The sequence below is a fragment of the Carassius auratus genome, chromosome 20 (assembly GCF_003368295.1).
Source record: "Carassius auratus strain Wakin chromosome 20, ASM336829v1, whole genome shotgun sequence".
In the NCBI taxonomy this organism is placed as follows: domain Eukaryota; kingdom Metazoa; phylum Chordata; class Actinopteri; order Cypriniformes; family Cyprinidae; genus Carassius; species Carassius auratus.
In genome coordinates, this window is record NC_039262.1 from 7,302,964 (window position 1) to 7,412,176 (window position 109,213).

The 109,213-nt window shown below is 36.0% G+C and overlaps 8 protein-coding genes across 9 annotated transcripts; 4 read left to right on the forward strand and 4 right to left on the reverse strand.

The window, feature by feature from the left end:
- Positions 1-2,719: 2,719 nt before the first annotated feature.
- Positions 2,720-7,005, forward strand: atf3 (activating transcription factor 3). Its single transcript, XM_026290747.1, has 4 exons — positions 2,720-2,855; positions 4,268-4,518; positions 4,751-4,858; positions 4,981-7,005. The coding sequence occupies exons 2-4, from the start codon at positions 4,276-4,278 to the stop codon at positions 5,236-5,238; spliced, it is 609 nt and encodes a 202-aa protein (XP_026146532.1). The 5' UTR covers positions 2,720-2,855; positions 4,268-4,275; the 3' UTR covers positions 5,239-7,005.
- A 4,833-nt stretch (positions 7,006-11,838) lies between these two features.
- Positions 11,839-13,361, reverse strand: batf3 (basic leucine zipper transcription factor, ATF-like 3). The gene is made up of 3 exons (XM_026290750.1): positions 13,116-13,361; positions 12,746-12,850; positions 11,839-12,552 (listed from the first exon to the last, which is right to left on the reverse strand). The coding sequence occupies exons 1-3, from the start codon at positions 13,188-13,190 to the stop codon at positions 12,367-12,369; spliced, it is 366 nt and encodes a 121-aa protein (XP_026146535.1). The 5' UTR covers positions 13,191-13,361; the 3' UTR covers positions 11,839-12,366.
- A 2,061-nt stretch (positions 13,362-15,422) lies between these two features.
- On the reverse strand, positions 15,423-18,712 carry nsl1 (NSL1 component of MIS12 kinetochore complex). The gene is made up of 6 exons (XM_026290749.1): positions 18,530-18,712; positions 18,274-18,352; positions 18,058-18,185; positions 16,216-16,270; positions 16,053-16,120; positions 15,423-15,876 (listed from the first exon to the last, which is right to left on the reverse strand). Exons 1-6 carry the CDS (start codon positions 18,695-18,697, stop codon positions 15,643-15,645), a joined length of 732 nt encoding a protein of 243 aa, XP_026146534.1. The 5' UTR covers positions 18,698-18,712; the 3' UTR covers positions 15,423-15,642.
- Positions 18,713-18,781: 69 nt separating this feature from the next.
- On the forward strand, positions 18,782-21,982 carry LOC113120735 (putative deoxyribonuclease tatdn3). Its single transcript, XM_026290748.1, has 10 exons — positions 18,782-19,000; positions 19,428-19,460; positions 19,546-19,619; positions 19,786-19,867; positions 19,961-20,023; positions 20,601-20,710; positions 20,898-20,953; positions 21,038-21,150; positions 21,418-21,498; positions 21,598-21,982. The coding sequence occupies exons 1-10, from the start codon at positions 18,860-18,862 to the stop codon at positions 21,760-21,762; spliced, it is 918 nt and encodes a 305-aa protein (XP_026146533.1). The 5' UTR covers positions 18,782-18,859; the 3' UTR covers positions 21,763-21,982.
- Positions 21,983-22,011: 29 nt separating this feature from the next.
- On the reverse strand, positions 22,012-22,580 carry LOC113120739 (spermatogenesis-associated protein 45-like). The gene is made up of 2 exons (XM_026290751.1): positions 22,212-22,580; positions 22,012-22,121 (listed from the first exon to the last, which is right to left on the reverse strand). Exons 1-2 carry the CDS (start codon positions 22,447-22,449, stop codon positions 22,072-22,074), a joined length of 288 nt encoding a protein of 95 aa, XP_026146536.1. The 5' UTR covers positions 22,450-22,580; the 3' UTR covers positions 22,012-22,071.
- A 1,745-nt stretch (positions 22,581-24,325) lies between these two features.
- Positions 24,326-33,911, forward strand: flvcr1 (FLVCR choline and heme transporter 1). Its single transcript, XM_026290753.1, has 10 exons — positions 24,326-25,267; positions 26,061-26,205; positions 26,912-27,052; positions 27,499-27,566; positions 29,890-29,993; positions 30,434-30,544; positions 31,719-31,824; positions 32,068-32,179; positions 32,265-32,329; positions 32,711-33,911. Exons 1-10 carry the CDS (start codon positions 24,608-24,610, stop codon positions 32,771-32,773), a joined length of 1,575 nt encoding a protein of 524 aa, XP_026146538.1. The 5' UTR covers positions 24,326-24,607; the 3' UTR covers positions 32,774-33,911.
- Positions 33,912-37,024: 3,113 nt separating this feature from the next.
- On the forward strand, positions 37,025-64,191 carry vash2 (vasohibin 2). The gene is made up of 7 exons (XM_026290754.1): positions 37,025-37,769; positions 45,921-46,009; positions 46,633-46,689; positions 46,965-47,039; positions 51,714-52,095; positions 54,738-54,862; positions 61,506-64,191. Exons 1-7 carry the CDS (start codon positions 37,455-37,457, stop codon positions 61,573-61,575), a joined length of 1,113 nt encoding a protein of 370 aa, XP_026146539.1. The 5' UTR covers positions 37,025-37,454; the 3' UTR covers positions 61,576-64,191.
- A 3,121-nt stretch (positions 64,192-67,312) lies between these two features.
- Positions 67,313-73,459, reverse strand: angel2 (angel homolog 2 (Drosophila)). Of its 2 annotated transcripts, none has more exons than XM_026290756.1 (9): positions 73,311-73,459; positions 71,755-72,239; positions 71,429-71,658; positions 71,229-71,298; positions 70,256-70,677; positions 70,069-70,177; positions 68,824-68,863; positions 68,394-68,563; positions 67,313-67,892 (listed from the first exon to the last, which is right to left on the reverse strand). In XM_026290756.1, the coding sequence occupies exons 2-9, from the start codon at positions 72,230-72,232 to the stop codon at positions 67,729-67,731; spliced, it is 1,683 nt and encodes a 560-aa protein (XP_026146541.1). In that variant the 5' UTR covers positions 72,233-72,239; positions 73,311-73,459; the 3' UTR covers positions 67,313-67,728. The 2 variants fall into 2 exon arrangements, with proteins under 2 accessions (XP_026146541.1, XP_026146540.1); XM_026290755.1 differs by lacking the exon at positions 73,311-73,459 and adding an exon at positions 72,712-72,901.
- Positions 73,460-109,213: the final 35,754 nt, after the last annotated feature.

Genomic DNA, 109,213 nt, shown 5'->3' on the forward strand with positions numbered 1-109,213 from the left:
CTTAAATTAAAATATTTAATAAGATATTATTTCTCTTAATTTGTAGACATATATGAATGTGTTTAATTGCGTTGGACCACTTAAAATCAAACCAAGCTATACATCTGCCAACAAAAAATATATACGAGACCATTTCAAGAAACCAACTTCCCTTTTGAAGTCATTTTTATGACTTTTAACCAAGTAGTATCAAGTTGATATAAAATGTTTGAAGTCCGTGCCCGTCAAGTTCACACAGCTGTCCAGCAGAATAAGCACATGTGTACAGTAATTCATCACATTAACTATGGACATTTTTCCCTAACGCTTGACAACCAGAAATAATATTACATATGTCTGATCCTATACAATGATAAAAAAAAAAAACTGTAATACAGAATCATACAACCGTGAATCAAAAAATTCACATACAGAGACGCAGAGACTGTTTCACAATTTTATAACCTACCAAACTACTTTTCATAAAAAAAATAAAACAACAACAAATTTGTTGATATAAAAATGGTTTTACTTAGTTTAAAAGTCTTTTTGAGGCCAGACTGCAACCTCATTTTTTTTTTATTCATATCTTTTATCAGCAGATATCAAATCAGGAAAAGGCAACAAATTCACTTATCATTTTTTAAATGTATCTCTTTGAGTTTTAGGAAAAACTAAACAAAGAAAAATAAACCAAAAAGGGCAAAATCAGAAACCACATGAAATGCGATATATTATGAATATATATATTATAAAATAAAAAAATAAACATGTAATTCTCTCATATAAAAACTTATATATCGATGGATGTCAAAAGTAAATTCACTTTAAACTAGTTCATATTCAAGCCTTTGCTATGAGTCAAATGGAACTTATTCAAAACTCAGATTCATTAAGCCCGACGGCCATCATTTCTATTGGGAAAAATAAATATTGCCATGTTTAGTTTGTGTGTCATGTTTAGACATGGCTCCTTAGTTACACTATTATGTGTACAAGCATAATTGCTTGTAATAAGGGAGTGTTTTAGTAGTGATTGCACCAGGACTGGTAAAGAGAGATCATTGGAAATTTCCAGAACACAGAGGTAAGAGCTTGTACCGGGGTGTGTAATGACCCAACTGGAGGAAGAGAGCAGTGCTTCACATCCAGTAGAGGAATGCAGACACTGCCGACTGCCCACTCCCTGAAATCACTTCAAATCATCCCACTGAACATCATCCACCACAAATCAAAGTAAATACGAACTCTAACATTTGCTTCATCACCTTTTTCTTTATCTGATTATTCAGTAGATTTCTATGGCAAATTATTTGTTGATTATATGTGTGTATTTGTTTAGGCTACGTTGTTTGGATCAAATGTCTCCACAAGGATAGTAAAACCTTTAAATTTTTCAACATTGTGGTTCCCACGTGGGGAAAAAATAGTAAATGATATAACTGAAAGTGTAACAATGCAAACAGGTTTTCTGTAAGGGGTAGGTTTAGGGTTAGGGGATATTGTTGGCACAGTATAAAAGTAATATAAGTCTATGGAAAGTCCCCACAATTCAGAGAAACAAACATGAGTGAGTGTGTGTGTGTGTCTTCTTTATTTTTTTTTGGTAATTTATTTTAATATTACAAAGATAAAAAAAATAAAAAAATAAAAAATCCTGCCTGTCCTAAAACAACTCCATCTGTTTTAACAATGGAAATTAAATGCAACATTAATGGAAAAACACTACTAAAAAAACAACTACTCATATTCACCAGATTAACACTAATTTGACCCCACAGATAAACCAGGATATCAGAAAAGTTTTAAAATAGTCTAATACAAGTTATAATAGATTAAAGTCTAAACTTGCATGCGGCAATTAAATGTACAACCTTAAATAATATATTTTTGAACACACAAAAAACTAACTAAAACAACTAACACAAACTAAAATTGCAAATATGCGCTCTTAAAATCAAAGTGGTGCCAAAGTTACACTGATATATTTCAATCTTTGAATTTAATTACTGACAAAGAAAATCAAATCAACCTCTGAAAACTCAAGTGTAAATCATAGATTACTGGACATTAACGGGACGTTAATTAATGGTGAGAACATTGGATGTGCAAAACCAAATGATCCCACTCTAAAAAACACTGGTTTAAATACAACTCAGCGCTGTATTTGTATAAATGTACTATGTATAAATGTTTAACCCAACTTTCTGGGTTTTTAACCCAACCATTGGGTCAAAACAACCCAATAGCTGGGTTTGTCCATATTTTACCCAAAGCTGGGTTGTATTTAACCCAGCATTCATGGACTTTAATAGTCTAAATAGACTAAATAAAAGACAGCATCACACTGACCTTGGGATCATCTCTCCATCTTCATACAATTCTCCTTTAAAGACAAAATATGAGTGTGTTTAACAGAGTGAGAGTCATTTTCTGTTCAAATTCTGACCAACTAGACGGTCTGTCTCTCCTCTCCCATGTATTTTTTTCCCCTCACAACTATTTAGTACGTTACACTAGAGCATACCAGAGATCCCATGTCATTACACGGGTATGTCTTTATTTGCTTATTAGGTTAACATGTCAGCTACGACTTCGATTCCTCCACAGTTCGGGGAGGGCGGGGTTCTGAGCTTGCCCAGTTATGGTGCGCACAGAGGGTTGCCTGATTGCATCATCGCAAAGACAGCGTTCTAAATACTATAAATAGGGTGACGTCACTCGCCCCGCCCCTCCGTAGTAGCTAGTTCACGTCCTTCAGCCATATAAAGGGGTGATGCAACGAGCCGGCGACAACTGTAACTTTACCAGCTGAGCGCGAGAACACTCCAGTCAGAGGAGAGCATCACAACACGCGTTTATTCAGTCAAAACAAGGTGAGTGACAACATTGTTTCGCTTGTTATTTATGGGGTTCTAGAACACACTGGAAAATGTCTACGCTATGTTATATTCAATAAACACAACCAGTGACTGATTTCGATACAGCAGTTGTGTTTTTGGGTCAAGCGATTGTACTTATTTAAGCTGATTTAATCTTTTATGCTGTTTATATTCATATAGTTTTTTTTAAATTATTATTATTTATTTAATTTAATTGTTCTCTCTTCATAGTCCAAGTCCTCTAGTTACAAAATGTGCGGAACTGGGTTGCTGTAATGTATGTTGAAATATCTGGATAACTGATCATTTTATGTGGTTCTTTTGGCGAATCGTTAGAGCCGACTGTAAAAAAATATTTACGACAAATACAGTTTACTTTAACTACTCACAAAGAGATTTAATGGTAACCAGATTAGAGTTTAATAAACACTTGAAGATGATGGTTTTACCGGATTATACTGATACCTACAGTTCATACAAGCAGAACGTAGGCTATATTTTAACAAATAATTCGAGTAGTTGAATTTAATCGCATAATATTTAAATTAATGAATAAAACATTTGTCTGATATATATTCTATATAAGATAAGTTTTATGTAACTTCAATGCATATGCTATATATATATATATATATATATATATATATATATATATATATATATATATATATATATATATTAGACAGACAGACAGACAAATGTTCCCAGAACCTAAAGAATACCTTAAAATAATATATTGTGATGATGACATTATGTAATAGCACAGTGTACATGTCATTACATTGTATTATTTGAATATATTAACGTATTTAAAATATTAAAATCTGAAATGTAAAATCATTGTAAAATGTAGGCATGTGGTAAAATGTAAGGCTAGATGACTACATTTTAAGCTCATGACAAAGTAACTTTCTAGCAACTGTTTACAAACAAGAACCACATAAAGATGGTTTTATATACATAAAACACCATAAAGGTGACAATACACCATAATGATTTAATTTACTAAACTAAATTAGATTTGGAAATACTTCTTACTCACTAAATCATAAGAGGATTTATTATATTATTAATATAATAAAATATAAACATTTTGGCAGTATATTTATTGCCTTATTAAATATATTTTCTCCATAAATTGTGAATACAAATCTAAATTGTTTTTAATAAATCCTAAACATATGCATATATCTAATACAATTATGTACATTCATACTTTTTATTTCTGATATACTTATTTACATGTTTTTTTTTTTCAGATTTAAAACAGTTTTTCACTGTAGCATTTTTTAATTTTTATTACATGACTTACTAGATTGAAGAGTTCGTAATTGACTGCAGAAAGTTTACTATGATCCAATTTCCGTATTAAGACCATGATTAAACTCTTGCTTCAAATGTTTTAGATTTCGTAATGATGCTTCAGCATCCTGGTTTGGGTTCCTTGGAGATCAGTGCATCTGCTTTGGTACCCTGCCTCTCCCCGCCCGGCTCACTCACGCTGGACGACTTCACCAACTTCACTCCATTAGTGAAAGAGGAGCTGCGCTACGCCATCCAGAACAAACGCCTGTCCAACGGCATGAGCACCCTGACCACTGACCGAGCGTGTATGAACACTGAACGTCCCACTGAACTACCTGTGATGAAGCGGGAGGTGAGAACCACTCATTTACAGTTAGAACATTGAATCAAATGTGATTTCTTGTATTTCACATTCGTTATATTGAGTAACACGCATGCAGAAAAGCCATGCTTGCACAAGTCACTTGTTCATCCACTTGTGGACCCAATTCAGAATCATTAGGCGGTTTCTGCTTTCATGAAATCAATATTTATTACGCAATGTAGGTATATCTGAACATATCTGATAAATATTTTCATTTCAGGTCATTCCAGAGGAGAGTGAAAGGAGAAAAAGAAGAAGGGAAAGAAACAAAATTGCAGCAGCAAAATGCCGAAACAAGAAAAAAGAGAAAACAGACAATTTACAAAAGGTAGTTATATTTATTATATTATATACATTTAATAATAAAAATAATAAATGCAGTTTATTATATTCTTTTACATTTTATTTTTATTTAAATTATTTATTTATATTAACTATTTAAATCCTCAGGAGTCCGAGAAGTTGGAGTCCATCAATGCCGAGTTGAAAGCCCAGATTGAGGAGCTGAAGAACCAAAAGCAGCAGCTAGTTTACATGCTCAACCTGCATAGGCCCACCTGTATCGTCCGAGCTCAGAACGGCCAGACCCCTGAAGACGAGAGGAAGCTCTTCATCCAGCAAATCAAAGAGACCACCCTGCAAGGTCTGAATCTTACCACAAGTGGACCAACGCACACCTCAATACCAACTAGCTGTGGGCATCTCTAAATCACAAACTGTACAGGCAAGAAGCTAATGGCTCGGCAATCCTGGCTAAGGAACGCTGGAAGGTTCACCCATGTCATGAAGGACTAAAGACGGGTGCCTGCCATGATGCCAGTCAAGGTCGGTCTGATGTACACTGAAAGAGACTGTTAAAAGCACTAAAGTGTTGAAGGACGTTTGATGCGTTCTTCTCTTATTTAAATGTGTTCGGAATTGTATGTATGTTTAACATGATATGCTTTTTGTATGCACCAAAGCCCGATGTCATGTTGATGCTAGAACAACATGATTTCATTTATTTATCATCTTGTTGGTTAAATGAAGCCCTGGCGGTGTGTTTGACAGCAAGTACTATTCTAGTGAGAGGAAACAAATGTAGTAATCTGCGTGTATCTTTTTCACTTACCGACAAGACATACAGGGTGATGAAGTCGTTTAGTTACATATTTATCTCTGGCCTCTGCCTTGTTAAGTGTCCACATAACATGCCACATGAAGTATTTCAAGCTGCTACTTATCTCTCAGGACATGGTCTATATATATATTACAGGAAACTCACATTAAATAAACAGATAAAATAACAGGGAAGTCGACCACAGTGGACTTTGAGACGACGAGGTGTCCCGCACGTTTCTTACAAGGAAGTACTTCTCTTCTTCACCGAAAGCCTGTCTGCTATCACCTCAACCCTATGACTATGTTGTTGTTACAATGCTGTGATCAGGAAGGTCTGTGTTTGCCAGCCTACCGTAAAAAAAAAGAACAAAAACGTTTTTTTTGTGCTACTAGCAAGGACATACTTATTTTTTTGATGTTACGTTTTTCATATACTCTAGCTGTGTGTTGTAATTGTCTAGATACACAAACCTATACAGTCCCAGCTCACAAGAAATGTTCTCAGAACTTTGGCTAATGTTCTGGAAATGTTAAGCATGAATTTCCAGTTATGTTAATAGAATGGAGATGTATTTGATGTTCACATCATCTTGTAATGTCTTTTTTTTTTCTAAAACGTTTTAGTTGTACTTTTTTAGTAATGTTCCAGTAATGTTTGCAAATGTTTAAATAGAGCATGATTTGCCTTAATGTTTTCTCTAACATTTGCATATCTGTTTTTAGTTTATTCAGAAATAACGTAGAGAATTTTAGCCAGATGTTCTTAGAACCTATTTTTGTTGGCTGGGCCTGTCCTAAAGAAAAAAAGAATGAAGTAAAGAATATTAATTATCTGACTATGTCTCAGATCATGTGTCAAGCAGTTTTAGTGTCACACCATGCTGTTGTTGTTAGTGAAGAAACATACCACAAGACATCTGATCAGGCCCTGTGACTGCATTTCTTAATATTACAGAAAGTAATAAATACAATAAGTATAAAAATCACTCATTTCTGCTAAACCGAGGAAAACCCCTAATCTTTTCACATACTTCTTCCTTATGTTTTTGAGCTTAGTTTAATGTTCTGTCATGTAATGAAAAGTTAAGTGATGCAGGCGTCAGGTAGCTTTTTTTTGTGTGTTTGTTCAAACAGGCATGCCACAAAATGTGGTACTATTGACATTAAATGTGTACTGAAAATGAAGCTATGCTTTCTATTTGTGGTTAAACCAGAATTCATCAGTCACTTCATTGGTGTCCATGTCAAAGTGTTCAGGTGCAATTGCTACCAAAAGTCATGATCGAGAAAATAATTTATATGACATATGTATGGCTTAATTTTGACTGTCTGTTTGTTTTTGATACTTTATTATTAAAAAGCTATACCACTTTCAATTGAGTCATTCAGTTTTATTCTAGTCAGATGTGATTAAATACAACCGAATCAAGCTGATTACCTCAGATGAGGCAACACCAAAACACTGTTACTCTTTAAGGTGTACATGACGTGCTCAAAAACCAGCACCTTTTATGGTTGTGCTGAGAAATTTGCGGTAGGGCAAGTCTGCACATGTATAACCTGAGAGACGTGCTGATTGTAACCCTGAGGTTGATCGAGTTCCTGCTGCCAGAGAGCAATGATTCAGCATTTTCTGCTGATTTGAATGATTATTTTGAAGATGGTGGATTTAATACATGGGAACGTGTTATTATTATGTTTTGGAACTGATTAAATGTGGGAATTGCATCAGAAGATAATAATCTTAAAAGCCTCTTGAAATTCCTCCGAAAGAACAAAGCTGCTGAAGAACTCTTGGCAGTGACGATACCTGAGTTTTGGTAACTCCCTTTTGGGGGAAAAAAAATATTGGGAAATATTTAGAATTCTGAATAATTGCAACCAAACTCATTGGGTTGCTCTTTAAAACTATTTCTAAAAGTAAGAACTAAAAGTACCATTTTAACAATTATGAGAACTTTGAGAGGAAATAATTTAACATGGCTGCTTTTAGTTGTGATAAAAAAAAAAATAAATTAAAAAAAAATACACAAATAGATGTGCCATCATCCCTTGGTACTCCTCCCTTTCTATGAATCATAATACATTTGGCAATTTTATTTGCCATATTCTCCAGTTTAGTTTGAACTTGAGTCATTTGTTTGCACACATCCTTTAAAGTAAAAAAACAAAAACATATTTATGGGGCAATCAAATCCAAGTTGCTGCTCATTGCTTCATCGCTGCTGATGTGGACTGATGTCAGACATGTGATAATAAACTCTCAGAAATGACTTTTCGGATAAACTTCCACCTCTTTTCTGAAAACTTATAGAGCCCATAAACATGAAACACTGTATTATCATCACCGGGGAACTAAGCACTCTTTGTTCACATTTGTTTTCCACTGCAATGAATCACTATTTCCAATCAAAACTATCCAATCAGATACAGATTACACCTTGAAACGATGTGATTAGCATACAGGATACATAATATGGGACTTATATACATATATTTAAAATAATATAAAATTATAAATGTATAAAATAAGCTTTTATTAAATCTAATCTTAAATATGGATTTAAAAAATACCCAGATTCCTAACATCTTGACCTGACTTTCACCATAACACAAGTGCACTTTGCCCTGCCTGAATATGAGCCAACATAGTCACAGCCCTTGGCAATAAATGCAATCAGTGGAAACTTCACACTCTGATGCAAGCATTAAAAGTGTTGAAATGGAATCTACAGATGTCAAATAGGGTGTTGTAATGCTATTTGAAACATCTATGTCATAACCTTTAAATATTATTATAATGATTTTAAAGTTTTGATATAATGCATTCCTAACCGACAAGATCATTGGAATGCCTTACTCATTAAGGAAAAAAAATTATGATGACATATATGCCTATGGAACTTGATTGGCAGGTGTTCATTTAGCCATTATAATACACTATTAGGGGTTAATTAAAATGACAAAAAACACATAAGCATGGGATTTTAAAAAAAATCCACAAATCTATGAAATACATATGATACATATTCCATTAGTTTTGGGAGTGAAAAAATGTTGTACTTTGCAAAGTTTGCTGCTGTTGTGGTGTACATTTACATTGTTTCTAGATTATTGTGTAGAGTGATTAGATGCATTTTAAATAAGTCAGGTGAAATCACTATCATACTAATTAGATTGTAAGAGACTGATTTCTATAAAAGGAGGGAAGAACACTTCAAATCATTGTGTTCTTGTTAGCAATGGTTACCTCCAAAGAAACATGTGCAGCCATTATCTCTTTGCATCAAAATGACCTCAAAATGCAAGGAAATTGATAAAAAAAATATTGCACCTGAAAGAACCATTTACTGAATCATCAAGAACTTCAAGGAGAGAGGTTTCGACTGCAGTGAAGAAGTGTTCAGGATGTCCCAGAGTGTCCAGGAAGCGGCAGGACTGTCTACTCCTATGGAATCATGTCACCAGCAGTGCAGAGCTTGCTCGGGAACAGCAACAGGTCAGTGTGAGAGCATCTGCATGCACAGTGAGGCCAAGACTTTCGGACAATGGCTTGGTGTCAAGAATGGCAGCAAAGGTGCCACTTCTCTCAAAGAAAAACCCAAAGGACAGACTGAAATTCTGCAGGAAAAACTGGTATAAAGTTATTTTCTCTGAAGCTCCCTTCCGACTGGAAAATTGATTGTTTGGAGAAGAATAGGTGAACGCTACCATGAGTCCTGTGTTATGCCAACAGTGAAGCATCCTGAGACCATCCATGTGTGGCGCTGCTTTCCAACCAAAGGACTGCTCTAAAACACTGCCATGAATTAAGAATGGTACCAAATTTTCCTATACAAGAGCGACTTCTTCAAACGATCCATGAGCAAGTAACTCTGCGGATCTCAATCCCATAGAGAACCTGTTGTCAGTCCTCGAAAGGTGAATGGAGAAACCAAAGCCCACAAATTGTGATTCAACTCCAAGAACTAATAAGGCAAGAATGGTTCGCCATCAGTCAGGATTTGGCCCAGAAGCTAATATCCAGCATGCCAGAGCGAACTGCAGAGGTTATGAAGAACAAGGATCAACACTGTAAATATTGACTCATTATTTTTTTTGCCAGTAAGGGTCTTTAAAATGTATTATATGCTTATTGTTGCTTTCAGTATACCATAGAAACATGTGGAAAAAATAATTTACATATACTGAAGCAGCAAACTTTGCAAAACAATTTGTCACTGCCAAAACTGTACAATGGAAATTTATTTTTTATTTTATTTTTTGCTTTGGGGGAGCTCAAGGAAGTGTAGGTTGAATGGGAACTTCAAGGTCAACATTCTTCTTTAAAGTTCCTGTAAGATTTCCAAGAGTTTTGATATGCGAGGGCAACCACCTACAGTCTACCAGGAACTTACAGATCAGGAAGGAAAAGTTACCATAACAGTTCTTTTTTTATTTTATTTTTTCTGTTAAAGACACACCCCTAATTTCCCAGTTCACAATGCGCATTTGCATGCTGCTCTATTCAGATTTCAAAAGATGCACTTTAAAGGCAATGCTAAACAGTTTATGATAATCTTCTACTTCCTTTTATTTTCTTGTGTGACAAGAAGAGATATTTACAGCTATGATACAACCTGGGCTTTTAGAAGAAATATCGATGATATTGGTCATATACAAACCGATGGCTTTCATGAAGTCTACATTAGCCTACAGATAATTAAAACGACATTTATTTTAACTATAGGCTAATTATTATTTAAAGCAGCTATGTCTGTTTTCAGTAGATGTACATATTAAACATATAATCTATTTATTATAAAATATATAGGTCTAACTGTAAATATCTAAATATAAAGATTATATCATTTTAATTTAATGCAAGCTGATTTGTAATGTATCCGCTAGAGGGCATACCAATCAAAGAATTGTGGGCCACAAACCAGAAGACATCATAGGCTCTATGTATCTTGCTCAAAAAAACAAAAAAAAAAACATTTGTAGAGGTTGTATTGGTTATGATGGGAATTGTGTTGGTTGTATTAGAAACAGTAATGGACCCTGTGGGTTTCTACTGGTAATTGGACACCTTCTATTATCACCTTCTATTAAATCCTAACAGAACATGTCCTGAAACGCACTACAGAAAACCATTTTTAATAGTTAAAAGTTGATGTTTTGTAATGTTTGTAATGGTATTTGTAGTGGAAACCATTTGAATTTCTGTGATGGTTTCTATTGTTTTGATATTGTTTTTGGCAGAGTAAACACACAGAAAGCCAGAATGCTTAAGACAGCTTATCCATTATCCACATATTATTATTATTACAGTTATAAAAATAAATACGCTGAGTTGCAGGACATGCACTGGACTCTAATTTCCGCTTGTCTTGATGCGGCAAATATTTCATTGATGCAAACGTTGCAGATGTTTTGTAATACTTCACCAAATCGCTCCCAAGGAAACAAAAACATATGTAAATTTTGAAGCTGACATAACAGTTGCCAATCATAAATGATTTAATTTGTTAAATACATGTATATGTATGTATGATTATAAAGCACTGGTTCTCAACATTTTGACTGCAAGACATCCTTGCATCCAAGATATGTTTATGTACTTGTGCTACTAATGTAATAAAAAAAAAATCGATTAATACCTCTCTCTCTTGCTCCAAAATCAAAAATTGCATGCTGCATAAATTTAGTGAAAAATACTCTTTCTGAAAAATTGCATTTCTGCTAGAATAAACAATTATAATGAACATACTAAAATGACCTGTTTCATGATCTTTTTTTGTTTTGTTTTTTTGTTACATTCTATAACAGTGCTTTTTCGCTTTAACGTTTTAAAATGAAAGTCAACAGATTCATGTTGAGCTCTAGGACTTTTCAGAAGAGAAGAGAAAACTGGAAGAGAAATGTAGAAGTGTGTACCCTGCACTGGTTAGGAAGGTAAGTCCACAGAGGTTTAAGGAAGTGATACATTCAAAAAAAAAAAAATCGGACCACCATCTTACCGCAACCACCCCCAGATATGGTTTCAACTCAAATGAGAAAAAAACTACACATCCGGGTCCTTTTTCTGATTTGGTGACCTCATTTTAATAGAAATTGTATGACCACTTCAATTCGAGTAATTACAGTCTGCATCTGCATCACAGAGTGAACACAAAGACTGATTTTTAAAAAATAATTGTTTATTTTTTTAATACTTACAATACACTCCAACAGCAAACATGATCAAGCCAGACATAAAAGTAACACTAACATTTCAATTAAGCTGCTATGGTTAATAATATTATGCAGACATAAACCTGCTGTCACAGTTTTGAAACTAACCTCTGGTATTTTGGTCAGATTTTGGCTCTCATAAAGCAGAAGTCCATTGTCGCATGTCGTTCATTCACAGCCAACTAACTGTGGTGTAACAGATGGTTTTGTTAGTGGTTATTGACTCTATCAAAGTAAATAGTGGACGTATTCACGTGAGGCTTGACCCTGGGAAAACAAACATATGACTACAAAGATCCTGTATTCTGAACATAACAATGCAATTTCAAGCATGAATTAATAATTTACTTGTATGTTGACAGAAAATACTGCATACTGAACACAAAAGTTAATACTTCAGAATTAAAAAAAAATAATTGGATGCTGCTAGTATGAATAAATACCTTCCATGATTACAAGCATACTTAATTTATCCTTAAATTTAAATTTGGACATCATGAGCATCAAATGTAAGCGACTCTATCTAGACATAAACTCAGGTGACACTGTGCCTGCGGACCTTGATGTTGAGGTCATACCACAGTTCAAGACAGGGCACAAAGGCTCATGGGCTTTGAGGGCATCTGTCAAGCGTTGCTGTTCCTCTAACAAAAGCTGGACTTCTTTCCTCAGCAGGCTGTTCTCCTGTTCCAGACATTCATATGCCTGGTTACAGAACATTTCAGGACATTAAAAAAACCACATCAGTCTTATGCATCAATGAGTATTTTCCAATGTCTGCCTAAAATTGCCATCATGTCTGCATGGGGCAATAATCATTCTACCTGCAAATTTACTAAAAAGTACAAATGCTGAAATCAATTTTATTTTATATTCTATATAATGTGCAGCTTCGGACCTCATGCAACTCATCAGCTCTCTGAGTTTGTCTTTTACGGCTCCTCTGTGCAGCAACTCGGTTCTTTTCTCTTCTTTTCAACCTTTTGTCTTCATCATCAGAGCTCTGAATCACAATCATACATGTATGTTATGGTTATTATGATATGTTGTTTCCTGAACATTAATTTGCAGGATTATATCATTACAACAGAACAAATCACAAAGATTAAACCACAAAATAATTTTGGGTGGCACAAAGCAGAAAGATCTGAATGCATAAGTTATAAAATGCATATTAGAATTTAGGCACATTTATTTAGTAGTTTATGTTATAATCCTATTTTGTAATTATGTCAAGAAAATGAAACAAGAATAAATAAGTAACATACCTCACTCTTTCGAAATAACCGTAAAGCTGGAGCATCACTTCGTGTAAAGTTACTTGTCGCACTGAAAAGTGACATGACAGGTGCAAAAGAGCACGAGCACAATGAAGACTTCCGTTCACGAAATTTGATGCTAAGTTAAGGCGAACTATTATGACGTTTTAATTAGCGCATAGTTAGGGATGTTTAAACTGTCAGTCAACATCCCTCAGTAGCATTTCTTGCAAATGCCTTCGGCGGATGTTCTTTGAAGTCACGTGGTGCTCTCGAAAACTCCAATAACTTCAGGCGGTATGAGTATTTTTGTATTTTTAACGCTTTTCTGTCATTCCTTGAAATTACTCTCTTTTCCATTTTGAAAAGGTGATTTCAGAAGGTTTGTTTATTTATTTATTATGGTTACTTCTTTTTTTTTAATCAGGCAACGAAAGCCCTCGAGTAAAATCAAGTGGGTTAAAATAAAAAGGTGATATGTTCGACAGTTTCAAAATTTGCCAATTTCTAGTCTAGCGCTCAAAGTGACACTATAAAGGTGCTTTTCAATAAATTAGAATGTCGAGGAAAAGTTAATTTCAGTAATTCAACTCAAATTGTGAAACTCATGTATTATATTCATTGCACACAGACTGAAGTAGTTAAAGTCTTTGGTTCTTTTAATGTGGTAATTTTGGCTCACATTTAACAAAAACCTACAAATTCACTATCTCAACACATTAGAATACTTCATAAGATTAATAAAATAAAATTTTAGTGAATTGTTGGCCTTCTGGAAAGTATGTTCATTTACTGTACATGTACTCAATACTTGGTAGGGGCTCTTTTTGTTTTAATTACTGCCTCAATTCAGCGTGGCATGGAGGTGATCAGTTTGTGGCACTGCTGAGGTGGTATGGAAGCCCAGGTTTCTTTGACCGTGGTCTTCAGTTCATCTGTATTTTTTGAACTCTTGTTTCTCATCTTCCTCTTGACAATAGATTCTCTCTGAGGTAAAGGTCTGGTGAGTTTGCTGGCCAATCAAGCACATTAACACCATGGTCATTTAACCAACTTTTGGTGCTTTTGGCAGTTTGGGCAGGTTAATGAAAAATGAAATCAGCATCTTCAAAAAGCTGGTCAGCAGAAGGAAGCCTGAAGAGCTCCAAAATTTCTTGGTAAACAGGTGCAGTGACCTAACCTTTTTGAAGTTTTCAAAAAACACAATGGACCAACACCAGGAGATGTCATTGCACCCCAAATCAACACAGACTGTGCAAATTTAACACTGGACTTCAAGAAAGTTAGGCTATGAGCTTCTCCCCCTTCCTCCAGACTCTAGGACCTTGGTTTCCAAATGAAATAGAAAACTTGGTCTCATCTGAAAAAAGGACTTTGGACCAATGGCAACAGTCCATTTCTTTTTCTCCTTAGCCCAGGTAAAACACCTCTGACGTTCTCTGTGGTACAGGAGTGGCTTAACAAGAGGAATACGACAACTGTAGCCAAATTCCTTGACACAGCTGTGTGTGGTGGCTCTTGATGCCTTGACCCCAGCCTCAGTCCATTCCTTGTGAAGTTCACTAAAATTCTTGAATCAATTTTGCTTGACAATCCTCATAAGGCTGCGGTTATCTCGGTTGGTTGTGCATCTTTTTCTTGCACTTTTTTGTTTGACTCAAATTTCTGTTAACATGCTTGGATACATCACTCTGTGAACAGTCAGCTTATCTGCAAATGAATTTGTGTGACTTACACACCTTGTGAAGGGTGTCAATGATTGTCAGAGATCATTTTGAAGGCTCAGAAACCTTTGCAGGTGTTTTGACTTGATTAGCTGATTGGCATGTCATCATATTCTAATTTGTTGAGATCGTGAATTGGTGGGGTTTTCTTATATGTGAATCAAAATCATCACAATTAAAAGAACCAAAGACTTAAACTACTTTAGTCTGTGTGCTTATAATTTATTTAATACATGAGTTTCACAATTTGAGTTGAATTACTGAAATAAATGAACTTTTCCTCAACATTCGAATTTATTATGATGCACCTATAGTAAGTTTATCAGAAGTAGAATTTAATCCCGATATTCTTTTCCATCAGTTTACTTAACAAATTTTGGCAATTATAAGATATTGGCCTATAGATATTTGTAAATGTTAAGATGAAATTTTTTTATCATTGTTTACTTATGATATAAAAAGGACCCTGTTAGTCCATGTTTAATTGGATCAGTTGTTTAATTAAAATGTGCTCAGTGCCAGTATTTGGAAACCAGTACTGGTAGACCAACAACACCTTGTGGTATGAACCTGGACCACATCAGCACAATAGTTCTCCAAAAAAAGGAATTTATTGTAATGGAAAAAGAAATTGATGTAGCACTTATTTTTCATTTTTAACTATATGCACAAAGTATTTCTTGAATATTTATTTACATGATATGGGTAAAAATCAACATACAAAACATTTATCTAATAACAGGTGTCAATACAATACTCCCAACTGCCCTTCTCTATTACCATACAAAATGATACATACACAGATATACACATTAATTTGCATCAGTCATTTGGATGGTCTTTGGAGCAGGTACATAGTCTGCACTGTATTCTGAATCAGACGCAGCTCTTTTGATGGTGGAGGGAAGCCTGTGGTGAATGTCTGGATAGACGTCTCCTACTGAGCTGCCAAACACTTCACTGTAGATCTCCACCGACTCCGCTGAAGGCTGCATGTCAAGTACTTGACGCAAGCCCTCGGCTGCCTGCTTCAGACTTTTCAGAGACTGAACAGAATGATGGAAAATGGAGCATGTTTAGAAATATAAATCCTTTTTTGACTATGGTAATGATACTTTTATCTCACTGGTATACTTAAAATTATAAGACACTAAAATGGACAAGCATGTAGTACCATGCATTCAAGAGGCACTGTATAAAAGTAATTAAACTTGATTTATACCTTCATAACTGTACTGGCTTGTTTCAACATTGCAGGTGCAGCAGCTGACACATTTCTGATGGCAGTGTCTGTAAAAAAATGTTTAAGTGCCAGTAACAAACACTGCATAAAGCACAGTTTTACAAATTATGTACTTTTGCAAAGAAAAGAAAGGCGCACACACCTTGAGCTGGGTCTGGTTTTAGGTCTTGTGGCTTCACTGTCTGTTCATACAAACCCTAAAATAATGGATAAACAGTAAAAAGCATATAAGCTACATTCACGCAACAACATTTAGGTCTTCAAAAAAACTGAGCTGTACTCTGAAAAAAAAAAACAGTGTACTTTTTATTCCAGCAAACACAATAGTGTTTTATTATGACACCTAGTGGCCAGAGATTGAACACCTAAAATTTGTAAGTCTTAAAAGAATAATGACATCATATATTGTGACATCTGGTGGCCAGGAGTAGAACATGTAAAACTTTAAAATAACTGATTTACAGGGTATTGGTTCCTTGTCTCGGTGCTCTTTGAGTGCAAGGGATGGTTCAACTTGTTAAATAATAATAGTCCACGGCACTTGAATCTTATTCAAAAAGTTTTAAAAAGCCTTTATTTCATCATGGCTATAAGTTTTAAAAACAGGTGACAAGCGCACACCTATGTGTTATGGCTATTTTGCCTTCGTCAGAGTGTCATAATTAATTTACTCTGTCTGATAGGTGTTCCCAAAGATAATTTGTTTCATACAGGTGCATCTCAAACTACAATTTCTTACTTCATAAGAAAAAGAATAAAACTTTTTAGTGAATTGTTGGCCTTCTGTAAAGTATGTTCAATTACTGTACATGTACTCAATACTTGGTAGGGGCTTCAATTCAGCGTGGCATGGAGGTGATCAGTTTGTGGCACTGCTGAGGTGGTATGGAAGCCCAGGTTTCTTTGACAGTGGCCTTCAGCACATCTGCATTTTCTGGTCTTTTGTTTCTCATTTTCCTCTTGACAACAGCCTATAGATTATCTATGTGGTTCAGGTCTGGTGAGTTTGCTGGCCAGTCAAGCACATCAACATCATGGTCATTTAACCAACTTTTGGTGCTTTTGGCATTGTGGGCAGGTGCCAAATCCTGCTGGAAAATGAAATCAGCATCTTCAAAAAGCTGGTCAGCAGAAGGAAGCATAAAGTGCTCCAAAATTTATTGGTAAACGGGTGCAGTGACCTTGGTTTTCAAAAAACACAATGGACCAACACCAGCGGATGACATTGCACCCCAAATCCTCACAGACTGTGGAAACTTAACAAAAAGAAAATTGGGCTATGAGCTTCTCCACCCTTCCTCCAGACTCTAGGACCTTGAATTCCAAATGTAATACAAAACTTTCTCTCATCTGAAAAGAGGACTTTTGACCACTGTGCCTCTGAAGTTGTAGGTGGTTCAGGAGGGGCTTAACAAGAGGAATACGACAACTGTTGCCAAATTCCTTGACACCTTCTCTATGCCTTGACCCCAGCCTCAGTCCATTCTAATTTGCTGAGATCATGAATTGGTGGGTTTTTGTTTTAAATTAAAAGAACCAAAGGCTTAAACTACTTCAGTCTCTGTGCATTGGATTTATTTAATACACGAGTTTTACAATTTGAGTTGAATTACTGAAATAAATTAACTATTCCACGGCATTCTGATTTATTGAGATGCACCTGCACATAACATACTATAAAGACTAATATATTTTCTAATATCTGAAGTTTGTAATTTTACGGTTTTAATAATTGAATACAAAATTTGTTAGTGATTTATTTATACTGTATGGATGAATGAAAAAAAATATATATATATACATATGTATATATATATATATATATATATATATATATATATATATATATATATATACATATATACACACACATATATATGTATATATATATGTATATGTATATATATATGTATATATATATATGTATATATATATATATATATATATATATATATATATATATATGATGATAAACATGTCTCACCAGAAGTTTCCTTTCTGCTCTTAATGATCGTACAACCTGGTTGCGTATTTGCTTTGGGTAAGAGTTGCGTTTGCAGGCAGTCTCTACTATTTTCTCATCCAGAATGTCATTTATTGTGCTGTCATAGTCTGAACATACAAAGTAATGGTTAATAATGTTATGGCTTGGGTTTGGTTTGCAAGTGTAATGAGTTCTCTAAAACTGACAGTAACTTACCTTCACAATAATCCTCTGACACCTCGTCCCAGGACAAGCCACCAATAACTAGATTTTCTTGCACTGTGAATTCAAAGTTCTAAATTATAAAAAAAAAGACGAATGAAAAATCATCATCGATGTCATAAATAACTCAAATACTTGGTTTCCACAAAAATACCACAAGTTAAACAGATGGCGTTGCCACAGTGAAACCATCGTACACATAATAAACACAAATAATTGAACTGACGTGTTTTTTTTCTACTAGACTTACCACAACCATTTCTTGCAGCAATTTAGCTTTGTCCTCCTCGGAAATGTGGCATTGGCCATCGAGCAACTTTTTAAATAAGTCTTTATACTTTTCAAGCTGTTCACGAACGTGTTTTTTCGACTTGACATTTACTCTAAAATCTGCCCCGCTCTCACGGTCTGCCTCCATGACTGCCGCTTCTTTTTCAAAATAAATCCTGGAAACGGAAGCAGAATGTGTTACAACGAAACAAACCCTATCAGCAACAGCGGAAGAAACGTTCCGATCTCCATCGCGAAGAATCAGAACCATAGACAGTAAAAGAAACGGACAGAAAATGCCGTAGAGATCATGAAAACAAGAGGTTTAATAACACATTTTGTTTACAAATTTAAACAGAAACGTGCTCAAATTATATTTATATACACTAACATCATGGCTAGAGGGTTCATTGACTGTCACTGTCACTTGTCAGCAGATGAGTTTACACAGGTAAGAAATTGCGAAAGCCTTATCTTTAAGCCATAAAAACGATGTCTTTATCATGAGCGGATCCATCACCGTTTTAATGTGTGCTACAGACTTACAGAAAAACCCACCTAAACCAAACTCATCAGCAGGTTTGCTTGTCTCATCTGGTTTAAGTTGTTTTTCAGCAGGTAGTTCAGTGATCTTATTGATTTGCACAGTAAAGTACTTATTATAAATTAGGCCACTTTTTGACCGGATGAAGTTACAGTAATAACAACAAAGATAAATGTTATTATATAATATTAAATGTAAACTTTTGTAAGCTATGTTGTCAGTATCACTGTGTTTATGTAAACTATATACAGACAAAGCGGTAGGTTGTCATACCAAACAGAAATCATTTGCACAGAATCTAGTTTATATATTTAAGTTTTTTTTTTTTTTCTAGGATATAGATGACGTCCTTTTGAGAGCTAAAAGAGTAAGTTTTGTCAATCTTAAGAGACAAATCAATAAAAGCTGACAAACAAGACCAACAATGACTTGTGTAACTAATGTAATTTCAGGCTGGAGTGAAAGCTCTTGTGGCTGTTACAGAAGGAGCCAGTGAGTTTGAGAAAGTTATTCTGCTGTCAAAAACGTAAGCTTTGTATGAGAACATTCTCACTGAGGAGTTTCCTGTGGCTTTTGGAATGACAGTGTTCTAGCTGCACACACACACACACACACACACACACACACATCACGTATGCTTACACAGAAATGGACACATGCAGCTTTACTAATATTTAATGTTTTTGATATAGCTATCCTGGCTTTGTGTTCCCTTGTTTTGGCATTCATCCCCTTCAAGGATCAGGGCAAGACTTGCATAGTGTCAGGATTCAGGTGAATATAACCAAACAAGATATAGAAAGATACCCTGCTTCATATGCTATGTTGTGACCTTTTAGTGCAAAAGTATTAGTTTTGTTTTAACAGGACCTGGAGCCATTCCTTCCTTTGTTCCAGAAGTACAGAGCTGATATTGTTGCAGTCGGTGAGGTAAAATAAGATCATGTCTTTTTCAGACAATTTTTTAACAGACATTGCTCTGCATTTTTTAAATGTATTTAAATAACACTTACCAAACAAAAATAAAACATACAGCTTGTTTTGATTATACGTTTTATATAGAAAGTAGAGGTCAATTTAAGGAATGTGAAATTAATTAAATAAAATGAGAAAAAGAGAAGAAGTCCTTAGCAAACTTACAAGGGGTAATCAATATGATTTAAAATTATTTGATTGTATTTTATTGTAGAACTAGTATCTAAATTAATTAGAATCTTCTAACTCCATATTTTATCAGGTAGAAATTGTAAAGAAAAACTATTTTACAAATCCTTACAAAATTATGGAGCCTTTAAATATTGTTATTTACTAGGTTGAGAACCATTGGTCTAGGGATAATAATAATAAATAAAATGAATAAAAGTATGAAAATCATACAAGACTGGGGAAGCCAGGCCTCAAATTTCTAATGCTGATTTTAAATCTTGAGTCAGTATTGTAGTTCACCTATTTCTTGTTACATAATGTGATGACGCTTGCATTTATTTTATTTTTTTTCTCTTCACAGATTGGTCTTGATTTCACCCCCTGGTTTGCAAGAACTACTCAAGAGCGTGATGAGCAGATAAAAGTCTTTATAAAACAACTTGAAATAGCTAAAGAACTTGATTTGCCAGTGTGAGTAGCAACAGGTCTTTCTATTGGAGAGTAACAGGAAATCATAAGAGCAGCTGAGAAATGGATACATTGTTTGTTACTTTTTACTATTACTTGGTATTGCAGGATATATAGTACATCCTGAACTGACTGTTAGTTTTGTAGTTTCATTAACGCTCATATCTCAGTCCATTCTTTTATCTTAAAGGAATGTACATTCCCGCTCAGCAGCTAAGGTTACCATAGACACGATGAAAGAACTAGGTAAGAGATAACAAATCATTATGTCTCTGTGACCTTTACAAATGCAGCTGAATTTCTTGAGTAATTCTACTTTTATGTCTTTAGGGATTAGACAAGCATTATTGCATAACTTTGCCGGCAAGCCATCAGTTGCTATGGAAGGGGTTCAGGCTGGATTCTGCTTCTCCTTTCCGCCTGCTGTCAGCAAAACTGAGCAGGTTATATAAGGATTTAATTTAATTACCATCATGCTTGTGTGCCATAAAATCATAGATAAGTATGCAATAAAGACTTGAATCATATTTTAAAGAATGACTCAGTTCCACGTCACATGTCATTCACTTCAAATATTAGTACATTTTGTACATATGATTGTTTGTTTGAACCGGAAATTATGTATTATTAAAACCTATATGTAACTTCAGTGACAAACGTTAGGTTTGACATCATTTTACACTATTTTCACTACCATATTTCAAATGCAGAGAGCAAAATTGATCAGACAGATTCCACTGGAACACATTTGCCTTGAGACAGATTCTCCAGCCTTGGGGATTGACAAACATGTAAGTCCTAACCTTTTATTATAATCTGATTTTCTGTATGACTGAGATGTTTTGAAGCTCACTGTCCATGTTTATCTTATTTATTTATTTTTGCCCTAGATTAGAAATGAGCCTGGAAACATAATGATCTGCTGTGAATACATTGCGAAGATTAAGGGAATATCTTCAGACGCAGTTATGGAAGTCACAACACAGAATGCCCTTCGGTTGTTTTCTAAGTTAAAAAGATATAATTATTTTTCTTATATAGTGTCATTTTGTTAATAAAGCACTCACTCAGAGAAAACAAATTGACTTAGATTAATGTCTTGTACTTTGAAGTTTTCTGTAAAAGTATCATGCATGAACCTTTCAGATTGTTTTTGTGAGCTGGGTTAAAACCAATTCTCCCTATCAATACATTTTTCAAATGTTTTTCATTTGTATTCCTTTCAGAAGAAAGTCATACAGGTTTTGACATTAAGGCTGATAAATAACAGTTTGACAATTTTTTTAATAAAAAAATTAGAATTAATCCACTGTTTTATTGACAGATCGTTTCATTACACGTGTATTGCTGTGTGGAGAAAAAAGTTAATCTTCACAGAGGTTGATTGAAGTTCCTAACACTTGATGACTTTTATCTGGAAGCACAAAAAAAGATCGTATTTTACTTCATCATATGTCGAATGTAGCCTTTATTAGTTGGAGGTGAAGTTTCAAGCGCGTCTTACAGCTGTCCTCGAAGTGTCTTCGCTCGGGATGTCTGCTGTTGTCGTCTCTGTCCATCCAGGAGGAGCGCTGCTCGGGGCGCGCGGTCTGCAGCGCGCTGAAGTCACAGCTGTTCTGGAGGTGAGCGCGGAAATGTTTCCTTTGAGGTAAACTCCAGAACCTACTGGTGGTCTCCACGCGACACCACGTCTCCCTCTGCATATTGAACTCGTACAGTTGGTCTTGCTTAGATTTTGACATTGTTATCGATCATATGTAGGGTACTTGTGAAGGCGAATCAACTTGTGGCCATTTCAGTCCTTGATGTTTAAACAGCTGTAACCATGGTAACCAGACATGTAGCCTTCCGGTAATGTGTGTCGCCGCCGGAAGTTGATATATATATATATATTGCAGGGGTGCCAGCACTGTGTAACAAAACCATCCCAAATGCCATATCATAGCCCAAACAAGCCCCTTGGCCCTTCCAAATATCAAATCTCAACACAGGCCACGTCTTCCACACCAGTAGGCTAGCCTGTAGATTAAAATATAACTTAAATAATTTAAAGGCTTTTTTGATGTTAAAAATAGCTTTTTCAGTGGAATGAATTGTATTTTATGGTTCCTAACTAGCAGTATTGTGAAACAACGTTGTCATTCAGTACGTCTTTAAAAACTGCATTGATCATTATGTAGCCTGTCTTGCACTGTCATGTTAGCTTTGAAAGATGTTTGTAAAAGTCTCCCACGTTTCACCAAGTCCAGACTGAAACTAGCCTACACTGATTTCACCTTGACCTTTGTGCTATTTTAATAATATGGAATAAAGATAAATATTTTTTTTCTATTCAATGCCACAAGAACAAGAGGTACTGCTTTGTCGCATAACATTATTAGCGGCAAAAGTGACAAATTTTACAGCGTTTTCAGCACTTATTTTCATGTTGTTATAGAATGTTTATGTAGACCTATCATTTAAAGTTTGTGTATAATTTTTATAAAAGCTAAAAGGTTTGGATTGAACAAAACCCATTTAATCCATCTGGTCACAAAGGTTTTCATTTATAAAGATCTAAAAACCTTACTGACTGATGTTTTAGTTAACTTCCTGCAAATAAGGAAAAAAAATAAAGGGTCTTAATTAAATATGTTTCACATGATTAATATAAACTGTCACATGACCGAATCAGTTTAATTTCTGTTTGCACCTTGAGATGGTGGCTGCATAAAAGCTCCCAAAACGAAAGGTTACTAAAGTATGTTAACAAAGATATGACAAAGATTTCTGGTACTCATTATCTTTAATGTGTCTAGTATTAATATACGAATTCAGATATATTCAGTTTCGTGGAGTGTGGTCATAGAATGAGTAAACCTCTTCATGGTCACAATAGTGACCGGTGGCATAACAGTGAATTTGGGAAATTGCAGTTGTGAGGGAAAATTGCACTAATATTTTGCCATTGCAAAATATTGCATTAAAAGTTCAAATGTTACAAATAAGTTAGAATATTGATGTTGTAATGCTGGTAGCAATAATAGGCAATACATTTTTGATGATAGGCCTATATGTGTCAAAAAAAGAATGTTACAAAAATACAAAGTTGATGGTTATATTGAACAAAGGGGAACTGGAGCGCTGCTGGTATCACTTGTATCCTCTAGTGCTCTTGGAAGGGTGAACTGTTCATGAAAAATAATTTTGAAAAAAATCCAGGTCCACAAACAAACAGAATCCAGCCACAAATATTGTGTTGCAAGTGCCAGACTAGCACACCTGAAATCAATGCAACTATAAGTAGCCTATGGCTTGATTCTGTTTGTTTGTGGACCTGGATTTTTTCCAAATTCTTTTTTTATTGATGGTTATATTTTTGTATTTTATCTCAGTATTCCATCATTGTTGTATAAGTTTTTTTTAAGCATAATAAGTAACCCTAGAATAATATCAAACAATTTAAAATGGCTGGGCTAAGATGAGCGCAAGCGTAAAATGCCATTCAATGCAGCTCGCATTTTTCATGGTCTACTTTATCAGTGTATAACGAAGAAAGGGCTCAGTCGCCTACTTGCCCCGCCCCGTCTGCAGTCTCATTGGTCCTCGCCGAGCATATAAACCCACTTACCGTATTGATCTGATCAGGGTAAGCAAATCCGAGGAGGATGTGTGCATCACGCCATCATCACACGCATGCTGCTGAGGCCGGTGGTAGAGATCGGGAACGTGGCCCCAGTTCTATTAAGTTGTAATTACAGCGTTATTATCAAGTGGAGCATCTGAATACATCACCATTATCTCTTTATCTCATACGCTCACCGCTTCAGGAAGAGATTTAGGCTACACCTTTTTAGTCTAGTCTAGCCTGATATAAACTAGAATCGTTTATGTCTATGTGAAGGGGTTAAATTTGCCGAGATGGTGGCAGGTGAGTTTCTTCAGGAGCAGCATGTTCTGCCCGACAGCACACCTGACGGCAGTGTCACTGAAGGAAATACAGAGGAGGACAGCGGCTACAAGGAGCTTTCCAATGGATCGGTCCATATAACGCTGGATCCGAAGGTGCTGGAACAGGAGCTTCCACCTCCGGACGAAAAAGAGGCGATGTTGCCCGGCGAACAGAATAACGAAGCTCTGGAGACGAGACTCTACTGGAGGCGGTTTGCCGTTCTTGGTGTGTTCAGCCTCTATTCGCTCGTCAACGCTTTTCAGTGGATCCAGTACAGCATCATTACCAACATCTTCATGGACTATTATAATGTATCTAGCATCGCTATTGACTGGCTCTCTGTGGTCTATATGGTCGCGTATGTGCCTTTAATCTTCCCCGCGACGTGGCTCCTGGATAAGAAGGGGCTGAGGATGACGGCATTGTTAGGGGCCGGACTGAATGTCCTGGGCGCGTGGGTAAAGTGTGCCAGCGTGGGGCCAGGCCTGTTCTGGGTCACCATGACCGCTCAGATCATATGCTCTGTGGCTCAGGTGTTCATCCTCGGCCTCCCCTCCAGAATCGCATCGGTTTGGTTCGGCCCGAGAGAAGTTTCCACGGCCTGTGCCACAGCAGTGTTGGGCAACCAGGTGTGACCTTTAAATTATATGCCATTAAAAATTAATTTGGTCATATATTAGTTGGCATTTCACATGTTACGAATGTCACTTGCTTTTGTATTTAAAATTAAGTACAGCTGAAGTCAGGTCAACATTATTAATAATTTCACGTTATGTTGTTAACATTAAGTAGCATTTTCCCTTCTAAAAATAGAATATCATTTCCATATCATAACTTCCACTTAAATAAATGATGGAAAATCCACCTGGATTTAAACTGGACTTCTGCTCTAAAACGCTCTTTTAAGAATTCAACTGGTTCAAGCTGATAGTCAATTTTTATTTCGTCTAATTTTGTTATAAAATTGATAAAGAGAGCGATAAAATAAATCATAAATTTTTATTAGTAAAAATAATTGTATTTTTTAACTATAAGAGACAGACAAGATACTATATATATATATATATATATTATGAGATAGACAAGATAATATTTCATTAATGTTTAACTTTATTAATTTTATTACTTTAGAAGATACAGAAGATAGTTCATCAAAAATACAACGATACACGATAGAACACGATAGGAGATATTTGAAAGAATACTGGTAACAAAGCAGTTTCGGCCCCATTGTTTATTGTATGTTATTATTTTGGCAGGAACTATGGTTACCACTATCTTTTTTTTTTTCAAACAGTACAGAGTAATATGAACACTATAACACTGAAACACTATAACTTAAAGTGTAACCTGAAGTATGAAGTATATGTTTCATATACTAATTTGTTTATTAAACTGTGTGTAATGCATTTCTTTTTTCAGCTTGGTGTAGCCATTGGTTTCCTGCTCCCACCTGTACTGGTTCCCAACACAGCCGACGACAAAGATCTCATGGGCCACAACATCAGCATAATGTTCTATGGAACAGCTGGAGTTTCAACTCTGCTCTTCCTTTTAACAATATTTGGTAAAAACTAGTATCTATAACTTTTTTCCAGCAGTTGAGACAAAGAGCAAAACAGAATGTAAAACAGCATTTTCTCATACAGTCTTTTGCATGCTTTTATGCCATTTGGGAAGTTGTGGCCTAATGGGTGGAGAGTTGGACTCCAAATCAAAAGGTTGTGAGTTCGAGTCTCGGTCAGGCAGGAATTGTGGGTGGGGGGAGTGCATGTACAGTTCTCTCTCCACCTTCAATACCACGACTTAGGTGCCCTTGAGCAAGGCATCGAACCCCCAACTGCTCCCCGGGCACCGCAGCATAAATGGCTGCCCACTGCTCCGGGTGTGTGTTCACAGTGTGTGTGTGTTCACTGCTCTGTGTGTGTGCACTTCGGATGGGTTAAATGCAGACCACAAATTCTGAGTATGAGTCACCATACTTGGCTGAATGTCATGTCACTTTCACTTTCACTTTATAGTTTACAATACACAAGCAAGTTGCAACTGGTTGACTTGGAATCATCTTGCTCACAATCTTTGCATGTTGTGTCATCTGTCATCAGAACATGGAAAAGAGCTGTTTTAGAAACATAGACAAGAGATTTATATGCAAGAGTGATTCAAATTTTAAAGAGAATCAAAACAAATACAAGTACGTTAACCCCTCAGAACAGCTGTAGATGTGTTCAGTAGTTGAAGTTCACGTGTGTCTCTCCCATTCGTCTTCTCAGTCATTAAGGACAGACCTCCACTCCCACCCAGCAAAGCACAAGCTGTTCTCTCCACCGGTCCAGCTGAAGACTATTCTTACAAGAAATCAATCATCAACCTCTTCAAGAACAAGCCCTTCATTCTTCTCCTCATCAGCTATGGTGAGGAAGACAGTTATTTCATGCAATTCTGTCATCCTTTACTCACACTGAACACTTTTATGCATTTAATTATAATAAATAACATTTTTAGATAATTTTATATATGTTTTTATTTTATTTTTGCTTTGGGCAATAATAAATAATTTAAATTTCCTGTGGCGCAAGTGGTTGAGCATTGCATTAGCATCGTAAGGTTGTGGGTTCGATTCCCAGGGAACACGCTAAGTAAAAAATGTTAGCTGAATGCACTGTAAGTCGCTTTGGATAAAAGCGTCTGCTAAATGCATAAATTGATTGATTTATATATTTAAATATTATTTATTAATTATTTAAATTTTAGGGTTTACTATTCCTTTAATCTCATCTTTATATGTTCTCCGTGCTTTTATTCACACAATAATTTTTTTTTTCAACATAATTTATTAAATATTTGATATTGTTTTTAGGCATCATGACCGGATCATTCTACTCTGTATCTACACTTCTCAATCAAATGATAATTACTCATTATCCGGTAAGTGACCTTTGATAAACTCAGCATGAACATGCCACGTGCATGTGTGTAGGAGTCTTTCTGTGTCTGTCTCAGGCGCACTTTTTATAGTGTTTGCCGGGAATGGCCAGCTGGTCACTGTTTTATTGTCCAGGCTCTTACAGTTCATTAGCCGCTTTTCATGCATGCCTGCTACTCATGACAGAGTCCAAATGAAAAGACAAGCACTGTATACATTCCCAAGTTTGATGTGTCCGAATGTTCTGCAGGCTTTCCCACCAGGCTTAAGTTTAGTGAGCGCACACTAGAGCTGAAACAACGAATCGATTTAATCGATTAAAATCGATTATTAAAATAGTTGTCAACTAATTTAGTAATCGATTCGTCGCTAAATAAATTTTATTTGCCATAAGCGGCTCATTTCGTGCATATTTCAAATCTGCAGTGACCAAAGTGTGGCAGTAATGAGCCACCGGAGGTTTTACTCAGCCAGTACAGCAGGTGAAGTAGCGATTAGCCAATAGCTGGCCTCGTTTTATGTCACGTGCTTCCCGAACAGCGTCTCTGCAGCATTCAGCGGGAAGTGGGAGTACTTTACTTTGAGCCTTCAAAATGAAGAGTAACCTGTAAACTCTGCACTACTGAACTGTTTAAGGGGCCGTTCACATATCGTGTCTTTTGCGTGCTCAAGTTCGTTATTTCCTATGTAGGCGCGCAGTATGCACTCTCATAATGGAAGCGACGCGGTCGCGACACGCACGCGGTGCGATGCGCTCGTTTTTCCAGGCGCGTCCACACCGCATCCATTTATCCTTTGCTGAAATTTCCGGGTCTTCATGGAGAGGGCACGTCATGGAGAGAGCACGTCATGGTTGCTTAGCAAAGGCAGACGCCCCAGGGGCGCTTCTGCCCGAGCGCTTTGGAAAGAAGGAGAAAGCGGCGCGACTAGCGTTTTCCACGCGTTTTTAGGTGCGATATGTGAACGGCCCCTAAGAATTTTATTTGTGCAGATTCTCCAGTACAAGGTTGTTTGCAAAAGTTTAGTCGTAAAAGCTGATAACATTGCTTTTTAACAGTAAACATTTAAAGCTTTACAAACATGTTATGTGATCAGTTTGTCGTTTACCAGTTCATAATTCAGGCTTGCAGCCTAATTATGACTGAATGAGAGAGGTAAATGTTTGAGTATATTTAAAATGCACTTCTTTTCTAAGTATTCACTGCCTTTTTTCACACAGCAGGTTTTTTGTGTGTGTCCCAATTTTTTTTTTTTCTGGACAACCTTCTGATGGATTTTACTTTAAATTGTGAGTTCCATTCAGGTTTCATGCCATTGGCACTTTTTTTCGAAGGATTGTTTACAATTTCACAGCATAAGCTATAAAGCTTTTTCCCAGTAAATAATAAAATACAATGCACTGCAATTTTATTCTGTTTTATCCTTATACTTCGTGAAAATATGTTCTCAAAGATTCCTTAAGCTTTGTTTGGGATGTTAAACTACTTTAGGAGCTCTAAGGACTGCCATGGTGAAAACAATATTTGAAATCTCCTTGTGAATTTTGCTAGAGTATGGGTCAGTGTTTTGATTGCAGAAGAGTTCGACAAAGGATTACTAACATAATAAAACAACTCCAGGTATATTTTTGATGAGGATATGACAATGCAAAATGGTTAAAATCTCTTAAAAGTCTATGCTGAATGATAAAGACCCTTTATTAATAATTTACTTGGGGAAAAAATGGAAAAAACTAAAATATAAGTACATAATCCGATTAATCGATTAATCGTAAAAATAATCGACAGATTCATCGATTATCAAAATAATCGTTAGTTGCAGCCCTAGCGCACACCATGTGATATTTCTTACCACACATAACACGTATCCATATCTGCCTGTGAGGTCCATTTGAAAGACGTGTCCCTAACAAAACATTGAAAGTTAGACAAAGTGTTGTAGACCATGCTCAGAAAGAATGCATTCTGCGCTCATTTGCAACAAACCTCTTAAGCTATAAATACCCTTAATTGTAAATAAATGATTGTTAAGTGTTTCTTGACTTAAAAGTGATTTGTTGCAACCAAATACTGGTTAACAAACTGAAGGCCTGTTGAACTTGCTTTTGTGATCTTTTAATCCCCAAATCCTGAGATCAGAGCTTGCTTTAGGACAGTATTACATTTACATTTATTCATTTAGCAGATGCTTTTATCCACGGAGACTTAATATTTGGGGAATTCATCAAGTGATTCATCTTAAAGAGGCATATAGACACATGAAGTGCTCGTAAATTAGAAGCATGATTGAAATGCTAATTTGAACTTTTAAAAACTCTTTCTTTAGGGCGAAGAGCTAAACACAGGGAGAATCGGCTTGACTTTGGTGGTGGCTGGAATGTTTGGCTCCATACTGTGTGGAATCTGGTTGGATCGTACTAAAACCTATAAGTATGTATATCTGGCAAACCGAATATTATTTTCCTCAGATATTTAGATTGTAATTGAATTTAAATGGCTTTAAACTATTTAGCTTTGGAACTCGTATTATTGTCAGATTTTGATTATTAGCAGCTTATATTTTAACCTTATTCTAAAATTTCTCTTTTTAAGATGTGGTCCCACATTGGTAAAATATTGCGGACAATCAAAGTTTTTTATTGTATGAGGCACAGTTCACACACAAGTCACTTTCAAACTAACCAGCTTTCCTTTGGTCAATTATTTTGGGAAATTTGTGTGACCAACTATAACTTATTGAAAGAACAATGATAAATGTGACCCACACATATACTCATTTTTAATAGGATTAACCCTCCTCACTTAATTTTCTGCATTTACTGTTTATTTCAGATCTGAGAAAAGCATTCATTTTTCCTCTCGTCCTTTAGATTGACTACATTGATCGTCTACATCCTGTCCTTCATTGGAATGGTGGTGTTCACATTCACGCTGAGCTTGGGAAATTTGCTTGTTATCTTTTTTACTGCTGGTGTTCTAGGGTAAGCCTGCTACTAGAGTTCAACTCGTGTAGCTGTTACTATCATTTCTGAAATGAGTATCTTGATTCATACGTGCAGACAGGTCAATGTTCCTTTGTTCTCTTACCACACACAGTTTGAATATACATTCTCTTTTATGTACGTATATATTTATATATTTGTTTGTATTTTATATAATCATACTATATTATCATATATCATTAACATATTATGTTATATATTATACTTTTATATTACATACACAAATGTATGTTCTATATATTCAGTAACATTTATAAAATATTTATTTGAAACTTTTATATCAAAAACATTTATAATGTCACAAAAGCTATATTTCAGATATATTTAAAACAATCTATTTCAAATAAACCATTTTTTTAAAATATATTTATTGATCTAAAGCAAATTTTTGTGAACAACCCAGTGGCACACTTGTGTGTGTACAAACCATAGACTGTATAAAAACATGGATGTAGTGTCCCTGACGTGACATCATCCTTAGACTCCTGAAGTGTGTTTTTGAAGCCTAAAGCGTGCAGAGCGAGCCGTCGCCATCTTGGCAGTGCGTCACCGCGCGACTCTCCAGGACAATCAAAAATGGGCAAAAAGGGGGGAGCTATTTGCTGAAGCCACACCCACTTAGCACGACGGCAGTGCCAGCAACGGCAATCCACCTGTCACTCAAGTGGCCACGCCCTTAATTATGCAGAACTTCAAGTCTTAATATAATTTAAATGGATAAGTTATTAAAAAAATTCACCCCCTTCACAGTTGTCATGAAGAGCAAAATTTGCTATTTACACCAAAATAATTTTTTGCATCAGGCTGTAAACATGTTTCTTTCTGATGTAAAGTTGGGCATTTTAACATGGGGAGTCTATGGGACTGACTTCCTTTTGCAGCCGGCCTAAAGTGTCCTGTCGATGAATTGAAGTTTTAGTCACTTCCCTATTGGCCTCACGAGAGAGAGCGGGAGGTTGGCGCTCGGTAAAAACAGCAGAAGTGATCACTGATCAGGTTTTGCTTCCTCGTTGTGCGATTCACCCAAACATGTTTGTGCATGCCATACTTTAACTTCTCACATTCAAATAGTTTTCCCTCCCATTCAAATAATTTTCACTGCCAGGTACAGGTAGGTGTATTTGACTCATGTTACTACTGTTCTTTTCTAAAGGTTTTTTATGACTGGTTACCTTCCCATTGGCTTTGAATTTGGCGTCGAAATCACATACCCTGAGTCGGAGGGCACATCATCTGGTCTTCTAAATGCATTTGCACAGGTATTGACTGACTGACTGGTTTCATTTTTGCAATAAGCTTTCAGTTATTTCCATACACCATGGTAACACCTTTCAATTTTTTTAACAGCCTGGTAAGGTGCACACCCACATTAAATATTGATATACTTACTGTAGTTTTTCAGCCTATCCTCTTATATGTTGAAGAACAGGTTTAGAGCCTTCTCGAATAAGTCATTGTTACTTACATATTTTTGCCTCATACTCTACTGTCTTTAATTTTAGGTGTTCGGCATCATTTTTACTCTCATCCAAGGGCAGCTTACCACAGACTATGGCCCACTCAGCGGAAACATTTTCTTGTGTGCTTGGATCCTCCTCGGCATTGTTCTAACAGGTTCATTTTCCTCATCACAGGCTTTTTCTCATCAATCAGTAGTGTTACTGAAGAGCACTGAGAAACTTCTGTGTTGTTTTTACAGCTCTGATTAAATCAGACCTCAAAAGACACGGCGTCAATGTGAGCGATATAAACAAAGGACAAGCAGTAAGTTCCTCTGATTTGAATTTCCAGTGTTGCCTCTCATCACTTTTGTGAACTAAACATGCCAAATAGCAAGAGACCCAACCCTGCTAATCTTGATAATACGCAGTAGGAGATATCGCAGTACATTTATAATCAGTTAAGTGCAAGATCAAAGTCAAAAAGGACAAAAGCCATGCTGGCTGGCCAGACTAATCTATTAATATATATTTACAATATAGGTTTTACAGTATTTTTTTAAGTGCATTCAAGTGTATTTGGCCTTCAGTAGCCTGATGTTCAATATCATCACTTTAGTCAATTAATTGCCATCTTTATGGAAATTAAAAAGGGTTGCAGATCTTAAAGCAGTGTTAATTGAACACCTGTTTGTCTCTCCTGAAGGTTCCCACTGAGCTGCCTTCTGAAAAAGTGTCCAGTGATGTCAAGCTGGAGTCTTCAATTTAAGTCTTAAACATCTCCAACAGCACAGACTCTCCTGAGATGACTTGAAATCTCCTTATTTTGCTCTAATATTGATGTTATAAAGAACTTTCATTGAAAACGGACAGTGATAATTGTTCACAAATATGCTGTGAATTCATTTCTCCAAATCTAGGCTGAAATGTGTCCATGCAGTCTGTCTCAAAATTATACATGCATGATACTTTCTATTTGTTTCAAGAATCATGGACCAAATATTAGGTTTTTAACCGGGCTTGTAATGGCCATATGCACAATCCTGTTAGTGTGTCTGGAACAGCATGTTTGTTTGCTTCGTCTCAAAGGACCTTTCTGATTGTGTGCTACTGTGAAGCAATGTCGGTTATTTCTCAAATCTGCTCATGCATTGCAGCACATCTACATGTAATAGTTCCACAAAGGCCATAAATTCTCATTTTATTTTTTGAGGATGACGAAGATTGTCCATGCATTAAATGAAGAGTGTTCTATAAACCGAAAATACTTATTATGTCAAATGTAGTGCATTGTAAACCTAAGTGAGTGCTTTTCACTTACCATGATGAGACTGACGTGATTTCAAGTGCTTATGCAGTTATTGCAAGCCATTGCTTTTTTGACCTGAAAAACATACCGGTACTTATTTAGACTTTTCTGGAGAGCACAAGTCAATCTGACAGCATTTGTATCGCATTAAGTATGAATTTTGTTAAAAAATGAATGTGATCCACTTACAAAAGTGTGCCGCTGACAGGCTTACTGAGGTTTTATGAAAATGTCACACCTCAGGTGTGTGGTAGAATGAAGCACTATTATTTTTTAAGCCTAGGTTTGCCTTTGATTAACAAATTTTTGTATTTTAGATGCATATTTATTGGAAAGATTGCTTTTTAAGAATTGTTTTTGTATTTATTAATTTTGGTTTCAATTTCTACTGTTTCTACTTAGGAATATACTTGTCGGTTAATGAAGGCAGCTCTGTAAACTGGGGTTTCACATGATTGTCACAAAGGATGCTGGGAAATTCACTGGAGAGTAAAACTGTTGTTGTGCATGAACTCATTAGTATTACACTCTGAACACTGGTGGAAGTGTCTCATGTTTCCATTATTGCTGTTGTAAAATAATAAAAAGAAAATTGCGAAAATTTAATTCTGCATGTTTTTGTTTTTGTTTTTTTTGCTCATAGTGGAAAGATTTTTATTGTTTTATTTTTTACATTTACACTGTTTTTCTCTAAACACTACCACTCTATTTGAGACACTTGAAAACATCTAAATAATTAATAAGATTCCTTGTAAGACGTTTTAGAAAGTAAATACATCTGTACTAATTTTTTATGATGAAATCAAACATATAATCTGTCATTAGTAAGCCTATGAAGTTTACAGGAAAAACAGGCTAGAAATCCATCCCCTAGAAGGGGTGGAGCGGGTTTACATTTAGAACTCTAGCGCCCTCTAGTGATCACACATGACAGCTATAAATCATCACTGTCTTTTGAACTTCATATTAAAGGGAGAGAAGGAGCTAAAAGCAATCAAAAATTATTGGGTGAGGAATATCTTCTGCACAGTCTCTAATTTCAGACACCTAGAGGAAATAAAAATTACAGCCAGCAGGATTTAGAAAACATATAATGTAGGAGGCTAATTAATTAATTAAATTAAATTTAATTTAATATATCCAAAAAAATTATCAGATATGATCACAACTGATGAATTTAACACACACACACACACACACACACACACACACACACACACATATATATATATATATATATATATATATATATATATATATATATATATTAGTGCTGTCAATCGATTAAAAAAAATTAACTAATTAATCGCACATTTTTTTTTTAAATTAATCGCGATTAATCGCGATTAATCGCAATTAAAAGACTGAAACTTTTTGGATATGTAAATGTAAAATGTAAATAATTAATGTAAACTCAAGACAAAGAAACTATTTAAATTCAAAATATGATTGTTTATTGGAATTTTTGTTTAACTTGTTAACTTCTCATGTAAACAACATACCTGCAATAAACCATCAATATCCTCCAAATTAACTGTTGGCTTGAAAGCCATATTTATTACAGAAATAAAAACACAGGCATGTAAGTACCATTTGAATTTCAAAACAATCAATGCCAATAAAAAACAAAAATGATTTCCATGTTGAATTCTAAGTGGACTGCAAAAAAAATCCAAAGTATAGTCATTGCCAGGGCTTTAAGTGGGCCAGTATGCACCGGTACCGCCACTTCCAAATATAGCTCTTGAGCGTACCGCCACCTCTCCGTGCGCCCAGAACGTGCTTGTAGCGTACCGGTACACTCATTTGGACATCTGTTTTAATAGAGGTTTTAATCTTTTACCTGCACTGCCGATTTTCAGAGCGCCCTTCACAATGCAAGCTTCCTAATTCATCCCACCCAGAGCAGAAACTACATTACCCATTCACCCTTAAGTTATACAAGTGAATAGCGCGTGTGTCGCTTTTCCCACTGTAAGTGTCAACAACTCAACGTGGCCGGAGAAGGTGTGTGAAACTCGTTGTGAGTTATACTAAAGCAAAATCTTGAGTATTTATTGTCTGATAAACATTAAAAACTGTCTGCGGAGGTTGAGTCGTCCTGCAGCCCCCGCTGGCTGCTCATTGGCTGCAGCATCTTTTTTCTAAGTTCTAAAAAAATACCGTAGACGGCAAGGCACAAATTTAGATATTCATTTATCTAATTAATCTAAAGCCTATGCACAAAGACAATATGATCTTTTTGTCCCCTTTTTGTTTTAAAGCTTGATGAAGAGAGAGAGCGCAAGTTTCTGCAGCTGAGGAGGACAGTGATGCACGCGTACAGGAGTGATTGACAGTTCGCGGCACTGTGTACAAAAAATACTCCGCTACACAATTATTTCGTTTTTTTCTTTTAAGCTTATTAACGTTAGCGTTACAGAAAGGTCTGATTTACGCACTGTTACAGTCATTGTTTTTTTTGTTTTTTTTTAAACAATGACATTTGAGTTCATGATTTTAATGTTGCTGTTTCTTGTGGCAGACTAAATGAAGAGTAATGTTTCTTGTGGCAGACTGAAGAGTAATCCGGCAGAGTTTTATACTGAAACTTTCCGTCTAAAAGTCCTTCCTTGGTCTTATCCATATTTCTTTGCACGTTGAACACACATAGGCCACAACTGGAAATAAAAAAAAACTGCAACCGCGTTAATTGCGTTATTTTTTTTTTTAACGCGTTAAATATTTCAAATTAATCGAATGCGTTAACGCGCTAATTTTGACAGCACTAATATATATATATATATATATATATATAGAACATTTCTTTAAACTATTTATAAAATGATTACATTTGTCAACCTGGTTCATGTCTTGAAGCCTCTGCTAATGAGCTGATGAGTGAGTCCAGGAGTGTTCTATAGGGGAAACATCCAAAATATGCAGCACTGGTGATTTATTCTGCTAATGTACCTTCTGTTGGAGATGGGAGATATCTGCAAGATGCTTCTGAGTCTGAACAGGAGGTTGTTACATAGCACCACGACTCATATGAGGGCAACAGGAATAACATATTTAATAAAATATTCTTATGGAATTGTAAGCTAATGCCATCCCATCCATATGTTTTAGAAAATATTTGTATTTTTAAAACCTTAAAAATGAATTTCTGTCACTTGAAAAAAAAAAAAACCCAATTAAAATATAAACGTTTTTCATTTTTAAAGGAAACATTTTTCATTTTCATTCAGTATAACTTTATATCCTAAAATAAATAAATTTGCAACAAAAATGACTTAAAAATACATAGACACATTCAAAAACGAATTAATACTAAAGCTAAAACTAAAATGTACAAAATAATTCAAAACTAATTCAAAATATCAATAAAAACCATAACAGTATCTCAATAACACTAAAATAACACTACTATGAGTTTTACTTTCATGCGATCTGAGGCCATTTTTAACAAAAAGATTGAAAAGGTGCAATAATTGTTTTACTTGTTACAAAATTATATGGTCTTGATTTGACATACACTATCACTTTAAATACACATTTTAAGAGCTCACAAAATCCCCCTGCTGGACATGCTCACGCCCATTTCCGTTATTTTGACCAATCACAGGCGGAAATATTGCCCTTATATGGAATTGAACCCGCCTCACTTTGTTTCTTCTTCCAATGAAAAGCCGAGAGAACGGTTGGCTGTAGTTTATGGTGATACAATAACAGTACGAGTGACCATTTGAGACCGTCAGTGAGTGAAAGCGGTTACACGCCTACTCGGAAAAGCAGATCATTCATTTATACTCTACAATCAGGTGTTAAATTATTTTACCAGCGATCCATCCGCAGTATTTGGACGCCTACTTAAGTGTTTTAAGCGAAAAGATTAATAGTTTCTGTGGCACAATTACGGAACATGATGACCAGCACACTCAGCCATAGTTTACAACAGAAATGGTATCGTTGAGCATTTTTCTGCCTCTGGATCTTTTTTAAACCACCTTTTTTTCTTACACTTTAGCAGGTCAGAGTGGTTTTGGCACATTAGTATGCATGCTCGAGGAGCAACATGTCTTTGTGCATGAATGCTGGGCAGTCATAACTGATCTGGGGAAAAACAAGGGGAAACTCCCCCTCGGAAGACTTCTGAACAATGACCGGACCAAGCGCCACCAGCAGCGGCTCAACGGTCAAGACCAGCAGACACGGTCGGTCCAAGAGCACCAGTACCTACTGTCACACTACCGGTCCGGCGACTGAATCCACCTCATCCACTGCCGCGAACAACACCGGCAGGTCTTCCGGTGAGGAAGATGAGAAAGACGGCGGGGTACCGTTTTTCGTGAACAGGACGGGCTTTCCCATAGACACTGTCACCTGGGAGAGAATGTGGTCACACGTCACCAAAGTTCATCCCGATGGACAGGAGATGGTGGATAGAATACGAAATGCAACACACCTCCCTAAAGTAAGTGGAAAGTAATGGAATATTTATGTACACTCATTTAAATATCTTAAAAGTCCACCGAACGGCCTGTCTAGACAACATTTTTGGCGTCATATAGATGTGATGATATCTTGAAATATTTGAGACACCAAAATGTTATCTTGTTAGGAAGCTCATATGTATGATACACATATATCATATTATATACGTATGCTACTATGTGATATGATACACAAAATATGGATAGGCAGTTTAGTTATATAATCCCGCAAATATTAGTACCTTAAAAAAGCTTAAATGGCTAGGCAGGCATCGTATTTACATCTTAAATCTTTCTTCTTTGGCAAGTTACTAGGTTCTATGTGACAGCCACTGAATGCTTGTTTGTACATATGAACTAATTCTTTAACAATGTTTCAAAAGATTTGTATTTCAAATAAATTATGTTCTTTTTATTTCTCTATTCATTAAATAATCCAGATTTATTTCACAGTTTCTACAAACTCTTAAGCAGCACAACTATTTTCAACATTGATAATAATAATGATAATAATAATAATATATAACTGCAAGCAGCAATTACGGGGTCAAGCACTACAGAAGCAAGCTTCAAACCAACGGCAGGAATGAGTAATTAAAACCATTTTAAGATTATTCAAGGCAAAATGGCTGAAAAATTATAAATACAACCGCTAGTAATATGATTTATTGGCTTATCACTTGACCAATAGGTGGCACTGCTGCCAAATTAATGTGGCATGGTCAGTGTGAGGTCACAATGGCACATACAAAGTTTGGTGTCATTATGTCAAAGCTTCGCAAAGATATAGCCTCAAGGCGGTCGCACACCGGACGAGAAGCGCTGCGTCGCGTTGCGCCACATGTAGGATAACTCAAGGTATCGCACACCGGACGCGCACATTCTATATGCGTGAGCTCAATTTTGCAGCAAGATGGGAGAGTTTTAACTTCATCTATTATTATTATTTTAAATACATGATTTTAATTGATAAAAGCCGAGTTTTGAACGTTAATTAATGAAAAGAATCTGTGTTGTTATAATAAGTCTGTTATTGTTTTGTTGTATCTGTTGTCTAGGCAACTATGCAGCTGAAAACGTAACCAAACACTTTGTAATGTTTTATTTGAATGAAACAAGTGTACTGTATTTTAATTTCAGTTTCAGTTTATAACATCTGGGTTTTTTAATATAAAACTATGCAGATGGCGCTCTGTGGCGCGGCAGAAATTTGAACAGCGTTCTGAGTCGTAGCTGGGCGCCGCGGACAGACGCCGAATGGCGCCGCCGGTGTGTGTACACCCATTGAGAATAATGTGTTCGAATTTTAAAGACGCGACGCGGCGCTGCGCTTCTCGTCCGGTGTGCAACCCCCTTCAGACTCATTTTAGCACCATGTCAAAAATTTGTAATGGTGCTGTACGAAAATGGTTTTGTTTACCGAAAAGAAATCCATAATTTTGTGTCAGCAAAGTCTAAAGATCATTTGACTCGATTTTGTTGAAAATCATACCAACATTTGAGGAGTAGTTAGAAAAATTAGGTTTTTAACATATATCAAAATGGAGGACAGGGAGTTCAGATTTCCTAAGCAAAAATTGTATGTATGTTGTCGGCACGACCTGAGGAATATTTTGAGAAAAGTTTCATTACAATAGCCTAATGCAATCAAAGTTATTAGCATTTTTGGAAATTTCATAATTAAAGGTTAATTAATTGTTTATTACTCTTGGCCAATAGGTGGCGCTGTAACCAAATTGATGCACCGTGGAAAGTGTGAGGTGACAATGGCACATACATAGTTTGATGTTAATATGTCAAACCTTTGCGGAGATGGAGCCCTCAGATGCAGTTTGGCATCTTTCCAGCTAATTCGTTCATGCGCTACACAAAAAACATTTCATGTATCGACACACAATCCATAACTTTTTGCCAGCTTGATCTGAAGATGATCCGAGCCAAATTTGGTGAAAATCAGATCAACGATCTAGGAGTTTGAAAAAGTAGGTTGTCAATATGAATCGAAATGGTGGACAGAAAGTTCAGCCAATATTGGTAAAATTGGTATCAGTGTTCTCGTCATGATCCAAGGAATCTATCAACATCAGTCCGATTACAATAGTTTAATGTAAGCAAAAGTTCAAATTTCATTATAAGTTTTTACCACAAGGTGGCGCTGCCCCAAAACTTTTTGAATACCATGAGGGTATGGAGTCGAAGATTTTTGTAATTAGTTTCATAACGATACTTCGAAATAGCAGTTTTTACAAACAATTGAAAATAGCGAAAAAACTAAACCTTGCAATTTTTTTATTTTACACAACTTTCCCCGAAAGCGCTTCTATGGGCTGCCATAGACTTGCGGCAGAAGAAAAAAATCACGCTAATGGATACAGTAGGTGCCTATGATGATCGTCCCTATAAATGTTTCTTAAGCAGCAAATCAGCATATTAGAATGATTTCTGAAGGGTCTTGTGACACTGAAGACTGGTGCAATGGCTGCTGAATACTGAGCATGTTTTGATCAAACAAATGCAGCCATGGTGAGCATAAGGTATTCCTTTCAAAAACACACACACACAAAAAAAAAAAAACTGTTGAACCTCAAAATTGGCCTGTATATGAAACCTTGGACACATTTGCCGGAGTAGCATCTCACAGACTGCCATTTGTGTGACCCAGTTTCCACCAAGAGGAAGTGTAGACTGTGTGACATGTGAGTGGATTTACTCATCCATGTGTTTTCCAACACCGTGTCACATTGTCCCTTCTCATAATTTGATTACAAACCAGGCAAATGAAAGATCTGATCCAACCAATGACCACTATGCAGAAACATGCCTTTGCTAATGCACATTAAATGAGCAATGATTGTATGTGACATCTTAACTTTCGCTAGGATTAAGGATGCTGCCATCTCCCTTTATCACTATGTTGCTCTAACCTCCAAAAATAAACCAATCAGACCTGATCAGGCTTCATAGAGCATGCAAATGAAGGGCCTCAGAGGGGATAAAGTGAGTCTTAATCACAGACTAAGTAATCCTCAGTGCACAGATGGACAGCATTCATAGGGTCATATTCGTACTAGCTCTTTTGTTTTAGTTAACACTATTGTGCATTCCTGCACTCTCATATGTGCTGATGTTTGCAGAACAAAGGCGTCTGATTGGTCGGAAATGTTGAGTCAGATCTCTAGATGTTAAAGTGATTTATTAAGGGGCATTCCCCACCAGCAAATGTTGAACAGGTGCGTGGAGTGAATCCATCAGATCAGCCAGATTAGGAGTCACTCGAACGGCTGTGACACAAGCCAGACATTCCTGTTAGAGCCATTAGACAAGAGAGTCAGTCCATGGGAAAGAACTCGCTTTGAACCTGTAAATGACCCCACTGATAGAGAACCAGGGTATCCAGTGATAACCTTGGATCCGAGGACACTGCAGTTATTATGTAAACAAACCACATTCCAGTACAGCGCCGTCCATTTGGTGCAGTTAAACAATATTTAAAGCTAGTATTAAGTATTATTTATAGCACAGTTGCACTTGCTATTTTAGGTTTGTTTTTTGATACAATCCATTTGCTAGAGTGCTATTAGGGATAATCTGTGTTATTCCTGTTGTTATGTTTTGAAGAAAATAATGTATCGCATCTTCCACAGAAATATTTAGCTTGCAGCACAACTGTTTTCAACACTGATTATGTTTCTTAAACACCAAATCAGCATAAGAAGATTATTTCTGAAGGACTATGTGATGCTGAAAATCAAGCTTTGAATATATTAAATTCTAAAAGATATTAAAAACATTTGCTGTAAATTGTAATAATATTTTATTTTTATTTATATTTTTATTTCGTTTTTGCTTCATTTTTGAGCCACCAGTTACATTCTTGGTGAGCATGTGAAGCTTCTTAAAAAAAAAAAAAAAATTAAATGATAAATGGCAATTCTGACATTATTTCTCACCCTCGTGTCGCTCCAAACACTTAAGACCTTTGTTCATCTTCAAAACACTAATTAGGATATTTTTGTTGAAATCTGAGCGCTCTCTGACCCTGCATAGACAGCAATGCTACTACAATGTTAAAGGCCCAAAAAGGTAGTAAGTACACATAATTAATAAATAGTCCATGTCACAGCAGTGGTTCATCTGTTATTGTATGAATTTGCGAGAATATTTTTTTGTGTACAAAGAAAACAAGAATAAATACTTTATTCAACAATTTCTTATCTTCTGCGTCAGTCATCGCATGTGATGCAGTACTTCCATGAACGTGCATACTGACACAGAAGAGAAGAAATTGTTGAAAGAAAGTTGTAAATTGTGGTGTATGCATGCAGAAATGTTGTAGGGCTTGTACGAATATTATTTTTTGAGCTTTGAAGCTTCGGTAGTAATCAACACCAAATATTCAAAGCTTCGGAGGGAGGGGCTGAACATATTTTTATCTCAACAACACCATGTCTACACCGGACGCTCCACCGCGCCAAAATCATAGACTGAATGAAAACAAGGACGTAGTGTCCGTGACATCACCCATAGGTTTCTGAAGAGTGTTTTGAAGCCTAAAATAAGTGGAGCCAGCCGTCGCCATCTGACAGCACATCACGACGCGTCACTCCAGGATAATCGAAAATGGGCAAAGAGGTGGGAGCTAGTCGATGAAACCACGCCCACATAGCTCGACGGCTGTGACAACAGCGGCAATCCACCTGTCACTCAAGTGGCCATGCACTTAATTATGCAGAACTTTAAGGCTTAATATAATTTAAACGGATGAGTTATAGAAAAAGTTCACCCCCCTCACAGTTCTCATGAAGGACAAAATTAGCTATATAGACCAAAATAACTTTTTGAACCAGGCTGTAAACGTTTTTTCTGCAATAAAGTTGGCCATTTTAACATGGGAAGTCTATGGGATTGAATTAATAAACTTTTAATAGACTACAGAACAGCGTGAGCCGGAAGCAGCATTCCTCACGCAAGCAGGGCGTGAGTTTATTTGTGTTCTGAGAATGCTCATTATTAGGCTGGGCTACTGTACGTTTTTTTATGACTGCTGTATTCGCAAGTGTTTAAGCAAATTAAACGCATGTTTTTATCATGTGTAAAATTACTGATTAACATGCTGGATAGAAGCAGCTTGTTTGTTACACCAACAAAGTGCAACGTTGCGACTTACAAAACTCATTTTGTGCTTGATATGCTGTTGTGGTAGGCCAGTTTCAAATCGCATATTTGGCACACTGCCTTTGTCTTGTCCTCACTCAATTTAAAGTGCTCCCACACAACTGAAGTCGTTGGCAATTTCGTCTTCTCTTCCAGACGAACTGAATCATGATGTTCACTCATGGGCAATTAATATTCAAGAGCGAATGAGAATCGTTTTGCGGGGATGCCACGTGTTTGAAAAAAAGAAAAAGGAATATTCGAATCTCAGAATTGATTGAAAATCGAATGCCAACCCACTGATTGAATATTCAAATAATCGAATATTCTGGTCCAGCCCTAAAATGTTGCCAATGTTTTGGTAATTATCTTTTGGCTTTGGTATTTGGATATAATCCATTTGCTAGGGTATTTGCATTTGAGTGTTATTAGGGATAATCTGCGTAATTCCTGTTTTGTCCAGCATTTGGGCTTTTATCAAATAGTTTTTTGGGTCAATCCATCACATCTCAACCAGACGTCGACAGCTAAAAATTTGGATTTTGATCATTTTATTTATGGTGAAGTAAATACATAAATGAAATACATGAATGAAAGCCAAATATTTAGGGTTATTATACTTCCTAATCCACTATTTTTAAGGCTCTGTATAATTTGGTCAAAAAACTTATGTGGGTCACTTTGCATTAAGCTGATACATCTTTTAAAGAGGAATGTCTGAAGAACATGTAATGTTGAAACTAGAAAAACATCAAGTTTACTTCTATCAAAATACTTGTCTGAGTACCAAAAATATAACTTTTCCAAAGTGTGCGTGACTGTAACCCAACAGTTGGTTTTCTGCAATGACTTTAATCCAGAAAAGGCTAAAAAGTCTTCATCTGTTCTGTCAGATGGACAAATATTCTGGGCGGCTTGTATCGTCACCTACAGTAGCGACTCTCATGTTTCGCTGCAGTCCCCCGGGTGGGCAGAGGTCAGCTAATGTCCCCGTGAGTGTGGATTGTGACCTATTTATTGCTGACCTCCTTTCAGGGGATTGAGAGACCCAGTTGAGCCAGTGGAATAGAGCGCAGATGTAAATGAAACCTCTCTCAAAGGAATCAGACTGTCAGAATCAATATTCAGAGTGTCATTTTGTATTCAGACACATTTTTGGAAATCAATACTGAATTGAAAGCCTTAATATAAATTAAAATGATAACTGTGCTGTTATAATTTCGAGCAGTGGTTCTCAACTGCTGGGTTTATGTCATGGACAGGGGATATGATAATAAAAACGTTAGTTTGAAAGCAGTCTCTTATGTTCACCAAAGCTGCATTTCTTTAATCAAAAATATAGTAAAAACTGTTTATTACTGGGGTTTTGTTTACTTTTATATGATAAAAATGCTGGTGCTATGTTGGGTTGCCAGCTGCAAAACACTGGGTCCCATTCCATCAACACTTTCTTGTGAAATTTGTCACACCTCAGGTTTCTAAACGCCTCTATTTATGTGCTGAGGAAGAAGGCGTGTGTTTGCACCTCTGTCTTTCAAAAGTTATTCTACTCGGAGCAACAGCAGTGTTATTCTTGGTGCAGAATTTAGACATATTGTACAATGTATTTCTGTGCGTCTTCATCATGCATTCAAAGGCTCCAGACATCAGCACAGACAGACGAAACTGACGAAACTTCTTAAAAAAGTCTCTCATTCTCTTGCACTGGGCAGAGAGAGATAAAGAGGAAACAGGAGATGATTTCATTTCTCATTTAATCCTGTGACCCAGCAGCTCTTGCATGCCTCCAACACACATGGTGCTCCTATTAAATATAAAACCGAATGCATATTTCTGCCTGCATTTAAATGACAAGCTTTGGTTAATAAAGAGATTGTTTCAGATAGAGGACAGCCCGTTTTCTGGCTTTCATTAATTGCTTCTTTTCTTCTAATGAATGGATGCTTTTGTGCGAGAGGACGACCTTTGTTCGTCGCTAATTCTTTTCGCTGTCCTTTTGCAGTTAGAAGTGTCATTGTAAGGGTTTCAAATAATCAATGAGGCACTGTTTCTATAGATGATAAAGACTTTTCATGCCATTGAGACATCAGAAACTGATTAATGAATCTCCTTGTGGCTACAAAAGTCACCTTGTGACTAGGTTGCCAACTTCAGGATAAAAATAAGTGACCGCCTCCCTTTCATTTATACTACATTTCATTTAAGATTTAAAAAGATAGTTCAGCCTAAAATGAAAATCATGTCATGGTGTACTCACCCACAAGTCGCTCTGGAATTGTTTGACTGTCTTTTTACCTGCAGAAAATATTTCGAATAACGTTTCAAGTGTTTTTGTTCATATACAGTGAAAGTCAGTGGTGTCCAGAACAACAGTAGACCCCGCTGACTTTGATTATATGGATGAGAGACATGAACAAATGAAATGCTACAATGATCACAGCGTATGCACGTAGGATCTGTAACATCTTGTTATGCAATACTGAAGTACCACACATTATTACAAACATCAATTTAGTTTAGTTTAGCCAAGGCAGATTCTAACATTGGAGAATTATGAGTGTACATAAATAATTCAATGACTCAACTTGATGTTTTTAATATGGCAACAAACCTATGCTATGCTAAACTTTTACACAATACTAGAATAAAGATATAGGGCCTATGCTCAAACAAATATTGGGCAAACCTGAATTTAGTCTTTAGTGTCACATGATCTTTCAGAAATCATTATAATATTCAGATTTGGTAAACAAGAAGCATTTCTTATATTTATCAATGTCAAAAGCAGTTGTGCTGCGTAATATTTTTTTAGAAGCCATGACACGTTTTAGCAGGAATGTTCAAAAGAGCAGCATTTGTTTGAGATAGAAATCCTTTGTGACATATTAAATGTCTTTCACTTTCGTTATCAGCTTAATGCTTCTTGCTGAATCAAAGTTGAAGTTGATATTGTTTGCTAATTGTCTCTGTTTTCACAGCACCCTGTACCATCGGTTCCAAACTTTAAGCCATCGATGTCTGTGCCTGATTGGCTCCATGCCGTCCAGAACTACATGAGAAACTTGCAGTATCCTTTACCCTCCACAAACCGTTCACTCTGGAAAAGTTTGATGGATGTATTCTAAACCTCCGTTTCTTCTAGGTGCATTATGGAATTATGGGCACTCATTTCTTTGGAGTGTGAGATATGCTTTTTCGCTCAGTGTAATTTCAGTTGGCTTGACTTACTCAAAGTGCCTTTTTGGTTGGAGTTTCTATCCAAGTTGTTGTTAAGTTTGTTTCTTCATCTGAACAGATTTTGAGAAATTTAGATTAAGACTTACATTACTTGTTCACCATTGAATTGTCTAAAGTTAATGGGTGCCATCAGAATATTCTCTTATTCTGTTAGTTAAGGAATAGTTATTCAACTATTCCTTTAAGTTGGATACAACATTTTCTATACTACTTTATGGTTACATATTTTCAGCTTCGGTGGATTTTTATATTCATCATTGTATTCGATTAATATCTCAGCAATTTTCTCTCACAAACAGCAATGTCTGTGAAGAGTAATGAGTACATAGGGTTCAGCAGGATATTGTTCGCAGCTGTGCATTTTGGCACGCATGAGTCACAATCAAAAAACAGGAAAACAAGGCTTCCTAAATGAGCCATACAAACTTCACGTAGCTCCTTAACTGCTGACAGATACAACCATACGGGAACGCAGTTCTTTGAGATTAAAAAAACCAGACCTCTGAGTGGGTAAGTGATGCCATCGCTGAGGCATTTCCATCATCCTGTCTGTCTGCCCCATCTTTCCTGTTTTTAGTCTTTTCTTTTTCCTGCTTCTCCTTATTTTACACTTATTTTGGGCTCTTGGTGGTAAATCTCTTTAAAAAAGATGTTTTTCAGATGTGATATTCATTTAGAAAGGGGCCTTTTACAAAATACAGAGCTTATAACCAAATATGAAAGGTTCATTTTAGATTGAAAAGAAGTCGTTGGCCCTGTATTGCATTAATCTAATCTCTTTCCAGGTTGATGGAGACCGCCAGAGAGATGATACGAGAATCACTTCCCATCAAATGCCTTGAAGCAGTTATCCTTGGAATGTATCCTTTAGCTTTACTGACAACTGTGCAACTTTAGCAAAACTAAAACTATTTAAAAAAAAAATTGTATAACTTAAAAATGAAATGAAATATAAATAATGTATGAGAAACTTTTGAGATCAGTCAAAATAAAAAACGAAACACTAAAAATAAAACAAAATAATGATAAAAAAATGCATACAAATGTAAATAAGTATTATAATTATGTATAGAAATGGTAATAAAATAAAGTATTAATATTATATGAAACCAAACATATGTACCAACATAACTAATACTGAAATGAAAATAAATTAAAGATAAATATCAATATTATGAGTAATTGCTACAAATTATTAAGGTTTTAAGAAATTTTTAAGAATTTTTTGAAAGAATTTATAAAAATGTAACATGCATGTTTGCAGAAATCTAGTAAAAATATATATTTTTAGTCTTCAGCATCCTTCCGTCCCTAAAGTATAAATCATTTCTCATAAAAGTAATTATCACCATCAAGCACATACAGCACAGTTCATTTGTCTTGGGAAAGCCCCATACTTGTCTTTTTATTGTTGATTTCTCAATTGCTGAAATTGAGATGGAGGGTCTTCGCAGAGATCTGTCAAAGACAATGTCTTCGCTCATGATCCCCCGCCCCTTCAACTCAGACTGAACTGAAGCTTTTACGTTCAGCTGTTGCTAGGAAACTAGAGTCGTAGTAGATTCTCCTGCAGGGAGGCGCAGCTTCCTGTGCATGTCCTGTCAATGCAGCTGTGCCATTCTTTCAGGAACTACTAGTGTCAGTTAGCTCATCAGATCCAGGCCAAGGTTTAACACAAGGTGAATGTCGTCTCCGTCCGTGCAAATGTCAAATGTAGTAGAGAAATGTGGAGTTCGCGAGAGCCGCAGTGTGGACTTCACTTTGAGTTAAGCACCTCATGGGTCATTAGTTGAAAATCTGCGTGCAGGTTTGTTCTGGAGAGCTGGAGGAGGAAGGGTTCCAGCTTACGTCACTTTGAGATTTTTATCTTTGTGTACAAAACCTGTCTTTTAATATACAGCACTGTCAAGGGACTTTCCTACAGTCCCAGAGGACCCAAACATCATAACACTGAGTATTAGAGTATTAGAGTATCAGAGAACATCGAGGCTATTGTTGTTGAAAAGTTAATGTTGCTGTAAGTCCTTTTTTAGTTGGAAAATAGGAAAATGTTCCTACTGGGTAAATATATATGTGGAAAAACAATAATTTTCCAACCCTTTTTCTGACCCTCTGTCTGAAGTGATCCATTTTTAGTTGAATGCAAATGCATCTGCCATTGTAATGTCACAAATCCCACAATATCCAAATAAGCCATATCTAGATCTTGATTAAATAAATGTAATGACCCCTTCAATAATTATTAGAAATTTTAAAGAATAGCAGAATCCACACCACAAGTATTAAGAGAACGGCGCTGAAGAACGTTGTTGTTGAAATCACTTTAGAAACTTATTTTTTGGAACCTATAGCAGGAGCAATCCCCCAGGTTTGGGAATGCGTGTATTGCAGATAAGAATTCTCGGAACTGCTGCTGAAAGGATCACATGGCCCTGCTGATGGGTAATGTGATCCTCTGATGTCTTCTCATTACAACAGTGGTGGGGGGTTTTATGGGTGTGTGTATGTGTACACACAGAGAGACGGAAACTCAAAAGAGCTGCAGATGAACAAACCTACTGAATGAGCCTGTGTTTACTTTGAGTAACAACAAAGTTTGTGTTCAAAATACTACAAAAGAGAAATGGTTAACAATTCTCCTTTTGAAAAAAATCTAAATGTAACTTTTTTGCTTTCTCGCTGTCTTATGTATGATTCATGAAAATGTTTGCTTTACTTAAATTGCAAAGATTTTCGCCAAACATTTCTACAGATGATAGTTATACAAAGGCCTTAATTAATATTAACCAATTTGCAGTCTACTGTTCATGAGCCAAATATACAGTATAGATATATATAATGTTTTTTTTTTTCAAGAAATGTTACATACTAAAGAATTTTTTGTAATGTAAGCGTATTTACTGTAACTGATGATGTAAAAAAATCGTACTGACCCCAAACTTTTGAATGGTAGTGTTAATTCTTTATAGAAGAATATTTAAGATGTTCTCGGAAAACAAGTAAATTTATCACGTTTTTAGATGTTTTAATAGAAAACGGGGGGTTTAAATTAAATTAAAGTTGTAATTTTACTGTGCATAATTGTGAAAGTGATACAGTCACTTACCATTTTTGTAGTTTTAACCTGGAATAGCCTTACTGTTTGTGGACCACTGGAGTTTTTGATTAATGGATGAATATGTTTGTGTTATGGAATAGCAGCATATTGTACTAGTGATTGTTTTTGAAAGGCAGATGGCAAAGCAGTGAAGCCATTCCAGGGTGTTGCGTTGTGTTGTTGGACACACATGGCTCAACAGATCTGTGGTATGTGCTCTTGGTTGACTTGGCAGCTTGTGTGGTACCCATCAGCAAAACTGCACAGGCGCACTATTTACTGTCAAGTGTGACGATAATGATTCATTTAAAGGCTGGTTTCAAAGAATAAAGCATCATTTCCTCATTTTAGCAACCTCAGAAAGGAGAACCGCAATCATGCTAATCTCTCTCTCTCCTTTTTTGTATTTTAGTTCTTTAATTACATCATGAATACCCTAAAAGAAACAAGATTATTGGCATTAAGGTCAAATAGTAGCCTAGACTTTTTTTGTCCATAGTCCGAGCTGGTTCCTGATGTGATTCCTTCTGATACACTCACAGTCTGGTGACTCCTCATGGCCATCATGTGTGACCAATGCCGCAGTGAGCACTGATCGCTTACATAAGACTACAGAAGAGATCAGGAAGAGACTAGAAAAAGCCCAAGGGGAAGGCCAGTCTAGCCGAGTGTCTGCTGACCAACTTCAGTCACATCGCTGCAACATCATGGAAAGAGAAGGTTTTTTATATAAGCATCTGAGTTTGTTCGGGTCATGTCAGTATTTTTAAACTACATTTTCTACACTTTTTTTTTTAGATCGAGTGACTTAAGTGTGTTAGTTGGTTGTCCATTTTTAGGATTATATATATTAAGATTCATTGCCTTAGTGTTGGTGTTAAAGGTGGTTTCTAGGGTGTTGATATGCAGCTTTAGTGTGTTATGTGGTTGATAGGGAGTTGTGTGTGGTTGCTAGGTGATTGCTAGGGTGTTCTTGTTGGTGCTGTTCCATGCAAAATTTGTTACCACATTACTAGAGAGTTATAGGTGGTTGTTAGGGTGCTGCCATGCAGCTTTTTAAGACATTCAAAGTGGGTTTATGTGGTTGCTAGCGAGTTCTGTGTGGTTGCTAGGTCATTGCTAAGGTGTTCTTATTGGTGTTTTTCCATACAAAAGTTGTTGCCACATTGCTAGAGTGTTATGGATGGTTGCTAGGGAGTTACTATGCAACTTATTGGCCATTCAGAGTGTTTTACTGCGTTATGTGGTTGCTAGGTCAATGAAAGGATGTTCTTATTGGTGCTTTTCCATGCAAACATTGTTGCCACATTACTACAGAGTATGGGGTTACTGGGGTGTTGCCATGTAGCTTCTGCTACATTAGGTAGCTATGGCCTAATGGTTAGAGAGCCAGACTAGTTACCAAAAGGTCGCAGATTTGTGTCTCGGTGCTTGCAGGAGCTGTAGGTGGGTGGGTGGGGGGGGAGTGAATGAACAGCGCTCTCTTCCACCCTCAATACCTATGGCTGAAGTGCCCTTGAGCAAGGCACTGAACCCACAGTTGATCCCTGGTCAGCTGGATCTATAGCTGCCCACTGCTCTGGGTGTGTGTTCACTTTCACACTGCTGATGGGTTAAATGCAGAGCATAGGTTACCAATACTTGGCAAATGTCACAACTTTTTTCTGTCTTCTAAGGCAAACAGAGTGACATTGTTACCACAATGCTAGAGTGTCATGCATGCATGCAAGTCCTTAAGTGTGTGAGATTGCTAGGTCATTGCTTTGGTGTTCTTGTTGGTGCTTTTCGATGCAAGCTTCTGAGTCCCTTTATTATTCTGATCTAGAATAATAAGTTCTTTATTGGAAATCTTTGGGATAGTTTTTTTTTATTTCACCTGTTTGCTTAAAAAAACCCACATAATGCGAGTTGTCATTTATTTCAATCATGAAGCACAAATTGGTGAATGATAAATTGCCAAAGTTGAGTTAAGAAGATACACTTACTGTAGATTCAGTTATTTTAAAGAGAGTACAATTAAACAACTAAGCTTTCATTCAGCATGTCGGTTCTAAGAAAATACTCTCAAATGTTAACTGTCATATATCTTAAAAGAGTATGAATTAGAAAAACTGCTTGTTAAGGACAGCTTCTTATTGACCTAAAGCAAGTCATTAGCCGATCGATTTTCAGGAAGTGAGCGAAACTAAACTAACTGAAAGCTCAAAGACAGATCGGATTTGGAAAAATCAATAGTACACACCAAGTTAAAAACATTGGGGAGGATTTGGTATCCTCCTGAACACTGATAAAAATCAATTTGCCATTTATTTATCACTTCGTTTTTGAGGAGCTGCTTTTTTTTTTTCTTGAAAATTATTCTTATTTCAACCCAACCTGTCATGATTAAACCCATCACAAATGAACATTAGTGAAATCCATGACTCTGTGTTGCCAGCTACCTAACCAACGGTCTGACCTCTGTGGAACGGTTCCCTATCAGCTTTAAGACCCAGTTCTCCGGCCACCACTTCCATCATGTGGTGCTGGGCGTTTACTTTAACGGCCGATATGGCACTCTGGGTATGAGTCGACGTACTGACCTTATGGACAGATCTCTGAGCTTCCGTACGCTCAGCGAGTTGGTGTTCGACTTTGAAGACTCGTACCGCCGCTACCAGCACACCATGAAGAAGATCAAAATCGGCCTGTACGTGCCCCACAATCCGCACGTTTTCCAGCCTATTGAGTGGAATTATCTTGTGATCAACGCTTGCAAGCAGAGCTGTGAGGACATGCGCAAAGAGCTGGAGAAGCATGGCCGTGACATGAGGATGAAGGTGAGTCCATAGCCTTTTAAGATACAGTGTTATTTTAAGTATTATTGATATATCTTTTTTTTATACGTTTTATTTATTATATAAAATTTTGAATAATATATTCCTGTCGCATGTTTTGATATGTATATGTATATATAGCCGAAACATAAAAGACAAGTTGCAAAAATAATAATTTTTTGAAAATAGTGCCAAATTCCTCAGCATCCATAAAGAGACACCTTACATTCAAACATCTGGAATTACACTCTATTATATGAATACAAATAAAATCTTTTATAAAATTATTAATAATATATTATAGTTATGGCATCTTGATTTACAAGGCAAAAAAATTACAATGTAAAAATGTTAAAAATGAAATACGCATGCATGAAAAATAAGATTGCACATGCAATGTTTTGAAGAGTCCCAAATTCCTCAACATCCATAAAAGGATGCCTACATTAATTTTAAACATCCATAGCACAATTTCCACTGTCTGCTTGTGGTTCATGGAAACTATGTCACAGCTGACTGCGGTCATTCATACAAGTCAAGGCCACATCTGAGAAACTGGGATCACATGACCTACTTTTTGCTGTCTAGATGATAAACGCATCCCATGTTACAGTCATACAGATGATCTCAAGCTAGCATGCTGGTCTGGCTCTTTATAAAAAGCCAAGGACAAATAAAAAATCTCCTGAAACTGGCTCAGTAAAAGAATCAGGGAAAAACATAAATGTTTTAAAAAAGTGTAATCAATGCATTCCACAGAAAGTCTGACCTTATTTAGCTCCCACTGACTTAGCTTAGATCTTGACAAAAATATATAAATATAAAATATTTATAATATATTTATGAAAATAATCTATAATATAGTACTTTTGATATTTTATATAATCAAACATTGATTTATTATTATATTTTAATATTTTACATTTAATATGGATAAAAAAGTGTCTGCCAAATGCATAAATGTTAAATGTAATGGTAAATAAGCGGTAACATACCAGAAAGGATCTAAACTCTTCCTCTATATATACTGTGAATTTGAATTAACGTTCATCTTGAAAAACTGTGTGTATTATCTCACTAGATTATAAACCTTTGGCAACACAGGAGAATACATCATCCTATGTCTAAATATGCCATATATTGTTCATCGCTATTTCAAAATAAGGGTTCTGCATGTGGCCAAATATTATGGATTTAAACTGTTTAATCATGCTGTAAAGTAAAGTGTCACCAGGCCGTTGGCGCCCTCTACAGGTATTTGTTTTAATACATATTACTATAGTTAAGGTTGGTTATGTTCATATTATGTGGTTTTGGTTTTTTATATTTTATTTGAGACAATTATTATTGCTTCATCGTTAGTTTATATATAAATAGTCATAATAGCCTGGTTTTCACTTTGGTCGGTTTGTGTTACTAGAAATATCAGATTACTCAGTTGTCAAAATAATCAGTAGATTATTTGATTACCAAAATAATCATTAGTTACAGGCCTAGATTAGTTAAAATATTTTGTAAATACAACTGCATTGTTTTACTTTTTGTAAAGATTTCATTCTTCAGGTCAACCATATATTAATGAAAAAGAAATTCAGTTTGAATAAACAAAGCAATAACTTTGTCATAGTATCCTTTCAAATGTTCAGGCTCAGGATTTATTATTTTATTTTTTATTTTTTTTGCTTTAAGCCCCGGAATGATTGCAATGATTGCAATGTGGCTACAGGGCTACTAATAAAAATAGATAGTCTGGAGCCCTGAAATGTATTATTTTAATCTGTTCGGTTATCTGTTTAGTCCTCAAGTCTACTGTTCCCATCAAAATTCAATGTGCATTTTCTGGCACAAAGCCTTTTTGACTAACCAATTATTAAACTATTCTTCTTTGAGTCAACGACATTACAATTATTGAGAAATGAGTTTGCAGAAACAAAATCTAAATTTATTATTGGAGTCCTTCTTGAATGAGTTTCTCGATGTACTGAACACCCAGCATCTGGCATCATCAGCATGGAGCTGATAGAGTCATTCATAATGAATCTCATTCTAAAAATCAACTTTTAACGACTGAGAACATTGCAATGTCAAGTTGCCTCTCATCACCCGTGCAGCTCATTTGGGGAAAATACTGAGAGTTTGGGAAATCTGTTGTCTCCTAGCATAATGAAGTTAATGAACGTCATCAAGTTAATGAACATAATGTGGAGCTTTTCATAACACTAACTTTATTTGTGCTGCACTCGCTAATGAGAAAACACAGTAAGAGCGATTCAGCATTTGCTCCCTGTGGTGTGAAAAAGTTCACATCCTTTTTAATAAACTGATTGTAGATCTGTCGTTTTTTAGCACCGGATCCTTGTCGGGTTGATGACAGGCAGTATTCCTCATCTGTGACTTTCTCAGCTTGCCTTTTTCCACCTGGAAGATTTCAAGCCCTTTTTTCATTCTAAATGCCTTGAAATCTTTATTAATTTTTCGAACTGAAAATAACAATTATCTTCTAGTACCTCCTAGCTATATATAAATTTACATATTGTCTCAGTTGCTTCGGTGTGTGTGTGCATATATGCATAATATCTAATGGGCAAATACAATAAAATATATTAAATTTATAAATCTTTTAAAACAACTGGGTTTTACTGCAGATCCTCAAGTCATCCAGTGCTCAGTCTCCAATCAAAGAACGAACCCGAGGGAAGTCTTTATCACCACGCCGCCGGTCAGGCAGCAGTCCCCAAAGACGCCAGCATGCCCACAGAAGAGACAAATCGTAAGTAATGGACACTTTGATGTTGAGGAATCACAGATTTGAGAAATAAGCTATGGAAAATATCCACTTTTTACAAAAAATCTCTGTCAAGAAAATAAGCAGAAATGCAGCTGTCAGTGGTTTATCGGCAGTGACTCGTCATGATTGCACCAGTCCATGGAAGGTTAAAATTTAATTACTTTGGTTGCATTTATTTAATTTTGACATTTTAATGATCTTCATATTTCTGGTGATTATGCTCTTGGAATATAATTAGACAGCTTTTATTAATAATCCTATGAAAATGAAGCATTCGACGAGCTTTTACAATGACTGCGATTAAGTCGGAGGTCACCAAGATGCTGTACTCATACATTTATTTAAAGAAATTATATATATGTAATAATTGGCAAAGTTTGCAAATTTTGGACTTGCATCCTCTGTAGTTTGGACTTTGCGCATTCGACTCCGTGATGTCCGTTTTTCAGATTACCTGTTAGATATACCCAAAACGAATTATATTTTATGTTTAACCACTAAAGAGAAATCAGAGCCAGTGGCAAATGTCAGAAGGATTAGCCGAGTTGAGACTGCTCTAGGTGGATACATGAGCACTGAGCTCCCGCTAATCGCATGGAGACACATTTTCAAATATGTGCTGTCTTTATAAATAAACCACAGATTTGAGTTTTAAACAACTACACTCTCGCTCTGAAATACTTTTAAAACTACATTTCATGATACGATATATTTAGAAAATTATCTGAATAGATGGTGGTTGAAATCACACTGCTGCGTGAACTCAACCAGTCAGCATGTTTAGCACCCAAGTCAGCATGTTTAGCACCCAAGAAAGTTCTAGACCTTTGAAAAAGTACTACCTCGTGAGCAGGGACTTTCTGGGGGGAATTTATTTATCCAGAACTTTATTTAGATCCTGGTTTCTGTGGTGGAAACACATTGAGTATCAGCCCAAAGTCTCTAGTTCCTGGGTAAAGTTCCAGCGGTGGAATGATGTCGAGCAGTCACTGAAGTTACTACTGTCATTTCGTTGTTTCTGTGTCCTTGCACATGCGCAGTCTGTTCAGTTTTGTGGTTCAATCCAATCGAGTGTTTACATGCACTCTCAATCGTATTGGACGAGGAATAAACCACCCCCTTCAATCGGATCGAAATTTCATTCTGATCGAGCTCACTCGGATTGATTAAGGTGTTTAAATGAACTTTTTTCAATCCGATTGAGCTGTCAATCCGATTACAAACTGATTATTTGGGTGCATGTAAATGTAGGCAGTGTGTCTGCTCATGTTTCGTGTCCATGCAGTGGCTTTAACCCAGTGCATTCTCACTGTGACAGTGTGAAGCAGGTGCTGGTAATCAGTTGATTAATCTCCTCTAGCAGCACACGGCTGGCCACTTCTCGTGTTACAGAAGCACTTGTTTCTCTGGTCCAGGGGGTTGACTAATAGATCCAAGGTTTCTATAGCAGCACAGTGCAAATAGTAGCGGAGAAGCACTTTTCCTGTACTGCTGAGTAGAGCAGAAAGCCCCTTTTAGCACTGCTGATCAATTTACAAGTGAGACTTCGGGCTTCTTTTGTTTGTGGTGTTGAGGAAATAAGATTCCTTTCTTTTAGGTGCAAACCCTGGGAAATATAGGCAGTGCACAGTATCTACTAGGAACAGAGTCATAAAGAGTGACATAGTGATAGATAGCAAAGCTTCCTCTTCGAAAGGAGTGATAATTTTAGCAGGACATACACACAAAGGGATTCCTAAGCTCTAGGAAAAAAGACCAGAGCAGAGCAGGGAGTTAGGGCTAGTTAGTTAAGCAAAGTGGCGTTTTTTAAACACTTGAATCTGATGTGACACTCCTCTCCTCTCCTGTCATCGGGCAGTACACTGGGTTGGCATTCGCTCTAATAGGATGTGAGTCCAATGCAACAGCTGTGGTGGATGCAGTCTTCACTGACATGTCAAGTTGAAATTAACCAATGAACATACAGTGATAATCAGAACGTGCTTTTATGTTTTAGCATTTCAGAGCTCAGCATCTGATGATGCAACTAAATCCTCTGATGCACCGGATCATGTTAAAGCTGGTGCACTTTAGATTGCATGTGTGTTTATCAATTTTAGCTGGCGAAATTCATATGATTGTGAATTTCACATAGGAGCAAAGACTTTCCCCATACAGATTTTGCGACTCCTTCAAGTTAGTTGTGAATTGACTGAAAGCTGCTTGGTTTGAAAGTGACTTCTGTTTGAGGGGTGCTTTAACTACACTATAGGAGACCCTTATTCTCCCCCCGAAGCTGTGTGATGCATGTTTTATTATGGATGGATGCACTTTATTTGACTACTTTTGGACTGCAGAAAAAAAAAAAAACTCACTTGCCTTCATTTTGAAGCTTGGAAGAGCAAGGATAATTTTTAATATAACTCTAATTTGATTCGTCTGAAAGGAGAAAGTCATATACACCTAGGATGCTTTGAGGGTGAGTAAATGAATTGGCAACTAACTAAAATGTATTTTTAGTTTAAGATGAAGTACTAAAATGACTCAAATTAAAAATAAAATGTATATAAAGCTATATAGAAATATAAAAATACAGTTGACAAAAGATAATAGTAATAGTATATAAATAATACTAAAATAACGCTGCTAAAATAATACCGCGATTTGACCACTAATATTTTCCATTATACTGTTCCTGCAGTATGCGCTGTTTTCCATGTCTCCTCAATGACTGAAAGAGTAGGAACCTCTCAGACTGAGTGCAGTGTAGAGCGTAACACTGACCCCTCCTCCTCCTGTTGGTGTGAGCAAGCGGTCAGTCACGTGTGTGTCGGATGACTGAACTTAAGGCCGTAAACTTCACATTTAGCGTTCCTTTCCGTCTGTGTGCAAGCCCTCTTGATGACGAAAATAACCTAATGCCGACGGTGTGCGGACGGCCAAAAAATACTTGGGCCTTTACGTTGTTTTGTACTTGCACAATGTCATTTATGTGATAATATGAAGTCTATTAAACACAGGCCAGCGACGCTGTAGATGGACGCACAGAGAAAAATACTGTTGCAGGCAGATCACTCGCTGTTCATGATGCACAAACTATTGGAAGAAAATCCTCAATATTGATTTGGGGGTTTATATGAACGTGTTTATGAGGGGAGCTGACTGTCTTCTGAAAAGTTCACGTGGTATAATTTCACAAAGCTTGTCTGAACATTCTGTTTTTGCTTCAAATTGGGTTATTATTAAATCTAATTATGTGTATGATTATTATTATATAACTAAATGATATGAAATTATATAAATTATATGTATATGAATTATAACTTTGTTTCTTTTTAGGAAAAATAAACTAATTCTACTGTTTTTAATGTGCTGTATGTTGCTCAAAAACAAAATATATTGTGTCTGGGGGCGATATATATATATATATATATATATATATATATATATATATATATATATATATATATATATTTACCCAGTCATTTAAAAATAACACATTTCAGAGCTGTAACAACAATACCGTGATATTTTTGTTTAAGGTTATTATACCATCAAAGTCTCATACAGGCCCATGCTAGTCCCATCACAACCGTCAAAGACGCTCATCTAGAGTATGTTTGTGTTACCACATACCACAGCAACGTCCCCTTTGTGTGTTTAAGCTTGAGCCATTGAGTTTAATTACATGTTGTATTGTAGTGCTGCTGTTGACAAGTCTAAAATGATTGTTGTCTCAATGCAGTAATTATTTAGTCAAGCTAATGCACCTCTAAGATGATAGAATGAACCGCACAAGGCATGTAATGATACCAAAGTATAGACTTCAGTTCTGCTCCTGCTTCCCGATCGGAGCTATTTTTGCCGTGTTCCTTAGCACCTTCCTGTCACATGGTCTGAGATGTTAATTACTGAGCGCCACACATTGTGTGCCAGGCAGCTGCTGAAACACACCACCCATTTAACGTCAGCTTCACCCTCAAATACACCGAAGAACTGCACAGCACACACATCTCTCGGCAGATGAGTTTGTTAATTCACTTACAGTGGAAGGAATTATGAAGTGATGAAATAAAGCCATGCTGAATCTGCTCTCCAGCCCCCACAGTTCTGCAGTGGATTATTATGAGGTTGTGACACTGTCATCATAAAATCCCCTGCAGACATGTAGCATGTGACAGTCCATGAAGCTCCCTAAAGGAAACATCTTATACAAATACTACACCTCTTATACAAATACTTTTCTTAAAGGGACAGTTCCAATATTTTGTTATTTACTCACCCTCATGTTATTTCAAACTGAGGCTTTGTTAAAGAGTCTTCATGTAATTCTTTTAAATGTAACTTCACGTTTTGGAGGTAATTGGGGGTAATGTTACTTTGTTTAACCATTTATTCACCGAAATGTCTGTCACAAATCTTCTGTCCCTGTCTTGAGAGAAATTGGGAGTAAGGCTCAGGTTTATCAGCTTCCCTTTTGGTGTGAGGGGGCCTTCACAGTTGCCAAAAATATCACTTTTTGTCTTTTTTTTTTTTTTTAATAAGCAAGCAAGCCGTTGGTGACAAAAAGTAGCGCAAAAGTTTTAGAAAGTTATAGGAAATAAGTTATATCAAAGCCATAATAATATGGATTTTAAAAAAAATCTGTGAAATAGCCATTTATTTCAAAATGTACTACAGTAATCTATCTATCTATCTATCTATCTATCTATCTATCTATCTATCTATCTATCTATCTATCTATCTATCTATATATATATATATATATATATATATATACTGTGTAAGGTGGGGGACAGTCAATTGAGAAGCAGGCAATATTAGTGAACTAAATTATTACAGTTGTATATAGGTCAACAGAGAAAATGTCTGTCATTTTCACTGGTATATATAGTTATGACATTTTAATTTAACTACAAGGTCAGAAATGGTTTAAAAAAATAAGTGAAACTTAACAAATAGATTCATTGAAAACTAGCATTTACAAAAGTTAATTTTACCATTATTTCTCAGTCTATCAATAAAGCCATGAAACGCCCAGAAGATAAAATGAAAACATGCATCCGATTCGCTCCAGACTTTGCATATCAAAAATTTTGAGTGAACGGGAAATTCCACAGGGAAAATTATATTAAGCCCTAGTACAACAAATCAGCTCCTGCCCTTTTCCTGAGTCTCCTCCCTGTCAAAGTGCATTATCTCCACTCAGGGCTATTTCTAACACACAGGATGTTTGCTCGTCGACAGGCTCACCCCCACCTCTTCTGTCTCCTCCTTTCAGTCGTCCTCAGATACCCACATAAAATGCAGACAAATGCTTTCAGTCCCCACTTTGTACATCGTGTACACCCAGAGTTTGGAGTTTGCATGTGTCATAGGGTTGAGTTGGGTTAAAAGTGTGTTGTTTGTTTTGACTAATCTTAAGGCTGCTATTGTGGCTTCATGCAGTGACAAATCTGTTTACATTTGTTTTGGAACACTAATGTTTGCCTGAGAAACTTTCATTCTTAGTCAGTTATGAAGGAAGGAACTGTAAAATGCAGAGCTGGAGTGGAGAGGACCTGCCTTGGCACTGCTGTGCGATTGATCGCCTGGCGTTGAAGCACCTGCTTCAAATAGCCAACATCAGTCAAAAGAACATGGAGGCCTATTGATTTTTTCACAAGAGTAGTAGCACAAAAGTGAATGGTGGAAGACTAAATGTGATGGGCCTTTTGAAGGCAGCAACAGTTACGGCTGTGCTGGACGTGTTCTTCAGCAGCTCTGTGTGTTCTCAGCAGGACTGAAAGTGCTGGTTGAACATCAATGTGATTTATCTCAGGAAATAAAAGAAGATGTGAGATAGAATGGTATATTATATCAGTCTACTTATTCAACTAGAAATTAGCTGGTTATACTGTGTCTGTTATGTAAATATTTAAAGTAAATTAGTGTTTTTGTTTTTTTGGTCATGGTCTATATCTTATAGTAAAAGCATGAATTGTAAGGTAAAATTGTGCAATTAATATTTTTATTCTTTTTATTTTTACACTACTTGTTTAAAAGTTTGAGGTCAATTAGACTTTTGTGTGTGTGTGTGTGTGTGTGTGTGTGAAATTATAACTTTTATATATCAAGGATACATAAATCGATCAAAAGCAATTGGCAACTAAATTAAGTTATTTAGAACTTTCTATTCATCAAAGAATTCTCAAGTTTTTCTCATTAATAAGAAATATTTCTTTAGCACCAAATCATTGTTTTAGAATGATTCCTGAAGGGTTCTAAAGTAATCCTTGCTTCAAATCCAGCTTTGACATTACAGAACATAATGAATTTGAAATATATTCAAATAGAAAATAGTTATTTTAAATTGTAATAATATTTCACAAGATTACGGTTTTACAGCTTTTTTTTAATCAAATACAACTAGCCTTGGTGAACACTGGTTATTTTGTTGTTTCATTTTTTGTTTAAGCCATATAATTGAATCAAAATAATCTGCATAATATTATTTATTTAAATATTTGGCCTTTTTATACTCTTCTACTGAGGTGGTTCATTCTGAACTAAATCATTTAATCCATGAACCAAAAGCTTTAGCATATTTGTCATTATGCAAGAACAATCTCTAAAATGGAACTAACAGAAACATGTTTTGTTGCAGGCCTGCAGCACTGGACAGAAAGCCGGCGGAGCTCAGCACCCTCAGTGATGGCTACCAGATTCGGATCTGAGACACTAAACATCTACAGCTTTATCCTCCACAATCAGATCCACAGATGATGTTTTTAAACACTATTTAATGCACATTTTGAACTGTACAGCATATTAAACATATTTATTGTTGTACTTTAGTGTTAGAGGGAAATCGGGTGCCCTTTTGTTTTTAACAGAATATGATAATCCTTTACACACCTTTTTTTTTTTTTTTTATATTGGAAAGTGTGAAGGATATCAATTTTGCTTTAAAAGATTTTTTTTTTTTACCTAGTAATTGTCAAGCATTTTAGAAGACAAAAATTTGACTGAAATATTCAAGCAAATAAGGAAAATACTCTGTTTTTGGACCGAATCTCCACTAGCGGTGAGAGCTGGAGTGTGAATGGATTGTGCTTGGCAGAGAGATGTAAACCTCAGTGCCTCGTGCTGTGCTGCTGGTAGTTTTAGACACTGACTGGCCCGGAGGAGAAGAGAGGACATGAGCAGTTTTCACCAGAAGCGTAAGGACACAAGGGACCTAAGCTTCAGAGACCTACTCATTCTGCCCCAAAGAACTGTATTCAATCCACTTCATTTTTTGTTACCTTCATACATGATATGGATGGGATGGACATGATTTATTGACTAAGGTTTGACGTTACCTTACATTGAAGGCTTTGTACTGTTTTTATTTTCTTCAGCTGTAGAGAAAGAGTTAATGTTTTTTTTTTTTTTGTTAAGTATTTAAACATTTCTTTTTCTTGTTTTTACAGGTTTAACCAGGATAGTTTTTTTTTTTTTTTTTTTTTTAAACTGAATCGCTCAGAAGTGTGAAAGTTGATGTGCTATTGATTGACCCATCCGTTACCCAAACTTCACTATGAAGGGCCAAAAACCTAACTTAAATTGAAGGCCATGGGTCAGAACTAAATGCTGCATTATATATGCACCTATGCTATATTAAAATTTACATTTTTAAAAATCAAATTCACTTACATTTTCTACAATGCTAAACTAGAAAGAAAGAAAGAAAAATCAAAATGACTATGTGCTATTATTTCTTGTTTTCCCCCAGTTTCCTCCCTCTTGTGACATGACATGGCTGGCCAAGTCAAAGGTCATCACAGGCAAACTTTGACCCAAGGGTCCTGGTCTGGGCATCTCTGTCCTAAAGGGACACGGTGACGAAAAAAAAAAAATGCAATGCTTTTGCATTCTTAGTCTTTTGTGTTCAAAAACTTAAGATTTTTCGATTTTGCACAGGCAAAAGCACTAAAATATCATTTTAATATGAATTGGGAGGAAAACCGTTTCTTAAGAGAATGCAAACATTTTGTGAGGGAACCCAAAAGCATTGAAATGAGCCATTTCACTCTCGTCTTTTTCCATTTTTTTCATCATAAGGCCCCCTTATAGGTCCCCATGGGTTCTAACTATAGGACCACGACTGCAGTCATTCAAGTATACACAAAATATCATCTGTTTATAGACAGCATATCACTTGAATTTTCTCACCTCGTGAGAGTAAGCTATGCACATGAAGAAGTTCTGTGGATCCGTCCTTTTTGACAGCAGACCTGTCTTTAAAATTGTAATGGTGACAATGTTAGAAATGCTTCACGGGTTGTATGAGCGGTTCCTCTCTGAACGATGTTTTTTGGGTGCTGATGTCTAAACTACCACATTATAGCTCATTCTGCCTTGTAATTGGTACCAGCTTTCTATCAAAAGCTACTGAACCACACAAGTGCCAGACCATTGAATACGTCCAATTCATCCTTAGGGCTGAGGGTTTCAAGTCATGAGTTTCAGTGACAAATCTAATGCACCAAGTTGAATTGCTCTTTATGGAAGAGAAGTGGTCTGCTGCTAATTTGGCATGCGAAGAACACCATATTGTTACAGATTTTCTATCATTTATAACTTGTTTGGTAACTGATCAGATGTGTGAAATTGTGTGTGAACTTTTTATGGCAGATAACGTCAAGTATTAGTTGTTTAAAAATGGCTTTCTGGTTTTAAGGAAATGCATTGATTTTTGCTCAAAGGTGCTAAGATGAGACATTTTACCCATTATTATAAAATTCAATTATTTTAGTATTGACTTTTTGGATGATTTAAGAGCACATTAAACTGATGTTTCTGTAGCACAATGATTAGGAACTGAATTTCAATATACATGTTTAATAATATGTATTAGCCTTTCGAAAAAATACATCCGTGAAATGTATACTCATGAGATTATAGATGCTTTTGAAAATGTCTAACACGGGCTTGTCTGAAAATACAATCACTTTTGATGAATGATAAGTAATCCAAATTTTAAGGGAAATGTTTTTTTTTTCTTAGTAAGAATGTTAATGATGTGATTTTGTTATGATGAAGACCTTAACTCAAACTTATCCTCAGTTTTCTGTTCATATCTTTCGTATTATAAATGTATTGTCTAAATAAGGACTTTATAAAATGCAATTAAACCCTCAACTGTTTTTACACACACTTTTCCTAAGCCTTACAGCAGCTTGCACCTTCAATCCTCTTTTCTGTCATAAATTCATGTCTGGGTCGCCTCAGCTGAGAAAACATTAATGTAATTTGTTCATTCCTCTGTATAGCATGTTTTAATAAAACAATGTTTTTCTGTAAGTCTGTGATTGGACTTTTACTGTGCTTATTTACGCGGTTCTCTGGAATAGATGCTGATTGGTCAGATTGGTGGCAGTGCTATTTTGTGTCATTGCGTGAAAAAAAAAATTATATAAGACATAGGTAGGCCTATTAATACTTTTCATAGCGTAATAATCTTAAAGCTGAAGATATACACCAATATGGGCATGTCCACGTATTTATTTTCAGTTTAATAAACTGGTTTATGTTAATACCACAATGATTGGAAGACTGTACATTATCCCAAACTTTACAGCGAAGCATGGATTTGTAAGGTTTTAATACTCCCACAAATGCACACCTCTAATATTCAACGGTGTTGACCGCACTCTCTGCAGGCCAAGGAGCGGCTCTTGCAAAAGAGAAGCTTTGAGATTAAACCAGGTGATGTAACATTAGCGTTGCCCCTAAATCTCACAGCCACAGTTACAGAACCCAGTCTGAGTGAAGTCTTTCTGCAGAGGGAATATGCCCGCATTAATCTGCTTACGAAGACAGCGTCACACACAGGAATAGAGCCGCGGTGGATTTACCAAAAACCCTTCATTATTCATCTCTTCTCTCAAGATAAAAGGACTCCTAGAACACCCACCATTGTTTCATGCCTTTAGAGAAAATATCCCGGGACGGCCAAAGAGCACCATAGAATTTCAGCGGTTTATCGTCTGGATTTTAATAATCCAGAAATAGAGGTGAATTCTTTGTTAATCCTTACAAAACAGCTTCAGAAACTGCAGCTGTCAGCAAGTTTCCCCTTCACTTTCAGGACATATTTTCAAGCTGTGGACTAACGTTACAGTCAGGGCTCGAACTGAACCAAGTCCCCACTATAAGACTTTTTTTGTTTGTTTTTTTTTGGTGGGGGTTAGTCTCACAATATACAATCTAAATACATAATATATTTGATCATAATATGCATAACTGTATACTATTTATTAAAAACAGGCTTACATAAAAGAACAGGCTTTTGTGTTGATAAAGAATAATCAGTCCAGTGTTGCATAACAAAGAGAGATAAGCTATTATTCTTCTTTTAACCGGATTAATCCAAGTAATACTGGATTTAGAGGGTGACAAAGCAGCAGACCCAAAAGGGCAACTATGAAAATAAAAACTATAAAAAGGGCATACATATACATATAAGGCACTTGAAGATCCGTAAAAGCATGTGACATCAAAAAACACTAAAATTTCTCAAAAACAGTAGAAAATATTCAGATGGCTTTCAGACTCACTGAATGATATTCAGATTCAGCAGTGGCACAGGAATAATTATTTCATAATGTCTCAGAAAGCAGTGATAAAGGAGCAGTCAGTAAATTAAATGGACCTGTTTAAGGACCTTTTTATTAACAGTAGCAAAAGTATGGAAAAACGCTATCAGGCTGTAATACTATAGAGATGAGATTATGTATTATTCAAAGAGTGCAAGACAACTGAGAACACAGGATATAGTCTTTATAATAGTTCATAAGTTTAACATGGGCATGTCCAGAAGATTCTCAAAAGTTAACTCATTTATCGCTAACAGCTCTCAAGGTCATTTCAGGTCAGGAACCGGTGGGTGAAGACATAAACTAATGTTGAAAACAGATATGTACAAATTGTTTTCAGGATTCTTTGATGTGTAGAAAGTTCAAAAGAACTGCATTTATCTGAAAAATAATCTTTTGTAACATTTTAAATGTCTTTACTGTCTTTATTTGGATTTTACGGTAGTGTATAATGTTACAAATGATATCTATTTCAGATAAATTGTTCTTTTTTAACCAACTGTTTTTAACATTGATAGTCAGAAATGTTTCTTGAGCGGCAAATCAGCATATTAGAATGATTTCTGAAGGATCATGTGACACTGAAGACTGGAGCTATGATGCTGAAATTTAAATTATTAATATTTTAAATTGTAATAATATATCATGATATTACTGTTTTTACTCAATTTAGGATCAAATCAATTTAGGCCTGGTGAACAGAAATTACTTTTGAACAGTAGTGTACCAACAGAATAATTCTAGCATTATTTACCAATGTAGTATTTATTATTTTCCCTAAAACAACTGGATGATTCACACTTTGTGATAATAATGTTTGTTCCAAAAGGCTTGTTTAAATGCAAGAAACGAGTTTATTAGATATTAAAAATATAAATAGGGGTAAGACTGGCTGTCAGTCTGTTGTTGTTGTGGGGATTTTTCAACGATTCCTCCAGTAGGTGGCGTCAAGCGACTGTTACGAGAGAGTCTGTTCTGCCAACAGACTATTCAACAATTTCAGCCCAAAAATCTGCTTTACTCAGGAACTATGGCTATCAATATGTCAATTATAGCTATTTTAAGAGTGAATCTCGCATCTATATACAGATGTACCAAGCCTAATAATAATTTACGCAAGAAATACAAAAGCCCGAGTTGATAAATATAGTGAATATATATATATAGAGAGAGAGAAAATTACTCCTTTAAAAAGTCAAGTAAGAAGCTTCCTCTTCCCGAATGTGAATGGAGGTTGAATATTCTCCATTTCTTAGCTGAATTGATCTTCACCGGAGTGGCGCCAAACAAGCAGTCACGTCAACGATGTCCCGCGCTTTTAGCGGTCTTTAGACGTGGGACGGGGTGTTTAAAATTTACAATAAACAAACTTAATATAAATTATTGTATATAATTAATTCACGAAATGTACCATTTCCATTGCATGAATTTAATCACATTTGTCATTATCATTTTTACTCAAATAAAAACAGCTGAGGGATCTTCCTAAGACTATTTTACCCCCCTTCAATTCGAGCACTGGTTACAGTAATACAACAGCTGTGGGTACAGGCTAATATATTTATATTAGATTAAAAAAAATAATTTGAACACATGGGGGTGATGTAGTTCCAAACCCGTAAGTGATTAATGAAAAATTTTTCATTTTGGGGTGGAGTATCCCTTTAATACTATTAGTAAAATGCACATATATTACATTTTATTACATAATAAATATTTTAATAATAAATTATATTATTAGCATAACAATCATTTCTCTGTTCTTGGCATGTTGCCTTTTGTTTTCTTTTGCCAAAATAAAGAGCAACACCATAAAAATAATACAAATATGTCAGCTTGAAGAAAAATCATTTATTTTTTCCACCTCTTTTAATCTTTAAAATGATGCATGTCTCAAATAATTACCTTGTAAAACCTTGAAAAAAATAAAATGTACTTCTTTAAATGACATGCTTAGTGTCAAAGCTGCCATATTTAATAATAAAACATTCCTAATTTATTGATTACAGAGTGCATGTCACCTTCCCATAAAGCACCGGGTAAAACATTTATCAATAACATCCAAGTTCCACTTCTACTTTAAGTTTGATATTGACCATCTCAAGATAATCTGGGAATCATGCCATTTTATGCTGGTCTGAAACAAAAACTAAAACTTTTTCTTTTTTGAGTTTGTTAGAAAAATTACCCTTCTCTATCTACAAACATATTAAAGGCTTTATGATACTCCCAAGCACTTTTGTTATGTCAGCCATCAACTTGAGGGTGCAGACGGAAACGTGTCAAAAGTGGCAGGTGGTCAGAGGAGTTGTGCTGGTTGGGAAGACCGTTAACCTTCTGGAGTTCATCTTCCCCCACCAGGGATAACCTGCCCAACAGCTGCAGACCCTTCTCTGGTGGCACACTGCATTCTGGGTAAACGAGAAAAAAAAAACAGTGCCATGGTTACCAGCAGCAGCAGAAATTTAGCTGTTGAATGTACTGCACTGCAGCAAACTGCATCATCACAGGTCACATGATTACAGGAGCAGTGATGTAACATGTATATTGATAGTCAAGCGGCAGCAACTTCTTTGAGAATCCTTAAAGGAACAGTTCACCCCAAAATTTACATTTGTTGAAAATATATTCACTTTCAGGCTATTCAAGATGTAGATGTTTTTATTTTTAAACAGATTTTGAAAAATTGACCATTACGTCACTTGCTCACCAATGGATCCTGTTTGGACTCTCATTCTGACGGCACCCATTCACCGCAGAGGATTCATTGGTGAGCAAGTGATGTAATTCTACAATTCTGATGAAGAATACACCTTTATGTAGTGACAGCAACTATAATAGCTGTGGAATTGAATAATTTAATAATAATAAGAATTTCCCAGGAATTTAAAAGAGAAGAGTAATGGACAAACCTGCGTGAGCCATCACATCCCCCAGTGCTGCAGAGTAGAAGACGTAATCGACAGTTATGGCTGTCCGTGAATGACATGTGGTGATCTCAGGGTGACCGCTCTCTTTCAGGTAGTGGGAGTATGCAGAGGTCAACTTCAAACAGTGCTCAATGCTGGGCTTGGACAAACTACTAATAGATCACATGAGAATAGAATAAATGGTGTTAGAATTTAAAGATTGACTCACTGAGAAAAGACCTTTCACTTTGAGCTGTCCAATCTCTTCACCTAAAATTGTTAAGTCAGCTAGGTTTTAAAACATCAGTGGCTAAGAAACACAAAGATATCCAGAAACTAGGGGTGAGAAGATGTAATATTGTAATACTTTTATCAATGCGACTGGGATGACTAAATCCACCAAGGCCCTGTAGAGATATGGATTTATATTTACCCATCCAGTTCTGCTTGCTCTAAATCCTTCGAATCAGTATCTGTGAAAAGAATTTAAACTAAATGTTAGAATGAAATCTTTTAAGTTATTCCAGAATGCCATTCAAGTTGGGACAGCCTCTGTTTTAATGGTTGCACTTTATTTTACAGTACGTGTACTAACATGTACCTATAGTGTACTTACAGTTTATTTACCTAAGACAGTTCTGGTAACACAAGGTAACTACATGGGGTAGGGTTAGGTTTAGTGGTAGGTTCAGGGTTAGTACCTAGTTATTACACAGTTATTGTAATTACTATAATAAGTGCATAGTATGTACATGAGGAACAGGACTGTAAAATAAAATACTACCGTTTTAATTAATATTACTGTATATATTACATTATTAGACTAAATTTAATTACTGCTTTTAAGTGCATAACAGTTGTCCAAAAAATGATTCTGACACTTAAGAATATATGCATAACATAGCATTAAATAAAATATCAAAGCAAATGGCATTTGGTTTGGGATGGCAAAGGTTTAAATGATAAAAAGAATTGAGTTAAAAAGTATCTGGACACTTATTGTGTAAACGTCAGGACAAATTATATCAAACATGCAATAAAAATACTTTTTTTTTTCTTGTACACAAACTAGTTAAGAGTCACTGCAAAAATGACTGAAATAGAAATCTGTTTTGAGAAAAGGACTTGCATCCTTTATTTTCAGATGCTACCTGGTTGGATATTTTAAATCTCATCTAATGTCATTCATACATTTGTAAGTTTGGCTTATGCATTTTGGGCTGCTGTATTCGCAGAGCAAAAAATAGCTCCCATAACAGTTAATGTACATTTCTGTTCAAAGCTTTTGGGCAAGTAAGATTTGAATTAATTGAATCAACCGATAATACTAAGAAATGTTTCTTGAGCACCAAATCAGCATATGAGAATTATTTCTGAAGGATCATGTGACTCTGAAGACTGGAGTACTGGCTGCTTGAAAATTCAGCTTTACCATCAAATAACATCTTAAAAAAGAAAATCAAATAAATGCAGCCTTGGTAAGAAAAAAATACTTATTTTGATAAAATTCAAAAATCTTACAGAACATAAACTTTTAAAGTGCATATTGTTATCATAAGAAATAACATTTCAATAAACTGTGGAACATAATGTTATGTTATATATCTGTCATTGTTTCTACATTTTCTTGGCAATGAATATATATTTAAATTATATGTAACAAGGGCAGAAAGGTGACCTGTTGTTTGACTTTCATACTGGCACTGCTGAGAGATGCCCAGGCTTCTGGGCCAAATTGGCACTGTTAGAATACGCTGTCCCCTCGGGTTCTCCTCCTGTCCTGACACCTGCAAAATCAACAAGTCATACAATTTAAAATGTGGCTGTAAAAAATCAGTGTGAGGAGTTGTCGCAGGATTCTTTACCTTTCCAATAGGCAAGTCTTCATATTCCAGTCTGCTGTCCTTAATAAAGCGATACAGTGGAGACCAGGGAACGGAGTTAAAATCCCCACAGAGCAGCACAGGACAAACACTGCTGTCAGGTAACTGGGCCACCCGGCTTATCTCTGCCAGCAGTATAGCCAGCTGGGCCAGTTTAATGTCCCCACGTCTGGGGTTATACAGTAAATGTGTGTTGGCCACACAGATGTTGGTGAGAGAGCTGTGGGGGTCAATGGGCCGGAGCAGCACAATCAGGCCCACGTTATCACGGTCCAGTAGAGGGATGCCATGCCGGAAATACTCCACAGGGTGACAGGAGACCAAAGAGAAGCGCTCACGTTTAAAGACCACAGCACATCCGTCAGGCTTCAGTCCCGTTCTCCGTTTGTATTCACAATGGTAGCCTGTTTTATGGGCCGAGGATTGCAGAATTAAAAATGAAGTATTCTATTCATTGTATGGTCTCATTAATACAGAATGTTTCATAAGTCCACTGAAAAATGCTTTTATTTTTATTTTTATTAATTTTTTCCCATTACAATAAAATCATATTTCTTTTTTTTTAATTGATCCTTGCTTTTATTCAGCAGGGATGCACTGAATTGTTTAAGTGGTAGTTAAGTTAAGAGTTGACACTCCTTTACATTGTTAAAAAATATTTTAAATACATGCTTGCTGTTCTTTTGAATCTTCTATTCATCAAATAATCCTGAAAAATTGCATCACGGTATGTATTAGGCAGCACAACAGTTTAACATTGATAAATAAAAAATGGGTTTAATTACAATTTCAAGTATAATCAAATAAAAATTATTTTAAAATGATAACATTTCATGATATTACAGTTTTACTGTATTTTTATCCATAAAAAAAATCTGATATTTTGAATAATATACAACATCTGAAGTCCTCAACAAAACTAAATATATATTTAGACACCAAGGGCGTAAAGTACCTAAAGACTCTAGTGAGGGTTTGATTTGTTGCTTAAAGTGGTCCTCTTGCACCTCCTGCAGGCACATTATCTATAGAGAGAAAGTTAGTGCAGATATTTAAGGAAATCATCTACACCTGCCCACTGAACATGACAGATAGAAAACAAACATAAAACGAACAATAATCTGCAATTCATTCACAAATGGTTCATTCACTTACATCAGCACTGTGCTTTTCCAGCTCTTTGATGAGGTTTGGATACCTATGGCGCCAATCCAGAATTGGAGGATGACAATGTCTGTAAAGGTACGTGTTATCACAGAGCAGATCTTGTGAGAGGATATTGTAGGACATTACAGAAAAGTCAAACGGCCATTTTTGTCTCCCTCCATTCATAGACGGTACAGCATTACAGAGGTGAGAGAGATCCTCCCAATGTCTCTTTAACTCTGTTGAGGTAAAAGTTTTTGCTTTTAATGGACAATTACATTAACAAAAATAATAATACAGCAATTTAGATTGAAATTCAAGTTTAAATCATTCACCAGGTGTGGATGGAGACTTGTTAGGGTCTAACGGAAATGTCCCAGGAGGAACTGGAGAGCCGGTTACATTGTGTAGCCATTCAGGACTTCCTTTTGGACTCCTGCTGCTTTTTGGAGGTGAACGTTCAGGCGAGCGCTGAGATTTATCCCCTGCTTGCCTGCCGTCTGCACTCCTCTTTCTTTTCGGTGGTGGCTCGCTATTACAGCGGTCCATCAGACCTGCAGAAAGCTGAAGGCCTCGTCTGGGTTGAGCGTGTGGCAGTATTCCAGTTTGCCTCCAGGAGCTCCAGTTGTATGGATTTGGAGGTCTTGGGGGCCTACTGGAGGGGTGTCTGACAGTGCTGAAGGGGGATGAGGGATGCTGCAGGTGGGATGGATATGTCAACCATAAATGACCAGGCTGATACCAGTGTCTCCAGTGGGAATAAACGGTCTGAGCTTGCGGAAAGCCCACTGTGCTCAGGTAACGGCTAAACATGGGATCACTGCAAGAGAAAAGATCAATTACACCACAGAGCAAAATCTTTGACATCTTTACCAGGATTCAGAAAAAAATAACTGTAGTAAATAACTGAAATATTGTACAATCATTGGAAATATCTGTTAAGAATTTTTAATTCTTAAATGGTAGTTAATGTTTATAAATGTATTTATGCAATTATTTTCCCCCAAATAATAACACGATTTAAATAGAAACTACGCAAGGAAATGAGTATAAACTATTAAATATACAAAATAAATATACACGATTAAATACGTCAGAATGTTTTAGTAAATACCGTATACTAAAACTAATCTAAGTCTGCTAAAATCCTCTATAATTGTGTTTTAGAATAATATTATATGTTTTCTTTAGAATACTGTTTAAAAATAATATTTGTATAATAGGATCACGTTGTTTGGATTTCAATACAGTCAACAGCAAAAGCAAATCTCACAATTCAAATATGAACTTACTTTGGAGACACTCCTGGTCTGACATAGTAAACATTCGTGTGTCGACGCATGTAGCGTCCTATTATCATAAAACGACACTTTCTAGCACCATGTTTTCCGTGTGAAAGTCAAAAAACTATTGTGAAACCGTGTCTACTGTTAGCCGCTACTGCTGCATGCTAGCATAACAGACACAGATGGCGTTTGAATATGACGTCATTCGACATGTCCGATTCCAATTCGTCAACGAATCGTTCTTGTGAGTCGGATCTTTTCTAATGAGTCGACGCTTGTTTGGCGTGCAAAACTACTAAACTTTTTTGGTCCGTTTCATTGAAATGAACTGATCGAAAGAATCGATTCGCGCAAAAGAGTCAGACTCGTATGACGGAAAGCATGATGTAACAAAATACTACAACATTCCTGCACAAGCAAATTTGTTAGTCGCTGCAAATGTTTTGATCATATTGATGATAACGCTGAGCAAGCAATTGCCGTTTTTAAAAGTCTTGATAGATCAAGTATTAATAAGGATATGAAACGCATAGGCTATTTGGCCGCATTGACTTACCGGTGTATTTTAACCGATAAAACTACCATGCATTTTAAATATTTCTTACCCGAGAATCCACGATTAATACAAAGTGGAACTTTCGATCTAGATATTAAATGATTGTTGTCGATGTCCCATTAAAATGCTCAGATTGTTGGCGCATGTCTGGTCTTCTCTCTCTGTGGATGGTTCGTGCTTTGTTACTGTGACATAATTATGCAAGATACAGTGGTTTTACTCACTGGTCTTTCCTGTGAAAAAAAATCAAATTATTTATACAACTAATTTGCAATTTATAAAGTAGCTGTGAAAATAAATATTTTATCATATCAAGAGAGAAAAAAAACGTAGCTACTAGGAGGGACAAAATTTATTATGTATTGTGTGAGCATATGTGGTAACCACTAGAGGTCCCTCTTGTATTGTGGATTAGCTTTACTCAATGTTCACAGGTCCTTTTTGCAAGTAAATTCTTAATATAAAATTTATTCTTAACTAGGATCCTGGGTTATCTTGTCTGGTTTGTGTCTTATACACGGTAAACAGCCTTGCTTGGCCAAAACGTCACGTGAGCTGTTTAATCATTTTAAATAATCTGTGAAAAATCTCCATGTAGATTCACTCTAGTAACTCGAGTGTCCTGAAACATACAGCAAACATACTCATGTTTTTTATTACTCCAATTATTAATTAATTAAGACTTAAGTGCTAGAAAGTTGTTGCAGTTGTACGAAGTGCATTAATGAAGTAAGTATTGAGGCTGTTTGATTCTAAACCTCTTACTATATTATTTTAGGAATATAGAGCATCTCTGGAGCAAGTCTTCAAAACCCAGTGTCGTGAAATCAGTGCTAAGTGTGCTTTCTTACATTTTGATGTGAACCAGAATGCTACAGGGGCTGGACAAAATAATGAAAACACCTGAGAAATGGCATTATTTATTAAAGTCTATAAAAACAACTGCCAGTCGAAGGAAGGAATCTGCATCTCAGTCTTCTCTCTGAAACTGTACAAATATTAAACCACGTTCAAGTTCATTTTGGTGTTTCAACTTTCCAGGTTTTATGATCATGGCACTACATGTGTCTCATTTTAGCATAGGTGTGTGTGATAAAAGCTTTAGCAGTGGCAGATCTTTCCTTCATGGTGGCTTTGTGAAGATCTCTATGGTTGGTTTTCACGGAAACTGGGTCTTTAAGGATCAATATTGAGGTTTGCTGTCACATTGCTGCAGTAATATTGTGTTGTTTGCACACAGTCCTTCTTAGTGTTTGACCGTCCCTTTCATACACTTTAAGTTTTCACCCACTATATGTCTTCACCGATGTCTTGCCATATGTGTGGATGCAATCATAATCATCAAGACTGTTACACATCACTCCTGCTAAACAGGCTCCCAAGATTTGGCCTTTTTGGAAGTCTGACAAGTCAAGGATTACACAGATCACTTGTGCTACACACTGCTTAAAACAACTTATACTACTACCTAGAGAAAATAGACAACGGAAGCCTACACAAATTACATTAAGGCTTATTATAATGGTTATTCACATTATTTTTTCCAACTGTATATGACCGCATAGATGAATCCAACTCGCAGATTATGTGAGTCATGGTCCCACGAATCTGTTTTGTTATTTTTGATTAGGCGGCTGATCAATGCTCTCCAGCCATCTGTCCGGCAGCATGACCCTATATACCACCGACACGGCCCATTAGCTCATATTGCTGTGCCTTTGCTGCATAAATACCAGTTTTAGAGGACATTTCTGTAAAAATGTTATTTGGGGAGGCTGTCAAATCGATAAGTAAATAAACAAAAAATATGCTGAAATGTCTTCATTTACTAAATATAAATTGGTTGGATGGTGGGTGTAATTTGGCGTAGAAAGCATGTTGATGAGGTGGACACAGCAAGGGACATTAGAAGAGGAGGTGTCGTGCTGTAATTGGAGGTAATACTGAGAGAAGGACTATAATTAGGAGACAGTGAACTGCAACATTTTGTTGAAATGAGCTGGGGTTTGTATCAAAAAAGGAGACGTCTCATTATTTTTTAGTTCTGCTTTCAAATTTCCATGCAGACCCCTCATGCAGAAACGCAGGGATGAAACATTAACCGCTTTTTATATAACACTTGTCAGCCTCAGCAGTTCTGAGGTTCACCTTGGTCCTTCTGACCACACAGACATCAAATATTAACATCTGCAGATAACTGCAAGGCAGGCCAGGTTAAAGAAGGGTCACGGTAAATGGGTCAAAGTAGACGAAGGTCTCGCATTCATTTTAATCTGATGTGTGAAATGCATTTTCAAATATTTCCTTCCCCAAAGACAGTATGACGAAAGGGTTATTGAGAAATGAGACACTTTGAAAAGAAACAGAGAGACAGCAGAGCTGTTTAGGATGTCACAGCAATGAAACATTAGAATTTATTGCAATATTAAAAAAAAACCCATGAACCCAATCAGTTCATGTTCCACCAATGAATGCTAAAGACACAAACTACATAATTAGCAGCCAGTGTATTTAATAGCGATTACTCATCATTTTCTTTTTTAATGTACAGTACTGAAATAATTAAATGCTTATTATTATGAAGCTTAAGTAATAGAGAGATACTGTTTGGTATTACTCTCTGTCGTTGTGTGGTGTTGAAGGCCTAGAGGTTTATTACAAGTCAGTCTTTACGTGAAACATCAGGTGGCAGGCGTAGAAGTAGATTAGTAGTTTAGCGAGCAAAGGCCATTCCCGTCTCACTCTTTAATAGGATCAAGCTGGAGTGTAAAATGTGACTTGAATTAAAATATAATTACCTTACAGCAAAGACAGGCCACCAGTGGCTCAGATCTATTGATTTAATAGTAATCGAGCGTGACTCCCATGTTCGGCTGGTTGGAAATCTAACCGCTTTTTAATCAGTTTTGTTTTATTCTGACTCTCCAAAAGGACTGATCTTCAATCATGTTCACAGTTTTACACATGTAAATTTTATTATTGGAATAGAAAATTGATTTTTGGCTCATGTTATGCCATGGGGTTCTGTATAGGACATTTATTTGATTATGAAATACACACTAAATATAAATATGCTCAGCTATTCAAAATGTTTTTGGTAAGAATTTTAATTGAATTTATTTATTTGAGAAAGAGATTAATTCTTCATTCAGCAGGGATACATTTAAATCAAAAGTGACATTTTATATTGTGAAAAAAATATTTGCTTGTCAGATTAAGCAGAACAGTTTGCACCATTGATAATAATAAGAGATGTTTCTTGAGAATATTAGAATGATTTCTGAAGGGTCATGTGACACTGAAGACTGGAGTGATCTGATGTCTGCTGAAAACTCACAGAAAATAATTTTCATAAAAAATAGAAGAGTTCTTTTAAATGGTGATCTAATTTTACAGTCTTTTACAGTATTTTTGATTAAATAAATTCAGCTTTGGTGAGCATAAGAAATCGTTTGAATAACATTACTAAAATTTGACCTCAAACTTTTGAATTAAAGTGTAAAGAGTAACAGGAAATATACATTTACTAATATACTGTAAATGTTCCCCAAATTCTATATTGTATAATATTTACAGTGACAGATATTTACACTGTACTTATTATGTGAACTGTCATACCATCGGAGTCAAATATTGGTTAATAGCTGCTCTGGTGATAGTTTTAGATGGAATAGTTCTGTCTTCTGAAGATGCCTCACACTATCCTCTGTTTAAATCTGACATCTGAGTGACAAAGACAGCGCGACATGGCAAAGGTTGATCTGGATAGATTAAGAGGGGATACTCCTTAGATCTTCTGAATATTATGAACTCTCTCTTTAAGCCTGTGAGTAGCTGCCCCACATCTATGCCACATCTCAGATCAGTGGGCAGATATAAGATATATATATATATATCTATATTGTTCTCATTATCTAGAACATTCACTGTTTAAAAAGATGTATAGAAATTGAGCTGATTATCATTCTGTCTCAGGCTAGATTTAAGAAGGTACCGCCCCAGTGACAGCTTTTGTACTTTTCTTTCCTCACAGTGTAAGATTTTATTTTATTTTTTTTATGTTTTTGATCATAGTTGTTCACTAAGGCTGCATTTATTTGATAAAAAAACATATATATATATATATATATATTGATATCACTTTTACTGACTATTAAAATACTTTTTCAGCAGTAAAATAAAGCACTGCTCATTTTGATAGACAGTGCCAGCACGGTATAAAAGGATTCAGACATCAGCCAGTGACCTTGTTCATGTAGCTAATCAATCTGTTTTTGTGGCTCTCTATGGCATATCTTAAGCACAATTCAAAGAGAACTCTTAACTGACATAATCTGAGACATTACGAGACTTACTGTTGCCTTTTGTTGAGTTAAATGCGGTGAAATGCATTCCATATAAAAGGGTAGTAGTATTTAATTTATAAAATACTGTGAAACATGAATATAAATGCGAATTAGAGGTTTGTGTGTTTAACAGAAGTAATTCCCAGGCAAACAGGCCACTTAAATTCGTAATTTTTACTTCAAACTATGCATTTTTCAAGCCTATTTAGCTTCTAAGTAATTCTGTAACTTATTTCTCCCCCTTGATATAAAGATGTCTGAATATTGCAGGATGAATCAAACAAGAATATACTAAACATCCCCAGGGACCGGATTTTCTAGCGTATGTCAATGCGTTGCGCTGAAGAGTTGCTGATTTAAATGGTAGATTACTTAACCATCATCTCATTTCCCGAATCTGCACAGGTTAGACTTTACTTTCTTTCTGTGGGAAAAAAAGGTTGTTTTAATGTTGGTCACCATTGACTGTCGAAATCTAATTTTATGTTACCCAGAAGAAAAATGTATACAGTTTTGGAACAACATGAGGGTAAGTAGCCTATAAATAATGACAGATTTTTTTCAGTTTTGGATGAACTATGCCCACACTAAAGAGTCAATGTGTTATATAATCAACAGCTCTTTTTTCATATTTTTTTTCGAAAAGATATTTGTTTGAAGGATACTGGACACTGGAAGTTACAGGAGCTTATAGATTGGGAAAACAACCTAGATTTGAGGTTGTTTTGTGTTAGCTCTGGAAACACTCTAGGAAGCAGAACGTCTGTGTTACAGGTTCAAAAGAGTGTGGTTACCCTTCCTTTCTACTTGCAGCCGGTGTAAAAAAAGACAGTCTCACTCCAGAGGGCTGTTCCGTTGTATTCTCTGTATGAAATGTTAATGAACTGAGCGATACCGGAGAGCCTCTGGTTTGTTTGAGGCGGTGGAAGTTCTACATTATATTTGGCTCTGTGACAGTGTTCACCCGTTGTCTCAATTTCCAGTTGATTAATGTACCAAGACGTGGGAATGCATCCTTCCCTGTAGGGAGGGAAAATGCTCGCCAATTTGAAGTGTAATTTCATGCACTTGTACTGAGGCATTCAAATGTGTAAAAAAAGACACTTTTAGCCTTGTATTCCTTGCGGGATCAAGCGGCGGGGTAAATGGGTTTGCATGATCTGATGGTGCGAGGCTTTTATGAAGGTGTTTTACTGGCATCTGGAAGACTCGAGCAATCCATAACCAAACTTCAGGCACAATGCATATTCTCAAAATGTATATTTCTGCTTAGGTTTCATGTGCTATATCAGCATTTGGTTCTCTGAAATTTTCCTTTTGAGCAATAAACTCCTGATAAAATCCACATCAAGACAGATGCTTTGCAGATGGAATAAGCTATAATGTAAGATGCATTTAAAAGGTTTTAATTTCCTTTTTCCTTTTTTATCACATCCCAAATCTGCCACCACAATACCTAAAATTGTTTTCTTAGTCTTTCCCCTGAGCTACAGCATAAGCAATTCAATATACATGGGAAAATCCATTTTCTTTCAAGGAATAAAAAAATTATAATCTAACTTTTTTTTCATAATTGAGACTCTATATATCTAAATTATGAAGAATCTCTAGATATAAATGCTGAATTGCAAGACATAAACTTTGAATATGAAATATACTGTAAATACCATTTTGAGGGAGAATGTAAGAATTATGCAAACTCACAGTGAGACAAACACAATTTTTGTGTTTTTCCTTTTATCCCATGGCAGAAACAAGCTTCCATAAATGTTGTATGGCTGCAAAAAGGTCAGAGCAACATATGTTGTGCCACAAACTCAAAATTTCAAAATCTGTTAATACAAGTGAGATGTGAGCAGAAAAATAAAATCTGATTAAAGTACATTGTATTTGCCGAACTTGAGTAAGGCCAGAGTGGGAAGTTCATTTTGTGACTAAGCTTCTCACATTCAGCATCCCGCTGTTATGCTAGCCCCGACTACACTGTGTGTCAGAGATGTGAGAGGAGGATATCAACACATCCGCTACAATTCAGTCTCTGCATAATTTACAGCTCTGAGAACTTAAAATAGAGCCGAGTGCAATTGCAAGATGTGCTCCTGCATAACATTTGTCAGACATCCGAAAAAGAGACTGTAGATATAATGCATAAATGAAATAGAACATTTAATTAAGAAGAGGCTAGATTATATCTATTAGATTTGTAACCATTACTTTTCCTAAGGTTTTTAACAGATTGCTTTGTGATTTCTCATTTGAATGTCACTTTGGATAAAACTGTCTGCTAAATGTACTGATCAATAGACAAAAAGCTCCAAATTAGCCTTACTAGATAGTTAGATAGATCGATAGATAGATAGATAGATAGATAGATAGATAGATAGATAGATAGATAGATAGACAGATAGATAGATCAAATGTTAAATGGTGACAGAAAAGGCTTTTATAATGTTACAAAAGACTTCTATTTAAAAAAAGAATGTTTTTTTTGTTGTTTGTTTTTGTTTTATTCATTTATTCTAATTTTATCACAGACCAGGCTCTTTTTAAATCAGCTGGACATAGGGACTTTATTCATATTCTGAGCAAGTCATGTGACCCAAATTCAAATGACCAACAACATTGTGCGTCATCGTAATGCATCTTGATAATTGTGCATTTGCTTTGTATCTTGGTTTACTCGGGGTCGATAAGCAATATGCTTACAGATGGATGTATTCATTTTGGAAACATTGATGGATGGGAGCAGGGGAGAAATCAATCTCTCTTTCCTTTCAGCTATTGATCACTTGTTCAGGAGAGTTCCGTGTATCGGGACATGTATTAGAGGCCAGGATGTGATGAAGTGTAAAGATGTTTAAATCAGTGTTGTTAAATGTGTGTGACAATGGGGTTTTATTATAGCCTTGTGTGGCTTCAGCGGAGAATACATTTAAGGGCAGATAATAGAGTTGATAATGTCTACAAAAGCACATAATGTGTGTGAATTTATATTTAAAACTTTTAATTCCACTATAAAGTGTGCTATATATTTTTTTATTACGAGTCATTATTTAAAAAAAGTGAAATATGGAACTAAAGAATGTCAAAAAAGAAATATTATTCCATCTTATCAAATCATATACAGTGAACCCATAATTTATTCAGACACTGTTAACATTTCTCACATTATCACAGTTTATTCGCTATAGTTTAGAAAATGGTGATAAAATATCTCAAGAACTGTGTCAGAACTGTGTCAGAACAAATTAATCTTGATAATGTCAGAGATTCTGGTCTCTAGATATGACCTGGTTCCTCCTATAATGCAAGTTTTGGTCTTTTTTGTCTGTTTTAACACCTGCCAAGTTAGAAATGTAATAGCACACCCCATCATACCGCATCATTTAAACTAACATTTATGGATCTAGTACAAATATTACAGGATAAGTTACATGTCAACTTGAGTGATTTGTTTAAATTCCTACCCGTAAGAATGAGCAAAAGTAACCTTGATGCTTGCCAAAGCCACATTTCAGGCCTGCTTTACTAAGCTCTGCTTTAATTAAATAAGATGTTCCAGAAACATGGTTGAGCGCAGAGGTGAAATCTGCTTCCCTTGTTTTCTGCCATTAGTAGTCTTGGAGCGTTTTTGAGCACTCTATTCTGCTCTAAAAGTTTGCACCTCAAGTAGAAGTCCACAGGACTGCCAGCGTGTAGCGGGGGTTTCAGTCGGTGCACCGTGATCATCTTCACAGCCTGTTGTTATCTCCACAAAACAAAATCCAACCTGCTGTCATATCTCACCATTGAACAGCTGCTCCTGAGAGCCACAATGGCATTGCAGCCAGGCATGTTGCCAGCCTCTGACCCAAATCGCAGATTTCAGAGAGAGCGCACATGCTTGGTTTTCTTTTAAACACTCCAAAAGAACTATAGCTTGTTATTTCAATGATGTAGATGGAGTCGTAATGAATGCTTAATGATCTAAAAATGATAATGATCTAAACTAAGAAAAGAAAAAAATCAATATATGAATGAAACTATACATTATTGCATGTATTTTTGTATATGTGTATATGTATACTATCGAAGTACCAAGTTGTTTTCCATTTAGAATGCTGGCTATCATGCATTTCATTAGCTTATATTCTGCATAGATTCGATCAGCGCTTTTAGCACACCCACATCCACCGCATGGAGAAACAGTTCTATTCTGACATCCTAACCTGTCTCTCCCAGCACAATCCGATCAGCTCTTTGTGTAGGAGGAATTCATTAACAAAAGTTTACCTGAAATTCTCAACACGGTTAGCCTTGTAGCCTTCTTCAATGTCTGAATAAAGCTTTCCCTAACCACACAGCTCCTTGGCTGCATTTACACTTCAAGACCTTATGTCCGGATCCAATATTCTGACACGTATTTGATTTTTTTTCATCTCGTCTGTTTATGGTTTATGCCATTTTGCCAAAATGAGCATTTGACTATTCAGCTGTATTATTGTTATAGTGTGCATGGACATATTGATGTGGGATTACAGTCTTAGGGATTGAATGATCCATCATGGCCCTTAGAAATGTGTTGTTTTGGACCCCACTTTCATTGTTTGGTAAAACAGTCTTCAGAGTATCTTATTTTGTGTCCCTCAGAAGAAAGAAAATCTTACAGGAACAACATGAGGATGGGTAAATCATTTTTATGGTGAACTACCCATTTAAGGAATGTGTGTTAGAAAAGGTTATCCAAGGACAACTGCAGCTGTGCCGCTACATTGTCGTGGTTTACATTCAAATGTTACATTGACTAACTCCCCTTGCTTTGTTTATGTGCTGTCAGCTTATTCTCTGAGTCAATTCACTACCACTTTTCCTCATCACACAATGGTCTACAGACAAGAGATAAGGCCGGATCACAAATGTGCTGCTGCTGGCTGCAGCTTCTAACACCTTGAATCTCTGATACCTTTCCACAGATGCACCTCCGGAGTGTTCTGTCTGAGGTCAGCTTTACTCAGCCAGCTGGAACAGCTGTCCCGGCATTTGTTTCACTAGAGAAACACTGATCGCCTCAGATGTACCTTGCAGGTCCTGTCAGCTCGGTGAGAAACATGCTGAGCGAGCGCATGCACAGGAGGTTGCTTGGCAGGGTGTTTTACATTCCCAATACTGCAGCACTTAATATTTCTATACTAACCAGATCTCTGTAGTATATTATTATTTTTGAGGGGTAGATCTGTTTTGTATCTCTTAGTCATTCTGTGCTTATCAGGAAATTTGTTGTCAGATGAGAGCTCCAGCATCTAGTATATATATATATATATATATATATATATATATATATACATATATATATATATATATATATATATATATATATATATATATATATATATATATATATATATATATATATATACTGTAAGAAAGTATATTCAAGGAAAGTCACATGGGATGAAAGTGTCTGCCAAAATTACAAATTTAAATGTATTGCTTTTTTAAAAATGCAGCAAATTATTCCAATAAACTTAATAACCTAATCTTAAAATCTAATAAACATTTCAAAAGTCCTCTGGTCCAGCCTGAGTAACTGGAGACCACACATTTTTTTTTTTTTTTTTGTGACACTTTATACATTGTTTTGCATAAAACTGCTAAAAAAAATCTGAGATGTGGCAAATGTACAGTTTACAGTTTTTAGAAATTGATATATACGATGAGAACAGCTACAAACTCCCATTGACACAGGGGTAAAATAAATATACATTGCAGGTTATTGTGTCATACAGTTTATTTGCCGTTATTGGAGACATTTGCTTTTTCTCAATTCAGAAATTGGCAGGTGTTGCACAAAGTTAATTCATGGCCCTGATTACTTTAGATTGAACAAACAGCCAAGTATCAAGCTGGTCAAACTGATTGGCAACTATCCTGCTGTCCATGATTGACAGCGTGATGCTGTGTGTTGAAAAATGGATGCTGACAGCTATTAGAAATCACTTCTGCACCTTCGCAAGCTCTAATCAACATTATATTTGGCTTCCAGCCAGCTCGTATCCTCTGACAGATGTCTATAGGCCAGTATGTTAGACTGAGTTTCTCCCTCGTGAACTCTGGACAAGAGGAAGTCAAAGCAATTCACACGTTTGCACCAAAAACCCACCTGAGTGCTGTAGTAATCAATTAGCACTGTTACACTAAAGATAAGGGTCACATTAAAGAAGGACATGTTCATTAGAATCTAATAAGCTGTCTCTAAGGGATCATTAGTAGCCTCTTATTTAATCAGGTGAATCTATTTACATTTGCTTCCATATACTGAGCATTTAGCATCATATTGATCATTCTTTATTAATTATTATCAAACTGCTCTCTACAATACTGGATTCTATTCGGTTAATCAAGTGGTATTTTCATATTTTATATAAAATACAGGAAAGAAATTGATTTTGTTATATATTAAATGTTTTGTATAGCCATGTAAAAAGTGGGATAATTTACAGACTATGTTTCACATTGCTTTCAAATACATACACATATACATACAATTATCATCATTGTGATCATCATTTATTAATTATTAAAGGGCTTTCTGGAATCTAGGCAGATTGGGTTATGTATTTTATTTTGGAGATAAACAAGTAACATTATCAAAACAATCTGTACTCATATCAATCTTTTATATTTTCTGCTATATATTTAAGGTTTTTTGGGTGAGATTCGTGTTGCTTTCATATACATTCATTTAGCATCATTGTGATATTTCTACATCAATTGTTATTAAATGGATATCAGGAATACTGGATTCTAATAAGTCAATCACATCATCCAGCATTTTTATATTTCACAATTTTTACCATGACTGTAATCATTATTAGTGTCACTGTTCAAGTTCAACTCGTTGCTATAGGCAGATTACGTTGTAGATTGTACTGGAATATGTTTTTTTTTTCTATTTTTCATTTTTTACGGATAATTTACAGGCTACATTATCAGTCTTGCGGATTTTTTGTTATACATTTCATGTTTTTTAGTGAGTATCCATGTAGAAATCAGGATCATTTACAGTTATTTCTGCAAAATCAACTCTTAACTTGCACCACACCGAAAGGATTTTTTGTTAAACTAAAGTTATAACATGGAATTAAATGAGATTCTGAATACATTTAACAAAAACTTCACTCTGTGTGCCTGAGACACTTCTGTTACTTCGGTGTAAGCTGGTTCCTCACAATTGCTTGCATTTAACAACTGACAAATGGCAGTGTGCTTATGCAGTTTAAGATTGCTCTAGTGTTTAGCATAAAGATTTCCTATCGTTAAATATATGTATTGCTTCTCAGCACATTGGACATTGTATTGATTTGGGAATTTAAAGCTTCATTCTGCCTATGTGGGATGCAGTTAAGTACATTGGTCATGTCTTTCTGTCTTTTCTTTCCGTTCCAAACGGGAGTTGGAGAACGACAAAAGCAAAGAGCAAAAATGAACAGTTTCTTGTTTGAACTTGCCATGAGTGAATAGTTATTCATTTGACCTGAATGTTAGAAAATCATTTGAATGACAGCATTCATTTCAGGGACTCAACAGAAACTGAGGCAATGCATAAAACATAACAGACTTTTAAACAAAATTTTAAGTCAAAAACTGAGCATGCTCTGTATTTGTCCCATATTTTTTTCGGAGCCTAGAGAGGCATGCCAGAAAGATCTGCATTCCCCTGTAAGTGTGTATGAACACATTCAAAGTTAATTTACATCTTTATCTCTCCTTCTCTTTAAAATAATCAATCAGTGCTGCTCTATTTTCACTTCTAAAGCGCAGATATGCTGGCAGAGGCTGCAATCTTTCTCCCTATGATTTCATCTGTGGGATGTTTCCTATCAAAGCCAGCTAGTCCTCAAACAAGTCTCATATCCTCAATTTGAAGCTGTTCCACATTTTGGCAGGGCTGTGTGTGTGTGTGTGTGTGTGTGTGTGTGTGTATGTGTGTGTCGCAGCTCATGAAAGAAGTGACATGAACAGTGATCTCTGTTGCTTCATCTGTTTCATCATCTCTGTTAATGTCAGGTTCAGATATTTCTTTTAAATAAGTGGTTTCCACCCAATAGAGCGAACATATCTTCGAAAACAGGATTTTTCTGGATCTTTTGAAATAAAAAAAAAAGTTTGACGTACCATTTAGACACGCTCTGACATTCATAAAGCAAAGCTTTTTCCCAGTCCACAAGACTGTTTATGGAGATTTATGCAGAAAAAATGGATATTGGTGTCACACCCATGAGCAGATTTACATACAACCACCTACGTTTCCATATCAGCTCCTATTTGTATTCAGAAGATTAGTGGGAGTGTTGCTACTAGTTTTAAATCTGAAAAGGTTAGCCAATCGTAGTAAAGGTAATTATCAAGTTGGGGGTCTGTAAGATGTTTTAATTTTTATGAAAGAAGTATTTTATGCTTATCCTGGCTGCATTCATTTTATCAAAAATACATTGTTATATTGTGAAAAATAATTACATTATGATGTCATTTATTTCTAAATTTTCACCACCATTGCTCCAGTCTTCAGTGTCACATGACCCTTCAGAACTCATTCTGATATGCTGATACTACAACTTACAAAACTGATATATATATATATATATATATATATATATATATATATATATATATATATATATATATATATATATATATATATATATATATATATATATATATATATATGTTTGTTTGGAATATTTCCGCATTGTTTTGTGAGCCAGTCAGCAGAAAGTGCTATTAAAAGATGCGACTGTGCCAACTATATTGGATCCGCCAGCAATCTCACGACCCATAAGTAATCGGTTTCCTTTTAAATGTTTCATCACAAGATGGTATTAAAAATATAAAAGTCATTTTAGGCTGACAGACACCCGGGTAACTGAAATGACACAGTGACCCAAACCGTGTTACAGTAACTCATCAGCACAGTGAACCCAGTAAAGAATGCCAAATGCCAGTCACAGACACTTAGACTTATCTGGAGAAACTTAATAACAAGGCTTCACAGGAATAAGCTCTTAGGGCTGTCGGCGCGGGATCACAATAGGCTGATGAAATGGCTTAATCAGCCCCCTTCTAACCATTCATCTGAATCCTTCAGTATTATCCCACCTCGGCAGGAATTACACTACGATTCCATGCGAAAGACAGATACAGAAAGAGAGAGATGATTAGATGACTAGTTTTTACCCAGACTGCCTTGCTCTTCCTGTTGACACGTGTGCTGTAGTCATCCATCCTCCTGTTGGGCACATTCAAGTGATTTAACAAGCTGCCAAAACCAATATGACTGATCTCTTGTTGTAAAACATATTTGTATGCAGTTTATTTTGCTGCAGTGCCTTGTTTTTATGAGCATACTTATTAAGTATCCTAAGTGAGGCCCTTCTAGAATGGAAATATTTGATGAATTGAGCTCTAATGAATGTGATTCTTCAATTCTGCCCACCAAGGCAGCATTTATTTGAATAAAAATACCTTCAAAACAACAATATTGTCATTTAAAATAAATGTCTTCTTTTTTTAAACTATATTTTAAAAAGTAATTTATTATTGTGAGAGCAAAGATTAATTTTCAGCATCATATTCCGGTCTTCCGTGTCACACGATCCTTCAGAAATCTTTCTCATATGCTGATTTGGAGTTTAAGAAGCATTTATTATATTATCAGTGTGCAGTTGTGCTGCTTAATATTTTTGTGAAAAGCATTAACTTTTTTTCAGGGAATAGAACATTCAAAACAACAGCATTTATTTAATTTTACCATTCTAAATGTCTTTAATTAAATTAAATGCATCCTTGCACTTGCTTTATTTGATTAATTAAATGCATCCATATATATATTTCATTTCAGCACTTTTAAAATTTGCAATTAAAAACAGCAACAACAACGAAAAACAATGCATGCTTTAAAGCTATGATTTTTTGCTCAACATAAAAGCAGGATAATGGAAGAATCTAATTGAAGAATCACCCACATACATTCATTGGAGTATAAATGGATTATGATTGGAGCGACTTCAGAAAACTGCAGACATACGCAGCCTCAGCGCTGTGCTTTATCAGCTTGTCGAATGTGTGAAGCACAGGTAATGTTCCCAGCAATATCTTATTATCCTACTCTAAATTGAAGTTTCATTAAAAAAGGCCCAATGGGTACTCGCTCCAATGGTCGCAGATTTCGAAGTCTGCCCACCTACCATCAGGCATTTTAATCAAAGTTAAATCAAGGAAAAATGAAATCTCATCAGCGCATGCTGCCTCATTTCTCTGTCTCCCCTTCCTTAAATCAGTCAGAGATCCCAGGGAATCATGACTTTGTTCGATACTGGCGGTTCATGCGAGTTTTAATTTCAGCTACAGCAGACTTTCTTAGCTTTTGTAAGAAAGAAAAGGTTGATTACTGCCTGGGGTATTTAGATGTAAGCTATATTTCTGGGTGAAAACAACAGGCACAAAGACAAAAAAGCACAAGCGGGGACATAAAAAATGATTACTTATTTTGTAATTTTTTCCTGTGCTTTTACTAATTAATGCTTCCAGCAGACAGAATGGTGTTGGATGCAAATAATGATTGAGTTTGAAAATCTTAAAGAAATAGCAGCCAAATTGAATTCTATGATTTCTATCATTTTAAACATGCCTTTTTCTGTGATTATACATTAAATGTCAGTGCATTTTTTCACCTTTTGTAATAGTTATGCATGAGTCCCTCAATTGTTCTCAAGTGTAAAAAGATGGATTTCAAAATCATACAGTCAATGTTAAAGGGTTCAAATATGCTGAAAATGCTGGATGACCAAAAAATGAAACATTTCTGAATGGTTTTCAGTGTTTTTCTGAAGAACAGCAGACAGTTTAACTGCTCAGGACGAACAGGGGGCTGATGAACAACTATCACAAAATATAAAAACAGTTGTGGATCATCCAGGAAGTAACACAGTATTATTAAGATTCAAGGGTATGTAAACTTTTGAAAGGGGACATTTTTTATAAATTCAGTTATTATTTTGTCTTGTGGACTCCTTTTGTGTTTCAGTGGATACATATATCATACAGTTTTACAACATAAGGATGGATAAAGGATGTCAGAGTTTTCATTTTTGGCTGAACTGTTCTTTTATGGTGCCAATTTAAAGTGAAAGGTCATCAGGGAGAAGACTAAAATGTGTTCCTCAAACAGCTATTACGGCACAAATGAGTTCCCAGGTGCAAACACTGTCTACCACACTCTCCAGAATATTGAAGAAATGTGTTCCTTGAGTTCATCCCCCTCTCCTGACGTCTGTAAAGCTATAAATACCAGCATTATGGCCTCAGGCCCACATTAGACCTATCAGATCAAAACCAGAGCAGTATCTCATTGGTTTGAATGACCTTGAGACCACTGCACATATCTGTAAAGGTTTTATTTATCAGTAGTTATATTTAGAATTTAAACTGTCAAAATAAAGTTAGAATATTTAATATTTGATAAAATAAAAAATATCATATTTATTATTAGGTTTTTTATTTTGTTTTAAATACTGTGTTATTAATTACCTTCAGAGTATACTGTATGTCATTAAGAACTGGTAGATTTGTATTATGTTTATACATTTTAATATGCTCTATCATTTGTTATTCTTTGCGGTCATGCGACAGCCCAGTCAGTTGATATCACTGAAAAATTATTGACCAAAAAGAGATGATCAATGTTTTTAGCCACAGATATTGCAGTGCTAAATTTAGTATTGTAGCCCACCTTCATTCTCAGATTTCCCGTTGAATAATGTCATGAAAAGGCTTAAGACACCACACAGGTAATCATTGATTCCCGCTTCCAATTCTCTCATGCAAACAGAGTCGATATGAACGTCTGATTTCTTGACTCGTCTCCCAGCCTCATCAGAATATCTTTCAAAGCCCTGTTGTCCCCAGAGGCTTTCACTTATTTTGTGTCTCCTGCTTGCTATCTCAAATTTATAACCTCTTATTTCTCTCTACTCAGGTCTGCCTAGGCGGTGGAAGGAAAGGCAAGAAGTCTCCTTTTATTTTCTCTTCCCATATTGTTTTTCAGGCTCTAAATGCATTTGATGCTCTTCAATATGGTCACCCAAGTATCTGCAATAAAAGCAGTACAGTGGCTGAGAAATAACAGCTTTAGTTTGCATTACGACCTGTGCACCAGAATGATGAAACCTGTTATTGCATGTCACGACCTCTGCAGTGCATAAGGTAATGGAAGACAGAATGTTATTTTTAAGCCACGCAGGCCAAGCATTTATGTAGCGTAAAGTATTCAGTGCAAGAATTCAGGGAATTGTGGTTGAAGGAAAGGTTGAATAGCTATGATTGAGTAAACACCATTTGATGTGCTGCGTTTGTCAGATGCCAAGTCAGCATAAGAATAGATGAATGCTTATTTCTGCTTCAGAATTAAGTTTCCAGGTGTCTGAGCAACCTGAATAAATGTTCAAGGAACAGTTCACTCGAAAATTAAAATTCTATTATTTACTCACCCTCATATTGCTGTAAACCTGATCTCTTTCTTCTGTGGAGCATGAACAGAGAAATTTGGTCATTCTTTTGAATGCATTTGGGAGTTTTTAGATAAAAAAAATTCTAACGCACCATAAAAGAATCATATTATATGACTCTATGCCCTATATTCCGAGTCTCCTGAGGTCAAACAATAACTTTGTGTCAGGAACAGACATATTTTAAACCATTATTCACACTGATTTTTTAGCAGTTTGAACAAGATCATTGAGTCAGTTGGTTTTGTGCTTGAGAACAGCATCGGTCACATTCATAAATGACACAACAGCTAAGAAGATTCAGTAAAAAAAAAAAAGAGGCCATTCAGATTTTTCTTACTATTGTTTTCTGCTTTGTAGCTTACTCAGATTTATTAATGAGTGACGCATTTTGCAACATTGACACTGTCGTTAAACTGAATTGAATCAAAACTGTAGTTGTACATGGCTATTGAACTGAACTGAGTTAATGCTGAACTGACTGGAGCTGAATAATGATTTAGAATTAGTATTTGTCTTATAAGTGAAGTTTGCTACTTTTCTGTTTAGTATTGTGAAGCTGCTTCCAAACAATTTCTATTGTATAAAGTGCTTTAAAAATAATGGTTACTTGACTTGACATTGGATTTGCATTGAAGAACGGAACTTTGGATCGACATAATGGTGAGTAAATAATGAACTGCCTTTAAGATGAATAAACACAATACTACTGTCAAATTTGTTCGCTAGGCTGACTAGTGTCCATGCTTTATTTCCTTAGTGGTGATGCATTTTTAAAACACATTTCCCACTGACTGCTTTACAGGTAAGAAATACAAAGTATTAAAACCTTAAAAGAAACATTTCCAACCAAGTTGATTTGATTTGAATTGATATCCATTCAAATGTCCAACAAATGATTGTCTGTGAGTAGAATTGGACAGAAAGACTGATCATGACTTTTTGGACAGAACCATCATATCTCTCAACCACTCAAAGGCATCTGGCTCTGCCCAAGGTCTGCTGTGAAGCCAAATTCAGCGTTTGAGCACCGCAGCTGTGTAGCACAGATAGCTTGCTGTCAAAAGCCGTTTTTCAAGCGAGAGACAATTATGCTCAATCAGAGATGATGCTTTACTGAGTGTTTTCCTCCCTCTCATGTGCCTCTGATTTGGTTTACGAGAGAATGTGACTGATGGCGATCTTCCAGAGGTGTTGAGCGAGTGGGGTTTCAAAATTGCAACAGCAGCCAATTATGGAACAGACAGAGCACATGCTCATTAAATTTGCACAAGAATCTCGGCATTTCGAAACCATTAGCTCTGAAACCTCGTTCTCAGTTTCAGATGAGCGTCCTGATAATAGAAGTAGTGGTGTAAAGCATTATGGAAATTCTGTGTCCCAGCAGCTGTGAACAGTTGAGAGTGCAATGATCATGTTGATACACCAGCAATTGAGGCTGAATTCAGTTTGTTTGTTTTCTGTGCTGCATGGTCCCCATTGACGGTTCTCTGAAGTGCAGTTCGTGTTCAAATAAAACTATTTTCCTTTAAAGGGATAGTCATCCAAGTCTTCATTTGCTCACTTTAGAGTTGGAATTGTGAATAACTGAACAAATCCAGCTCTGATTGCTTTTAAACAGTTTCTATGTTTGAATCTTTTAGTAGGAAGAAATATTGGTAAAATCAAAATGCAATTAAATTTTTTGAACTATCACAATATGAAATTAGTGCTTTTTCATGTTTTTCAAAGGCAAATAATTGGCCTCAATATTAAAAATGTAATCATTTGTCTATAAAACAATTATTTTATAAAATACTACAAAATGAACAGTATGTTCCTTTAGCTATACATTGTAATGCTAACAACTAGTGACTTAAAGGGATCTTTTTTTTATATTTTTTTATATATATATATATATATATATATATATATATATATATTCATTATATTTATAATTTTTAATGTGTTTGCAGTTGTAAGTTGCAATCTGTATGTGTTTTGTTCAATAATCAGAGCACACAGGTCCCACATTATGTGTTGCCTGAAAATAACTGATATATTACAGTCATTCCTTTGGAAATTGGTTTACACTGGTTAAGCTGGAGTGTGTTTTTGATTCAATAAAAATAACCAAATTATTCTTAAATGAACCAGACTGCTGGTCTCCGTGTATGTGACTGATTCAATAAAAAGAATCATTAGAATCGTTCTTTTGGGAATCAGACGACACTGGTTGGGCTGTTTGCTTTTGATTCCCTAAAAAGAACTAACTCATAAGACTTAATTGTTCAGGAGTTGGAGTGCATTGTTTTTGCTGTAGCTGTCTTTGGCTTACATTGTGCACCATTTGAATGATGCATGCTATGCAGAGCGTTTCAAATGAGCTTCCATTTCAGTTAAGATCCTGTCAGGTAGAGAGGCAGCTCATTAGGTTTTGAACAGAGCTGATGTCTCTGTAGTATTAAAAACCCCAGCAAGAACGCCCTGTTTTGTAGCTCAAGTTTCAAGGAAAAGTGAAATTTCCCCTTGCTCAGCAGAGAAAAAAGGTTTAATTCGTGCTCCACAGTGACAGCGACTGTAGATAAGCACAATCACACTCACCTCGCAGAGAGCCGCATGTTTCCATTTTAGATTTTGATATAATCCTAAAATCCTTGTTCCAAAATCTGTGTTTTTCAAATCCAACAGTGAGGCTGTGAATTTTAATTAAGATCTTCAACCAGAGCCAGATATGAAGATTGATGATACCATCAGCTATAGCATGTCTGTGAAGAATGAGATGTATTTCTAGTTACTAATATGCACACTACGGTGAATTATTAAGATTGTGTTTCTGCTCCACGCACATTCATAATAATGTTCCGTCACACATTATAGTTATCCAGCCTCATTCGAAGCAAATTATTATTGCTGCAATATATTAGCACAAACATCAACACGTTTTTTTGGCTTATTATTTGTGATCCAGCAGAGTGACATTTCCTGCTGTGAGTGGGTTGAGCATCATATTAAATCAATAACACACAGCCATGTGTGTGGCCTCACGAAACTCATCCCCACACCATGTGAAAGTGGGAGGCGAGACCCCTCAAAAGACTCATCTGTCTCTGGCTCCACTACACTGTCATCCGTATTCCTCTCTCTAAGGAATACCGTCATATGCCAGGATCAAATGGCATTCTGTCAGCAACCTGCCATGCATTTCTAGCTTTCCAAAAGCCTTATTCTCCACAGCAGGATTTGTGCAAAAGAATAGAAAAACAGGCTATTGCCAGGCTAGTAATAAACTGGAAAAATATCAGTTGTAAAGGTGATAATTGCATTTTACACTTTCTATGCCCAGAACAATCCATCCATTGTAATATTTTCTATTTATATTGTGAGAATAGCCTCTCGAGGAACTGTTGTTTTGATTTACTAGAATGCGTTTCTGTGTTTTGTGTGTGCCAAACCCTGTAAGATCTCATGATTTTGAACTCCCACTTAAGTGTGTGAACTCAACGCACTGCCGCTTTGCATTGTTTGTCTTCTAAAGCACCGCGTCACTGAATCTTTTGTTGGAGCCGTAACTGCATCCTTTGTACTAGGCCAATCAATTCTGTACTTCTGCTTTTCCCTCACATCATTTCATGTTTTTGGCACAGATTGGATCAGAACAATGGTACAAAAAAAAAAAAAAATATATATATATATAACCAAGCCGTCTCACAATAGATGAGTGCTCGAAGCAAGATTCATCCACCCACTTGGATTATGTCGTCTTGAAACAGAAGGCTGGAGAGGGAAGCTTTGTTTCCCTGTAGGAGTTTTCCTGACTCAGGTATTAACGGATCTCAAGCCACGGATTTATTTCTCTTCGTGGTGATAGTGGAAAGAGTAGAAAATACGAAACGAGATTCTGCTACATTTAAGAAATCGAAGCTAAAAATCTAGGAGTTCATCCTTGCTTTTCACTTGAATAGCTTTGTGATTAATGAGTAGCATCTGAAACACAGTGTAATGAATTATGTTGTTACCAATCTGCGTAGTGATTACGACTGCCAGAATTGGGAAAAATCCATTAGTTAGGTAAGAACACTTGAGCAGACATTCAGTTGAAAATCTAGAGGAGGCATTTCTGAGGAGAGTATTGATTGAGATGCTTTTTGTGCTCAGCAGGTTTGTGCCTTCAGCGTTGACGGTCCAGAGGTCTCTTAATATACAAGCGTGTGCCGTTTAATGAAAGCCGTGTGCGAGGCCTCACATGCTGTGATTGCTCAGCAGGTTTGCTCTTTTCATGACTCAAAGCCCTCCTAAGAGATAATTTCCCTGGATTGTGTTCTTTGGTCCACCTAAGCTTTTAATTCTATTCTGAGATACGGATAATTACTAGATGGCTAAATCAAGTTTCCTACTGTATTTAGAAAGAGTGGCAATTTTTAGTGCAATTTATAAAAATATGCTTTTAAAAATAAATGCTTTTAAAATAAGTCTCTTGTGACGTGATTCTTCAGAAATCTTTTAATATGCTAATTTGGGGCTCAAAACATATTTCATATTACTATCAATTTCAAAAGAACAACATTTATTTGTTTATTTTATTCTTGTAACAATTAGTCTTTTCTGTCATTTTGATCAATTTAATGCATCCTTTTGAACATTCATTCATAAATACACACATGGACACACTATTATGGATAGATAATAATGCATATAAAGTCAATGGCTCAAAATAAAGGCATAAATCAGTTTTAAGGACTTTTTAGGGATTTTTGAATGAAATGCAACCGCATTTTAACATAAAACTACTTTAGGTTCAACACTGATGCATGTTTTTGTGTAACTAACTGAATGAGACATGACTCGGCTCACAAAACTGTTAAAGGTTAACCATGTTTAACTCAACTGTCATCCGAAATTCCCACACAGAGTATCCCCTGTTCTGCTATGTTGGTTCCATTAACTTTAGCTGAAGATAATCGCTTCTGCTTTCTCTTTACCCAGCTGGCCAGCTCAGATAGAAGAACTCAAGCCTCATTTGAACAGTCAGTATGCACCTACTCCATAGACAGTGTAAACCAGAGGAGGCTGAGTTCACCCATCCAGAATAAAGCGTTATTGAGGATGAAATTGGATTTTTAATTGGCTAGGGTTACAGTTCCATGCAAGGGCTCCGACAGGTCCGGTGTTGTCACAATGACACTGTCCTACAATACTAGGACGTGGCATTCAGCACAAATGCATGTCTCTTCACGTTACATGGAATGATGGCATTATGGGAGGAAGCATTTCGTGGAGCAGAATGCAGGCCTTTCTGAAATCAAACCCCCTCATGACAATGTATTTGCATTTTAGACAGGTTTAGATTACTAGCAGCAATATCTCATTTGTTTTTATTAAACACTGGAGACGAGATGTTCTGGAGTGCATTATGTTCTGTCAGACGAGAATTTTTATTTTATTTTTCGAAGTTCTGCATTGCATTAACTCTACCTCTGAATTTATGATTAATGCAGGACTCCAGGGCTCACCTATCATGCTCCAAAGCCTGTTGTTCTTGGGAAATCAATATCTGAAAGGTGCAAGGATTTCACCCAGAGCTTCATGCATCCCTTGCTCAACGTGTGTATGTGTTTCTAAATGTATTGCTTATCGACCAGTGTAAAAGCAGACTCGAATGGAATGCATAGTATTCATAAAGCATCACAGAATTTTAACAAGCTGTTCTTTTACCAAAAGGATTGAGTATGTTGTAAACAGAAGGTAGTTTGAAATTAATGGCCTTGAACTTTTTCGAACAATCATAAATTTGAGAAGTTAGGCATTTGGTGTGATTCAAGGACGTGCTTTGCACAAAACAGCTATGTTTAAAGGTTTATGTGAAGGTTATTGCCAGCGTAAGCAGTGGGCAGATGGGATCTAGCCATTAATGAACCATTATACTGATTAAAGCCCTCGCCAGCAGAAATTATCACTTTAATCATTGACAGCCTTTACACTAAAAATTAATTAAAGCATAGAGAGGGATTCCTGTCAGAGGGTCCTTAACAAACTAAATGCTTGCCAGATGTGATTCTGATCTATGTGTATTAATTTAGATTCCAACTCATATAAAGCGTATGTGTTTGGTATGGAGGGGACTTCAGATATGGAAGTGATCTGATATTTCGGTTAAAACTGAGATTTTTGCCATATTTGGTCAAATTTGTAGAAAAGTACAGTCTGAAAAAAGTCATAAGTAACTGTCGAGTCACGTAGAGGTGAATTTTGTGTATGATGATATCGCATACCTACAAAAATTATATAAATGTACAATATAAACATTACAGTATGTTTTGATATATGACATTAAACAGTATATTAAATCATTCCATATATAATACATTAGTGGAGTGGTAAATTTACCCACTATTGCCATATATAAAATTTTGCAAACATAAATGTGATGAAATTTCATTAGTGTAGCCATTGGTGAGAGTTAAATTAGCCGAAACTTCTCTTTTAGATTTTGTAATTTTACAGTACTGCAAAACTTCTGATCTGTGTGACTCATTTGGAATGGTCTGCACTGTCATGGAATAACAATTGAGTCATGCAGATCTGAATGTTGGGTTAATAAACATACTATATTACTTTTATATATATACAGTAATAATACATTCATAATAAATCCATCAGTACTTAATACATTTTAAAAAAATAATAATACCCATTATCAGTGGAGAGGGAACTTTACCCAGCAGAACTATACACTAAAATTAATTTCCATATCCTGTCATCAGATCCAAAACTCATTATGAGCATGACTCAGCTGTTATTTCATTATGTTACAGGTGAACATCTTCAGATATCTGAACACCACATAGGGACCCTGTGAATTGGAACGCAGCTCCTATCTCTATCTCTCTCTCTCTTTTTCGCAGGTTTGACCAGATTCAATTGGAAGCACATGGTTGCTGAGAAATGAGCTGGGTGAAGCGACCCCTTTAACCTCTAAAGTTTCTGAAAGGAAGAAAAAGCAGGAAAGTGGGATCTGGTTGGCATGAGGAGATAGTGTGTGTGTGGGATTGGCGTGGTGGGGGAAATTGGGGAGGTGTTGGTCAGTCAAGTGGGAAAAGGCCTCAGTTTTTCATTTCATCAAGCAATAAAACCCCCAAGCCCTTGTGGCCTTTATCTGTGCTGTGATCTAAGTACATTATAAGGCTGAAACTCAGAGTTGAGAAAGCAGCAGGAGGAAGTGATGATTACTACAGAAAGTCCAGGCAAAGTAATGAGAAAGTAGTGCCGGATAACATCAAAACCAATTAAGTCCATCCAGGTTCAATTCAACCTTGAAATTTTTCATCCATCTACTTTGAATCCTGTCTAAATGTACTGATTAATTTGCTTTAAAATACAGGGAAGAATTAGCTGAGAATAAAGTCTGCCCACTGATAGTTTATTTGCATGCTGTGCATTGTTTTACTGCCCAATCCACTAAAGGAAATATGCAAATCTAGGCAACAAAGCAAACATGCTTCCAAAAATTTTTATTTTTTTAATTACTATTGCACAGTTATGGAGAATGCATCAGACTGTCACAATCTGGCATACTTTACTGGAACCGTAGCCCCCACTGCGACCCATTTTAAAAGGCCAAAAATGTGTGTTTTCAAGTCACTTCTGGATGTATGCCTGATTATTGCACTCTTCATCTTTATTTTGATGAATTACTGCTGCCATAAAATGAAAAACAAACATCTCTTTTTAATGAAATTCTGTTTACCTCCTGCGGTCTGTGGGCGGCAAAGTGCTACATTTTGTATTTTGTAAATAAGCCACAATCTATAAATAATAAGCCCAATTTACATAAAAAGAGGTGTAATTGTGCTGTGTAGAATCGCAACGACTTCCACAGATTTTACCGTTGATGTTGCCTGGTTAGTAAAAAAGATGTCGGAATGAAATGTTTTAATTCACCCCACGCTGTTTAGTCTAATCTAATTCTGAATGCTATCTTACAAACCCAGGACTTGCGATGTTATGGCGATAACTAATGTGGATTTCTGTCAGCTAGATGAGCTGTAGGATGACTCAAAGTGAGCATGTGATAAAGAGATGCTCTGACAAAAGCGTGACACACATGCAGTGGATTCATACCAAGTTATGCTCTATTTTCAGTGAATAACACCTTTAATTGATGCAGCGACTGGGGACTCATGTACCGCAAAGTCAGATGGGTGTGAAAATACAGAGAGATTGAGAAAGAGGGAGAAGTATTGCTGCTGTTTTACCTAAGCATGAAAAATGAGACAGAGTCCGTCTCAACCACATTATCCCTCTCCCAAAGTGCTTTGTAGACAGCCATTCATCTTTCCGCATCACGCCCCCTTTATCTGTCACTCCTGTCTCATCTCTACACCTCTCATACTGCTCCACCATCCTCCTCCACCTGAATCTAATTTGCTGTAACTTTACCAAAGCAGCTCAGGGCCTGTAACTCATCTTCATTGGCTCAGACCATTTGACATCGACCGTCATGTCACACATCTCCATTGTCTAATCTTCACTGTTACCTTCAGCTTCGTAATAGCTCTGGCAGACCTGTTACAGATGTAGTGTTTAATGACAAACAGTAATCAGGAGGGATTTGGTGACGCATTTAATCTGTGGTTTTACAGCTTTGTCCATGGATGATTTTATCCCCTGAAGCAGATTCTTACGAGCTCACTTACTCAGCCTGACAGAAAGCGATGTCGGAGCAGCATGATTAAAAAAAAAGCACTGCACTGGGGAAGACTGGGTGGTGGGGGGATCACAATTAAGCTTTGTATCTAAACGGCAACCACCGGACAGACTTTTCTTCAATGAATGAATGAAAATGGACATTAGAATGTAGATAAATAAACTTTTCTGTATTAAAATCATGTTGTAAAGTTGTTTTACCTTATTATGTAATAATTTATGGACATATGTAACATAAATACTTTTATTTTGCAATATTAAATTATTCAAAACTGACTGAGATGTTTAAAATAATAAATAAAATGAAATAAAAAAACCAGAGAAATAAATAAAACATACCCCTTCCCAACACACACAAAATCAGTGAATTTTTTATGTTTTTGGTGCCCATTTGTGGATGCTTATGTGTGATGGTGTACATTATTGATAAAATAAAATGGAGGCTGTATTGGAAAATATTCGTCTTTTATTTTGTTTCTCCATTCCTCAACACTCTTATCTGAATTTGTGGCAGGCAAGAGCTCTGCAAGTGTCTCCTGTTAACATCCGTCAAGTGGTATTTGGACAGCACCCGTCCAGGAGAGCAAGATTGTGCAAGAGTATTCTGGACAAACACATCTCACAATATTACATTCAGAGAGATGTTGTTTTATCTTCCATGGTTATACATGGTTATTTGGAGTGTGAGACGGTGGTCTCAAAGAGGATATTTGCTGATAAGTGTAAGAACAGCAATTTTATTCAGGTTGATCTTAGTCCTGTTGACCCAAAAACTGATTATTTTAATCCTGACACACCCCACGGTCTCAAGAAGTTAAAAAAAAAATCATTTTATTGTTATTTTATTGCACGTTTTTTTATTTACATTTAATTAATTTATATTATTATTATTATTTTTAATCTGACCAAATATCCTCCATCAAACTGCATCTGCCATATTTTCAGAACTGATGGCTTAAGTTTTAGCTCATCATATTTAGCTCACCGTAGCCACCAGATCCAGTCTGTGTCCAGATCAGAGGGTCACTGCAGTCACCCGCATCCAGTACTTATCCAGACCAGATGGTGGATCAGCACCTAGAAAGGACCTCTACATCCCTGAAAGACAGCGGAGACCAGGACAACTAAAGCCCCAGATACAGATCCCCTGTAAAGACCTTGTCTCAGAGGAGCACCAGGACAAGACCACAGGAAACAGATGATTCTTCTGCACAATCTGACTTTGCTGCAGCCTGGAATTGAACTGGAACTGTCATTTTGCATTATTGACACACTGTTTTCCTAATGAATGTTGTTCAGTTGCTTTGACACAATGTATTTTGTTTAAAGCACTAAATAAATAAAGGTGACTTTGACTTTGATGAAATCTAAAATTATATATATATATATATATATATATATATATATATATATATATATATATATATATATATATATATATATATATATATATATATATATAATTTTTTTAACATTTGAATTGCATTTTATAAATAATTGTAATTATGTTTATTTAGCAGGTTAAATCTAAAATGTATTTTATGCTGTTCCTCAAATAATTATTTTGTTAAATTCAGTTGAACATCAGTACATTTTTTGTGAAAGTATAATTGTGAATGAATGCTTTTCTCTGCTGTAAATTCAGAGAAAATTGTTTCGCTTACAGTCGCACTTTGCCTGCTTTGCAGTTGATCTTTGCCATGTGGGGAAGGCTGGCTTGAAAGCCTCCCATCCTCCCCACTGGCAGCTCCTCCATTACTTACAAAGTGCTTCATCTCTCTCCGCTGAGGCTGGTCTACTGTGCTACTTCTGATTAATGATGGTGCCATTCCAGCTCAATTTATTACCATACATTTCACCATGCAATACAATCCAGTACGTTCACCCTGTGCGGAGGTATTAACATTGTGCCATGATACTTGACACTATAATAGTGAAAATTATAAGAACTTATTTGTCTGGCATTTGAGACAAATCCATTAGCCTGACTTGAATAATAGCTGAGCAGAATTTAAGACACAACCTAGTGCCCCTCAGGTGCTTATATGAACACATTTAATAGTCAAAATAGCATTATATTATAATAAAGTCCATTGAGGATCAAAAAAATGCTGACGGAATTGAACAAAAACGATCAAACTATTATATATCATACATTGCCTGCCAGACACACAAAACCTTGGGTTTAGATTATACAGATAAAAATAAATGTTCTCTTTTATAGCGAAATAGTCAAAAATAGAGAAAGTTTGTCAGCACTTTTGTGCCTCATGGGATCAACACTAATTGTTGGAACTCTGGGTAGCTTAACAGGCAGATTGTGATGGTGTGAAAGTATGTCCTTATTAAGCTCTCCACATGCACTGTGTCTGAACAAACATGCTTGGACTTCTCACCCTCAACCATTTATTCAGTTAAAGTCAGCTTTTTTTCTGATCTTCACAGTTCGCTAGACAAGATTCATCTTGCACTTGTGGAATCTGACTAAGTCTCTGCTCCCACAGCCCTGCCTCCGCTTTGGCTTTCCAACATCCAAACACGCAGGACTGCCTCATCACCTGTCGTTCTGCTTTTACTTTCTGGCTGTGCTGGCACTTTTGCACATTCACTGCCAAGAACAGCAGTACTTTTCCCCATTATTTCATTTATTTTTATTTTATTGCGCCCACTCAGATAAAGCATTGCAATGTAAAAGAATCTCCCCACACTGTCAGTGTTAATTTTGACACGAAATTTTAATTTAGTTTTAGTCTTAGTCTTTTGACTATAATTCTTTTTAGTTTTAGTCAAGTTTTAGTCATCTGATTTGTTTTAATTTTAGTCTTATTTTAGTCGACTAAAATTGCTTGGTATTTTAGTCGACTAAAATTGCTTGGTATTTTAGTCGACTAAAATAAGACTAAAATCAATAACAGATTTACTAGACAATTTTTTACAGCTGGTATAGGAAACAAACTTAACCAAAATATATAAAACACAAATTCAACTTTATTTCAACACAACTGTGTCTTTATTTCGATTCAAAAGCTTTTATGCAGCAACAAACACTGTCATGATAATGTAAACAATAACTAGCTGCCAATTGACCATCACTAAAAGAAAAATAACGTTAGGTCCAGGACCTTAAAGCTTACAGCTGAGCTGAACAATAAGTGCATACATTTAAAGTAAATATTTAATAAGTTGGCAGCTAGGTGGATAAAAAAAGTAACAAGATTTTATAAGGTATTCATTTGTCTAGCAATATTGTATGTTTTAAATACTACAATATTGCTAGATTTGTATGTATAATGACAGGATGTGAACATTCATGTTTCACATGACTAATATAGAAATATTTGTGATATTGTCAACAAGTAGAACATTATAAAATATACTAAACATAAGTATTAATCAAATGTATTTATCATGATATTACGTATTAGTATTGTGCTCTCATCTAACTTGAAGAAGGGGCTATTTTACAGTACTTTTCATTTCGTAATATTTAATGCTACAACATCTACGCACTGCACTATTCCAATTTTGCTTAGCTCAATAAACAAAAGAACATCGTTGTAAAATTACATTTGAGAAAATGTCCGGGTGGCTCGTCTGTAAATGTCTTTTCAAATTGGTTGTGTTCTTGCCACGAATGAGCGCTCTGCGTGCTTTACACTTTGTTTTGTTTTGTTCGTCGTCATACGTGAAGTGAGCTGTGGACATTTTGTCGCTCTTTTAGACAGTAGGGGACTTTAAGCAACAGCTGCGAATGGAACGGCTACAGCGACCGGAAGTTTGCCGTCACACCGCTGTAACCAAGAACGTAAAAGTCACTAAGCAACGGTAAAACAGAACAGCGCAACGCAGCATTAATTCATTTATTGAGATCCAAAAAAATATATAATTTAAAAAAGCAAGAGAAGGATTGCTTTTGGCGTTAAATGACAATCTTTTGTCAGAAGAGGAGTTTTTAATATTGTATGATGTAAATAAGTCTAAAAACATAACATTTATTTACCTAACCTCTCACGTTGTAGCGACTCTGGCAAATCAGCTGTTCTCCCGTAGTAGACCGTTAAATTAGAACGTCAGAAAGTAGCAGTTAAATTCGCGCAGGCGCAATACAACGTCAGAATGGCGTTGCCGTTCCACCAGAGGCTGTTGCTTAAAGTCCCTATCACCTCTTCGAATGCCGACTTCCCGGGAGCTCATAAAAACTGAAAACCTTCGCTTCACGTCTCAATAAGTCAGGCTCTGATTGGTTCTCTTCTCTCATGCAGTCTGTTCTGTTTTGCCGGTTCTTTTGCTCATTCCTCGCATCTCTCCCGTCTGCTGATTTGATTTTCGTCACAGTCTATTTTCGTCTCGTCCTTTATTCGTTGACGATAATGTCAATCAATTTAGTCATAGTTTTAGTCTCCATCAGTGCCTTCTATTTTAGTTTTCGTTTCGTTTTCGTCGGCAAAAATATATTCGTGACGAAAATAATGACGAAAATATTTAGTCAACGAAATTAACACTGCACACTGTCAATAAACTTTGCAGTACAGTATTCTCGTCTATAACTCGTAGTTGTCTACCAAAAAGTATGCTATATTAGTATTATAATAGCATTATATTATATTATGATTTATTAATAATTTAGTTTTATTTTATTTTTCTATTTTTCAGAAAGTTGGTGTAAAAAAATGTATAATGATACACATACGCACAACACGTGTTACTAACTCGTAATTGACTTTGATAGCAATTTCTGTGTGAAAATTGTTTCTACACCAATTGTTTTCTGTACATTAAGAGCGAAAATATCTGTTCTCTGCTGTATTCCATATATATATATATATATATATATATATATATATAGAGAGAGAGAGAGAGAGAGAGAGAGAGAGAGAGAGAGAGAGAGAAAGATACACACACACACACACACACACAAACACACATATATATATATATATACATACAGTACATAAAAATGCACATACAGCGGACAACGGATCTTTTCTCTCTTGATTTGCTGTCTTCAAATGGAATACATAATAGTGTGCTTGTATTCTAGTTATTTTTTACTTTACAGTGCTTGTTCAGATACTTGAAGGACTGGCCATCCTAAATGATTCTCTCAGATGTTGTTTCTTTCTTCACGCTCCTGTTGGCTGCTTTTTGGCCATCCGCTGTTATCGACCCATTAGACAAAGCAAAATGGAATTTCTAGCTATCTGCACCCTCTTAGTCTATTGTTTCCCTTTCAGTCATGCTAAGGTAATTCGTTTTTCAGGGGCCGTGTTTTGTTCCCCTTTCACTCCTGGCTGATTGCCTTGTAGAACAGACCTGTCCATGTAACATTATCCTTGGACTATGCTCTTTACCTCTAATTTATCTGTCTAGTGAATGCCAGGATAACCAGGGCCTTTGACATATACACGTTCCTATGAAATGCCACGTTCTGTTTGGATATTTTGTTGGTCAGTGGAAGATTCATAATAATAAATGTTTTATTTTTAAATCTATAAATTAAAACAATGTAAGCCTGTATCTGTGATTGTTAGTTTATTACCAATTGATATTGTCTAAAAAGCTGTGAAAACCAAAAACTCGGACAGCAATGCAGCTTTCTGGGGGTAAGAATACCCAATTTTCTTGTCTTACAAAAAACTAAATCATGTTTAAATGGTTCCCTGGATTCGCCAAAGTGGCTTCACATTTTTTGAAAGTTTCACCTGAGGCACTTGGCAGTGAGTTAACTAGAGATTCACAAGCACAACTATTCAGCTTTGTTTTCTTAGTTGTGTGAATTAACCACTGCTAGTTCACTTTTCTTCTGTTTTCTATATATTCATCTATAAGATGGTGAAAAGTGGGAGTTGCATACATGATTGGAGCCAGAAGGTTTGCAAATTGCTAAAACAATGGCCATCATGTTTGATTCTTGATGAAATTGGATTTGATATATTGATTTTATGATTTATGATTCTCACTATGCCATCCTCAACATCTCTGGAAAAGACGGCAAAGAAACAAGTTTGTACTCGTCTTTTATTCCTGATAAAACAGACAAAGGAGCAGTTGTGCATGAGTGTGTTGTTTGGGGGTTTTTTCCAGAGCGATGCACTTCAGTTATGGCAATAGTAATAAGAATTCAATGCAAATAAAACCTTTTTTGTTTGTTTGTTCTTTTAACATTGCTGACTTGCCTTTGATGTTACTTCCCTTCCAGATGTTTCCATTCAGTCAGCATTGGCGAGGCCAAATCTTTGTTCCGCAGCAAGCACTCTGGTCCACACTGAAGCTTATTCTGGTCAAGAAATTCTGACCAACACACAAAACACTGTTACCATTTAAGTTTATCTGAAAAAGATGATACCAGAGTTATGGCCAGATGCAGAAGAAATACATATACAGTTACAGCAAGACAGTGAGTGTGTTCACAACACTGCAGTGATGCTGCTGACGTACGATGCTGCTGACATGTTATCTTTCTTATTGGGCGCACCAGCGTCTTGAACCCACTCACAACAGACCTGGAAGAGAAGACAATGCTGAAGTTGTAATTTTTGTTATTTTTGGACCAAAATGTATTTTCGATGCTTCAACAAATTCTAACTGACCCTCTGATGTCACATGGATTACTTGATGATGTTTTTAGTATCTTTCTGGACATGGACAGTATACCGTACACACATTTTCAATGGAGGGTCAGAAAGCTCTCGGACTAAATCTAAAATATCTTAAACTGTGTTCTGAAGATGAACGGAGGTCTTACGGGTTTGGAACAACATGAGGGTGAGTCATTAATGGCATAATTTTCAACCCTTTAACATCCATGCATGGAACCTTTCCAGTAAACAAAATGTTCTTCTTTGTGGAAATGTTCTTCACACTTGACAACAAAAAATGGTTCTTTTAAAAACTGTTCACTGAAAGGTTCTTTGGGGGAAAAATGAATAAGCACATGCTTTTCAACAGCCATATAACATTAGCAACACTGAATGCATACAAGTGTTTCACAAACACTATTCACAATACTAGTGAATATGCTCAAATTTGAGAGTGGGTAGCATAACTAAGGAAGCTTTTCAGGTTTGTGTGAAAATATTCCCTGAGCTGCATATTCAACCTTTGGCATATGGCATAAGAGCTAATTAGAACTATGCTAATGTGCTCCCTCAGGCCCAGCGACTGAAGAGGAAACCAACTATGTGCTTTGATATATCTGTCATGCTTCAGCAGGCGCTAACAAGGATGACTCTGAGACACTACAGACCCTGCATAATATAGGTCTGTATTCTTCAAACTTTTTATTTTTTTTCACAGGTGGTCTTATCAGTTTTACTTGGCTTTTAGTGAATTAATTACATTTAACTTTTATACTCTCTTAAAAATAATGGTTCCAAACTAAGATTTTTACAGTCATTCCATTGCAAATTCTTTGGAACTTTTCAATGAACAGTTCTTTAAAGGGGTCCTATTATGCTCTTATGCAAAGTCGTGATTTTGTTTTGGGGGTGTAATAGAACATGCTTTCATGTTTGGTGGTTCAAAAAACGCATTATTTTTCACATGATTTACATTATTAAAATACATTTCTCCCCAGTCTGACACAAACAGCTCGATTAGTTCCGGGTTTGATGAAGGCCTGCATTCCAGGGAAAAAAAAAATGTTTTGTGATTGTTTAGCTGCCCCAATGTATTGTGATTGGCGAACAGCTCAGACGGTGTTTCAGTACTGTCATGCTCATGCCCCTTGCCAAAGGAGCAAGTTCCGTCAATATGTTTTTTTTTTTTTTAATCTAAATCCCATTTTAGATATAATGTCTACAACCACTTAAAAGTTAATTTACCATGTACAGATTAGTGCAACAGTTATATGCATTATGCTTATTGTTCTAAATTCTAACATTATAACATGAATTGTTGTGATATACAGTTGAATTTATGTATACCATAGTCACTAACTGAAGTGTAAATTCTGCAGATTACATCATTGTCCAGTATTGTACTGTCAGCAATTTATAAAAACGTTATCATTACTGTAACATACATATTTACATACATAATTATATCAGGTCGTCATCTTGTCTGATGCAATCAATCAACCATTCGAATTTCCACAGGCCGGAATTATTTTAATGATATTCTAAATGGGCCGCTTTGTGTGACATCATAAAATCCTTGAAAACAAAGCTGTAGTCTAAACGAGCCGTTCGTTGTAGATCCAGAAAAGGGATAAAATAAAAGAAAATGAAATATCTCCCTTTAGAGTGGCTTTGAGATTTATACATTTGTAGATTGTTTTTATGCCCAAACATAAAAGCTACACACTGACTAAAATTAAAAAAGTGAAAAAGCATAATAGGGCCCCTTTAAATATTTTAGTAATGAAGAACATTTTAATAATCTGAAGAATCTTCTTCATTAGAACTTTTGTGGAATGGAAAGGTTCCATGAATGTTAAAGGTTCTTCATGGAACCATTGATGCCAGTAAAAAAACATTGGTAACATTTTATTTTAAGGTGTCCTTGTTACACATGTTACTAACTTAATTATAATAACAATAATTTATGGATAATTACGTGCAATTAACCCTAAACCAAACCCTAATCCTATCCCTAGCCATATAAGTACACATTTAATTAATATTACTCCGTATATATAATTACACTGTAACAAGGACACCTTAAAATAAAGTTTAACTGAAACATTTATTTATAAGAGCCCGTGCAGATCATATGGGAAATTATTTGGTTACTAAATATAGCCGTCATAAATTAATTCATTAACAGTCCTTGACTATCCTGGTGTCCTTGAGCAAAACTTAATTAATAATTTGTCATTTAGCTGTCAATTTTGTCCTTACTGTCTTACAGTGTGCTTATTTAAGATAGTCCTCATAAGGTTAAGTGCCCTGTTTCAAGGATGAAATGGTGATGGATCAACTTTAGTCTCAGCCTCGGATCACACGTCCGTCCGCAGTCTGTTTACGAGCTCTTTGATGAATATTGTGTTACAAGAAATGTCAAGAGTTGATTTCTGAAAATTGAAAAGTTTTTACGATACAAATCATTGCAAAGCAATTTTACAGAAAATTAAGTTTCTACCATATTAGTAGTAGGTTATCAGTGGTGACTGTCAGTTTATGTGCATAAATCAATTAAAGACGTAATAAAACAGATGATGAACCTATAAACAGCAATTATTATGCAATCACACATTATAGCTTGGGTAGTTCTGTATGTTAGATACAAGCAAAATGGCCTGTTCTTCTTTGTTAGTTATGTGAATTAGGTTTTTAACACAATTGTGTCTATATTCTTAAATAGCAACAGTAATATTACATATTTGATTTTATATTCTTATATTTTAGATAAAGCGAACCATAAATGACAAATAAAATCAAAATCTCTTATTAGACTCCTTTTGTCTAGCTAATCGGACCTTTCCTGTCTAAGTGAAAAAGTCTAAAATTGCTTTCATAGAGACTCACAATGATCATTTCTAGCCTTTAATACATTTAGATGTGCGAATTACCTTAATTACAGTAATCATAAAAATGTTCATGACTTTCCTAAGTAGCCTACTTATGTTTTTCCATGGCTTTACAAGACTACAAGTCGCTACCTACAAAATCTGATATTTCCACACTTCCCATCACAGCAGGAGCCTGCTTATTTGTAAGCCCATTTCACAAATAACGGAGAGAAATTCAGGCGAGTCTACTGCGTTTGAAGCGCATCAACAACAGGAAGGTCCGTAAAAGCGCTGTTCCGCGGTAGGTGGTGCTAAACTCATTCAAATTTTGTCGGTACCTCGATGGGTACACAGGATGATTTTAATCGCGCTGGACAGCGGCCAGCGTCACTCACAGTCTCAGCAAGTCAACGCGCTGAGCAGCGAGCACGGAGGAGCAACACAACCTCATTCCTGGATATTAGGCACTAGGGGCAAGTGCGCGAGCTCAGCGCGCGGCACACATTTCGCCTTTCGTTCTCGCTGAGAGAGGAGCGCGCGAATGTTTTCATACTGAAATGAAACGTTAACGGCCATTTGAAGATGGAAAGGCTTTCTCGAAAGCTGACTTTTAGCTCTTGCAGTGCTGTTTTGGATAGCCGCTTTACTCTATTTCATATTGCTGAATAGCCGCAAATAATAACCTGACCAAAGAAACGAGCAACCGCAAGTCAAAGAGGTGAGTGATACATCATGATATGTTAGAAATAACAAACCTCGTAGAGGAAATTAATTGATTTGGGTGGTTTATTTTCTGTTTAAACCTGTCAGTAACTCTTTAATTTTTTGTTTTTCGTGTTCCGACAGAAAATATTTGTAAAGGTGCGTCCATTTAGAATACCTGAGCCAACAATAAAGGGCAAAACAGTCCGAAATGAAACGTTATTAT

Bases quoted from the DNA above. Each gene is read 5' to 3' on its own strand.
- LOC113120739 (XM_026290751.1), bottom strand. From the start codon at position 22,449: ATGTCAAAATCTAAGCAAGACCAACTGTACGAGTTCAATATGCAGAGG. The intron at 22,122-22,211 runs GTAAGACGCGCT...TTGTGCTTCCAG, and splicing joins AAGACACTTCGAGGACAGCT to ATAAAAGTCATCAAGTGTTA.
- vash2 (XM_026290754.1), top strand. From the start codon at position 37,455: ATGACCGGACCAAGCGCCACCAGCAGCGGCTCAACGGTCAAGACCAGC. The intron at 37,770-45,920 runs GTAAGTGGAAAG...CTGTTTTCACAG, and splicing joins ATGCAACACACCTCCCTAAA to CACCCTGTACCATCGGTTCC. The intron at 47,040-51,713 runs GTATCCTTTAGC...CTGTGTTGCCAG, and splicing joins GAAGCAGTTATCCTTGGAAT to CTACCTAACCAACGGTCTGA.
- angel2 (XM_026290755.1), bottom strand. From the start codon at position 72,779: ATGATAATAGGACGCTACATGCGTCGACACACGAATGTTTACTATGTC. The intron at 70,678-71,228 runs GTACTTTACGCC...CCCATAAAACAG, and splicing joins ACCCTCACTAGAGTCTTTAG to GCTACCATTGTGAATACAAA. The intron at 68,864-70,068 runs GTCACCTTTCTG...TTCTTTTCACAG, and splicing joins GTATGAAAGTCAAACAACAG to ATACTGATTCGAAGGATTTA.
- flvcr1 (XM_026290753.1), top strand. From the start codon at position 24,608: ATGGTGGCAGGTGAGTTTCTTCAGGAGCAGCATGTTCTGCCCGACAGC. The intron at 25,268-26,060 runs GTGTGACCTTTA...TTCTTTTTTCAG, and splicing joins CAGCAGTGTTGGGCAACCAG to CTTGGTGTAGCCATTGGTTT. The intron at 26,206-26,911 runs GTAAAAACTAGT...TCGTCTTCTCAG, and splicing joins CTTCCTTTTAACAATATTTG to TCATTAAGGACAGACCTCCA.
- atf3 (XM_026290747.1), top strand. From the start codon at position 4,276: ATGATGCTTCAGCATCCTGGTTTGGGTTCCTTGGAGATCAGTGCATCT. The intron at 4,519-4,750 runs GTGAGAACCACT...TTTTCATTTCAG, and splicing joins TACCTGTGATGAAGCGGGAG to GTCATTCCAGAGGAGAGTGA. The intron at 4,859-4,980 runs GTAGTTATATTT...TTAAATCCTCAG, and splicing joins AAACAGACAATTTACAAAAG to GAGTCCGAGAAGTTGGAGTC.
- LOC113120735 (XM_026290748.1), top strand. From the start codon at position 18,860: ATGAAAACAAGAGGTTTAATAACACATTTTGTTTACAAATTTAAACAG. The intron at 19,001-19,427 runs GTAAGAAATTGC...TTTTTTTTCTAG, and splicing joins CAGCAGATGAGTTTACACAG to GATATAGATGACGTCCTTTT. The intron at 20,024-20,600 runs GTAAAATAAGAT...TTCTCTTCACAG, and splicing joins ATATTGTTGCAGTCGGTGAG to ATTGGTCTTGATTTCACCCC.
- nsl1 (XM_026290749.1), bottom strand. From the start codon at position 18,697: ATGGAGGCAGACCGTGAGAGCGGGGCAGATTTTAGAGTAAATGTCAAG. The intron at 18,353-18,529 runs GTAAGTCTAGTA...TTTATAATTTAG, and splicing joins TGCTGCAAGAAATGGTTGTG to AACTTTGAATTCACAGTGCA. The intron at 16,121-16,215 runs GTGTGTGCGCCT...ATTTTTTTACAG, and splicing joins AAAACCAGACCCAGCTCAAG to ACACTGCCATCAGAAATGTG.
- batf3 (XM_026290750.1), bottom strand. From the start codon at position 13,190: ATGTCACTTTTCAGTGCGACAAGTAACTTTACACGAAGTGATGCTCCA. The intron at 12,851-13,115 runs GTATGTTACTTA...ATTGTGATTCAG, and splicing joins GGTTATTTCGAAAGAGTGAG to AGCTCTGATGATGAAGACAA. The intron at 12,553-12,745 runs GTCCGAAGCTGC...TTCTGTAACCAG, and splicing joins GAGCTGATGAGTTGCATGAG to GCATATGAATGTCTGGAACA.